Source organism: Mobula hypostoma, chromosome 7 (genome assembly GCF_963921235.1).
Source record: "Mobula hypostoma chromosome 7, sMobHyp1.1, whole genome shotgun sequence".
Taxonomy (NCBI): Eukaryota; Metazoa; Chordata; class Chondrichthyes; order Myliobatiformes; family Myliobatidae; genus Mobula; species Mobula hypostoma.
Window position 1 is genome coordinate 10,076,544 of NC_086103.1, and position 144,179 is coordinate 10,220,722.

Consider the following 144,179-nt stretch of genomic DNA (forward strand, 5'->3'; position numbering starts at 1 on the left):
TTCATTGATATGCAGCATTAAAAAAAAACTGGCGCCATCACCGACCTTGTGGAACACTACTGGTCGCTGGCAGCCAACCAGAAAAGGATCATTTATTCTCTATGGCTGTCTCCTACCGATCAACCAATCCCCTGTCTTCACGCGTATTTTGCTTTGTGTGTGCCTTCTCTTTGGCGTTAACATTAGTTTTGACTTCCCTTGTCAACAATGGTTGTATCATTTTGCCGTTTGAGTGTGCCTTTCCATTTTTTAATACATCTACTCTGCACCTACCTCATTTATTCCCAGAAACTCACACCATTGCTGCTTAGCTATCATCCCCGCCAGCACCTCCTTCCAATTTACGACGGTCAATTCTTCTCTCATACCACTGTAATTTACCTTACTCCACTGAAATCCTGCTACGTCATATTTTGCTCTCTACCAGTGGAATTTCAAGTTGGATCCAATCATATTGTTATCACTGCCTCCGAAGGGTTCTTTTACCTTAAGCTCCCCAGTCATCTGCTGTTCATTAAGAGGACGAATCCAGAGTAGCTGATCCCCAAGTAGGATTAACGACAAACTGCTCCAAAGCGCTATCTCGTAGGCTTACAACAAACTCACACTCATGAGATCCATTACGAATGTGATTTTCCCAATGGACCTGCATGTTAAAATCTCCCATGACTACAATAACGTTGCCTTTTTGGCGTGACTTTTCCTTTTCCCGTTGTAATCTGTGATCCACTTCCCAGCTGCTCTTGGAAGGCCCGTATATAACTGCCATCAGGGCCCATAAAACCATAAGACTATAAGACAGAGGAGCAGAATTAGACCATCTGGCCCATCGAGTCTGCTCCGCCGTTCAATCATGTCTATTCCTTTTTTTTTCTCCTCCTCAGCCCCAGTTCCCTGCTTTCTCCCCATTACCTTAGATGTCATGTCCAATCAAGAAACTTTCAATCTCTGCCTTAAATACACTCAATGGCCTGGCCTCCAGAGCTGCATCTGGCAACAAATTCCACAAATTCACCACCCTTTTGCTAGAGAAATTTCTCTGCAACTCTGTGTTGAAAGGGCTCCCCTCTATCCTGTGGCCTTGCCCTTTTTTCCTGGACTCTTCCACCACGGGAAACATCCTTTCCACATCTACTCTGTCAAGATCTTTCAAAATTCAAAAGACTTCAATGAGATCCCCCCCGCCCCATCCTTCTGAATTGCAGCGAGTACAGACCCAGAGCCATCAATCTTTCCCCGTATTATAACCCTTTAACTCCTGGAGTCGACCTTATGAACCTCTTCTGGACCCTCTCGAATGCCAGCACATCTTTTCTAAGATGAGGGGTCCAAAACTGGTCATAATACAGAAGGTGAGGCTTCACCAGTGCCTCAGCATCACATCCTTGCTCATGTATTCTAGACTTCCTGAAATGAATGCCAACATGGCATTTCCCTTCCTCAGCACCGACTCAACCTGCAAGATAACCTTCAGGGTGTTCTGCGCAAGGACTCCCAAGTCCCTCTGCATCTCAGATTTCTGGATTTTCTACCCGTTTAGAAAATAGTCCGCATATTTATTTCTACTACCAAAGTGGATGGCCATGCATTGTCCAATATTGTATTTCATTTGCCACTTTCTTGCTCATTCTTCAGATTTGTCCAACTGCAGCCTACATGTTTCCTCAAAACTACCTGACGTTCCGCTAATCTTGGTATCATCTAGAAACTTGGCGAGAATGCCGTCATCTAAATTATGTATATACATCACAAAAGAAGTGGTCCCAACACCGACCCCTGCGGAACACCACCAGTTGCTGGAAGCCATGTAGAAAAGGATCCTTTTATTTTAACTCGCTCCCTCCTACCAATCAGCCAATACTCTAACGAGTCCTGTAATACCATGGGCTCTTAACTTGGTAATTAGTCTCATGTGTGGCACCTTGTCAAAGGCCTTCTGAAAGTCCAAATATACAACATCCACTGCATCCCGTTTATTTATCCTACTTGTAATCTCCTCAAAGAATTCCAACAGGTTTGACAGGCAGGATTTTCACTGAAGGAAAGCATGCTGACGTTGTACGATCTTATGCTGTGTCACCAAGTACTCCATCACCTCAATCTTAACAATTGACTCTAACATCTTCACAACCGCTGAGATCAGGCTAACTGCCCTATAATTTCCTATCTGCTGCCTTCCTTCTTTCCTAAAGAGTGGAGTGAGATATGGAATTTCCCAGTCCTCTAGCATCATTCCAGAGTCTTATGATTTCTGCAAAATCATTTCAAATGCCACTCAATATCTAATGCTACCACTTTCAGAACCCTGCGGCGCAGTTCCTCTGGTCCGGATGACATACATACCTTTCGGTATTTCAGTCTTTTGAACACTCCACTTGTGTAATAGTAACTGCACCCACCTCTCTTCTTTCAACACTGCAACATCAGGCATACTGCTGTTGTCCTCCACAATGAAGACTGATGCAAAATTCTCATTTAGTTTTTCAAACATCCCCTTGTTCCCCTTCGTTATTTCTCCCTCTTCGTTTTCCAGGGGTTATATATCCACTCTCATTTCTCTTGTATTTTTAACATACTTGAAAAAACTTTTAATATCCTCTAATAATATTTGCTAGCTTGCTTTCATATTTCATCTTTTCCCTTATAATTATTATTTTTCAGTTCCTCTTTGTAGGTTTTCCCAGTCTCCTATCTTCCCACTAATTTTTGCTTTGTCGTCTGTCTTTTTTTTTGCTATTACAATGGCTTTCACCTCTGTTGTCAGCCATGGTTTCACTAGTTTACCATTTGAGTTTTTCTTCACTTTTGGAATACATGTGTCCTGCACCTTCCTCATATTTTTCAGAAACGCTCTTCATTGCTGCTTTGCTGACATCAATGTCAGCAGCTCCTTCCAGTTTACTTTGGGCAACTCCTCTCTCATACCACTGTAATTTCCCTGACTCCACTAAAGTACTGCTACATCAGACTACTGTTTCCCTATCAAATTTTAAGTTTCAAATATCAAGGGTCCACTTACCACTGTAATTTTTTTAAACTCAACCTGCAAGTATTGAACACCATCGGATCCTATGTCATATCTTTTTAATGATTTGATGCTATTCTGTACCAGCAGAGCCACCCAACTGTCTACCTTCATATCTGTCGGATGCAAATTTGGACATTCAACTCCCAATTACAAACGTCCTTCAGCCATGATTCAGTGCTGGGTTCAATATCATACCTGAAAATTAGTACTAGTGCGGCAAGATCAACCACTTCTTACACTCCGTGCATGAGGATATTACACTGAGTACTGCTTTTGCTACACTTTTTTTTCTGCTTCCCCAATGCACTGATACTCATCGTGCAGGCTAACCTTCCTGGCAGAATGACTGCACGCTATCTTTGCTTTTTGCCATCCATCCTTATTTGAGAACCTTCACTCCAGTTCCCACCCCTTCCAAATTAGTTTAAACCCTCCACAACAGCTCTAACAAACCTGACTGCGAGAATGTTGGTCTCTTTCGAATTCAGGTACAACTTGTCACTTTTGTACGGATCATACCTCCCCCAGAAGAGACCCCCATGATCCAAAAACCTCAAGTGCTTCTCCCTGTACCAGCTTCGCAGCGAAGCATTTCTATGCAAAATCATCTTGTTTCTACCCTCATTGGTGCGCGGCACATGTAGCAATCCAGAAACTATTAACCTGGAGGTTCTGCTTCTGAGCTTTCTACCTAGCTCTCTGAACTCGCTCTTCAGGACCTCTTTGCTTTTCCTTTCTTTGTATTTGATACCAATATGTACCAAAGCATCGTGGTGCTCTCTCCGCACTTCCAAAATGCTCTGTACACGATCCGACTCGACCCTGACCCTGGCACCTGTGAGGTAACATACCATGCGGGTGTCCCATACAGTTCCACAAAATCTCCTGTCTGATCCTTTGACTTAAGAGTCCCCTATTACTCTGACTCCCCTCTTCTCGTTCTTTCCCTTCTGTACTGCGGACCCATGCTCAGTACCAGTAACCTGGTCTCCATGGCATTCCCTCGTGAGGTCATCCCCCACAATAGTATCCAAAGTGGTAAACTTATTATTGAAGGAAATGGCCACATGGTATGCTCTACTCTGACAGCCTATTCACATTGCTACTTCTCCTGACAGTAACCCAGTTGCGCACAACTTAAGGGTGACTACGATTTTGCAACTCTGATCGATTATCTCCTCACTCTCCCGTTGAAGACGATGTTCATTGAGCTGCTACTCCAGATCCCGAACACGGTCTTCAAGGAGCTGCAGCCAGATGCACTAGGCGGGCATAGTTCCTTGGGAGACTCTGGGTATTTTAACATAGAAACATAGAAAACCCACAGCACAATACAAGCCCTTCGGCCCACAAAGTTGTGCCGAACATGTCCCTACCTTAGAAATTACTAGGCTTACCCATAGCCCTCTATTTTTCTAAGCTCCATGTACGTATCCAAAAGTCTCGTAAAATACCCTATCATATCCTTCTTCACCACTGTTACCACGGCCCATTCCACGCACTCACCACTCTCTGAGTAAAAAAACTTATCCCCGACATCTCCTGTACCGACTTCCCAGCAACTTAAACCTGTGTCCTCTCCTGGCAACCATTTCAGCCCTGGGAAAAAGCCTCTGACTATCCACACGATCAATGCCTTTCATCACCTTATACAGCTCTATCAGGTCACCTCTCATCCTCCGTCGCTCCAAGGAGAAAAGGCCGAGAAAAGGTCAAACATCCGGCATGAAGAACACACAGCTGCCATTTACCACACTAGGTACAGTAAGAGAAATAAAGACAAACTTAACAGAATCTTACCCTTAGCCAACTCCTCTTTCGAGCCGACGCTTCTTTTGAGCTAAAGCCTGATGCTCGTACTCTCATCACTGGCCTGCTCCGAATAATGGCCGTCCCGCTCGTCCCTTCTGGACTTGTATTTCCTTCTCTGTGCTCTGCCACTGCCGACAATTGGGCCGCCGGAATAATCCTGAACCCTCGTGAAGCTCTCCTTATAAACATACGTCGTCGACCTGCGACAAGCCTCGTCGCTCTGCTCTGTTCCCGTCGCTGATTGGACCGTAAAAGTATGTTGGTCAAAATTCATATACCAGTTTGAGACTTTTGGATCCCAAGATTTTGTTTTTGAGCATTGCAGCAGTTACCAAAATTAAAAGAGACAGACAATCACCAACAAGTGGAATGTATTTAAGTAGTTACCATGCGATCCTCAATGTTCACTTCATTTTTGACTGCTATTAGGTCTGCTTAAGCTAAAATAACCTGCTTATTGCAATTTAGCAGTTAGCTGAAGACGTGGGAGGAGGCACGGCTTAAAAATAGAAAATCGTTCTTTGTTGATTCTGGAGACAGGCAGGTCTAGTAACGGTAGGCTTCCGGCACGCGAATCACGCGGCCAGTCCCAGGGTAAACATAAACATTCCTCAAATGCTGGCGTACGATTGAAATTATCGTTTGAATTTCCACCCTTGAAACAACAATTCGGAGAATTATGCTTTTGGATAATATTACTATCTTGTTTCCATTTGATAACAATTGGCAGAATGCTGATCAGAAGAAACAGAACCAGAACTGGAAATAAGATTTAATAATGAATTAGACCAGAGACCTTTCCGGGAATCGAAACCAACTTATGCCATACAGTGATTTTATTTTTCAGTGCCACTCTCCATAATTTTAAATTTAATTGCACCCGTGCTGGAGAGGCTCGGCTCTCCATTTTTTTTCACAGATATGAGGACAGTTTGTGTGATGGTACCCGCTTCCAAAATGTTGCGACCTGCTCTGATTTTACCGAACGTCTGCACAACTTTGAACAAACTGAGGTCAGCAGATGTCACCTGCTCGTAAAAGAAACGGGCAGTTTGACCAGATCCTGCATCGGTAGCTATTATCTCGGACGGCTGTTTGGGGAAAGATCACCACGGCTGCGGAAGATGAAGCGATTGTCGGCGCGTAATCATTTTGATCAAGGATGATAATGTTCACTGTAGCGCTGCAGCTCAGCGGGGCACTCCGGCGTCACAGGCTAGTACATGGATGTGGATGTTTTTGAGATCCTCACAGTCAAAACAAAGCAACGCCTAAATGGTGCCGTTTTTTTGGAATTGATTCTGCAGTAACTAGATATTGGCAAGTCTTGGATAAATATCTCCTGAAAGGTGTAGGAAACATACGAATTCTGGGTCTAGATCAAGATCTGACGCAGTTACTGTGAAAAGTGAACTTCCCGGAGGGGTGTTCTCCATCTCATATATGTTCCAGGAAGGTTCAGTAAAACGTGGCGCATTATCACTTACACCAGATATTGTAACTTGAACACTTTTATTTATTGATACTAAAGGCGACCCTAAGTCCCGGGCTACAGAAGCTATTTTATATTGAGGAGCCGAATCACGGTCCAAGGGTTCAATTAATCAAGGTTCTTCGACGATAGTTGAAGCCTAAACGGTAATTGTTTCGCTATGTCCAGTGAAACTATCCGTTTCGTCCAGAATCACGATCAATTGCATTAATCAAAGTTATCAGTGTTCCTCGAGAAGAGTTGTCCGGATTTTTGTACACAGTAGATGTCACTTTCACCTCCGGTGCGTTGTTGTTTACATCAGTTACCTTGATTAACCCTCCCGATTTATCTAACATTGCAGGCACGCCATTCCCCACGGCCTGAATGTTCAGGGAATAATCTTGCGTTTCCTCAAAAGCTAGTCGTCCTTTAAGACGTATATCCTCGCTGTGGGGATCCAAACTGAACTGAAATCCTGCTGAATTAAGCTTATTGAAACAATACTTTAGCTCAGTATTCGGCCCATTGTCAAAGTCACTGGTTTTGATTTTCATGGCCAATGTACTTCGGAGCGCGTTTTCCCTTAAAATCGTACAAAATATTTCTTTGCCGACAGATATGCTTCCTGTCTGTTGATTCACTGAGAGACGAAACACCATTGTCCAAATTCACCTTTTATACTGTGCTCCAGCATCAGAGGCTGCTGCATCTTTCAAGCAGACAATTCCGGTACATTTAGCATCAAATATTGCGCGATATTCACAATGAAAGTCCCCATGTCGAGTTCCTGGGGAATAGAGTGACGAATTCGCTCGGAAATAAGACTCGAAGTACATAACAGAAAGGTGAAAGTCCAGATTTTAACAGTCTGGGCAGTGTTCATCGTCAAGTCCGCCACTGTCTCGCACTGATTTACTTTTTTCCCAAAACCAGATTTCTGCACAAGTGAACGGAACAGTTATTCTGACAAGGAAATTGCTGTAACAATGTGCCTATATTCCAAATGAACAATAGTATGGTCTTTGTTTTAATGGACAATCTAACCGTAATTCTGGCTTCTCTCTTTGGAAGCTGATCTTCTTTTCTGTGATGTGGGAGTTACACTGGATCCACATCTTCGTTTCTAATTCTTATTGGGTTACAGAGATACAACCAGTCACTTTCAGAAACAACATTGCGATTTCTTAAAGCAAGATTTTCTCGTTCATATTTAATAATGTGCAGTCTTGTCATTTTAGTCTTCGAAATTTATGATACTCACCTTAGAGAAAAAAATGGCTGAACTAATAAGATTCATAAGTCTTATACTTTCAAAAGCAGACAATTATAGGTAGCCAATCAAGGAAACCATAGTTTCTTAACAGCCTCTATATCCGTTGGGAGAAATGTCTATTATGAATAAAAGTGATAAACAGAGCGAACCAGATATCCCTTCAGAGTTTGAAAACTAAGTAAGTAAATACTCTGCATGATTCCTATTCCGCGCGTATCCTGTAATAAGGGTCATGAAGTCAAAGAGCCCGGAAGAATGCCCTCATTTCAATTGGTCCAGGTTAACTGGCAATACTGTATCGTAAATATCGACGATCTTTCGTCCCATACTGTATGTGAGGCAGATCTAGATTTCGAAAGTATTCTCTCAAGACTATTGGCCCAACGCATCCATGCCGAACAAAGGGATTTCCTGCGCTAGTCCCATTTGGCTTAATTCCTATCTAGTATTGATGGAAGATTGGCTGTCAGGAAACAAAGGGTAATAAACGGGGCCATATCCTGTTGGCTACCGGAGACTAGTGGTGTTCCGTAGGGGTTACTGATGGGGCTAAGAAGATACGTGGTGCACATGTATTGTTAAGGAAGCTAGGCGTCTGCAGAATAATTTGGAAGATTGAGAGAATAGGCAAAGGTGTTGCAGATGGAACTTAGTGCAGGGAAATGTATGGCCAGGCCCTTTAGTAGAAGGAATAAAGAAAGGCGTAGATTATTTTCCAAACGGGAAGAAAAATCTAATCTCAAAATATCATGGGAGTCTTTGACTGGGTCGGTGGTCAGGAAGGCAACTGCAATGTTGGCATTCATTTGGAGAAGCCTAGGATATCAAAGCAAGGATGTAATGCTGAGGCTTTTTAAAGCATTCGTCCGACCAGACTTGGAGGATTGTGATCAGCTTTGGGCTACTTTTCTAAAACTAAAAAATAAAAGAATGAAATACTGGCATGGGAGAGGGTCTAGACGAAGTTCACGAGAAAGATCCCGGGAATGATAAGCATTTGATGGCTCTGGGCCCGTGCTTGCTGGAGTTAGAAGAATGGGAGCAACTCAATGAAATTTATCAAATATTCTAAAGGGGATGCAGTGGATGTTGTATATTTGGACTTTCAGAAGACCTTTGACAAGGTGCCACACATGAGGCTGCTTACCACGTTCAGAGCTCATGGTATTACAGGAAAGTTACTAACATGGTTAGAGCATTGGCTGATTGGTAGGAGGCAGCGAGTGGGAATAAAAGGATCATTTTCTGGTTGGCTGTCAGTGACTAGTGGTTTTCCACATGGGTTGGTGTTGGGACCACTTTTGTATGCTGTATATGAATGATTTGGATGATGGAATGGAATAGATGGCTTTGTTGTCAAGTTTGCAGATGATATGAAGATTGGTGGAGGGGTAGTTAGTGTTGAGAAAACAGGTAGGCTTCAGAAGGACTTAGACAGATTAAGAGAGTGGCAAATGAGATAGAAAGTTAGAAAATGCATGGTCATGCACTTTGGTAATAGAAGTAAATGTGCAGACTATTTTCTAATGGGGAGAAAATCCAAAAATCTGAGAGGCAAAGGGACTTAGGAATCCTTGTGCAGAAAACCCTGAAGGTTAAATTGCAGGTTGAGTTGGTGGTGAAAAAGGCAAATGCAATGTTAGCATTCATTTCAAGTATTCTAGAATATAAGAGCAGGGATGAGATGCTGAGGCTTTATAAGGCACTGGTGAGGCCTCACCTTGAGTATTGTGAACAATTTTGGCCGCCTCATCTATGAAAAAATGTGCTGGCATTGGAGAAGGTTGAGAAGGATAATCCTGGGAATTTCGAAGGATGGGGGTGGAGGGGTGGAAAAATCTCATTAAAACCGTTTCGAATGTTGAAAGGCCTAGACAGAGTAGATCTTTCCCATGGTGGGAGAGTGTAAGAGAAGCGGGTTAGAATGGCGTCCATTTAGAACGGAGATGCGGGGAAATTCCTTTAGCCAGAGGGTGGTGAATTTGCGGAATGTATTACCACAGCCAGCAGTGGAGGCAAGGTCGTTGGGTGTATTTAAGGCAGAGCTTGAGAGATTCTTGATTGGCCACGCATGAAGGATTAAGGTGAGAAGTCCAGGGAGGGGGACTGAGGAAGGGGAAAAAAGCGATCAGCCATGATTGAATGGCAGAGCAAATTTGATGGGCCAAATGGCCTAATACTGCTCCTATGTATTACGGAATTCTAAGTCCAAGATATAGAGGATGCGTACAGGATGTTTCCTCTAGTAGTAGAGTCTAGTGTCGTATGGCACCGACTTAGAATAGCGGGTCGTCCATTAAGATAAGAGATAAGGAGTGGATTTCTTTAGCCAGATAATTGAGAATCGGTGGAGTTCATTCCCACATAAAGTAGTGAAGGCCAGGTTGTTGGGTATATTTAAACTCGATGTTGAAATCTTCTTGATTAGTTAGGGCATAAAACGTTGTGGGAAGAAGGCAAGAGAAGGTGGCGAGTGGGATAAGAAATCAGAAATTATGGAATGAAGGAGTGGACGATAGGACGAATGGCTTAGTTCTGCTTCTATGTCTTATCGTCTCATTTATTTATCCAAACGTTTTTTAAAAAATGTAATTGTATCTGCTTCTATCTCTGCCACTGACATCTCATTACCTATATTAACGACCTTTGAAAAACGTATCCCTCTGTTCCACTTCACATCTTTTCATTTCGCCTTAACCTATGCCCACTAGTTTAAGGCTCCACTTCCTTAGGGAAAACGTACAAATTCAATTTAGCTGATCCATTCCTCTCATAAATACTCCTCATAATTTTATGAACCTCTGTAATATTACCACTCAGCCTCCTTTACTAGATTAACAAAAAGTCCAATTCTTATAAGAGTACAAGACCAGAAGATACAGAAAAGGAATAGGTCATTTGGCTAATCGAGTCTGCTCCGACATTTCATCATGGCTGATCCAGTTTTCTTCTCAGCCCCAATCTCCTCCTTTCCAGTCGCTCCCCCATCCCCTGTATCCCTGCATGCCCCGAACAATCAAAAAACCTTTCAACCTCTGCCTTAAATATATATAGAGAACTGTCCTCCACAGCTGCCTGTAGCTATGAATCCCACAGATTCACTGATCTCCGGCTAAGACATTCCTCCACATCTCCATTCTAAAACAACGCCCCTCTATTCTGAAGCTGTGTCCTCTGGTCTTAGAAAAGTCCAGTTACTTATCTACTATGCATACCAACACAGCCAATCCCTTTAGTTTGAAAATACCCAAATATTTCAAGAAATCGCTGTTTCCTTCTTCATATCCCTTTACGTGCACAACTTTTATCATGGTAGTTACAGCCGATAAGTATTAATTAATTAAATACCTCGTCCAGTGTTACCCCAACAGCTCCTCATGCAGCTTCTAAGATAGCCGATAACTGACCGTTCATAGGAGTTAATGTATCCCTACTTATGCTATTGTTCTTAATATACTTATACTTTACTTCTGATGCAAATAGTTGCTTATGTCCCCATATAGCCTCCCTTCTTTCCCACTTAAGTGGCCTCCTACATCACGTATATGGGATTAGCTTGATCCCAGCTGCTTGTATTTGTCATACGTCTCCTTCGCTTTTCAGACCAGTACTTCGATATCTTTTGTCAGTTGGAGTTCTCCAGTTTTGCCAGCATTGTCCTTCTCACAGCTGGGAAATGTTTTGGCCCTGAATACCCCTATATAACTTTTAAAGGCCTCTAAATCTGCCAGACTCACTTTGTCTGCGAACAGTTTGTAGCAGTCAAATTTGCAAGTTTCTTAAGAATGCCACCAAATTATCTTTGGCCAAATTGAGAAGATTTATTTTGTATTTTGTGCCAGGCAATGTGATTTTCATGTAGCTTATTTAAAGGACACTATTAACAATTTATTTAGATTTAAAGCCAAATATACTGCATTTCCATGAGTTTTACCTGAAACGGGTAGCATATCATTAAAAATACCGATCCACTGTTTAATTCTGGTAATGTACGTGTACAATGCAAACTATAATTTCGACAACTATTCTTATTATCATTAACAAACGGACTTAATAGCTTAGCAGTTATATGTTTATTATACGTACGTACATATTGGTACCACTTTCGGGATTTTCACAAATACTCTGGGTGAATATCGAAGCTGCGGCTCCGTACTATTTGACAAATGTTCCTCCTAGTGGTTAAATGTTGAAGTGTGTTAACTGGGTCTAGACAATGAGTTCTTACAATGGTTGACTCCAAACCTGTACATTTTGGTAGGGTGTTCCGTGAAAAGTAGGAGACTTCAATCTACAAAATTACTGGTTTACTGGAACAATTACTGGATTCAGACGCTTGGATGTCAGATTCTGCAGAATTTGTTTTTGACCAATACGCATTTCAGTACCAGAGACATATACAAAAAGAAAATATTCAATTAAAACATCGCTTATAAACATCCACACATGTTCGCCAGTAAGCAAATTGTGATGTAACTGGTTCAATGTACTTTAGCATTAGGCCCGAGACGTGGGCACTTGGCATGGCTTCAAAAAGAGAAAATCGCTCTTTGCTGATTCTGGAGACAAGCAGACTGAGTAATGGTGCGCATCTGGTTCGTGAAATATACGACCAGTCCCAGGATAACGTAAAGTTTCCTCCATTGCAGCTCTCCGATTGCACGTATCTCCACAACCGGAAGAATAATATGTTTGGGAGATATGTCTGTCCTGCTTGCATTTCAGGCTAATTAGCAGAAGGATAACCACAAGAAAGAGACCGGAAGTGCAACCAAAAATGATTATTAAATACATGTTGAAATCGGTGAAATATTCGGTATTTCTCGGTAAATTACTAGACTCAGTCACTTTTTCAGTGATATTCTCCAAAACAGTAATGTGCATTGTAATCGTACTGGAGAGGCTTGGCTGTCCATTGTCCTTTACCAAGAAGAAGAGAGTTTGTGTGGTTACATCGGACTGCAAAATATTGCGCGCTGTTCTGATTTCGCCAGAATGTGGTCCAATATTAAACAACGTCGAATCGGTAGCTTTTATTAACTGATAGGAGAGACGTGCGTTCTGACCAGAATCCGCATCAGTCGCCACTATCTTAGTCACCAAGTACCCCTGGGCCGCTGAATGGGGCAGGATGTCGACAGCTGCTGATCCGCTCTGTGCTAAGGGTGAAACAATCACTGGTGCGTTGTCATTTTGATCCAGAATGATCACATTCACTGTAGCAGTGCTGCTCAGAGGGGGCACTCCAGCGTCATGAGCTTGAACACGCAGCTGGAAATGTTTAAGTTCCTCATAGTCAAAAGAGTGCAACGCGTAAATAGTGCCATTCATCGAGTTTATGCTGAGGTAACTGGAAAATGGAGAGGCCGGGTTAAGATCCTCCAGAAAGCAGTACGATACTTGGGAATTCTGATCTTTATCATAATCCTTTGCCGTTACCTCGAAAATAGAACTACCTGGAGTATTATTCTCCATCACATAGATATTGTAAGACGATGCATCAAACCGTGGGGCGTTATCATTCACGTCTGATATTAAAATCTGGATCGTTTTATTTTTTGACAGGGAAGGCGATCCTAAGTCCCGGGCTACAAAGGTTATTTTATACTCAGCGACAATTTCACAGTCTAACGGTCCACTGGTAATCAACTCATAATGGTTTTGCGATGATGCTCGAAGTCTAAAAGGGACATTCTTTGGGATGTCACAGTGAAATTTTCCATTTTCTCCAGAATCGCGATCAATAACATTGATCAAAATTATTAACGATCCCAGTGGAGCGTTTTCTGGAATTTTGCTCGTAAACGATGTCATTTTTATCTCGGGTGCGTTGTCATTCACATCAATTATCGTGATGAAAATTTTGGAGTGTCCTGTTATTGCAGGTACTCCGTCGTCCGTAGCTTGAACATTCAGGGAATAACTGGACGCTTCTTCGTAATCTAGTTCCCCTTCAACCTGAATCTCACCAGTACTGGGGTTTAAGCTGAACAATTGAAGAAGCCTTGGTGCTGTCATCTTGCTGAAAGAATATGTCAGTTTAGCATTCGGCCCTTCGTCCATATCAGTTGCCGTGATTTTCAGAGCCAATGTACCTTTGGGTGAGTTTTCCTTTAAACTGGCCTTATATAATTCGCGTTCAAATACTGGTGGATTATCGTTGACATCCACTACGCTGATGAGAATCAGAGTTGTGCCCGATCTCTGTGGGACTCCCCCATCAGTTGCCGTCAGAACAAGCTGAAAGGCTGACTGCGTCTCTCGATCCAATGGTTTCTCTAACAGCAACTCGGCATTTATAACACCGTACTCAGTTCTCTGCGTTTTTAGATTAAAGTAGTCGTTGGAGCTGAGCTTGTAACCAGCGACTGTATTTATTCCAGTGTCCGAATCTTCGGCACTCTCGAGGGGGAAGCGTACCTCGCGTGCAATATTTTCAGCTATCTGTAAGACAATGGGGTCCTCTCGGAAAGTGGGAGCATTATCATTTATGTCGAGAATCTCTACTTCCCCACGATACACGACCACGGGATTTTCGAGTATTATTTCAAAATGAATTGTACACATCGTTGCTTGTCCACAAAGAACCTCCCGATCGATTCTTTCACGAACAGACAAAATCCCGTTATCTAAATTTACCTTCATGTGTTGTCCGCCATCATCTGAGGTTAGTCGCAATTTACGATCGGACAGTTGCGGTACATTTAATCTCAAATCTTCTGCGATATTTCCAACAAAGGTCCCTCTCTCCGTTTCCTCGGGAATAGAATAGCGAATTTGTCCTAGAATCGGACTGGTTATACATCCCAGAATCGCGACAATAACGCCGCTGAACGTAATGTTGTTGAGCGCCGAATTCGCCATTATTCCTGCATTCAGTCATTCAGTTCTTTACAAACCCAAGATTCTGTTCGATTAAACAAGTTAACTTGTCTTACTGTCGAATGACTTCAGCAATCTGTCTATTTTTTAACTGCGTAAAGGGACGATGTTTCACCTTCTCCTCACGTACCCACACTGTGATCGCGCACTGCTGGTTATTCTCGTCAAATCGGATTTTTCAGTCTGGTATGTGGGAGGACTAATAGATCTGTCTCTGCGTTTGAGATTCTCATTGGTTCACAGGACACAGGCAGCCCTTTCAACAACAATAATCGACATTTCTTAAAGCTAGACTGTTCCCTTGATATTTAATTGTGTGCAACAATAAATCGACACATTAGAGAATTAATTTATTTTGCAAGATATTTCTTAGCAAGTCATGATCCAATCTTTAGATGACAGCTATTGTTAAAATGAGATACTTCACCTGTAGTGCACGCACATTTATTGCCAACAGCAAGACAGCCAATTTGTTTAACTAATTCATTATCAATACGTTATGATGAAAGAGAACCGATAAACTATCCCATCACTATCCTATAACTACAAACTATCCCATCAGCGATAAACATGGGCCTGCCAATACAATTAAAAGGAGAATGTGAAATATGTGCCATCTTCTATCACCTTCAGTCATATAAAAATTATATTGGTTATAAAGTAACAATCAAAACCATGCAGACCATTAGCAATTTTGATGCTTCCGAGTTTGAAGAACATGAACGAGCTATCTAAATGCCAAGAAATAACAATTAATGGGGTAAAAAGTTATGTCATAAGATAGAAACACTGAACGAAGGGCGAGGCTTAAATTTACACCAAGGACACATTCAAAAACTAAGATTGCATGATAATTAATGGAATGTTTTCTTCTATATCACGATCGTAATATTGGACACAGGGTAGCCGTGATTCACTCGTCTAGAAATAGTAAAGAAATATAAATTGGTTGCTCAATATTGCTCATTGTAGCTATATAATCTGCATTATTTATTAATCTTCGGAAAGCTTATTTTTCTCCGGGACTGTGGAGCAAGGCAGCATTTATTGTCAATGCGCAGCTTGGCCTTGAATTGATTAATATACAAGGCCATTCCAGGGAATTATATTCATAATATTATATTAATAACATATACAAGTTGTTGGCTCCAATGATGGTTGTGAGAAGGTAGGAGGCAATTTCATTTCTTCCGCCTCTTTCTATGTCTGCAAAGTTTGCAGTACTTCTGCAACTTATGCATGGCCATCAGCTCATACATGAAAAATTAAACTGCGTTGCGGTACAGAATTAACTCCCATATGCGCACTTCGGTGTTTGGAGGAAACTCGAAAGGAAAGAATGTGCAAACTCCTCATAGACGGCAGCAGAAATGATGACCGAACACGGTTCCCTGCCACCCGAGTCAGCAACAGTTACTGTCGCGCCACCTCGCGGATTGTAGGCGAAATTGATCAGAGGGAGTAAATCCATTGCTCTGATCGACGCGACTCCGTTATTTCATGTAATATCCTTATTCGCGCTGCAATGGAAACTATGCTGTCCCGAACTACTTAACCACAAGTGTTCTTCTTAATGTTGGTCTATGCAACTAAAAAAAGTAACAGTGCCAAACCCTTGCAAAGTCAGCTTCCTGAAATTAGATGTGGCGAACGCATACAGCCGAGCCATACACCAGAATATTCAATTCCAACCTGGTAGTAATATAGATTGAACAAAATCTTAATTTCTTCGGTCATATTTTAGAAGTCATACTCTAACAAATGTGAAGTAAGTCGGGTAATAAACTGAAAAGAAGTACCGGTCTGCTAGTTCTGTAGGGTGTAACATATCATATAGGAAAATAAGGGAACATTATGGAGACTAAGCTGCAAATGTTTCAACAAACCATAACAAATACCTCTGGTAAATTTCTTTGCCTGAATTATATTAATGAAAGAAGTGGATTTCCACAACAGGTTCTTACATTTTTGTGGTAGTCATCATTACCTCTGGACGTTGGTTCGGATTTCTGGTCATTAACTCAATTTAAATTTCACATTTAGATTTAGCCCAGAAATCTTGATCATTATTGATCAGCATACGGCTGTGATATTTCAGGCGTAAGGAATTGAGCAAAAGGAAGCATCGTTTAAGTTCTTACCTAAGCGTGGAACATTTTGCAAATACGCACGAGGAAATAAGATATTCATGTAACGCACACAAAATTCAGGAGAAACTCAGCAGGTTAGGGAAATCTATGGAGGAGAATACACTGCCGTCGTGTAGGGCCAATATCATTCATTAGGACTGGAAAGAAAGGAGCTGCAGCCAGAATAAGAATGTGGAACGTGGGGAGGAGTATAAGATGGCGGATGATAGATATGGCCAGGTAAGGTGTAGCTGGCTGTGTAGCTAAGGGGTATGAACCTGGGAAACGATAGGTGCAAGACGGAAATAGCTGCTTAAGGGATAATAGAGGAGAAGAGATTGCACAACAGAAGAAAGTGAAGGAAGAGGGGAACCAAAACGAGATGATAGGCAATCGAGGAGAAGAGAGGGTGAATGGATATAAAAATGGGGAATGAAAAACGAGGGAGGATGGGTAAGTAATTACCGGAGGTTGTACAAATCAATGTTCAGGCCATTAGGTCGGAAGCCATTCAAGCTCAATATGCACGGTTTCTCCACGATGAATGTTGCTTGATCCTGGCAGTAGAGGGCGCCATGGACAGATATATTATTATGGGAATGGGAAGTCGCATTGAAATGGCTCACCTGAAGGATATCCTACAGTTTAAGCCCGACAGAACGACAGTCCTCGACGACGTGGTCCGCGCAATCTGGGTCGGGTCTCACCGATATAGAGGAGTCAATTAAAAGATGGATACGTCGGCATTGTAACGGCAAGGTGTTGGTTCCAGATCTGCACACTCTTCCGAATTCTCGAGAGTTAACTCATTCATTACCAGACTGCGCCTGTTGCTCCTAGCATATTATGGATAAAAGTGAGTGCACTTCTACAACTATTGGTTTGATATGGATCTGAGCGTGTTTGAATTTGAACTCAATAAGTGAGAGTGAAGTCATTTTCTCTGAAAATCAAATCGGTAGTTTTGACGTCATTTCTGAAATCTCCAGTTTAACAACGAAGTTATTAAAACTGAACAATTTCAACCGGCAGTTCAGACGTGGATCTATAAAATATCAACTTAACCTCAAAATAATCTTCTATTGCACTTTAAGAATAAAGGACGCGAGCAAGCATTGGTTCACAGGACAGTTCATTTTCAAGTCTTCCCTTAGTTAGATCTCCTTCTTCAAATTATCCGACCGTCACAGCGCTTCAGACTGTACGTCCTCATTCTCAGTCTGTTCTCAGGGTAATGTCTTATTCTCTTGTCAAAACTTAAGCTATTTTGCGAGGCCACCAGTGCTAAATTGTTGCAATCATAAAGTAGTGTAGCGCACAAACATGCTCAGAAACACAGCAGGTCAGACAGCGTCTATGGAGAGGTGTAAGTAGTCGGCGTTTCGGCCCAAGGTCTTGCAGATGAATAAACGACGACTCGTCGATACTTTTCCATAGATTCTGCCTGATCTGATGAGTTCCTGCAAAATTTCGTGTGTTTCTATCGATTTTCAGAATCTGTGTGATTTCCCATTTCCCCATCTTCCTCCCGGCATCGTTTCGACCCAGCCACATAGCAGATCTTTCCACAGATCTCAATGTCCAACCGGTCCTACTTACCCTTAGTTCGTTGTCAAATGCAGGAGTTATTGACATGAATTGGCACATCGGAATCGCTGCTGACTCGGCCTCCATTTCAGTGAGAGACTGGAAAAGAATGCGATCGCTGACTTTATCGTGAAGATTACAAAGACGTGGGACAACAACTAAACACACGCACACACAAGACGCGCATACTTCGTATACGGTATATCGAAACGTGTGGTCTCGTATCAATGACAGCAGCACAAACACTTGCCTTATTCAGAAGCAGTTGATATACACAAAAGTCACACTGCCTGGCTACATTCGCGACATTCCTCTATTTTTGAACACTAAATTGGAAAGTTATTAAGACAAGGCGTTTAGGAAATGCAGACACGAGGAAATCTGCAGATGCTGGAAATTCAAACAACACACACAAAAAATGCTGGTGAACGCAACCTTCAGGAGGGTGCCGGCCCGAAATGGCGACTGTACCTCGTCGTATATCTGCTGCCTGGCCTGATGCGTTCACCAGCATTTTTTGAGTGTGTTACGTTTAGGAAATGACCTTTTAAGATTAACTCTCGACCGTAGGTTTGGATGGACTCACAGTTCCAAAATGCTTACTGTACCATACAAAAAAAAAGCCGAAAGCAGCCATGTGGTTAAGAGTTGGTATTAATCGCAGCATTCTGGTTTAGTCCCTATATTTACACTCATGAAGCACCTGTGCTAGGATGATTAAAGCCGTGCAAAACGGATAAACACCAGTCCATGTTCAATCCCTGCAACACGCACCTGTCCCTCAACAAAATGAAAATATACATTTAATCACGGTTTTCACACAACAAATGATCTATGATTTTAACATCTTGAATATGACCACCTTGAATAATGCGGCCTAAAGCCGAAGGAGGAATATTCAGATTTGGAAGTGCCGCCATCCAATGAAAGAATTGTATAGTTTGACACTTCGGAGAAGAAACATCGTGCATTACAGTTACATTCGAAGTTATAATGATTCTGCTTCCTTGGGTAATTCAATTCATACGTAGCCCAGTGAATGCACAAATAGATTTGCTCCCATTTAGTCTTCCACCAATTAATTAATTCCACTTCAAAATACTACGTTGGCATTTCGGTTTATTAGTATTGATGTGCATAACAAACATCACACTATTCCCAACACATTCCTTCAGACGATAGACAACAAAGAACCAACAAATCGTTGTTAATAATTCCAGTACAGGGATTAAATAAACGTGACGGGTGCATAATAAAAGTAGATGCAATCTGTTTATTATATCCTAGGATTAAGTTGCACTGACTGAGGGGAGGGTAAGTGTTCATTCTGTCACTCTTTGATGCAGACAACGCAATTTTATATAGTTCATATATAGTAAAATATAGAACGTAGGGATGGATGTAAAGGCATTCAAATATATTTGCATTATACTTCATGAACTCTAATGCGGAGGAAAACCTCGGTGATGTTGAGCCAGATTCAGGTAGAAGATGAGCAAAAAATGTGGATCCACAGGCTCAAATGGCCTTCTTTTTGGGTATGATCATTTATGCACACTGCACTGTGTAGTGCATTGCTGCATCACGTGTCATCAATAACACGTAACGGAAAGGCAGAATAACCTAATAATTAGGACTTACATTTACTCTTTTACTATGCTGTTACATTCATTCTGTTCTGAAATAAATTCGCCAAAAAAACAAAGCAGAATTCGTTTCGCGACTCCATAAAATTTTCGGAATTTCTTTCAATGTGCTGATAAATTACCAAGAATGCTGTCACATTCAGTTTTTTTTACATCGAACAAATCTCGACGAACAGCAAAGTAGAACCCAAATACGCGACTTGATATGGATTCTCAGAATGCTTCTCAATGTGATGCTAGATATTGAAGTACGAGATCTGGATCCATGCACTAAATTACCTTCGATTGTTGACGCAGCAGCGATAGTTTTATAGAGTGCATTCAATAACTGGCCCTGGACTTCGCTGCATGCCGAAACAACACCAATTCCGGTCGCTGGGATTACAATTAAGGGGAATTTTATTTTGACCAAATACGGTAATTCATCGCGTGTAAGTAAATATAAACAAATACGGAAGCGAGATATTTCCTTGAAGACAACGCTTACCACGATTCACACATGAATATATTTAATTTTTCACCAAATAGTCAATCATAACCTTACCCGACCATCCTAGTTTAGCCTTGAACCTGAGACGTTGGGGTGCTGCGTGGTTTCAAAAAGAGAAATTCACTCTTAGCTGATTCTGGAGACAGACACACAGAGTAATGGTGTGAATCTGTCACGCGGACCAAACGACCAGTTCCAGGATAGCGTAAAGTTTCCTCCATTGCAGGTGTTCTATTAAACGTATAGTTTGAATCAGCACAAGTGGAAGAATTATAGCCTTGGAAGGTGTTCGTATTTTGCCTGCATTTCAAGCCAATTAGTAGAAGGATAATCACAAGAAAGAGAACTGAAGTGCAACTGAAAATGATTATAAAATAAAGATTTAAATTAGTGAAGTGTTCAGAACTGCTCCAGAAGTTAGCGGCCTCGGTCACTGTTTCAGTGATATTCTCTAAAACTGTAATATTAATTGTAACCGTGCTGGAGAGGATTGGCTGTCCATTGTCCACAACCAAGATTAGGAGCGTATGCGAAGTAGCGTCCAACTCCAGAATTTTGCGCGTTGTTCTAATTTCACCTGAATCTTTCGCAATGTTAAACAAACTGGGATCGGTAGCTTTTCTCATCTGATAAGACAGCCGTGCGTTTTGCCCGGAATCCGCATCAGTTGCTATTATTTTGGTGACCAAGTAGCCAATACTCGCTGCTCGGGGCACAAATTCCACTGTTGATAATGCACGCTGTGTCGAAGGTGAAACTATTACCGGTGAGTTGTCATTTTGATCGAGGATGATAACATTCACTGTTGCAGTGCTGCTTAGCGGAGGCACACCAGCATCACAGGCTTGCACAAAGGTGCGGAAGGTTTTCAGTTGTTCATAGTCAAACGAGCGCAGTGTGTAAATTGTACCATTCATAGAGTTAATACTGAGGTAATTACTTACTAAAAAATCTTGATTAAGTTTCCCGAGGAAAGAGTAAGATACATAAGAATTCTGGCCCATATCGAGATCATTTGCAGTCACAGCGAAAACAGAGGTGCCCGGGGAATTATTCTCCGTTACATATATATTGTACGATGATAGAGCAAACCGTGGTGCGTTATCATTCACGTCTGAAATTACAACAGTGATGGTTTTATTTGTGGACAGTGAAGGTGTTGCTAAGTCTCGAAATGTTATAACTATTTTATATTCAGCCATAGTTTCACGGTCCAAAGGTCCATTAGTAATTAACTCATAATGATTATTTGATGACTTTCGAAGTGTGAAGGGGACATTCGTTAGAGTGTCACAGTGAACGCGTCCATTTTCTCCAGAATCGCGGTCAATGACGTTGATCAGCGTTACCAAAGTTCCAAGTGGAGCATTTTCCACAATTTTGCTGGTAATTGATTCAACTTTTATCTCTGGTGCGTTGTCGTTTACATCAATTACTCTGATTATCACCGTGGTGCGTCCTCCCATTGCAGGTGATCCATGGTCCAAAGCTTGGACATTCAGGGTATAACTGTTCACTCCTTCAAAATCTAGCTCTCCTTCCACCCGAATCTCCCCCGTATGAGGGTGTAAACTGAACAACTCCGGAATTCTCGGAGAAGCTAACTTGCTAAAAGAATATGTTAGCTCAGCATTCAAACCTTCGTCCAAATCAGTTGCTTTGACTGTCAGCACCAACGTACCTTGGGGGGAATTTTCCTTTATGCTTCCCTTATAAACTTCACGTTCAAATACTGGTGGGTTATCGTTGAAGTCCACCACTGTAATGAGGATTTGAGCTATACCGGATTTGTTTGGTATCCCACCATCAATCGCCGTTAGGACCTGCTGAAAAGCTGACTTCAGCTCTCTGTCTAATGGTTTTTGTAACTGCAACTCGGCATTTACAACTCCATACTCAGTTCGCTGCGATTTTATACTAAAGTATTCATTGGAACTGATTGTGTACGAAACAACTGTATTTAATCCAACATCCGGATCTTCTGCGCTCTCTAGCGGGAATTGTGCTCCAGGTGTAACCGCTTCTGATATCTCCAAGGCAATGATGCTGTCCCGGAATATGGGGGCATTATCATTTATATCAAGAATCTCCACATCCCCGCGATACACCGCCAAAGGATTTTCCAGTATTATTTCAAAAGGAATAGTGCACACACTTACTGTCCCACAAAGAACCTCCCTGTCCATTCTTTCACGAATGGACAAAATCCCATTATCTACATTTACCGTCATGTACTGTCCGCCAATATCAGAGGTTAGCCGAGCTTTTCGAGCCGTTAGTTCTGGTATATTTAAAATCAAATCTTCAGCGATATTTCCAACAAAATCTCCCATCTCCATTTCTTCGGGAATGGTATAACGAATCTGTCCGTAAATCTGACCAGTTATACATCCCAGAATCATGAAAGCAATCTTCCGGAAAGCAATGACGTTATCGAGCACCGAATTCGCCATTATTTTATTTTCAATTGTCTGCCAAATCTCGGTTTCTAGTCATTTAAAACGGAAAATTCGTCTTACCGCTAAATACTACAGTTCCAACAATATAACAATCTAATGCGTAAAGTCAACACGTTTATCTTTCTTGTCTTGCATCCACCGTGCTAACGCGCACTGCTCGCTTTCTCGTCGATTATGGTCTTTCTTTCTGGGAAGAGGGAGGGCCGATGGATCCATCTCTGCGTTTAAGCTTGTTATTGGTTCACAGCGACACAACCGGTCCTTTTCAACAACTACAACAACGTTCCTTAAAGCATGACTGGCTTCAAGTATATTTAATGGTGTACAACTATAAATTGTCTTTTGATAAATTAGCGATTCGATTTATTTAGGGAGTGATATCCTCGAAGGTAGCAATTCAGTTTTTAGCAAAAACAGTTATAGACAGAATACGTCGCTTCCGCTGCACAACCAACAAAATTTGAAACCGTATGTTTGACCCAATTCAAGCAACCACCAGCCGATCCCATTTGGACATCGCCACCTTTTAATAACAATAATTAATGAATACTTAATAAAACTTAATGAATAACCTATGAACAAGAGAGATGCCCAGACTGCACAAACAGTAATTTTTTTTTGCTGACAACAGAAGAAAAAATGACGTGCCTGTACCTAATAAAAATGTTTAGCAAAACGGTTAATAAAATATTTTTTTTTCCTTTTTGTCGTCTTGCTTTCTACAACGGCATATAATCATTTTAAGAGTCATACAGTTATGCAGCACAGTAAAAGGCTAAATCGATCAATGCCAACAAAGAAGCTACCCACATTTGTCCAGGACTTGGGACAAATCCCACAAAATCTTTCCAACCATTGCAAGATCAAGTTACCACTTCTGCTGGTAACTTACTCCAAACATAGACCACAAAACGAGTACATGCTGCTTTTGGATTATAAATTCCATCCCCAGATCACCACCTTAAATACATCCCCTCCAATGCTCGATTCCCGAATACTGGAATTCCCGAATAATGTCATAACGGGGGCGCTGGGAGCGGACCCAAATGCAAGACACAGACACGAAGCACTAGGAACAGGACTAGGAGTGTCAAGCAAGCAAGGGAGGTGGGGAAGAAACGACGCTGGACAAGACACAGGCCCTACACGAGACTAGGATACAGGGCTTGTGCAAAGGCTGGACGAGGAAACCGGGAACTGGACGAGGAACAAGGAAGCTGGAACCTGGACAACAACACCGAGCCAGAGACTGGACAGGGACCCGGAACCTGGGTCTTGACTCAGGCTCGAACTCCGGATCTGGCGAGGACAAGACGTGACAAGGAAACAGGACTGGAGGTGGTGGCAGGACGTAGAACTCCTGGGCAGAACGCGGGACCAGAACTGGATGAGGACACGAAGTTAGGACTTGGACTTGGGAGACTGGAACACAGAGCCTTGGTCTTGGGAGACAGGAACGCAGAACACAGAATCTTGGTAATCTTGGGAGACAGGAACGCAGAACACAGAGCCTTGGTAATCTTGGGAGACAGGAAGCCAGAGCCTTGGTCGAGGGGGACAGGAACACAGAGCCTTGGTCTTGAGGAACAGGAACGCAGAGCCTTGGCCGTGAGAGAACAGGAATATGCAACACAGAGCCGGGACCCCTGATTGCGAACATGACTTGGGGCCGGGGTTCTACACAGAGTCAGGACCGAGCCTAGGGAGCAGGATGCAGGGCTGGGACTTATGCAGAGGACTCTGATAGACAGATCTCCACTCAAGGTAGCGTAAACGGCCGGACCTACCTGGCAAAGGCGTGGACACAGAGACGGAACCGAACACAAGTTAGCGGCAAACGGCCGGACTACCTAGCGAAGGCGTGGACATAGAGGCAGTTCCAAACAACGAAAGACAGTTCCTCATCTAGATACAGCAAGGCCCCAATCTTGCCCTGGCGGTTGAACCTGACCGCGTTACAGGCGAGGACACAAGCGGAGGTAGCAGGCGAGAATTCAGGCGATGGTAACAGGCGAGGCTTCTGGTGAAGGTAGCAGGCGATGCTTTAGAAGGAAGGGGAAGGGGAGGGCAGTGTGCAGCCACTGAAGCTGAACCCAGGCGCTGTTTATGTAGCCAGCTCAAAATGAGAATCATGTGCCTCAATCAAGGCACACAACAGGACAAAGCAAAACCGGAAAACCAGAAATACGGATCGATGGACCGGACCGTGAAGCGGAATGTGGACTTCAAGGACCCGGCATGACAGTACACCCCCGCCCCCACCTCCCCCCAGCCACCTATGGGAGCCTCCTGGCGACCAAACAGGCTCTACAGGACTACAGACGACACTGGTGGGTGGGGGTGGGTGTATTCAACAGGTGGGAACCCAGGATGGCAAGAATAAAACGACGGTGTCAGTGTCGCTGAGTCTATGCTTAGCTGGACTGTTCTGTCATATCGGGGTCTTTGGGACCGGACCTAAATGCAAGACACAGACACTGAAATACTAGGAACAGGACTAGGTGTGTCAAGAAAGCAAGGGAAGTTGGGAGGAAACAACGCTGGACAAGACACAGGTCCTAGACGAGACTGGGATACAGGGAGCTTGGGCAAGGACTAGACTGGGAAAGCGGAACCTGGAGGAGAAAGAAGGAAGGTGGAACCTGGGCTAGAGACTGGACAGGGACCCGGAACCTTGAACTTGACTCGGGCTCAGACTCCGGATCTAGGCGAGGACAAGACGTGGCAAGGCAACAGGACCAGAAGTGACGGCAGACGCTGGAATCCTGGGCAGGATGCGGGACCAGAACTGGATGAGAACACGAAGCTGAGACTTGGACTTGCAATCTTGCGTGACAGGAACGCAGAACACTGAGCCTTGGCAATCTTGGAGTCAGGAACGCAGAACACAGAGACCTGGTAATCTTGGGAGATAGGAACCCAGAGCCTTGGACGAGGGACAAAGGAACGCAGAGCCTTGGTCGGGAGAGAACAGGAACATGGAACACAGAGCCGGGACCCGTGCTTGGGAACAGGACGTGGGGCCGGGGCTCTACAAAGAGCCAGGACCGCTCCGAGGGAGCAGGACGTAGGGCTGGGACTCAGGCACTGATAATGATCACCAGTTGAAATCAGCTGCTCTCAGAATATGAAGGGTGCACAAATGTTCTGCAGCAGCAATTACTTTGGTGGGGATCATGTTATTTTTTTTATATTACAATTTAACAAAACGTGCAAATGGAAGTAATTTCTCGGAGCACAAATTATTTTGTTACCGTTTGTGAAAAATCCAATTACTATTCAAAATAGAGCAGTTTTATTCTAGGCAGGGATAAAGGAAAGCTGGGATCTCTATTTACATGCAAGCGTTAGCCCAAAGAGCTGTCTATATTAAAGACTTTACTTAGTGATCCTGCATTTTGACAACCGCTCACAATGTTACCACATTTGCCAAATTTCCTTGCAGCTTCAAGAGCAGAATTTTTGTCCGCATTCTCAAAGTACACGCTTCAACGCACCATGGATGTTTTCTGCTTCATCGGGAAATATCACATCGATGTGATGTCCGATTACAGAGCTTTTGAACGGGATTTTGCAGACCGACCAGCCTTGCAGAGTACTATGTTATCATAATGTGTGAGCGCTCCTCCTGCCCTTGCATGAAGAATAGACTTGCTGCTGCTGACTTGAATCGGGCAACTATTCTGCTGTAAGGACGATGGCTTCCAGTTCTTCTGGGCCGTGGGGAGCAACATAATCTTTCTTATGTCAGCAATTCTACAAAGAAGGGAAACAACAATTGGGCCCGCCAACACATATTAATACTCGAATGCCTGGCGTTCATAGCGATAGCCCATAACACTTAGAATGTGGAAGAGTATAGCACAGAAGCAGGCCCTTCGGCCCATCTGGCGCGATACTAACCTAATTAATCCCATTTTACCCGCACAGGGTTCATTTCGTCATATAATCCACTCCACCCACCCCACCCCCAGCCCGTTCACGTGTCTGCCTAAATTCCTCTAATTTCTTATCGGAAAAATCTACGAATTCCGAGACAGCGTGTTCAACGCAATTATCACTGTCGGTACAAAATGTTTTCCTCTCTAATCTCCTTTAAGCAGTACTGTTGCACACGTACGTACTCCGAGATGCCCGTCTTAAGCCACTACCCTCTATTATTTGAACCCTCATCCCCTGAAGCTCGAGATAAATTAAGTTCGTCTAACTGCACCTGATGGGCAATATCAGAATCCAATCACCATCCTGGTGAAACACTCCTACTTTTCTTCAGAAACTCTCAGATCAGTCTGGCGTCAAAACGGTACACACTACTCCAAACTTAGTCTAAATAATGTTACATACAGCAGCATATTGTCCGTATAAACGCCCCAACATATAAAGAGAAGCATGCTGTATGCCATCCTCACAATACTATCTACGTACGTCAAATATTTTCAATGTTGTGATGTTGTTTTGTGTGCCCCATGGGCATTTATAAGAGCATTTAAGATCTATTTCCATTTAATGCCAAACCAACTGTTATGATATAAATTTAAACGTAACCTACGGAAAAAAAATGGGGGGGGGGGGTTATTCAGTGAAAGAACCAAGCTAATTTGGATGTTGAAGGACCGGAAGCGGTCTGTCATTTTGTATGAGAGAGCGATTGGCTGGGAGACGAAAGGAGCTTGTTTTATTGTTATTGTTATTGTTGTTGTTGTTGTTGTTGTTGGTGTTGTTGTTGTTGTTGTTGTTGTTGTTATTGTTATTGTTGTTGTTATTGTTATTGTTGTTGTTGTTGTTGTTAATGTTGGTGTCCAGGTTCTGCTAAACATTGTGGACGTACTATTTTAAAGCCGGAAAGTGCGGCGACGCATGTGTGCTCCGAGCAGATCCATTGGTTGCGTTGGCTGTTAACGCAAACGAGGCATTTCGCTATATGTTCGATACTCATACAACGAATAAACCAATCAAAATCGGTATCAAATACATCGCCAAATGAATCGAATCGCCTTATTTCTGGAATGCCACTTTAGATAAACTGCATACTACAAGGCTGCTTCAAATATTTTAATATGATTTGAAATAATTCCTCTTACGCACTTACCTTTACAATTTATTACACTTCACATTTAAAATCTATAGAAGTCATCAGGTTACATGAAAGTTTGAACATAAAAACCGGTATACATACTTGTAAAATTCTCGGAAAGACGAAATCGAATGTCTACATATCCTCAGTAGTTCATACAGAATGCTTTCCAATGTAATCGCAATTTTGACGACATATTTCTCAAGCAAAAATAATTTTCTCGACCTATAAATATATCTAGATGACAACAATGTTAGAATGATAAAGGTCATGCGGTGTTCAGTAATCGGACTCCTATTATAGCAAACAGCTTTCAGTTTCAGATGCCTGAAATCCAGACAGAAAGGCGTTATGAAGAGCAAGTTTGGTTCCTTAACCGAAAGTAAAAATAAACACAAACAAATGGGTTAACAAAACATGTGCTGGAGGAACCTAAGTGTGGAGAGAGAAGAGAGGCAGTTTAAAGGGGAGTAAGTGGAGATAAAGGGTACAGCAGGGTGACAGGATGAATGTGAATGCAGCTAGCTGGTTACTCAGAGTGGGATTAAATAATGAAAGTGTGGGCACGTGGCCAAGTAATTAAGGCATTCGACTAGCGTCTGAAGGTCGTGAGTTCGAGAACCAGCAGAGGCAGCGTGTTGTGTCCTTGAGCAAGGCACTTAATCACACAGTGGTCTGCGACGACACTGGTGCCAAGCTGTATGGGTCCCTGCCCTTCTCGAGGTACCCTAGTCCCTTCCCAAGGTTGTATGGAAGACTGCCGGTCTTCCATACAACCTTACCCCGACCTGCGCCCTGGAGAGTGAAGACTTTCCAGGCACAGATCCATGGCCTCGCAAGACTAACGGAAACCTAAAAATGAAAGGGAAACGTTAGCGGATAGTTTAAGGGCAAATGGAATGGCAATCGAGCGGCGATAGGGAAAGCACATAGGAGTAGGTGATGTGCGACGTGGAGGAAAGGGGACGACGGGGTATGGCAAAGAGATCTAAAAATGGAGGACCAGAGCAGGATCAGATGCCAGTGGCGCGGTGGGGCGCGGGAGGAGGAAGAGAGGGGAGACTGTGGTGGCAACAGTGGTAAATATTATCTGAAATGGGAAATTTAATGTTCATATGATTAGGTTTCATTCTATGGGTTTGGGTTGGGCCTCTCCCTGGCAATAGAGAAGAAGGAGTATGAACAGGTCTATGTCGGAATAGGAAGGGATTGGGAAATGACATACATTTGGGAGCTCGGGGTAGCCATTATGCACAGAAAACAAGAGCTCTGAAAGTTGCTCACTTAATGTTGGCTTTACCTCACAGATTCAGCTGGAAAAACATATAGCTGTGGGAATTACCACGTTATAGTAAATATCAGTGGATAGTTTGTCTCCTGAGAAGGAACAGGGGGATTTAGAAAACAAAGAATAGCAGCCTGTTTTGGTTCCATTTTTTACCTCTCCCCCATGTCTCTCATTATCACCTCCTTATAAGTATCCATACATTGCTAATGACTACCTGCTTAGCACCTCAAATTTAACATGCCCAACCCCTCCCAGTTCTATCAGACTTTTTTTTTGTCTTCCTCCATATAACAACTATCTGGCAGCTTCCCACATACGCACCTTCCGGTCCGGTGTCTAGCTCGTTCGGCAAGACGGCTTTCACCCCTCCTCTGCCAGTCAATCACGGCTGTTTCCTATCTCGGCACTCCTGCCTCCTCTTTATACCAGCACACCTTCCTCTCCACACTTAGAGATCCGATGATAGTTTCGACAACAAATTACTCTTCCACTTGACACCTCCTCCAGCTCCTCCAGATTCTTTCGGTTGTGGTTTATCCAAAAGCAAAAGGAATATTAACTTGAAAAATTAATTCGAAATTTCCTGCATTACTGGACGCTGAAATTCCCGTCAGTAACTGAGTTACTCTATTGTGCCTCCGAATCACTGCGATCTTAGTACTGGGCCTCTGATGTTGAGACGGCGTATGGGTTCAATAAGAGAAAATTGTTCTTCGCAGACTAGCGGAGACAGATATTCTGAATAATGGTGCGTTTGTGGTCCTGAGACCACACGGACAGTTCCGTGATAGCGTAAAATTTCCTCCATTGCAAGCCTGGAATCAAACGTATTGGGAGAGAGCAGACGGGAGGATTAAAATATTCATTCATATCTCTGTCCTGTTTACATTTGATACCAATCTGAAGAACAATGATTACGAGAAAGAAAGAGAAAGAAGTGCAACCGAAAATGACGATTAAATAAAGATTTATATCAGAGAAATGTTCGGGACTCGCCATCAGGTTACTGCTTTCAGCCGTTCTTTCAGTTATGTCGTGGTAGATAGTGGTACCACTGACATAACAGGAGGTCCTAAAAGAGGAAGACAGGAAGTTAGGAACCAAACTGAGAAGCAGAACCTACAAGGTAGTAATCTTGGGATTACTACCTTTGACACGCGACAGTGAGGATAGGAAGAGAAGGAGAGACAGATGAATGCTTGGCTGAAGAATTGCAGCACGGGGCAGGGATCAGATTTCTGGGTCATTGGGACCGCTTCTGGGGCACGTGTAACATGTACAAAAGGGACGACTTGCATGTGAATGAGAGGGGACCAATATTCAAGTTTACAAGAGCACTTGGGAATGATTTAAATTAATATGGCTTGGGATGGAATCCCGGATGATACCGAGGATGAGCTAACAGATTAACAAGTAGATGATGGATGTAACATGAATGTAAGGATGGACAAACCAATAATTAGGTACAAATGCAGACAGAGCAAAGGGTTAGATTGTACCACAGAGAGGCCGAAAGATTCAGGAGAGAATGTGTTGTATTTAAATACGCTTGCAATTGGAATAAGGTGGACGAACGCATGCTTCGATTAGAGATTGGTGGGTATAACGTTGTGAGAATCACTGAGTCCTGACTGAAAGAAGACCATAGTTGGGAGCTGAACATGAAAGTATATACTTTGTATCGAAAATACAGGCAGAAATGCATAGGTGATGGTATGGATCTGGTAAGAAATGAAATTACATCGTTACAAAGAGATGACATAGGGTCAGAAAATTATGAATCTTTGTTAGTAGAATTAAGAAACTGCAAGTGTAAAAACAAACCATTATGGGAATCTTATATAGGCCTCCAAATAGTCAAAACGTGGTGTCAAGATTACAAAGGGAGATGAAAAGGCATATAATAAGCCTAAAACACAATTGTAATGGGGCATTTCAGTATGCGAAAAGTTTGGGAAAATCAGGTTTGTGTCAGATCGCAACAGAAGCAATCTTCTGATTGCCTATGAGATGGCTTCTGGAGCAGCTTATGTTTGAGACTACTCGGGGAAAGGTTATTTTAGATTTTATTAGGAAGCTTAACTTAAAGCAAAGGAGTCAGTAGTCATAATAAAAATGAATTAATACTGCAATTTGAGAGGAAGAAGCATAATTCTCATGCATCCGCATTGCCATGCAATAAAGCGAATTACAGAGGCAAGCAACAGGAGCTTGTCCAGGTGGATTGGAGGAGGATACTGGCGGGATGACGGAAGAGCAGAGATGGGTAATGTTTCACATGATGCAGTATAGATATGTCCCACAGAAGAAGAAGTTCTCAAATGTCAATGCTAGTCACCCGTGGCTAACAAGGGAAGTTCAAGGATGCATACAAGCCAAGGAAAGGATGTATTAGGTAGCAAATGTGAATGAGAAGATGGATGACTGTGAAGCTTTTAAAATCTAACAGAAGGCAACTGAAAAACTATAAAAAGGGAAGAGATCAAATATGAGGGTCATCTAACCAACAGTAAAAAGCGGGATACTAAAGGTCTTTTTTCAGTTATATAAAGAGTAAAATGGAGGTGAGAGTTCATATTTGACCACTATAAAATGACGCTGGTGAGGTAATAATGGGAGACAAAGAAATGACAGATGATCTTAACGTTTACTTTGCACCAATATTCACTGTGGAGAACACGAGCAATGTACCGGGCGTCCATGAGTGTCAGAGAGCAGGTGTGAGTGCTTTTGCTAGTACAACGAAAAAGGTTCTAGGCAAACTTAACTTCTTAAGGTGGATAAGTCACCCGGACGAGATAGAATACATCCCAGAGTCCTGAAAGAGTTTGCTGAAGAGATAACAGATGCATTCGTCATGATCTTTCTACTTGTTTCCTGGCATGGTCCCGGAGGACGGGTAAATTGGAAACGCAACTCTACTCTTTATGAAGGAAGGAAGTCCAAAGGAAGGTAATTATATGCCAGTTACCCTAAGGTCAGTGTTTAGGAATGTGTTGGAGTATATTATTAAAGACAAGGTATAGGGGTATTTGGAGACTAATGATAAAATAAGTCAAAACCAGCATGGTTTCAGTCAAGGAAAATCTTGCTTGACAGATCTATTAGAGATTTTCGAGGAATTAGCAGGCTTGGGGGACAAAGGGGAGGCAGTGGATGTCATTTACTTGGACTTTCAGAAGGCATTTGATAAGGTTCCAGGCATGAGACTGCTGAACAGATGAAATACTATGAAGTTACAGGAAAGATACTGGCATGGATAGAGGAAAGATGCCAGAGACTGGTGATCTTCTTCAGTGGTCAGTATTGGGACTGCTACTTTTCAGATTGTTTGTCATTGATTTGTATAATGGAATTGATGGCCTTGTAGCAAACTGCGCAGAGCATAGTGTAAGCGGAAGAGTAGGTACTACTGAGAAAGCAATGCGACTGCAGCAGGACCTACAGAAATTGGAAGAATGGGCCAAACAAAAAAAGTGGCCAATGGAAAAGTGTTGGGATATGTACGATAATGCATTTTGGTAAAAGGAACAATAGTGCGGACTATTGTTAAAACAGAGAAAAGGTTCATACATCAAATGTGCAGAAGGACTTCGAAATCCTCATGCAAGACACCCAGATGGGTAATTTACAGGGTAAGTCAGGCAGCACTGAGAATATTGCCAACAGTTTTGGGGCCCATATCTCAGAAAGGATGTGTTGTCATTGGAGAGACTCTGGAAGAGTTGATACATGAGGAACATTTGGCAACTTTGGTCCTGTACTCACTGGAATTTACATGAATGTGGGAGTGGGGGGGGGGGCGGGGGAGGGATCTCATTCAAATCTACCGGAAGTTAATACTGCTAGATAGGGTGTATGCAAAGATGCTGCTATGCTGCTTCCTATGGTGGGAGTATCTAGAACTAGAGAGCAGAGACTCAAAATTGAGGGGCGACCTTTTAGAATAGTGGCAAGGAGGATTTTTTTTTTGTTTGTTTTAGCCAATGAGTAGTGAATCTGTGGAATGATCTGCCACAAACTGCGATAGAGGCCGTCTGTTGGTACATTTAAGGTAGAAATTGATATTTTCCTGATCGCACAGTGCATCATAGAATTTGGCGAGAAGGCAGGATCCGGGATTCCATGATGGAATATTGAAGGAGACTCGATGGCGTCAATGACCTAGTTCTGCCCCTATGTCTTTTGGTCTCAGGAACATGTTAGCTCAGCAACTATCTCTTCGTCAAAGTCAATAGATTTCACTCTAATCACTAAGGTACCGCGAGGTGTGTCCTCTCTTAAAATACTTCTGTAAATTTCACTATTAAATGGGTTGTCATTTATATCCATTCCGGTGAGGTTGTTCCATATCTCAGACGGATCCCACCGTCAGTCGCAGTTGGCAGCAGTCAAAAGGATGCCTTCAGCTCCCTGACTGGTGGCTTCTCCAGCAACAGCTCGGACATTTGAGTATAGCCCGCAGTTCTCTGCGTTTTAAGATTGAAGTGCTGGGTGGAAATTATCGCGTATCAACGATTGCATGTATTCCAATGTCGGGATTTTCCGCAGTTTGGAGACGAAACCGCATTCCTAGTATTATCACTTCTGATATCTGTAAGACAATACTGCTATCACGGAAAGCGGTGAATTGTCATTTACATCAAGAATTGTCATTTCACCGCGATGCAATGCCAGAGGATTTTCCAGTCTTATTTCAAAAGGAATTAAACACAGAAATGCAAGCAGCACACACAAAATGCTGGAGGAACACATTAAGCCATGCAGTATCCAGGGAAAAGGGCACTGTCGACGTTTTGGGCTGAAACCCTTCAGAATCTGAATCAGGTTTATTATCACCGGCATGTGACGAGAAATTTGTTAACTGAGCAGCAGCAGTTAAAAGCAATACATTATATAGAAGAAGAAGAAAAAAGACTGAAAACACAAAATAAGTTAATAATAAATAAACAAATAGATTACAGTATACGTATATTGAATAGATTAAAAATCGGACAAAACAGGATTACTATATACTAAATGAGTGCGGTAGCGTCCATACGTTTCATGTCTATTTATGAATCGGATGGCAGAGGGGAAGAAGCTGTACCTGAATCGCTGAGTGTGTGCCTTCAGGCTTCTGTTCCTCCTGCCTGTTGGTAACAATGAGAAAAGGGCATGCCCTGGGTGCTGGGGGTCCGTAATAATGGACGCTGCCTTTCAGCGACACCGCCTCTTGAAGGTTTCCTGGGTACTTTGTATGCTCGTACACAAGATGGAGCCGACTAAATTTACAACACTTTGTAGCTACTTTCGGTCCTCTGCAGTAGCCCCCCTCCCCCATACCCGACAGTGATGCAACCTGTCAGAAACCTCTCCACGTGCATCTATAAAAGTTTTGGAATATAATTGATAACATAGCAAATCTTTTCATACTCCTAATGAAGTATAGCAGCTGTCTTGCCTCCTTTATAACTGCATCGTTACGTTGGGACCAGGTGAGACCCTCGGAGATTTTGACACCCTGGAACTTGAAACTGATCACTGTCTCCACTTCTGATCGTCTACGAGGATTGATATGTGTTCCTCCTTCTTAACATTCCAGATGTCCACAATCAGCTCTTTCGTCTTAGTAACTTTGAGTGCCAGGTTGTGGCAGCGACACCACTCCACTTGTTGCCATATCTCACTCCTCTCAACACTGACTGGTATTCTAACAACAATGGTTTCATTGTCAGCACATTTATAGATCGTATTTGACCCATTCCTAGCCGCACAGTCATCGGTATACAAAGAGTACAGCAGAAGGCTAAGCACACACCCCTGAGGTGCACCCGTGTTGATTGTCACCGAAGAGAAGATGTTATCATCAATCCGCACAGATTGTGGTCTTCCAGTTAGGAAGTCCAGGATCCAATTGCAGAGGGAAGTACAGAGGTCAAGTTTCTGCAACTTCTCAATCAAGATTGTGGGAATGATGGTGTTAAATGCTGAGCTATAGTCGATGAACAGCGTCTGACATAAGGGTTTTTGTTCTGCAGGTGGTGTAAAGCCGTGTAGAGAGGCATTGAGATTGCATCTGCCGTTGACCTACTGTAGAGATAGGCAAATTGCAATGGGTCCAGGTCCTTAATGAGGCAGGAGTTCATTCGTGTCATGACTAACCCCTGAAAGCATTTCATCACTGCAGGTGTGTGTGTTACCAGGCGGTAGTCATTAAGGCAGCCCACAATATTCTTCTTAAGCAGTGGTATAAGTGTTGCCTTTTTGAAGTAAATGGGAACTTCCGCCCTTAGCAGTGAAAGGCTGAAAATGTCCTTGAAAACTCCCACCACTTATTTGGCACAGATTTTCAGAGCTTACCAGATATTCCATCGGGACCTTCTGCACTGCGAGAGTTCACTCTCTTTAAAGACAGGCTAACATCGGCCTGAAAGACAGAAATGACTGGGTCATCAAGTGAAGCAGGGATCTTCACAGCTGTAATTGTATTCTCCATTTCAAAGCAGGCATAGAAGATGTCGAGTTCATCTGGTAGTGAAGTATCGCTGACGTTCATGCTGTTGTGTTTCCCTTTGTATGAAGTAATATCTTGCAAACCCTGCCAGAGTTGTCGTGCATCCGATGTCACCTGTAACCTCGATTGAAATTTTCTCTTCTCTCTTGACACAGCCCACCGCAAATCATACCTGATTTTCCAGTATAGGCCTGGTAGGCCAGACTTGAATGCCACAGATCTAGCCTTCAGCAGAGGACGTACATCCTGGTTCGTCTATGGCTTTTGATTGGGTATGCACAATAAATCTTTGTAGGCACACACTCATCCAGGTTTTAATGAAGTCGGTAAAAACTTCAGTATACTCATCCAGCATCAAAATGGAATCCCTGAACGCAGTCTCTGCCTACACTCAGGGAGTAGAAGTATAGCCAGGTGATCAGACTTTCCGCAGTGTGGGCGTGGAATAGCACGATAGGCATTCTTGAGGGAGGTGTAGCAATGGTGTGGTAGTGTGGTGTCTCCTCTAGTATTGCAAGTTGAAGGTAATTGCTTCGTGATCTTTTTTTTTTCAAAATGACCTGGTTAAAATCTCCCAAAACGATGGTGAAGGCGTTAGGTTACGCTGTTTCGTGCCGGTTGATCCCATTGCTTAGATCATCTAAAGCCTGATTGACATTTGCCTGAAGTGGAATGTATTCTTCTATCAAAATTACCCCGGAGAACTCCCGTGGTAGGTTAAAAGGACGGCACTTAGCTGCTAGATATTCCAGGCCTGGTGAGCAGAATTAGGACAGCACATATATATTTGTGGACCAAGTAGAGTTGAGCATGAGGCATGCTCCTTCACCTCTGCTCTTGAGAACTATAGATCTATACTGACAATGTTTAGTAAACCCGTCGATCTGAATCGCCCCATGCAGTACGGAAGAGGTTAACCGGGATTCCATGAAATAAAGGACACACGCGGTTCTAATGTCTCTTTGATTCAGCACCTTAGCTCTGAAATCATCGTCCTTATTCGCCAGAGACTGCACGTTTGCCAGCAAAATGGTCGGTATTGGGAAATTAAAACCCCGTTTCCTTAAACATTTGTACTCCCGATCTATAGCCACGCTTCCTCCGTGGAATCCTACACTTCAGTCCACAATCAGTGTTGTTTCCCACAGTTTTAAGCAGTGATAGTTCGTTTAAACGCATCAAGACATCTTAGTTGACTGTACTGACCTTGGAAGCAGTTGTGCTTTTAGCTGTATCAGGCTGAAACGAGAATTTTTAATCATATCCATTGACAGTACTGCTGCTGCTCGAGTCCCCCATAGGGGCCCCGAAAGTAACGTGTTTGTGATTGTAGAAAACAGAGATGATTGTGCACATTCCTCCCCCCTGTGATATTAGCCATTTCACCAATGGTCAAAATTTCATTATTCAAATCCACCTTAATATACTGTCCATTGGCTTCAGAGTTATCTGCATCCGCAGACATCGCAGACATCTGCGATGTTTCAGTCCCAAATCATAAGCGTTATTCCCAACACAGCAGCTAATTCAAATTCCTCAGGAATGATATAGTGAATATGTTCGGAAAACAGATCCGGTGTGCATAGGAGAATTAGGAAAATATAAGTTTTGAAAGCAATGCCGAGGCTGGTCGCGGAATTCGCCGTTGCTCCACAAGGAATTATTTTCTGAAACCACCCCCGCGCTCGGTGATACCAGAACACTAATCTCAGAAAGAAATTATTACGTAATTAATTCTCCGCTACGAATGGAGCTTACGTGATTATTATTTTTTTTTCCAGTTTGGCTCCACATCCTAAACGCATGCTGTTCGTTTTTCTCGCAGATTCTCATTTTTTGCTGTAGGATGTTGAGGGGTGGAGGGGGCCGTGGTGAATAGATCCGTCTCTGTCTTTGTGGTTCTTATTGGTTCACAACGACAAAAACAGCCCCTCTCTTTAACTACATTGACATTTTTAAAGCGAAATCCCCCCAGTGAGAGTTTACCGATGTACAAAAGTAAAATATAGCAACACACAGAAAACACAGAGGAACTCAGCAAGTCAGGCAGCATCTATGGACAAGAGTTAACAGTCGACTGTTTAATCTTTTCCATCGGTGCTACCCGACCTGCTGAGTTCCACCAGCATTTTGTGTGTGTGTTGTTTTGGACTTCTGGCTTCAGCAGATTTTCTCATGTTAATTATATACAGCCTTCGGCAAACCAGCTAACACTATCACTGTCTGTGTCCAACAGTTACCGATGACTTTTTTTGGGCGACGCAACGATTTTACATTATTCCCTTTCTCACGAATTTAACTGTAATGCAACCAGAGGGACAGATTAGTTCAACCTCTGTAATCGGGAGGAAGAACCTTTTGGGACAACAATGATCGCCGTTACATTGTTAATAAACGAGGTAGACAGGCGGAAGAACGTGCCCGTGACTGGCTGGCACGAGTGGAAAATCATACAGTTAAGTATCCTGCATAAACAGATACACAGTGGCCACTTCATTATGAACATCTGTATACCTGCTCGTCAATGTAAATGTCCAGTCAACTAATCATTTGACAGCAACTCAATGTATAAAGTTACGCAGACGTGGTGAAAAGATTCAGTGGTTGTTTCCGTCAAACATCAGAATGGGGCGTAAATGTGATATTTGACCTTTCCCATACAATAGTTGCGTGTGCCTTACAGGGTGATTTGAGCATCTCAGGAACTGTTGAGCTCCTAGGATTTTTAATCACAACAATCTCCGGAGCTTACATAGAATGGCGAGAAAAAAAAAAAGAAACATCTAGTCAACGACTGCTCTGAGTCCGAATACGCCGTGAAAATGAAATATTAGGGAGATAAACCGGCAAACTAACTCTAGCTGATAGGAATGTATCAGTAACCCAAGTACCCACACGTTACAGCAATGGTGCGCAGAAGTGCGTCTGTGAAAAAACACGTGGAACGTTCAAGTGGATGGCTTACAGCAGTAGTACATGAATATGCATTCAGTGACCACTGTATTAGATATGGACGAATTGGTAAAATGGTAACTGAGTGTACGTATATCCATCACTAAATACAGTTGCAAGGTGTATTTGAAATATGGACGGTGCTTTTGTTACATTCTGTTCTACGACTAAAGAGGGTGATTGATAAGTCCGTGGCCTACGGTAGAAGGAGATGGGCTATACAGGTCTCGTTGCATGCACATGCAGTTGAACTCTTTGAGTGATCAGGCAGAAAATTTGAAGTTAGTAACACATCTCCTTCTACCTTAGGCCACGAACTTATCAATCACCACCGATGAGTTATTAACTGATGGTCATGGGAACAGTAAAGGACTTCACTGCTGGAACAACATTCACAGGGCTCTTATTTGTGCAACCAAATAGATGCTTATCTGGGACGTCACGATTACGATGTAATGTCGGAATCGCCATCGCCATCTAAAATACCAAAGGAAGGAAGGTATGAAAAGCAACGTTGTTAGTTGCCCGTAAATGCTATGCACTATTCATATCGGGAAATTGTTGCCTATTTTTCGTTATCTGGTTAAAGTGCAAACCGGTGCATTTTTCACTACCCTAATTGCACGAAATTACGTAGCTTAGCAGACTATAAGACCATAAGATGTAGGAGCAGAATTAGGCTATTTGGCCTATCGAGTTTGCTCCACCCTCGGTTAATGGTAAGGGTCTATGGCATATAAAAGGTTGGGAATCCCTGACCCCGAAAGATCTTACAGAGTCATAAACCGACACGAAGAAGCTATTTGGACGATATGGACACCAGGAAGAGGAGAAAGATGTATTAGTTACATCTCTCCTTCTCTTAATTATTGCACCACTACCATTCCACACGTCTAACGCTGCCCGATTTGCCTATTTCCTTTGTCTTATAGAAACCACGATCTAGAATACTAACATATCTTTGGCATAAGACAGGAAGGACCAAAATCTAGGTACAAGTGTGCTTTCGAGAAGCAGCAAACTCCACACCATCAGCACCAAGAGTTCAGTATCAATATTGGTCATTGGAGCCGTGGCCCAACTGGACTCATCACTGCGCCACCTTGCGGCATGTAGACGAAATTGACCAGAGTCCGCCAACGCGTTACCCCGGTTACCCCGAATCTTCCACGAATAAATTCCAACTCCATCCAGTAGCTGAAGTACTGCGGAGACTCCTGAAACCTGAGATGCTCCGGCGAAGGAAAATTAACGTAGTATTGAATATTTATAAATGTTTTAACTTTTGAGTGTGGGTGCAGTAATTCAGTAAGTGCAACGTTAATTCTAAAGCCGATACTTGTGTCTTTAATCCTGAATGCACGACGCAGAATAAGAGAAGAAAACCTAATTTTCTCGATAGGCCGAAGGGGACATTATATTGCCGCCGAGTTCTGCGGATAATGCGCGCTACAGAAGTGTAGCGGTTAGAGCGAAGCTATTACAGCACGAAGTGTCGAAAGCCGGAGTTTAATTCCTGCTTCCTATGTGGACAGTTTGTGCAGCCTCCCAGTGGGCTGTGTGGGTTTCTTCTGGGTTATGTGGTTTCCTCCCAGACGCACCCGTTAGGTTAATTGTTCCGTGATTAGGCTGGGGTTAGATCTGGGCCTATTCCGAGGTGTATCTGTAAATAAGTAAATAAATTTCAAACAAATCTAATTTTAAGCCTTTTCGGAGGAGCTATATTTATGGACTGTTCGTCCAAATCTCTGGTTGAGTAGTGTGGATATAGAAGAGAGCTATTATGTCAGTGTTGCAGAGCTACATATTTTGCCTGAATAAGACTTATAGAATATCGCTTTAATTATTTCCCGAATTACAACATCTCAGTCACATCAGCATTTCACAGAGTGAGCACAGGAATATCGGGTTTTGATCATTTGTTCTTATCTCTATATTGGATCTTGAAAACGTGGGCACCTACTATCTATTAAGCCTTAGCAAACAGACAAGTTTTCAGATGAGGCAACAAATTTTAAATGAAATCCTGTTTTTTACTGGAGATGACGGAAAACAACTGGATATTATTTTTTAAAGATTCATCAGGTAGCTGGGAATAACCTGCTCTCGGCGTCGGTCGGAAGGAACCAGAACAGACTTCAGATGTTATCTTGACATGGAACCGGGTGATTTCAGAATCAGAATCAGAATCTATTAACTGCCAGATCGTACAAAAGTTACTATGGAAAGTAAAATTGTCGGTTTGACACTGCCACCTCAAATCTACACTTTAAAACATAAGTAGTCAAGAACCAGCTCCATCTGGTGTTTTTGAAGCGGACGAGTGAAATAAACTCTCCAAATAAAGTGGTGCTGCACGAAATTTGGTAATTTATCAAATAAATGAAGAATCTCATTTTCAATCAGATTTATCTCTAAATTCTGCTTCCAAACAAAGAAATCCTAAGTTCTGGTCCACTTAATACTTTGTTGAGTGAGTACTACGTTTCCAAATGTGCCAAGTGTCAACACATTTTCCCTCAGAGAAAAGTCGGATATTTTGCAGCTGACTTCATCAACGTGTCGAAAAAAAAACTTCACTTCTATTCGGACTATATTACACGGCTGCAACGACGTGTTCTTTTTTATATAAATACAATATAACACTTAATGCCTGCTGACTTATCTTCCGAACGACCGCGTAAGGTGCCTGCATATCTGCCTGGATTTCAATGTCAAAACCTTCCTTCCCGCTGTTTCTACAGTCGTCGACGCGAATTATCACACCTCAACATCTGCTGACTTAGGAACTTTTCATCTTTCGGGTCCTGCAAAAGGATGGTGTAGATTAGTTTGCAATATTATGCAGAACAGAACCAACAATTAAGATACATGGCAACTTCTTCTGAATTCAAATGAAGATCTCATTTTGTCAGTATATTATCGTACATTAAATAGCTGCTCTAGATTAGGATGACCATACTCAGGGTTCTTCCGCAAAGTTCTCTGCTTGTATGCGTATTTGAGGACAGAGCAACTATATTCTTGAAAAAAAAAACACCAAGATACAGTGGACACATTGGAGAACTGTGGAATGTTGTGGAAATTTAACGAAGCCACAAATGCACGAAAGGTGAAAGGTCAGGGAAATTAAAAAGTTCAGATCTGCGAAACTATAACCGAGCTGATTAATTATTAAATGAGATTGACTATAAACTAAATTTATTTTTTCATTATCGTTACCATAAAACAAAATAATGCATTCTGATAGAACAAACGGAGACCGAAATGCATCTGTTCCTTTAATTCATTATATAATTTAAATATTACGAGTACATAACTGTTCCCATGCGCTAAGTACATCCTCCATATTTACTCAACACGCAGACTCTGTCTCTCTCCCTAGCGTACACTAATGTTCCTGGAAAGAAAGAGAAATGAGTTCAGTGGCGTGGTTCATTTCCGCTTTGTGCTCCAGTCGTCGGACGAACGACCAAACTCAGGTAGTATCCCATCATGATTGCGCGTAAAAAACGGACAGCGCAAACTGTTTGTATTAACACTTGAAAAATAGTTGAATCTGGCGTTTCTTGATGCCTAACTTAACAGAATTAATAAGTATTGACACTGGGTCCGAACAAAACTGTAGTGAAAAACATATTGAACAACGTCTCTGGCACTGAGGCATTCGCAGTACTGGAATTACTTCAATAACCTTTCGCTGCTTGCTATACGCTTGACTGCCTATGCACAATATAACCAATCTAATTTCTCTCTTCTTCGGGGCTATCTCGCCCTCTGCTGTTGTCAGTGCAACTGTAGCTTCCTGTGTTGTGTACGGACAATTACAGCTTATTTGCGCTCATAAAAGTCAACCCACTTTGTTGCAATGAATGAGCCCATCACGTACGCACGTGATTACAATTGTGAAGGAAGCACGGCAGCCTCTCAACTTCCTTAGAATTTTGCCAAGGTTAGGACGATATTTAAAACTTGCAGAAATTTCTATAGATCTGTGGTGGAGGGTAGATAGACTGGCTGTACCACAGCTTGGTTTGAAATCACCAAGGTGCTTGAACGGAAAATGATACATAAAGTAGTGGACACCGACCACTCCAACATGGATGAAGTCATGCACATCACTAACCACATCGACACGGAGCATTGCTGCAGGGCAGCGACATATACCATCAGGGACCCCCCCCCCCAACCCCTCTCCCCCCCCCCCCCACTGCTGCCATCAGGAAGAAGATACAGGAGCTTCAGGACTCACAGAGACAGGCGCAGGAACAGTTATTATCAGGTATTGAACCAGAGGGCAAACTTCTTTGGACTTCACTTGCACCATCACTCCATTGTTCCCACAACCTATGGACTCACTCTCAATGACAGTTCACCTCATGTTTTCTATATTCATTGCTTACTTATTTATAATAATTAGTAGTCGTAGTAGTAGTGTTAGTATTATTTCTTCTTTATTTCCTTTTCTATTTGCACAGTTTGCTGACCTTTGCACATTGGTTTTCGCCCTGTTGATGCGGTCTTTTATTGATTCTATTACGGCTATTCCAATTATTGTGTATATCAGCAAGAAAATAAATCTCACGATTGCATATGGTGCTTTGATAATGAATTTACTTTGAACGTTGAATTATGTCACACTCACCCTCGTCACGGTGGTCAAGTGGGCGAAACCTTTAGAATATATGGAACAACACGAAGGCTCCTTTTGTCCCAAGTCACGTCAGTTTTGCGAACTCTACTTGATGCCACAATTGATCACATCAGGTCTGAATATTAAGTATATTCATTCTTACCTCCACGGAGGAAGTCAGCTCTTATATTCGGAGTGTTGATGAATAAAGCAGTGTTAAACTGGTAGGATCCCAGTTCATTTACAATCACAATGACACCAACAAAAACAGAGAAACTGAAATAACACGGATAAAATGAAAGGTAGAATAAGTATTATTCCTTCATCATAAGAAATAACAGGCGGGTCGCAATAACATTTGGTTCCTCTCAGACGCGAAATGAATCATAACTGTTTTGCTTCCGTGCAGGCTGATCGGCAAAAATTTCCCTGATAGGAAGAATAAGTATGCTGAATGTAGATAATGCGAATAATTCTTTCCGTTTTAATTTCTGACCAACACAAATAGAATTGTGGACATTGGGTATATGTATTTGAGTTAGGCGTTGACAAGGTCGCTCACTGTAGTCTTAATGCAGAAAATTAGGAAGGATGGGATCCATGTCGATTTGTCTGCTTGAATACGTATGGCTAACCTGCAGAATACAGAAGGCAGAGGTCGGAAGGACTTATTTTGTTTGGAATTCCGTGATTTTGGTGGTTTCCAAAGATCCATACTGGAATCTCTGCTGTTTATTATAAATGGCGGTGACGCATGATTGTAAACAAGGATGTGTGGGTTGCAAGATTCGCAGACGGTTGTATTTGTGGATGGTCCAGATAAGTGCAATACGATATCCCATTGTGTATATGTGCGGAGAGATGGCATGTAGTGTTCAATCAGCTAATTGTGAATCATTCACTTTGGAATATCAAATATAAAGGAACAGTACACAGCTATCGACAGACTCTTTAACGGCATTGACTTGAAGAGGGATCTAGGGGTTCAAATCCATAGTGCCCTGGAAGAGGCTGCATGCACATTCATAGGGTGGTAAACGAGGCATACAATATGCTTGCATTTATTAGTCAATCGATTGAGTTCAACAGTTAAGCAGTTCCGCAGCACGGTTATAGAGTATTAGTAAGGCTACATCTGGAGTATTGCATTCAATGTTTGTCACGTAATTATAGCGAGGATGTGGATACATTGGGCAGCATGCAAAATGATGCTTGGATTAAACAGTATGTACTGTAAGAAGTGATTGGAAAAACTTAGGTTGTCTACTCTAGAGCGGTGGAGAACGGTGAGAGATTTTATACTTTTAGGCTTAGATCGTGTCCAGAGTCGTGATCTTCCAGGGTCAAAGTATATAATACAAGAAGATGGGAGGGGGTGGGTTATAAATTCAAAGGAGAGGTACAGGGTAGTTATTGCTATTGCACACAGACAGTGATACCTGTCTGGGATGCACTGCAACAGGTAGTAAATATAATAGAGGCTTTAAGAGGCCTCTTTGATTGAGACATGGCTGTGCAAGTAATGGAGGGCTGTGGACATTGTACGGGTAGAAGGCATTCGGGCACTAGCTTACTTGGGCATTTAATTAGCTCTGCACAACATATTGGGTGAATATACCTGTTCATGTTAGTATCCCTATGCTTTCAAAGTTCAAGCGTTGTTTACTTCAAGTTATCCTCGGTTTAGCATATGTAAAATTCTAGAAAGTATAAAACTTATTGAATGTTTTCTTTCCGCATTGTCATAGATCATCCTCCAGGCGATTAATTAATTTCCATTTATCACATAGCTTGCATATTTCAGAAATATAATTATCGCTCCCAAGCAAGCACACGAACCAACACTTCTTTTCGCTGCACGTATTGACGCTCAGACGATGAAAACATTCAGTAATATAATAAAACTACTGAAATAGATAAACAAAAAATGTTCAGGAAGTCTTATGAAACTGGGTAACAAAAACTTATACCAGAAAAAGTTCTTTCTGATCCAAGCCAGTTAAACATTTTCAGTATTTTATGTTCCAGTCATTACGATTTTTGAATAAAACATTTCAACAGAAGTAAGGTCACGTTGTAAAGCAGATTAGAGTTCCCAAACATTCGCTGGCAACAAATCCAAAATTGTAAATACATCTGAGAAAATGGTATATGTAGGACGCCTTTTAGATATGTGACTACCGTTTCTTCAGTGGACCTTTGATTTTGAACGTGTTAATTAACGGTTTAGATTTATTGCCAAGCTAGATATTTCGATCATCTTTACAGACTATGATGCATTGGAATGTATCAGGAGTTGCAAAGCAATATTTAATGTGTTTTATAATCTAACGCATGGATCTACATTACAGTAAGTCGCCATCTCTTTTCATCTGATGTGATTTTACACTTGGTAACCACTGCATCATCAATTATTTCAGAAACCGCAATAGAATAATATTATAGTTCCATCTTTATCTTTAAACCAGTAATCCAACATTTTGTTGTATTTTGCTGAACAAATTGGAAGCATAATCCAGATCTGTATTCAATAATGCCAAATATTAATTCTTACCACTACAGGGCGAATGCCTTTTAATGCGATAATGCATTTTTTGCTCAGATAAAATACTGCAAGGCCGATAATTAAATCGTTGTATCAAGATCGATTGTGCCATTGAACAATGGATTTGGAAAACACATTCAATGATCGGTCGGAGGAATCTCTTTCATCTGATAAGAAATCAGATTTACACACTTGCAATGCAATCATTTAAGACATTTATTTTTGAGCATTCCAAAATCGAACCACGTATAGTGAATATTTACTTAAATATTTAATTCTCATCAATCTACATGCTTGGATGCACAATGTGACCGCCAATAATGTTGACTGATTGTTGTAACAGGATCATTTCGACTTAGCGTTAAGCTTGAGTCGTGGGAGCAGTGCATGGCTTCAAAAAGAGGAAGTCGCTCTTCATTGATTCTGGAGACAGAGCAACCGAGTAGTGTTGCGCTGTTGAATCGCGAACGATATGGCAGGTTCCAGGATAGCGCAAAGTTTCTTCCAATGCAGACCTTCGATTAAACGTAGTTTGAGACTGCCTACGTTTGTAACAGTTGGGAGAATTATACTCTTGGTTAATATTTCTGCTCTGCCTGCATTTGATGCTAATAAGGAAAATGATGATCAAAAGAAACAGAACGGAAGTGCAACCGAAGATTACGATCAGAAGTGTAATCGGATCAGTAAAATTCCCAGGATTCTTCGCTGAAGTGCTACTTTCAGGAATCCTTTCAGTGATATTTTCCAGAATTGTAATCAGCATAGTAACCGTGGTGGAGAGGCTCGGTTGTCCATTGTCTTTCACCAAGATCACGAGAGTTTGCGTGGAGGAATCAGACTCTAAAATAATGCGAGCTGTTCGGACTTCACCGGAATTTTTATCAATATTGAATAAAGTAGGATCGGTAGATCTCTGCAGTTGATAAGAAAGCCGCGCGTTCTGTCCAGAATCTGCGTCAGTTGCCAATATTTTGGCGACCAAGTGCCCTTGACCAGCTGACAGGGGCAGGATCTCTACCAAATCGGATTCTTCCTGTCCTGGAGGTGAAACAATTGCCGGAGCATTGTCATTCTGATCTAGAATAATCACATTCACTGTAGCCGTGCTGCTCAGCGGGGGCACTCCACCGTCACGTGCTTGAACGTGGATCTGGAAGTACTTAAATTTCTCGTAGTCAAAGGAGCGCAGTGCGTAAATTGTGCCGTTCATGGAGTTAATACTGAGGGAACTGGATAGTGGAAAGTCTTGCATAAAGTTGAGAAAGGAGTAAGAAACGTAAGAATTCTGGTCCTGATCAGGATCGGAAGCAGATACTGCAAATACAGAAGCGCCCGGCTCGTTGTTTTCCATCACGTATACATTGTAGGAGGGTTCAGCAAATTGCGGCGTATTATCATTCACATCTGACAGTATAATATGAATGATTGCATTGCTTGACAGTGAGGGGGAACCCAAGTCCCAGGCTTCGATAGGTATCTTATACTCGGACACCACTTCGCGGTCCAATGGTTCGCAAGTAATCAACTCATAATTATTCTTCGACGACTTTTGAAGTCTAAAGGGGACGTTCTTTGGAATCTCGCACTTCACTTCACCGTTTTCTCCAGAATCTCGATCAATAACATTAAGCAAAGTTATTAAAGTTCCAGGCGGAGTATTTTCTGGAATTCTGCTCACAACTGATGACACTTCTATTTCGGGTGCATTGTCATTTATATCAACTAAGTTAATAAACACTTTGGCGCGTCCTATGAATGGAGGCGAACCATGGTCCACAGCTTGAACATTCAGAGAATAACTGCTTTCTTCCTCAAAATCTAGCTCTCCTTCAACTCGAATCTCCCCCGTCTGGGAATCTAAACTGAACAACTCGCGTAGTTTTGGTGAAGTTATCTTGCTGAAAGAATATGTTAGCTCAGCATTCAAACCTTCGTCCACATCAGTTGCTTGTAATTTTATGACGAAGGTACCCAGGGGTACGTTTTCAGTTAAGCTGCTCCTGTAAACGTTGTGGTCGAATGCAGGTGGATTGTCATTGATGTCCACAACCGTAATGAAAATCTCAGCTATGCCAGATCGTCGAGGAGTTCCGGCATCAGTCGCCGTCAGGACAATTCGAATGGATGACTGTAACTCTCTATCTAAATACTTCTCTAGTACCAATTCGGCAGTTATAAATTCGCCTTCCGTTTTCTGTGTCTTCAGACTAAAATATTCGTTGGAATTAATTGTGTAGTCGGCGACCGTATTTAATCCAACATCTGGATCTTTCGCACTCTCGAGAGGGAAACGTACCCCCGGTGCAATTGCTTCCGCTATCTGTAAAGCAACGGTGTTCTCAGGGAATGTCGGGGAATTATCATTTATATCCAGAATTTCCACTTCCCCACGATAAACCGCCAAAGGATTTTTCAGCACAATTTTGAAAGGAATGCTACACAGGTTTGCGTGTCCACATATTTGTTCCCTGTCGATTCTTTCACGAACAGATAATATCCCATTCTCCAAATTAAGCTCCATATATTGTCCACCGTTCTCGGAGGTTAGTTGAAATTTACTACCGGCCAATTGCGGTACAGTCAAACCTAAATCATGAGCGACATTCCCGACAATAGCCCCACTCTCCAATTCTTCGCTAATGGCATAGCGAATATGCCCACAAATCAAATTCGGTGTACGTACCAGAATCAGAATCGCATAGCTCTTGAAAACAATGTCGCTTTTGATCGCCGAACCCGCCATTGTTCTGCACAGAGATATTTCCCAGAAACAGACCTCTGCTCGATTATACCAGAGTAATGGCCATACTACGAAATTATTGCAGGAATATGTCTGTATTCTCTAAACACAAATCCGGCATTTATTCTGCCCAGTCTCTCTCCAGAAAAGCTCACTGCATGAGAATTACATCGCGTCTGATCTTTATTTTCTGGGATGTGGGCGGGTCAATGGATCCTTAGAGACGTTTCAGATTCTTATTGGTACACAGCGACACAACCAGTCCCATTCACTAATTGCATCGACAGTTCTTAAAGCTAGAAGGTTCTCGCAAAATAATTAATATTGAACAGCAATAAAGCATAGACATTCATATGAAATTCCTTTTCAAAATTTATTTTCGTAAGCCACTTTAAAACGGAATTATATCTAAACTAAAGACGATTGCCACAAATTTAACTGCAATGTAAAATAACGCAAACAACAGGAATTCTGCAGATGCTGGAAATTCAAGCAACATACATCAAAGTTGCTGGTGAACGCAGCAGGCCAGGCAGCATCTATAGGAAGAGGTGCAGTCGACGTTTCAGGCCGAGATTCTTCGTCAGGACTAACTGAAGGAAGAGTGAGTAAGGGATTTGAAAGCTGGAGGGGGAGGGGGAGATGCAAAATGATAGGAGAAGACAGGACGGGTAGGGATAGAGCCGAGAGCTGGACAGGTGATAGGCAAAAGGGGATACGAGAGGATCATGGGGCAGGAGGTCCGGGAAGAAAGACAAGGGGGGGGGAGTGACCCAGAGTATGGGCAAGAGGTATATTCAGAGGGACAGAGGGAGAAAAAGGAGAGTTAGAGAAAGAATGTGTGCATAAAAATGAGTAACAGATGGGGTACGAGGGGGAGGTGGGGCCTTAGCGGCAGTTAGAGAAGTCGATGTTCATGCCATCGGGTTGGAGGCTAGCCAGACGGAATATAAGATGTTGTTCCTCCAACCTGAGTGTGGCTTCATCTTTAAAGTAGAGGAGGCCGTGGATAGACATGTCAGAATGGGAATGGGATGTGGAATTAAAATGTGTGGCCACTGGGAGATCCTGCTTTCTCTGGCGGACAGAGCGTAGATGTTCAGCAAAGCGGTCTCCCAGTCTGCGCCGGGTCTCACCAATATATAAAAGGCCACATCGAGAGCACCGGACGCAGTATATCACCCCAGTCGACTCACAGGTGAAGTGATGCCTCACTTGGAAGGACTGTTTAGGGCCTTGAATGGTGGTAAGGGAGGAAGTGTAAGGGCATGTGTAGCACTTGTTCCGCTTACACGGATAAGTGCCAGGAGGGAGATCAGTGGGGAGGGATGGGGGGTACGAATGGACAAGGGAGTTGTGTAGGGAGCGATCCCTGCGGAATGCAGGGGGTGGGGGGGGGAGGGAAAGATGTGCTTAGTGGTGGGATCCCGTTGAAGCTTTATTTTCGCCATGGATGTCCAGTCCTTATATACTGCCATCCCCCATCAGGAAGGTCTCAAAGCTCTACGCTTCTTTTTGGATTCCAGACCTAATCAGTTCCCCTCTACCACCACTCTGCTCCGTCTAGCGGAATTAGTCCTTACTCTTAATAATTTCTCCTTTGGCTCCTCTCATTTCCTCCAAACTAAAGGTGTAGCTATGGGCACCCGTATGGGTCCTAGCTATGCCTGCCTTTTTGTTGGGCTTCTGGAACAATCTATGTTCCGTGCCTATTCTGGTATCTGTCCCCCACTTTTCCTTCGCTACATCGACGACTGCATTGGCGCTGCTTCCTGCACGCATGCAGAACTCGTTGACTTTATTAACTTTGCCTCCAGCTTTCACCCTGCCCTCAAGATTACCTGGTCCATTTCCGACACCTCCCTCCCCTTTCCAGATCTTTCTGTCTCCATCTCTGGAGACAGCTTATCCATTGATGTCTACTATAAGCCTACTGACTCTCACAGCTATCTGGACTATTCCTCTTCTCACCCTGTCTCTTGCAAAAACGCCATCCCCTTCTCGCAATTCCTCCGTCTCCGCCGCATCTGCTCTCAGGATGAGGCTTTTCATTCTAGGACGAGGGAGATGTCTTCCTTTTTTAAAGAAAGGGGCTTCCCTTCCTCCACTATCAACTCTGCTCTTAAACGCATCTCCCCCATTTCACGTACATCTGCTCTCACTCCATCCTCCCACCACCCCACTAGGAATAGGGTTCCCCTGGTCCTCACCTACCACCCCACCAGCCTCCGGGTCCAACATATTATTCTCCGTAACTTCCGCCACCTCCAACGGGATCCCACCACTAAGCACATCTTTCCTTCCCACCTCTCTCTGCATTCCGCAGGGATCGCTCACTACACAACTCCCTTGTCCATTCGTCCCCCCCCCCCCATCCCTCCCCACTGATCTCCCTCCTGGCACTTATCCGTGTAAGCGGAACAAGTGCTACACATGCCCTTACACTTCCTCCCTTACCACCATTCAGGGCACCAAACAGTCCTTCCAGGTGAAGCATCACTTCACCTGTGAGTCGACTGGGGTGATATACTGCGTCCGGTGCTCCCGATGTGGCCTTTTATATATTGGTGAGACCCGACGCAGACTGGGAGACCGCTTTGCTGAACATCTACGCTCTGTCCGCCAGAGAAAGCAGGATCTCCCAGTGGCCACACATTTTAATTCCACATCCCATTCCCATTCTGACATGTCCATCCACGGCCTCCTCTACTTTAAAGATGAAGCCACACTCAGGTTGGAGGAACAACACCTTATATTCCGTCTGGGTAGCCTCCAACCTGATGGCATGAACATCGCCTTCTCTAACTTCCGCTAAGTCCCCACCTCCCCCTCGTACCCCGTCTGTTACTCATTTTTATGCACACATTCTTTCTCTAACTCTCCTTTTTCTCCCTCTGTCCCTCTGAATATACCTCTTGCCCATCCTCTGGGTCACCCCCCCCCCCCTTGTCTTTCTTCCCGGACCTCCTGTCCCATGATCCTCTCGTATCCCCTTTTGCCTATCACCTGTCCAGCTTTCGGCTCTATCCCTCCCCCTCCTGTCTTCTCCTATCATTTTGCATCTCCCCCTCCCCCTCCAGCTTTCAAATCCCTTACTCACTCTTCCTTCAGTTAGTCCTGACGAAGGGTCTCGGCCTGAAACGTCGACTGCACCTCTTCCTATAGATGCTGCTTGGACTGCTGCGTTCACCAGCAACTTTGATGTATGTTGCAATGTAAAATACCTCATTCTCTGATAACATGTCGACAGATTATCTTCTTCAGACTATATCCAATTATTAAAATTAACCTTAGTGTACTGTTCACTGTCGTCGAAGGTTAGAATAAATTTACGCGCTGATAATTGCGGAATTTTCGAACATAAACCTTGTGGGATGCTCCTGGCAAAAGGCATTCGTTCCAACCTTTCACCTATTGAATACCGAATTGCAGAGAATCAGATTAGCACAGGCCTTGAAAGCAATGTTTTCGCCAAACTCTCCATTGTTCAGCACTGAAATATTTCTCAGTGTCGATTAACTACATTATTAATAAAACTTTGCTCCCTGGTTTTAAAGAGGGAAACATACCAGTGCAATCAAGGTGTACCTTCTCCCCGTGGTCCACCATTGAACAATATATATTAATGTAGAAATTATGGAGCGAAGATGTACAATGAAGAATTTTTGCAAACTGAAAATTCATTTCAGTCGAAATTTTTATTCGATATATAACTTTCAAAGCTATCCACACCCTTGCCAAATGACCATATCCAGAAAGTGGAGGGAATGCAGATTTTCATTTGCATCAGCGCTGGTATACAGGACGTGCGAAAACATATATGTTTTAATGATAATCAAGGAACACAGATGGAAATACGACCTTTTTTTCCCGTCAGTCGGTGAATTAAATGTGAATAGTGAGGAATTACTCAACTTGTAGTGATGGGCTACCCTAGCCATTTTTAGAAATTGTAATTAATGGTTAGTATTGGATTGCAACCAGCAAGACCACCAGATATTACCCGTATCAAATGCTTTGAGCTTAATGGTAAGGCACGCTGTTTCGGTCTTATTACGATACATAATAAGCCATGGGGCTCAGGAGTACGTGATGGTTGTAGGTTAAACTGGTCAATTCCTTTTCTCTTTTTTTTTAATTCAATGCATTCCTGAAGCTCATTTCTCTACCTCACATGTTTTCGGCAGTGCCCCTAATCTGACAGTTCTTTGCCATTGTCCTGCAATTCTGCTTAATGTACATCATGGCTCATATACATCTCTGGGCATCTTTCGTAAAAGAAACGAAACAACAGCTGGAGGAAACTCAAATGAAGGGAAGATGTAGCACTGACCAAGACACCTTCAGTATCCGGCTCGAACCGGAGACCCTGGAGCTGTTAGACTAATCGCTGTCTGCAGTCTATAGGAGAAATTCATCAGGATCAGCCAGTGTCTCACCGTGTGGACAGATGTGCACAGATCTTTCCCACGGGAACCTTGCTTCTGTCACATGCTAAAATTCGACTCGGTACTGCTCTGGATTACTTACAGTATCAATATCATGTTATATTAAGTACTGGCCAATACTTAACACCTTCTACGTGAGATGTTGGGGAAGTCCAGAACGAGGGGTCACCGTTTGAGGATAAGGGGGAAGCCTTTTAGGACCGAGATGAGGAAAAACTTCTTCACACAGAGAGTGGTGAATCTGTGGAATTCTCTGCCACAGGAAACAGTTGAGGCCAGTTCATTGGTTATATTTAAGAGGGAGTTAGATATGGCTCTTGTGGCTAAAGGGATCGGGGGTATGGAGAGAAGGCGGTACAGGGTTATGAGTTGGACGATCAGCCATGATCATACTGAATGGCGGTGCAAGCTCGAAGAGCCGAATGGCCTACTCCTGCACCTATTTCCTATGTTTCTATATTTCTATGCGCTGTGATTTAGCGACTGATATACTTCATGCTGAATCAGATTATGTGGTTTTCAAACCACAGGCAGGGTATAGAACAAATAAAGACGTTTCGACGCTTTTCTTCAACGTGCATGGCTGTCCAGTCGGCTGTTGGGCGAGGAGTTACAATAACGCCATAAGACATAGGAGAAGAAATAGGCTATTCGGTCCATTGAGTCTGCACTGCCATTTATCAAAGCTCATTTACTATCACTCTCAGCCCCATTTTCCTGCCCTCTCGCCGTAACGTTTGACGCCATTACTGATCAAGATACCCAATCAGTTGGCCTCCATGGTGGTCTGTGGCAATGAATTCGACAAATTCCCCACCATATGGCTGAAGAAATTTCTCTTAATTTCTGTTCAAAAGAGATAATCTTGTATTGGAAATCTGTACCCTCTGGTCCTAGATTTCCGCGCTATAAGCAACATCCGCACGTCCACTCTCTCTAGGCCTTCCAATATTCGATATATTTTAATCAGAACCCACCCGCTAGTTCTTCTAAAGTCCGAGGAGTTCAGGTTCAGAGTCAGCACATGCTATTCATATGTTTAATCCGTAATCATTCCTATGTATCTTTTTTTGAACCTTCTCCAAGGATCTACTTCACTTATTCGCGTGCACCTACTTATTGGTATTGTCATAATCGCAGATGAACCAGTCTTCAAGTTACTAAAATTGTTGGTCACAGTCGACGTAGGACCAATGTCCGAGTTGTTCCGTCTTTCAAAAGATTTATAACTTCTGTAATCTATAATCAAAATCTTAAAACTCACTGGGTGTAATTTGAATTTAGCATGACTGGCGTCTGCTCGCCGATCACGAAGAAAACATAGGAATGTCACTCCTGTTTATTCATCTTCAGTCCGATACTCTTCTTCAGCATGTATCAAGTGTTGCATTGTTGCGCTATCCCAGTAAGTGAGTTGAGTTCTTCATTGCCGTGAATTTCGCAGCGTTTCTTTCCACCCTTACGTCTCTGTCTGCGTGAATTAACACTTCTGGACTACTGCTCGGCCGGAGGCTGCCACTGGAAACGATGTGTTCTCAAGAATATTATGCAACAATGCACAGAAGAAAATCACCGTTGTACACACTAGAAAACGTATTTTTCTTTTAATTTAACCATGCATCTCAAATTATCTGGTGTCAATGGCAGATACATGTAGATAGTTGACCAATCGATTGACCTAAAGGTTACTTAGTCAAAAACCTTCACAAGTAAAATTTCTTTGCAGATTTGTCCTTGACTATTACCTAACTGTTTGATATGTCCTTTACTCGGGGAGAACTAACGAACGTTGTTGAAAACTACCGAGGCAACACACAAGGGAGATTAAATAAGAGAAATGCTCAGATATGAGAACTTATAAGGAAAGTGAAACAAATTATGAAGTGTAATGGACCAGAAAATACTACAGCTTTCCAATAATATCTACTATAACGTACTTTGAAAGTCGCTGATTGCCTTACTGGAAATACCAAATGAGTGCGTAATTTCTGCAAATTAAATATAACGCATGTATTTCTGATCTCACTTCTTTACTGCTTTACAATGACTCCTCCCCCTGGCCCCTCTCTATGTTTTCTCTCTTAGTTCACACACACACACACACACACACACACACACACACACACACACACATACACACACACACACACACACACACACACACACACACACACACAGGAAGAGATATATGGATAGAGGGAGAGGGACGCTCTATCGCGTCCGCATTGATAATCTCGGCGCTGCTCTGAAATCGTCTAACCAGAGGAAAAAAAAGTCATTCGATATCCTATTAAGAGGGTTGTATAAAGAAAAAGCCGCAGGTTGCATCCTTTAGACCATACAAAGCCGCTGTTCCGTTGTTTAATACCCAAGCTATTTAGAATCGATTTTTTTGGAAATTCTAGAGGCAGCTACGACGAGAAAAGTTGCAAAATTGTATTGCACATCTTGAAAATTCAGGTGTTGAAGGCCTCAGGATGACTCTGAATACTGCACTGTTACTCTTCCGCTATCTCTGTGCCTGGCTAGCTATATACTTTCTGACCCATCTTATGTCTTCATTCATCGGACGCAGTTTGCGTGTCATCTAGCGCTGGATCACTTTGATGTGCTCTCAGCTTCCCTCAGCCCACAAACCCTTTCACAAATTCGTGCAGAAAATGTTGATAGATTCTTGATTATGTCAGGGCACGAAGGGATACAGGGAGAAGGCAGGAGATTGGGGCTGAGAGGAAAAATGGATGAAATAGCTGAGCAGACTCGGTGCCTCATTTAGTTACCATAACTTACTATCCTATGCTCTCACGTTTTATATTCCCTCACTTCCGCTGCAGTAGCGAAGCGTTATAATATTTGTGATCATGCAGCATGGTTTAGGAAATACCAGCATTGCCTTTCTAACTAGTGTCACAATTAACCAAAGTCTGCCTGTTATTCTCTCTCACTTGCGGTGTTGAACTCAGCTTTTCTCCCACTTCTGCGCCAGAAGTATAATCGAAATAAAATGACGTTAAACTGTAAGGGCACGGTCTGCAGGGTTTTGGCCAGAATGTCAACAAATCACATCCTCCCCCTGGACTTTTTGAGTTCCTCCAGCAATTTGCTTCTTCAGATGGATGGATCAGAGCTTATTCGAAATAGCAATGGCAATAGGAATCAAGTTATGAATTCTAATATGAAAGTAGGATTTTTCCCTCATAGTCAAAAGAGCTTAACGTAAATGGTGCCGTTCGTTGAGTTACTGTTGATATAGCTGACACTGAGAGGTCCTCGGTAAGGTTCTCCAGAAAGCAGTCAGAAGCATGGGCATTCATGTCCATATCAACATCCATTGTATTTTCGGTGAAAATGGAAAAACCCGGAGCATTGTTCTCCATCACATATATGTTGAAGGATGATTGGGCAAACCAAGGAGCGTTATCCTTCACATCCAAGATTGCAATTAGAATTGATTTCTTACTTACAATTATTGGCGAACCCAGATCCCAAGCTACAAAAGATATTTTGTATTCAGAAACAGTTTTCTCGTCCAGCGAATCACTGGTGATCAATTTGTTATGGTTCATCGAGGAACTATTCTTGAAGTTTAAATGGGATGTTCTTCGGGATCTCACAGCGCACCTCCCCGTTTATTCCAGAAGCGCGGTAAATTCTTCGACAGTATTTTGGCGACAAGGATACGATCCCTGCGGCACGGGATTCCGAACAATACCATCCGTGAGACTTGCTTGAAAGGATAGAAGTCAAGACTGGATTAGGTTGTACCTATCAGTAAAAGTCCTCCGAGGAAAATGAGGCAACCAGGCGCACGCGCCGAAGATGTCCCCCAACGGAGAGGGACCACCCTGAGTTCCAGAAGAGGAGCAAGCGGGGGAGTGGAAGAAATGCCATAGAGTGATCCGGGAGAATAACTTTAACCTAAAAGATAGGATAAATAACCTGGATATATGCAAAATATTTGGTCAACCATAGGGGAAAAAGGAGTGTAAATATTACCTGTAAAGACTATTAGATATTATACAGTTGTTGAAAGATTGTTTCTACAGCGATTGCATAAAAAATGGTGAATAACAACTGTAAGTATTAACGCAACACCCAAAAAGAAAGATCAAAGGGAGAATCATCTCTCCAATCGAAGCTGCCTATCGCTGACAAAGCTTCCGATGAATCGGAATACACGAAGGAAGGTCGAAAGGTATAATAAGCCACCGAGTTCGCCCTCAGGCGAGCTTTAGCTGGAAACAGTGTACAGCAGGTTCTCTGTAACCTTTTCTAGCTATTTATATGAATGGAGTTTTGGTGATTGGCTATATTCTGGGGCTTGTAATCTTAGAAAAAGCAATGCGAGAAGCCAGGAATATGGAACGAGAGTACTGCCAAGACTAAAAAGGAGAGGCCAAGATGTGTACAAGAAATGTGGTAGGAAGGGGCATTGGGCGACGGAGTGCTCTTTTCCCTTCAGTCAAACAGAAGGAACCGGCAGGAGAACCTGGACGTATGTCCCGTGAACCGGTTCCTTTCTCCATGACAGAGCCTAGGAATGTCCAATTGGGAGGCTAAGAGAGTTGGGGATGCAGGCGGTAAGGATCAGAGTTTCTAACAGACCCCCAAAAGATCCTTTAATGCGTATAGAAGTAGATAATAAACCGATACATCTCTTGGTCGATTGCAACACTACTCTATCCTCCGTACACCCCTGTGAGGAGATATGCAAAGGAAAGGAACTATTAGGACTGTAGTAATTGCCAGACTTCTTATGATGGAACCTTCATCTAAAGCCATTCAGATAAGAAAAGGACGAATTTAATAGATAAGACTTTCGTGACAGCGAACGTTTCGCAAGTAAACCTGTTCAGCCGGCAAGCTCTGTGTAAATTAAATGCTATAATAAATTGCACAACTGAACGATTACACTTAGAACTTCCCGCAAATAGGCTGTCTGAGCTGTAGACTATTATGATCCAAAAATGGGGTAGTACAAAGCAAGCGGCCGTGTAGAACTGGGAAATAGTCACACACTTAAATTATTATGAATCATTACTGAAGTCCTATACAAAAGAGGGGGAATTTTAAAAGTATTAGATTGGAACATACAAAAGATTAACTGCGTGGAATTGCACTGCCGCTTTTAGTGATCGTGATTCCAATGATCCACACGGGAAAAAGATTAGCGTTCTTGAATGGCTAAAAGAGGTACTAAAAATAACAGGAGGGGTGTTTTCCGGACCCGAAGTTGTAGGAGCCGAAGTAAAATTAGACGAAGAATAAGATAAACTTTTCTCCTAAAAGTTACAGTCAGCATCTCATGAGTCTCAATTAAGATACATAGGAGGGATGATACGGCGAATATTAACAATCCTGCACCACCCATACCAAATAGGGGTGGTATACTACTGTCCCGAAACAGGATTGGTGGTGTCGGCCACATTTCAGGACAGTCCCTGACAGAACGTAGGTTTTATAGACGAAGACCCCCACCAGAACCACAGTTGACAGAACCTAATGATGCTTGTCGAGTAAGCTCAGAACTGTGGGCGCAGCAGAAGAATCATGTGAAATTTTTAACCATGGTCGAACCCCATCAAATATTTTTTAATGGCAATGCTAGACTTCAGTCTATCAGACAATATGGATTGACTCCAAAAGCCATGAACGGAGTTAGACCTGTAATAGAGGGACTACTGAATTAGGGAGTTTATCAGCCTATTCAAAGTTCGAGTAAGACTGCAATGTTTTCCGTCCCAAAACCTGGCAGGCCGGACGAATGGCATTACGTGTAGGATTTAAAAGCCATAAATGAAATCGTGCGACTCATCTCACCATCTGTGCCAGATGTCAATGCGATATTAGCCTCCCTTCCCACGGACTGTTGTTGCTGCACTGTAATTGGTTTGTGTTCCGCGTTCACTTCCAAACCTCTGCATGAGGATAGTCAATGCTTGTTCGTCTTTATACATAAAGGATGTCAATATATATGGACACGTTTACCTGGCGGGTACACGGAAAACGCTACCTTATGTGTGGCTGCTGTCCATAACGATCTGGCAAGCCTGATATTAAAAAAGAGGCAGCATAATACTGCAGTATATGGATGATCTATTGCTGGCTTCTCAGACTGAACTGACAGCAGGGAAGCCTCTAAGGCACTAAGGTACTGTTAATCAATTTGGCTACTAGATGGCACAGGCCGTCTTCAGCAGAGCTGCAGTATTGCCAATCCACTGTGGCATATCTAGGATATATATTATACTATGGAACACGCAGGTTGATGCCAGACAGTATTTCAACCATATTCAAACCAATAGGCCCGCCACTAAAAAGCAATGCCTTTCGTGCGAATTAACAAACTTTGTAGACATTGGGTTCTGGAATACCGACTCCATGATGGTGTTCTCAGAACAGCAACGATGTAAGAGGCTTCTTTAGCTTTGACCCAGGAGCATGGGCAATTAAGAAGACAGATAGCTGTCAATAAGCTCACATAAATACCTCAGATCCTATAGCCTTAGGCAATACAGCGGCCATACAACTGATAAATGGACTGCAACAGATGGAAAGGCTATCAGGCACCTATGTGGGTAGAGTGTACACCAAAGCCACGCCTCTACAATCCAAGATCTGATTGCACCCGAGCAGAATGCCACGGAAATGGAGAAAATAGGTGGCTAAGTATCCAAGTGTTCACTAGATTGATTGCGGAGGCATTCCGACTATAAACCAGTGAGCTCAAGAAATCTCACATGCGTTCATGAAAACAGCACATGGAATGTGGCATGTAGGAATGGGTGGGTACATAACTTTAACTCCGACAACAAAGGTTTCCACAAGGGTCAACTGCAACAGCACAATGGGTTGTGAGCGTTTTTTTTTTTTTGCAAAGCTGTAAAAGTTTACTTTCAACACATATACACAAGGTATACGCCTAGGCAGACGCCTGTGAGTTTGGCGACAGTGGTGGGTAAATTGATGGGAAGTATTCTTAGAGAAGGTATATATAATTATCTGGATGGGCAGGGTCTGATTAGGAAAACTCAACATGGATTTCTGTGTGGAAGGTCATGTTTGACAAATCTTATTGAGTTTTTTGAAGAGTTTACTAGGAATGTTGACGAGGGTAAAGCGGTGGATGTTGTCTATATGGACTTCAGTAAGGCCTTTGACAAGGTTGCACACGGAAGGTTGGTTAGGAAGGTTGAATGGTTAGGTATTAATATTAAAGTAGTAAAATGAATTCAGCAGTGGCTGGACGGGAGACGCCAGAGTGTAGTAGTGGATAACTGTTTTCAGATTGGAAGCCGGTGACTAGTGGTGTGCTTCAGCAATCTGTACTAGGTCCAATGTTTTTTGTCATATACATAAATGATCTGGATGATGGCGTGGTAAATTGGATGAGTAAGCATACAGATGATACTAAGATAGGTGGTGTTGTGGATAATGAAGTAGGTTTTCAAAGCTTGCAGACAGATTTAGCCCAGTTAGAAGAGTGGGCTGAAAGATGGCAGATGGAGTTTAATGCTGATAAATGTGAGGTGCTGCATTTTGGTAGGACTAATCAAAATAGGACGTATATGGTAAATGGTAGGGCATTAAGGAATGCAGCAGAACAGAGGGATCTAAGAATAATGGTGCATAGCTCCCTGAAGGTGGAATCTCATGTGGATAGGTTGGTGAAGAAAGCTTTTGGTATTCTGGCCTTTATAAATCAGAGCATTGTGTATAGGAGTTGGGATATAATGCTGAAATTGTACAAGGCATTGGTGGGGCCAAATTTGGAGTATTGTGTACAGTTTTGGTCACCGAATTATAGTAAAGATGTCAACAAAATAGAGAGAGTACAGACCTGGGTTTCATCAGCTAAGTTACAGAGAAAGGTTGAACAAGTTGGGTCTTTATTCTTGGAACGTAGAAGATTGAGGGGGGACTTGATATGGGTATTTGAAATTATGAGGAGGATAGACAGAGTTGACGTGGATAGGCTTTTTCTATTTGAGAGTGGGGAGATTGAAACAAGAGGTCATGAGTTGAGAGTTAAAAGGCAAAAGTTTAGGGGTAATATGAGGGGGAACTTCTTTACTCAGAAATTAGCTGCTGTGTAGATCGAGCTTCCAGCAGAAGTGGTTGAGGCAGGTTCGATGTTGTCGTTTAAAGCTAAATTGGACAGCGATATGGACAGGAAAGGAATGGAGGGTTATGGGATGAGTGCTGGTCGGTGGGACTAAATGCGAGTAAGAGTTCGGCACGGACTAGAAGGGCCGAGATGGCCTATCTCCATGCTGTAATTGTTATATGGTTTTATGGTATAGGCAGTTAACATTTACAAAAGAGTACCGATACTCAAGTTAAAATACGATTACTGTTGTCAAGTTGTGAATACTGTCGACAAAATAATAGGGGGAAATGCCCCGCAAAATACGATCGCCTACCATCGACAGAGGCCCCCTTTGCCAATCCACGGGGAGGTTTTGTACACATCCCCGCCAGCAGAGAATATAAATGCTTATTAGTTATAGCGGACATGTTCTGTAAATAGGTGGAAGCGTTCCCAACGTGAAAGGATAATGCCCAATAAGTTGTAAACACGTCAATGAAGGTAATTATCCACAGCCGGTTCCCGGTACTATATAAGCTCAATAGCGACAGGTGAACACATTTTACTGGGAAATTAATTAAGCTATTGAGCCAGGTTTTAGGATTCACCTGGGTATACCACCTTCCGTATCAGCCTCAGTCATCAGGGTTAGTGGAGAGAATGAATGAAGGATACCCTGGCTAAGGACTTTCGGGAGACAGGACTGAGATGGCCGGAGGTACTTCGCTTAGCGCTGTTATACTTTAAGGAATCAGGTAATAGAACAACCTGGCTGACTACGTTTGAAATTTTGATCGGGAGGCCTATGCCAACGCGATCTGGACCCCACTTAACAAATGCTCAAACGACATTGATCTGGATCAAGGAGAAAATAATTGAATTTGTCAAAACATTGGTTAAATGATTAAATTAGACGCCCGTAGCAGATGCATACCTCAACTGGAAGAGGAAAACATCTTACTAAGTAATTTTGCTAACTAGAACCGCCGGAAATCTGGAAAGACAGAGCAGTAGCACGCACGGGGCCAAGGGCAAGCGGGCAGTGTAGGAGGAAGCGGAACAGTGAAGATTATTTTTAATTGTTACTCGGACTGCTGAGATTTATAAACGTGACAAATGCATTTAATACTTATTTAGGACTTGCATACGAATACACTAGCCGAGGCAATGAGTTAAGCTGCTGGGTGTGCACAGGAGGGTGAGTGGAGATGTTAGGATCAATGCCGATTAATAATACCGAAACTAGAGATTATGGGAAAGCAGTGGGAAGATTTGGGATGATGTTCTCGGGCCACAATTTTACCGGTAAGAATGGCGTAGGCAAAGAAAAACAAGAGAGTTGGTTGAATGTGCAACTGGGGAATTATGCCTTTGGAAGATTTGGATCTAAGGCCAAGACCTTAAATAAGTTTTACATTCTTTGTTATACAATTCGTTCACATCGTCCCTGGAGCATTAGAGTCTATCCTATAAAAGGACACACCTGTTGGTGTAAGGAGGGAAGAAAATGGAATGTACGGAAAAATACACGCAATGTTACTTAATATCTGGAACGGCAATATAGGGAGTGGAAAACAGATTTCTACCTCAGAAACACCTCCTCCTCTATCAAAAAATACCTATGGAGTCTGTAAAAGCAAAGCCTACCCTTGGCCGCCCTCTCATTAGCATGGCTGTTGTTACCCAGGGTATGTTGTTCCCATTGCAAGATTGGTGAGTAAATTAGAAAATCATCCTCATATAAGAAAATCGAGAGCCATCACCCAGTGTGAGCGTTTTTGCATGATATTGTATCCTCGGAATGAAGTGGCCGGGACATCAAGAGAAACTAATAATATGGCCTCTGCACTAGTAAAATTGGTGAATGAAACTGCAGCTTCAGAGAACACCGAAACACAGGTTAAAGATTTGACAGGAGCAGTGGTAGTTGTGAGGACAGTGACTCTGCTGAATAGAATGGTATTGGACTTCATATTAACGGAGAAAATACTAATATATCCATGATAAAAATGAAAATATTACCTCTCGGTCAGAATATATTCAGGAAAGTATGGAGCAGATTAAAAACAAAGATAGAAAATTCCATTCCAATAATCCCACTGGCTGGTAGTCATTTGGGAAACTTAAAGCAGGTGAGTGGGGAGCCCTCATCTATTATAGGTTAATTTTAATGCTGGTTATACTTGTGGCCATGACCTTAGGATATGTCTGTTCCTGGATAGCACCAGTTCCTCCAATGAAATTACTCCCACGTGTTGAGCTGGTGTCACGGTCCGGTCCGTTGGCTCCCCATTTCTTTTAATTTCCCTTTCCCCGTGTTTTACCTGGCTCCTTGATTAAGGCACCTGTTTCTCATCCGAACTGGCAACATAAAAACTCTGGCTTACATCTACTTTGGGCTGGACCGTCACCTGTGCCAGTACGGCACTGCACGTTCCGGGCTCTCGAGAATGGTGGATTCTAAGTTGCTTGCTTCGGTGCCAGGGGTTTGCTTTGGGAATTCTGTGGTTTTCGAGTCCAGCTGAGTTTTGCCCATCGTTTGCCGCTACTGCGAGTCAAGATACGAACTCTGTCGTTCTCGTGGCTAGCTGAGGATTGCAGGCCGTTTGCCGTTACTGCGAGTCAAGATACGAATTGTCCGTCGTTGTTTGGTTTTATCGTCTGGTGTCCAGTTGAGGATTGCAGGCCGTTTGCCGCTACTCCGAGCCAAGATACGAACTGGATGCCTTTGTTTGGTTTGTTGCTCTGCGTTCAAGTCCGAGTCCCGGCTCCGTGTCCGGGTCCGATTCCCAGCTCCATGTCCAAGTCCGAGTCTCGGCTCCGTGTCCAGGTCCGAGTCGAAGCTCCGTGTCTGAGTCCGTGTCCAGGCTCCATGTCCGAGTCCAAGTCCAGGTTCCGTGTTCAAGTCCAAGTCCAGGTTCTGTGTCCAAGTCCAAATCCAGGTTCCAGGTCAAAGTCCAGGTCTAAGTCCAGTTTCCGTGTCCGAGTCCAGTTTCCGTGTCCGAGTCCAGTTTCCGTGTCCAAGTCCAGGCTTCATGTCGAAGTCCAGGCTTCGCGTTCAAATCCAAGCTCCATGACCAAGCTCTGGGTCCAGGCTCCTCCGGTTGTTGTCCCACGTTCACGTCGACGTAGGCATCTATTCCTCGCTCTCTGGCCTTCCCTGAACTATTAATAAACACACTTCTGTTAATTCTACCTTCCTGTCGGTGTCCTGCACTTGGGTTTGCTTGCAACGTCAACGCTCCTTGTAACAGCTGGAAGCTTACCAGCCAGAATATGAAGAACTCTATTTAGGCGTGAAGCCTTTAAACCTTGGGTATGATATTCTCTACCTTGAGGAAATAGAAGAGCAAATATCCCGAAGAGGACAGTGAGGGATAACGGTGATCAGATGATCAAAAGGGAAGGAACTGTGGAAGAAATTTAAGAACATTAAATTTTGAATGCAGCTTTGTTGTGAAGCTTAACGAGTTAAGTATCGCTCGAGTCATCGGTCATGAGGGTGACAGGATTAGATGCAGACGTTGCCTTCATGGTGCGTGTTAACAATATCTGGCAATAAACCATGCAACTGATAAGATATTGTTAGCATTTGCCCCAGACCGTCGAACTAGAAGAGGAAGTAGGTGTTGACGAGCAATTCTAATCTTGTTTATTGCGCGGCAACATTTGTAGACTTGTTGATACCTAATAAGTTCTGGAAATCGCTGAATAAATTTACTGTATAAATTTAAGTTGCAACCTGACATTGGCGGAGTCATATGACAAGGGCTCGCCGCGGTCACTTATTAAAGTGTTAACCTTATACCGAGGGCTTTGTCTTTATCTGTTTGCTAACGGAGTAAAGTCTCATGGTGATTTGGTAAATAGATTATTTTACAGTAATGTACGGTAAATCAGGGTAAAATCTTCGACAGATCCTAATCAGTATGGATTGGAAACATATCCAGCAGAATCATTATCAGCACAGGTGTATCATAAGGCTGTGCGCTTAGCCCCATGCTCTACAAGCTTTAAGCTTCTGATTGGGAGGTGGGGGAGATCAAGATTCTGGTTGAATGGTCCCAGAACAACAGGCTCTGACTCAACATCAACAAAATCAAAGAGCCGATGTTGACTAGAGAAGAGGAGACCGGATTTGAAACCATTGTCCCCTGCTAGGAGGAAATGGACGACAATCGGCTTCAGCTGTGATTATCTTAACCTATGCTCCTAAGCTACAAAATGCACAAATAGATAAAGCTTCTCCGAAGAGTGGAACTGGAATTTTGATTAAGTATCCAAAGTGCAATTTTAACAAAGTATACGGTGAAAATCGTTCTGCTCCAACTGATGTCTCGGAACAGGGTCAAATATAAATAAAGTTTTGAAATAAAAATAGCCCTGTAGAAAACATGACGAAACATTGGGCATCTTTATTTAAGCATGACTTATCTCCAAATATGTTTCCACTGTATCAAACAAGGGACTTGCTTGCGTTGGCCCAGAGATCTTCTCTGTTTCAATCCTTTGCAGAGGTAGAACCACTTTTGAAAAATCATCCAACGTCAGTCCAACAGAGCCGGAAAACTAGTTTGTAGATAACAACTCCCATGTGTCGAATCTCAACACTTCATCGACATTCGGAACAATGGTAAATGTATTGCACGTCCGGCGTAGGCTATCTTTTCAGAAGGAAAGCTAAAGGATGCCATGCCTGTTTATTCGTCTGCCAAACGACCACCTGCCGGAGCAGTGGCGGTAAACTAACCCTACATTGCAATATCTAAGAGTTTTTGGCTCATCTTGTCTATCCCGCTGGATACTGTTTTGGTCAATGTGTATTAGCACACCGCCACTATTCCGCCGTTTCACATGGCCTTCCAAATGGGCAGCGTTTCTGGGGCAGTCTGCAACATAACACAGAAGAGCAACCACAGTTAAACATAAAGGAGAAATTACCTTAATTTTAAACTCAGATATTCTGCTGTCAAGGGCAGTAACGAATACACAGCTTGGATAGTTAATCGATAAGCTAACCTAAGCCTAATATCTTCAAAAGGCCAATATCACTTAATTTGCAGTTTTGCCTTTGAATTAAGGCCAAAGCACGAGGGTAGTGGAGAACTGATGAACATTGTGGAAATCCACCAGGGATATTCTGACAGAACAGGGGATGAGTGTGCAGCAATAATAACAAATTGAAAACGCTCAGTTATAAACTGAAAAAGAAGGTGAAATAATCCTGGAAAAGAAGATACAGAGGGCGGAAGGAATATAAGCTGGCAGGTGAACACTGAAACCAGGTGAGAGATGAGGTGGGTGAATTGGGGAGGGTGGATGAAGCAAGACGCGAAGAGGGATTAGGTGAAAGAGATAGAAATCTGAAGAAGAAGGAACTTGGTAGGAGTGGATAATGGACTAGGGAGGAAAAGGAAAAAGGCGTGGATGGAACAGAGGAACGTCCTGGGTAGGTGAGGAGGAGAAGGGGTGAAAGGATAACTACAATGCGAAATGGGAAAAAAAAGAAAAGCAGGGAAGGGTAACAAATTGCCGGATGTTTTAAAAATTGCTATTCGTGCCACCAGAATAAAGACGAGTCATTGACGCTGTTCTCACCGGCTCTCCTTTATATCCGCACTCACTCTTTCTTCCCGCCTTCTTAACGGGGTTATGATTCATCTAGTCCTCATCTCCACTCCATGGAACTCCGCATCCAACATATCATTCTAAGCAATTTCTGACATATTCAACGAAATCCTAACACCAAACACATATGTATTCCCCACCTCACACCCCACCCCACCCCACCTATAAGCAAGGGCAATGCCACACTTGTGCATTCTCACCGCTCTCACCTCCATTCATGGGACCCACTAGTCATTCCAGGTAAGACAACCCTTCACCTGCCAATCTGTAATTGTATTCGGCGCTCCCAATGTAGCCTCCTTTACACTGGTGGGACCCGACGGAAATATAGGGACCGCACTGTGATGTACCTCCGCTCCATCCGCCAAAAGCGGTATTTTCCTGTTTCCAACTATCCAACTATTCTAATTTCTACCTTTATACTTGCTCTGACATGTCAGTCCATATCCCCAACTTCTGCCATGAAGAGGCTACTCTAAGGGTGGAGGAACAACACCCTATATTCCGTTTCGATAGCCTCCGACCTAATGACATGAACATTGATTTCTCTTTCTCATTTCCTTTCTTTTTCCCTTCCCCTTCCTTCTTCAGCTATTCCCTACGTTGGCCTATTGCCTCTTTTCCTCGCCTTTCTGTCACCTACCCTTGTTGCCCCGTCACCTTACCTTTATCCCATGATCCATTCCCCTCTCTTATAAGATTCCTACTTCTCCAGCCTCTTTCTTTTCGCAGTCACCTGGCTTCGCCTATAACATTCAGCTTACCCTTCTCTTCTTCCATATTTTTATTCTGGCGTCTTCCACCTTCGTTTCCAGTCCTAATGGTCCAAGCCATAGATGTTTCCTAACATGCTGAGTTCTCCGGTATTTTGTGCATACTGCTGTGGCGGTTACACACACTGAATGCGAGCTGTGCTTTTCTAACCTGAATTTCGCCATAACCTCGCAGTATAGGAGGCTATGGACACGCAGATTAGAATGGGACTGGGAGGTCTATTTCAAATGGTATCTGTGCTAGATTTTCTATTTGCGACGAACAGAGCAAAGGTGATCGACAAATCCCAATCTGTGTCAGGTCTTATCGATGAAGAAGCAGTCATTCCAGGACACCAGCTACAGCAGAGGACTGTGACAGACTCTCAGGTGAATTACAGCCTAACTTGGAAAGACTGTTTAACGGTGGTGGAGGAAGTGATGTAGGAGCAAATGTATTGTTTGTGACGCTTACTGGACGTTTGTGAACGTTGCTTATGTTTCTATTTTTGTTTTCAATTTCAGATATTCTGCGTTTGATGTTTGTTTTTAAAAATTCGCATTTTTTGAGCGTTTTTTAGTTTATACGCCATCGACACCCAGAAGAAATCTGTTAATCGATTACAAGGACAATGTACCGGAAATTGACAGTAAAGTGCGCAGCTATGTATCCTTCAGTCAACCAGAGGCAGTGAAAAGCAATGAATCGACAGTTCATATAGGCCACGTGCTGTCAGTTAGTGATATTTCAATATAAACACGACGAAATCTGCAGATACTGCAATTTCAAGCAACACACATCAAATTTGCTGGTGAACGCAGCAAGCCAGGCAGCATCTCTAGGAAGAGGTATAGTCGATGTTTCGGGCCAAGACCCTTCGTCAGGACTAACTGAAGGAAGAGTTAGTAAGAGATTTGAAAGTGGGAGGGGGAGGGGGAGATCCAAAATGATAGGAGAAGACAGGAAGGGGAGGGATGGAGCCAAGAGCTGGACAGTTGACACGGCCTCCTCTACTGTAAATATGTCTATCTATGGCCTCCTCTACTGTAAAGATGAAGCCACACTCAGGTTGGAGGAACAACACCTTATATTCCGTCTGGCTAGCCTCCAACCTGATGGTATGAACACTGACCTCAAACTTCCGCTAAGGCCCCACCTCCCCCTCTTACCCCATCCGTTATTTATTTATATACACGCATTCTTTTTTCTCTCTCTCCTTTTTCTCCCTCTGTCCCTCTCACTATACCCCTTGCTCATCCTCTGGGTTTTTCCCACTCCCCCTTTTCTTTCTCCCTGGGACTCCTATCCCATGATCCTCACATATCCCTTTTGCCAATCAACTGTCCAACTCTTGGCTCCATCCCTGCCCCTCGTGTCTACTCCTATCATTTTGGATCTCTCCCTCCCCCTCCCACTTTCAAATCTCTTACTAGCTCTTCTTTCAGTTAGTCCTGACGAAGGGTCTCGGCCCGAAACGTCGACTGTACCTCTTCCTTAAGATGGTGCCTGGCCTGCTGCGTTCACCAGCAACTTTGTTGTGTGTTATTTCAATATAACTCCTTTTAAAGGACTCAAAATCTCACCTTTCATTGCATATTTCAATTCATAAACCCATAGCCTCTATGGGGCTTCCGACTTAAAGAAAGGTTTACAAAACAACTTTTGTGTCAACCATCGTACAAATGTTTCATTGAGCATACAGTATAAGCGTAATAATGAATAATGCAAGGCGTCAGCAGTATATTCGGTGAAGTGTCATGGTCTTATGAAATGCAAAAAAAAAATACGTAAATGTTAGCGATGCTCAAATGATGAGGCTGCAGATGTAGCTGACTTACTGAACATCTGCAATGTGGACTTAAATCTCAGAGCTATTTGCTTGATGACAGTGTTTAACATTTGAGAATGATTTCAAAAGAGAAGTAGTAATGGGATTTATTATAATTGAACCAAAATGGTACGCCATACTGCCACCTTTGGATTGTTTACCCTAAATACGTTCGGCTGCATGTCGATACAGTGCTCAGGTCAAAGAAAATTCGGACCAAATACAAATTGCGGACACTTCATGCCTACTGCGGTTCGATGGGTGACCAGTTCCCGAAAACATTCTTCAAACGCTAATATTTCAAGTTTGACAATACACTCAGTGGTCACTTTATTAGGTACACATTTACACCAGCTCATTAATGCAAATATCTAAACAGTGTATCATGTGGAAGCAAGTCGATGCATAAAAAGCACGCGGGTATGATTGAGACTTTCATTTGCTGTTCAGGGCAAGTAACATAATGGGGAAGAAATTTGATCTAAGTGCCTTTGAACGTGGGATGAGTGTTGGTGCCAGACGGAGTGGTTTGAGTATCTCAGAAACTACTGAAGTCTTGGAATTTTTCATGCCCATCAGCCTCTAGAGTTTATCGAGAATTGTGCGAGAAAAAATCACAATCAAAATTCTAGAACCAGCGGCAGTTGTGTGAGTGAAAACGTATTATTAATCAGAGATTGGAGGGAGAAAGCATAAACTAGGTCAAGCTGACGGAAAGGTGACAATAAATCAAATATACAAATATACACGCATTTCTAAACGTACAATACGTCAAACCTTGAAGTGGATAGGCTATAACAGCAGAATACAACTCGGTGCCTATCTTATTAGGTGTAGGAGGTTCCTAATATAGTGACCACTGATTACAGATACTTGCACCGAGTCACTGTGAGTAATTAACCATATAACCATATAACAATCGAATCCTGATGGCCATCGGTGATTCCTTCCTGGGATTCCTTTCAGAATAAACATAGAAACATAGAAACATAGAAACATAGAAAATAGGTGTAGGAGTAGGCCATTCGGCCCTTCGAGCCTGCACCGCCATTTATTATGATCGTGGCTGATCATCCAACTCAGAACCCCGCCCAGCCTTCCCTCCATACCCCCTGACCCCCGTAGCCACAAGGGCCATATCTAACTCCCTCTTAAATATAGCCAATGAACTGGCCTCAACAGTTTCCTGTGGCAGAGAATTCCACAGATTCACCACTCTCTGTGTGAAGAAGTTTTTCCTAATCTCGGTCCTAAAAGGCTTCCCCTTTATCCTCAAACTGTGACCCCTCGTTCTGGACTTCCCCAACATCGGGAACAATCTTCCTGCATCTAGCCTGTCCAATCCCTTTAGGATCTTATACGTTTCAATCAGATCCCCCTCAATCTTCTAAATTCCAACGAGTACAAGCCCAGTTCATCCAGTCTTTCTTCATATGAAAGTCCTGCCATCCCAGGAATCAATCTGGTGAACCTTCTTTGTACTCCCTCTATGGTAAAGATGTCTTTCCTCAGATTAGGGGACCAAAACTGCACACAATACTCCAGGTGTGGTCTCACCAAGGCCTTGTACAACTGCAGTAGTACGTCCCTGCTCCTGTACTCGAATCCTCTCGCTATAAATGCCAGCATACCATTCGCCTTTTTCACCGCCTGCTGTACCTGCATGCCCACTTTCAATGACTGGTGTATAATGACACCCAGGCCTCGTTGCACCTCCCCTTTTCCTAATCGGCCACTATTCAGATAATAATCTGTTTTCCTGTTTTTGCCACCAAAGTGGATAACTTCACATTTATCCACATTAAATTGCATCTGCCATGAATTTGCCCACTCACCCAACCGATCCAAGTCACCCTGCATCCTCTTAGCATCCTCCTCACTGCTAACACTGCCACCCAGCTTCTTGTCATCCGCAAACTTGGAGATGCTGCATTCAATTCCCAATTCCAAGTCATTAATATATATTGTAAACAACTGTGGTCCCAGCACTGAGCCTTGCGGTACCCCACTAGTCACCGCCTGCCATTCTGAAAAGGTCCCGTTTATTCCCACTCTTTGCTTCCTGTCTGCTAACCAATTCTCCACCCACACCAATACCTTACCCCCAATACCGTGTGCTTTAAGTTTGCACACTAATCTCCTGTGTGGGACCTTGTCAAAAGCCTTTTGAAAATCCAAATATACCACATCCACTGGTTCTCCCCTATCTACTAGTTACATCCTCAAATATTCTATGAGATTCGACAGACATGATTTTCCTTTCACAAATCCATGCTGACTTTGTCCGATCATTTCACCGCTTTCCAAATGTGCTGTTATCACATCCTTGATAACCGACTCCAGCAGTTTCCCCACCACCGACGTTAGGCTAACCGGTCTATAATTACCCGGTTTCTCTCTCCCTCCTTTTTTACAAAAGTGGGGTTACATTAACCACCCTCCAATCCTCAGGAACTAGTCCAGAATCTAACGAGTTTTGAAAAATTATCACTAATGCATCCACTATTTCTTGGGCTACTTCTTTAAGCACTCTAGGATGCAGACCATCTGGCCCTGGGGATTTACCTGCCTTCAATCCCTTCAATTTACCTAACACCACTTCCCTACTAACTTGTATTTCGCTCAGTCCCTCCATCTCACTGGACCCTCTGTCCCTTACTATTTCTGGAAGATTATTTATGTCCTGCTTAGTGAAGACAGAACCAAAGTAATTATTCAATTGGTCTGCCATGTCCTTGCTCCCCATAATCAATTCACCTGTTTCTGTCTGCAGGGGACCTACATTTGTCTTTACCAGTCTTTTCCTTTTTACATATCTATAAAAGCTTTTACAGTCCGTTTTTATGTTCCCTGCCAGTTTTCTCTCGTAATCTTTTTTCCCCTTCCTAATTAAGCCCTTTGTCCTCCTCTGCTGAACTCTGAATTTCTCCCAGTCCTCAGGTGAGCCACTTTCTCTGGCTAATTTGTATGCTTCTTCTTTGGAATTGATAGTATCTCTAATTTCTCTTGTCAGCCACGGGTGCACTACCTTCCTTGATTTATTCTTTTGCCAAACTGGGATGAACAATTGTTGTAGTTCATCCATGCAACCTTTAAATGCTTGCCATTGCATATCCACCGTCAATCCTTTAAGTGTCATTTGCCAGTCTATCTTAGCTAATTCACGTCTCATACCTTCAAAGTTACCCCTCTTTAAGTTCAGATCCTTTGTTTCTGAATTAACTATGTCACTCTCCATCTTAATGAAGAATTCCACCATATTATGATCACTCTTACCCAAGGGGCCTCTCACGACAAGATCGCTAATTAACCCTTCCTCATTGCTCAAAACCAGTCCAGAAAAGCCTGCTCTCTGGTCGGTTCCTCGACATGTTGGTTCAAAAAACCATCGCGCATAAATTCCAAGAAATCCTCTTCCTCAGCACCTTTACCGATTTGGTTCACCCAGTCTACATGTAGATTGCAGTCACCCATTATAACTGCTGTTCCTTTATTGCACACATTTCTAATTTCCTGTTTAATACCATCTCCGACCTCACTACTACTGTTAGGTGGCCTGTACACAACTCCCACCAGCGTCTTCTGCCCCTTAGTGTTACGCAGCTCTACCCATATCGATTCCACATCTTCCCGGCTTATGTCTTTCCTTTCTATTGCGTTAATCTCTTCTTTAACCAGCAACGCCACCCCACCTCCCCTTCCTTCATGTCTATCCCTCCTGAATATTGAATATCCCTGAACGTTGAGCTTCCATCCCTGGTCACCCTGGAGCCATGTCTCTGTGATCCCAACTATATCATAATCATTAATAACAATCTGCACTTTCAATTCATCCACCTTATTACGAATGCTCCTTGCATTGACACATAAAGCCTTCAGGCGCTCTTTTACAACTCTCTTAGCCCTTATACAATTATGTTGAAAAGTGGCCCTTTTTAATGCTTGCCCTGGATTTGTCGGCCTGCCACTTTTACTTTTCTCCTTTGTACTTTTTGCTTCTACCCTCACTTTACACCCCTCTGTCTCTCTGCACTGGTTCCCATCCCTCTGTTGTGAACTAACCTCCTCACGCCTAGCCTCTTTAATTTGATTCCCAACCCCCAACCATTCTAATTTAAAGTCCCCTCAGTAGCCCCCGCTAATCTCCCTGCCAGGATATTGGTCCCCCTAGGATTCAAGTGTAACCCGTCCTTTTTGTACAGGTCACGCCTGCACCAAAAGAGGTCCCAATGATCCAAAAACTTGAATCCCTGCCCCCTGCTCCAATCCCTCAGCCACGCATTTATCCTCCACCTCATCGCATTCCTACTCTCACTGTCGCGTGGCACAGGCAGTAATCCCGAGATTACTACCTTTGCGGTCTTTTCCCTTCCTAGCTCCCTATATTCTCCTTTCAGGACCTCATCCCTTTTCCTACCTATGTCATTGGTACCTATATGTACCACGACCTCTGGCTCATCACCCTCCCACTTCAGGATATCTTGGACACGATCTGAAATATCCTGGACCCTGGCACCAGGGAGGCAAACTACCATCCGGGTCTCTGGACTGCGTCCAGAGAATCGCCTATCTGACCCCCTTACTATCGAGTCCCCTATCACAACTGCTCTCCTCTTCCTTGCCCTACCCTTCTGAGCTACAGGGCTAGACTCTGTAAACATATGCCAGTTTAAAATGTTTGGATCTCAGTCACTGTAACTTTAATTTCTACTATAGCTAAACAGAGTGCCCACATCCCTCCCACGAAAACAAAACGAAACATGAATAAATTAATATGTTAATTATATTTAATTAAATGCCTCTCGCACAATTATCTGGGTGCTGTGATATGTGAAAAGCACCACCATAATTTGATCATTCTTCGTTTTCAACCGCTTTACTGCACTTTAGCATTGCGCCTAAAACGTGGGAACCGCGCATGGCTTCAAATATATAAAATCACTCTTCGCTGATTCTGGAGATAGACAGATCGAGTACTGATGAGCATCTGGCGCGCGGATAACCCGGCCAGTACCAGGATAGCGTAGAGTTTCTTCTATTGCCGGATTTCGAGAAAACCTGCCGGCAGAGTCGCTAGGTGTGAAACAGTAACCAGGAGAGGCATACCGCTGGATAGTATTCTTATTCTGTTTGCACTTGATGCTAATTAAAAGCATGATGATCACGAAAAACAGAATGGACATGCAGCCAAAAATAACAATTAAATGAAAATTTTGATCAGCGATATATCCTCGATTAGCTACCAACTGAAGAGTTTCAGTGATGTTCTCCAAAATCGAAACATGGATTGTAACCGTGCTGGAGAGGCTGGGATGCCCATTATCTTTTACCAAGGTGGTCTCCAGCCTCGCCTCAAGTCTCGAGCCAAGCCTCGCCTCAAGTCTCTCGCCAAGACTCGCCTCAAGTCTCTAGCCAAGCCTCGCCTGAAGTCTTTAGCCGAGACTAGCCCCAAGCCCAGCTTCAAGACCCCAAGCCTCAAGCCTCTAGTATCAAGCCTCGCCTCAAGTCTTTAGTCTCATGTCTCTGGTCTCAAGCCTCGCATCAAGTCTATGGTCTCAAGCCTCGCCTCCAGTCTCTGGTCTCCAGCCTCGCCTCAAGTCTCTGGTCTCCAGCCTCGCGTCAAGTCTGAAGACTGCAGCCTCGTCCTGCCTGCCAGCTAAGTCACGTCCTTGCCTAGTTCTGGGGTCTGAGCCAGAAGCAAGACCCAGGTTATAGGTCCTTGTCCAGTCTCTGGCTCAGAGTCCAAACCCTGGCTCCTTGCTCTGTTGTCCAGTCCTGTTCCGGGTTCCCGGTTTTCGTGTCCATGTCCTTGCCCTCGCCCTCAATCCTAGTCCTGTCCCTAGTACTTCAGTGTCTGTGTCTTGCACTGGGGTCCGTTCCCAGCCACCACCTTATGAGAGACATAGTCTCTTCGCCCATGAAATCGCCCTCCGCAAATCATACTTGTCTTGCAAGCCGTACTCGATTTGTCGTACATCGTATATCGCTTCCAAACTCGTTGAAATTGTCTCTTCGCCATCGAAATAGCCCTCCGCAAGTCATACCTGGTTTTCAGGTACAGCCCTCAGTCGCCAGCCTTAAATGCCACAGTTCTAGCCTTCAGAAGACGTAGTGCCTCCTGGTTCATCCACGGCTTTTGGTTTCGGAATGTACAGCAAGTCTTTGTAGGCACAAACCCATCGACACATATTTTAATGAATTGGGTAACAACTGCAGTATACTCATCCAGATTCGAAGATGAATCACTGAGTATTGTCCAGTCCATCGATTCAAAGCAGTCCTGTAGTGCACAACTACTTTCAGAAAGATATTGATAAGGTCCCACAGATGTAGTGCATCTGGACTTCCAGAAAGCCTTTGATAAGGTCCCACATTGGAGATTAGTGTGCAAAATTAGAGCACAGGGTATTCAGGGTAGAGTACTGACATGGATAAAAATTGTCTGGCAGATGAGAAACCAAGAGTAGGGATTAACGGGTCCTAATGGGGTACCACAAGGCTCAGTGCTGGACCGCAGCTATCTACAATATACATTAATGATTTAGATGAAGTAACATGAGAAAGTTCACAGATGGCACAAAGCTGGGTGACAGTGTGAAATCTGCGGTGGATGTTGAGAAATGCAGGTTGACTTGGACAGGTTGAGTGAGTGAACAGATGCATGGCAGATGCAGTTTAATGTGGATAACTGTGAGGTTATCCACTTTGGTGGCAAGAACAGGAAGGCAGATTACTACTTGAATGGTGTCAAGTTCGGAAAAGGGGAAGTACAACGAGATCTAGGTGTCCTTGTTCATCAGTCACTGAAAGTAAGCATGCAGGTACAGCAGGCAGTGAAGAAAGCTAATGGCACGCTGGCCGTCATAACACGGGGAGTTGAGTATAGGAGCAAAGAGGACCTTCTGCAGTTGTACAGGGCCCAGGTGAGACCACACCTGGATTATTACGTACAGTTTTGGGCTCCAAATTTTGATGAAGGATATTCTTTCTATTGAGGGAGTGCCTGATAAAACTGTGTAGCTCTAATTGTTTAATGCTATTGTGTAGTGCCTGAGGGATGATACCAGTTGTACATATTACTGTCGAGACCATATATACTGTACCCCGTTCACGTTTCAAAGTCTTTCAATTTCCTCTTTTAATTCAACATTTTCTATTGATTTTCACTTACTGAATTCAGTGCGTTATGTGTGCTTGGAATAGCTATATCAATTAAAAAGTTTTTCTTGTATCTTTGTCCAGCACTATTATATCCAGACGGATCGTATAGATTATCCAATCTGTAATAACACGTTGGTCGTAATATATTTGTGGCTTTCTGACTCGAAAACTGGATCAGGCTTGCAGTTAAAGTAAGGTATAATTTATTTAATGTGTTTGTAGTTTAAAGCAAAATTTTAATGAATAATGTTTGCCAATTGTCTATGCCTGCAACGGTAAATCACAGGATCCTGTAATGTGTTGGACTGTAAAACAAATACGAAATGTTGGTAGAACTCAACATGCCTGGTACCATCTATGGAAAGGTGTAAACAGTCGAAGTTTCGGGCCGAGATTGTTCATCAGGACTACAGGCCAGCCTGAGTTCCTCCAGCATAATGTATGTATTGCTTCCATTTCCAGTATCTGCAGATTTTCTCTTGTATGTGTTGGGTTCTTTTTCTCAACCTTTTCTGCATTTATCATCTTGAATTTGTTGGTATTTATTATGCATTTTGATAATATTTTTAGTTAACCACCTGGTCATGTATCGTCACAAAGAACCCTCGCATTCCTGGGAAGTTTTATCTGACTGTTGTGTTATTGTTGTTCCTCCTTCTGTCTTAGGGTAGTTTTAATCTAAATGCGTTCGAACGTACATTATGTTTTCTGAAATTTGCCATTTCAGTTCTTATTTAATTTGTAGAGTTTCCAGATTGGGTTCGGACCAAGATATTATTTCAAAAGTCTACGGTATAGCAGAAGTCTTCTATTGCCTTTGGTATATTTTTACTTTTGAGATCTGATTGGCAGGTTTTCTAAGCCTTGAAGTAATTTCTGTCAAGTTTTTTTTTTCTTTGTCGCACTATGATCTATTTTCTTCTCTTGTTGCTATCCCAGATAGTTAAATGTTTCATATTCATTCATCTGTTGTATTGATTTCTGCTGATCTCCTTTGTATTCTATTAATCCTATTCCACCTTTCTTTATGTTTAATGATCTGCGCTTATTCCGTTTTAAGTTCATGTTTATATCTTTCGAAAATAGTTCTACCATTTGATATAATTGCTTTTGCTTAACTGCTGAAGAAACATGTAATTTCAAATCACCCAGGTATAGAGGGTGTGTTGAGGTCTAGCTCATTTTGTTGTTTCTGATTTAATACCCAATTTTCGTCGGATTCAGTAAATTAGAGAGCTTGATTAAAGCCAGACAGAACCACAGTGGACTTAGAAAGTCGCCTTGGGAAGTGCCTCGGTTTATTTTGATAACGATGTTTGTTCCGTATTGGTTATTAATACATAGGTTGATTATCGTTAGCCAATGCTTCATCAGATATCTTTGGAATTTCACAAAAATTGGGTGCAGTTTATATATATTAAGAACTTCTTTTAACCAGGAAAGTGGACCAGAGTCAAGTCTTTGTTTGGTAGTCTACATGAAAGAATTCTAATTTTCGGCCAGGCTTGATTAAGGCTTCTGGAATGTATGATCAGTTGTTCTGTACATCCTTTCAGACACTTTTGGCATCCTTACAGCTCGCTTGTAAGTATATTTTGGTTGTGTAAGTGAGTGATGATTAGACACAAGATACACGATATTACAATTATATATATAATTTGTAAAAAGGTAATCGGACGATATTTTGATGGATCTTTTGTGATTTCTCCTTTAAGTAAACAATATGTTTCGCCTTCTGTCAAAACTTTTTCAGGATTTTTAAGAACATTTTCAAAATGCAGTAATTGGTACGAATGAATGCAAGTAAATTTATATACCAATAATTATGTATATTATCACTTCCAGTACTTTTCCGCTTGTGGATATTTTTAGAATCGCTTTCAGCATACCTTGTCATGGTCCGGTCCGTGGACTCAGGACTCCGGGTCTTCCAGCTGTCCCTCGTTTGGTTGAGTTAATCATAGACACCTGATTCCCATCTTTGGGCTTGGAATATAAGCAGCCTTGGGGTTGAGTGTGGGCTGCTGGTTTGTCTTGTCAAGATCCCCTGGGAGAAACCTGCCGGTGGAAGGCTAGAGCGGCCACTTTTCTTCTTTAGGCTGTGTTGGAGAACCATCGCTTCATGGAGCCTTGCTGTAGGTAGTCAGAGCTGTCTTTGCGGTATGGATTCGGCTGTTTCCCTGGCCAGCTGAGTGGTTGCCAGTCACTCCGGGCTGGGTAGGGATCCGGCTGCTTCTATAGCCAGTGAGGTTGCTGGCCGTACTGAGACTCGGAGCTACCCCGATGCAAAGTTGGAACTGTCTGTTGTTCCTTGGTGTTGTTTCTTCTTGTCCTCCCCTCCGTGGGGTAAGCCAGGCCGTCTTGCCGTTGCCATGCGGGGGCATCTGTCTTGTCTTGTCCTCGTCTCCGTAGGGGTAAGTCAGGCCGTTCTGCCGTTGCCCTGCCGGGGGTCTTGTCTTGTCTTGTCTTGTCCTCGCCTCTGTTGGGTAAGCCTGGTCGTTCTGCCGTTACCCAACAGGTGGTCCTGTCCCACCTTGGTGTGGAGATAAAGTTGAGTCCCGGCTTGTCTGTGTATGAGTCCCGGCTCTATGTCTATGTACTGTCCAGAAACCAAAGCCCCGAGGATCCCAAGCTAACCTCCAAGAACCCAAGCATCGAGGATACCAAGCCAAGCTCCAAGAACCCAAGCCTGAAGACCCCAGCCTCCATGCCTCAAGACCAAGATCCCAGCCTCCATGCCTCAAGACCAAGACCCCAGCATCCATGCCTCCAAGACCAAGACCCCAGCATCCATGCCTCCAAGACCAAGACCCCAGCCTCCATGCGTCAGGCCTCTATACCCCAGCTACGTCCTGTCCTGAAGCCATGTCACGTCATTGCCTGGTTCTGGGCTCCGAGCCCGAGGCAAGACCCAGGTTCTGGGTCCTTGCCCAGTCTCGGGCTCGGAGTCGAAGCCTTGTCACCTAGTCCATGGTTTCTAGTCCTGGTCGCGCTTTCCCTAGCCAAGGTTTCGTTCTTGTCCATGCTCCTGGTCTGAATCCTGTCACGTCCTTACTCTAGTCAATTCCTGTTCCTTGTACATCGTTGTCTGTGTCTTGCATTGGGGTCCGCTTCCAACGCCCCCATTGTGACATATCTATTGTAAGTTTAAGTATTTGCATTTCTTTCACCTTATGTGTGCCTTCGTTTTCCTCCCTAGTCCAGCTTGGTTCTAGATTGTTTCACCAGATATTAGACCAAGCGTTCATTATCTCTTTGTTTATTGGTAATTCTGTGTTGCGGTTGGTGACATATCTGTGCGTAGAATTCAGTCTCAACGTCTTATCTCAACCTTTTTAATTGTTTCAGAACTGATGCTTCTGTTTTCTTCGTCTGGTCATTTCATGTCACTGTTTAGTCCTCTTTTCATGCACCAAGCTTTTGTCTTAGTATATCAATAAACTCTACTGTGTTTTTCTTAGGTTGATTGTAACATTATATTTGTTCAGTATTTCTTTAGCTTTTCTCTTATATTTCTATTATTATTATTGTTTCGTTTTTTTCTCAGATGAAGCTGGTAAAGCCTAAGTTACAGTCATAGCCAAACACGTTCATTTCTTAATTGCTAGGAACTTGCGGACTATTTTAGTGCTGTTTAGTGTTGTGACTTTCTGAATATTTACATAGATATTGATGTGCAGGTTTTATTGTTTAATGCTATGTTCAGTGGCTTTGGGAGGATACCAGTTGTATATATTAATATCGAGACATTGTATAACCTGTTCATGTTCCAAATTCTTCAATTTCCTCTTTTAATTCAACTGGTTATTAGTAGTATTTTTGTTCCCATATATTTCTACTTAGAGAGAGATTCCTAAAGGGCAGAAAGCAAGAAAGCAATTAAACAATATGACTATTATTCAGTAACCACAAAGGCAGAATTTAAGACGTGGTTATTATATAAGGCTCACAATAACCCAAGGAAGAAAAGGAAACAGACATACAGGCAGATTATGGAAAGCATAAAATGAAGGGGTTGTTGCAGTGGATCATTTTAACTCCCTGATATTGGCTGGAATGTTTTTAATGTCGGAAGGTTAGTTGAGGCCATTTTTGTGTGAGGATAAAACAATATTAATATTCCAAGCAAAGAAGGTGTCATATTAGACCAGTTTGGGGAAATGAGCCTAATAAACTGATCAGTGTTTTAATAGATGAGCATGTAAGGATGAAGGACGAGAATAAAGAGGTCAGAGCTAACTAGATGACGCAAGCTCCGTGTATCTAGACACCAAAAGAACCATAGGTACAATTTAGAAAACTGAATTGAGCAGTGCCCTCCAGGAACATATAAAAGAGCAGAATTAATTTACTCAGGGAATGGGATTGGCGTAATGAGTTAATGAAATGTACTTGGTGATTAGAACTGTATGTGTTTGATGCACATAGTAAAAGAAGAAAACAAGAGAACGAGAAAGGAACAAAGGCAAGACAGGAGAATGATGAGGCCTTGGCAGAGACCTTCACCACCTTTTAGCTGAGGCACGTTCCACTGGTCTGGAGCACAGCCAGTGCTGGCTTTTATATAAGAAGCATAATAGGTACAAATCACGACATTTTAGGGCACTGCAGTATATTTCGGCGTTTAGAAACTTATTGGAGAAGATAATTATGGATGGGCTTTGTATAACTATGTACCAATGTGGGCATTAGGGACAATCAAGATGAATCTGCGAGGGGGCAGCCATGCCTTATGATCGTAATAACTTTTCAAAGGAAGTGGCAAAGTAAATTAATGAGGTTAGGGTAGTGAATATTGTTCACACGCACCAGCAAACACATTTAGCAATGTCTCCTGGCGTACGCTGATCCAAAAGACATACCAAATTGGATTTCTGGAAATTATTAGATTGGATGTCAATTGGATGTAGATTCGCTGTAAAAACAGAAAGCAGTCGTGAAAGGAATTCATTCTGGCAACAGAAAACTTGCTGGAATTGAGGATAGTAAGGGATGCACTAGTGAGAATTGTCAATGAATATAGTACGATATAGATCAGTTGGAAATATTGTACAGAAATGACAGAGGGAACGTAACTCTGATAAGTGTGAGGAATTGCACTTTGGGAGTGCAAATGTAAGGAAAAATATACAAAATTGAAGGACCGGTAGTATTGATGTACAGACGATCTTGGGGTGCAAGTCCATATTTCTCTTAAAGTGGGCCGACCGAAAGGGGTGTGAAGAACACTTGCCCTCATCAGAGTAGTATGAGTATAAATACTGGTAAGTCATGATGCATTTATAAAACTTTGAAAGTCGCTTGTATAGTATTGTGCTCATGCACGACATTACAGAAAGGGTGTGGAGGCTTTGGATAAGCTGTAGGAACAAGCTCACCATAATATTGCCTACCTTGCAGGAGAGTAGGGACGAAATGGGATTGTTTTCTCTGCCGCTCCGACGTTGATGACTGGCCTGCTAGAATTATTATAAAATTATGATATTGTAGCGATGTGCTACACACAGCGCTAGAATAACCACACGGAGTCGGTGAGTTGGAGTTGCGATGAAAGAGGTTTATTCAAACTTCGCGACCCGCTTTAAAGCCTTCCCGTTCCCGCCCTTTTTGCTGCCCGCCCTCTGCCTGCGCGCGCTGTTTCGTGAGCCGGTTCGTGGGTGTCAGAAAGTGGGTCGCCACATAACCCCCCCCCCCCCCAGAACCGGCGATACCTCCCCCAATGTCCACAGTCTGGATCCGCCTCTGTTTGGGAGGTCTGCCCCTGCGCCGCGGTGCCTGAGCTGTGGACCGGTTGCGCCAAGTCCACATGGGCCGGTTTGAGTCGGTCCACCGTGAAAACCCCCTCTCTCCCCCTAATGTCCAGCACGAACGTGGACCCGTTGTTGCTGATCACCTTAAACGGCCCCTCCTAGGGCCGCCGTAGCGGTGCCCGGTGTCCGCCCCGTCGTACAAAAAGAAACTTACAGTTCTGCAGGTCTTTGGGTACGCAGCTCGGGCTCTGTCCGTGCTGTGAAGTGGGTATGGGGGCCAGGTTACCGAACCTCTCCCGTAGTCTGTCCAGGACTGCTGTGATCTGCGGTGTCAGTACTGATGGGAAATCCGCCAGGACCCTGGTGAATTCATCGTCGGACAGCGTGATGGAGTCCAGGTGTGGGGCTGGCAACTGTGCTTCACCCAGGGAGAACGTTTGAAAAGTCTTGGCGTGGACTAATCGGTTCCCTTGCAAGTCGACCAGCAGGCTGTGGGCTCGTAGAAAATCTTCCCCCAGCAGTGTTTGGGCCACGGCGGCCAGTGTGAAGTCCCACGTGAACCGGCTGGAGCTGAACTGTAGCCGCACCGTGCGGGTGCCGTAGGTTCGTATTGTGCTGCCATTAGCGGCCCTCAGGGTGGGTCCCGGTTCTCTGTTGCGGGTGTCGTAACTCGTTGGAAGTAAGACACTGATCTCCGCTCCGGTGTCGACCAAAAAGCGGCGTCTCGACTGCTTGTCCCAGACGTACAGGAGGCTGTCCTGATGGCCAGCCGCCGTAGCGATCGGCAGCGGCTGGGCCTTGGCGTTTCCCGGGAATTTGCAGGGCGGTCTGCAGCGGCGGGACTCCGTGCCCCACCGCTGGTGTTAGAAACACCATTGTTCGTTGGGCTCCTCATTCCCGTCGCCGGGTTTTGTAGGCTCTGCTGCCGGGCCCGGTCTGCTCTGTCGTTGGGTACGTGGCTTGGATATCTGTGCGACGGATGCCCCTCTCTCTTTCCTGGCATTCCACAGCACATCTGCTCGGGCCGCCACCTCCCGGGGTTTGCTGAAATCTGCGTCGGACAGCAGCAGTCATATGTCCTCGGGCAGTTGCTCTAGGAACGCCTGCTCAAACATGAGGCAGGGTTTGTGTCCTTCAGCCAGGGCCAGCATCTCGTTCATTAATGCTGACGGCGGCCTGTCTCCCAAACCATCCAGGTGCATTAAGCGGCGTGCTCGTTGGCGCCGTGAGAGTCCGAAAGTCCTTATGAGCAGGGTTTTGAATGCTGTGTATTTGCCGTCCTCCGGGGGCGACTATATAAACTCCTCAACTTGTGCAGCAGTCTCCTGGTCGAGGGAGCTCAGCACGTAGCAGTAGCGAGTGGACTCCGAGGTTATCTCCCGAATGTGGAATTGTGCTTCTGCCTGTTCGAACCATAAATGGGTTCGCAGCGTCCAGAAGCCTGGCAGTTCTAAGGAAACTGCGTGAACAGATGCAGCGTCGGTCATCTCTGGTCCAAATATCGTTTGGGCCGTCGGGGTCACCAATTGTAGCGATGTGCTACACACAGCGCTAGAATAACCACACGGAGTCGGTGAGTTGGAGTTGCGATGAAAGAGGTTTATTCAAACTTCGCGGCCCGCTTTAAAGCCTTCCCGTTCCCGCCCTTTTTGCTGCCCGCCCTCTGCCTGCGCGCGCTGTTTCGTGAGCCGGTTCGTGGGTGTCAGAAAGTGGGTCGCCACAATATGTTGTATGTTAAGATCCAGAACCTGCCTGTTCAGGTAGACTCATTTGTTTCTGCTTGTTCCTGTCCAACGTACTTGTACCTGCAGACCTCGACTCAGTTTTCTCCCCCCGGTTCAGCCCCTTCCTACCTAAATCCGTGACACTTCACACGCTCTTGATCTTTTCAACGAGTTCAACCTCCCTGGCCCATGTCATCTTATTTTTACTGCTCATGTTCAGTACATATCACCTCCATCTTCCATCAGAAAGAGCTTAAAGCTCTCCGATTCTTTCTGGACACCCAAAAAGTATAGCCATGGGCACTGCCATGGGGCCCAGCTATGTCTGCCTTTTTGTCAACGATTTGGAACAGTGTATATTCCAAATTTGCACTGGTATCACGTCTCAAGTTTTCCTACGCTACACTGACAGCTGAATTGGTGCTGCTTCCAGCATCCAGGCGGAGTTCGTCGACGTCAGCAACTTTGCCTCTAACTTCCACTCTGCCCTCAAATTTTCCTGGTCCATTCCCGACATCTCCCTCCCCCTTCTCGCCCTCTCTGTCTCTATATCCGTTGACAGCTTATCTTCTGATATCTTTTAAGAAACGCACTGATTCTCACAGCTACTTGGACTATACCTCTTCCAACACTGTTAAATGTAAAAATATCATCCTCTTCTCTCAGTTCTTCCGTCTCCGCCGCATCTGCTCGCACCATGAGTCTTTTAATTCCGGAACGCAGGAGATGTTCTCATTCTTCAAAGAAAGGGGTTTTCCTTCCTCCACCATGAATGCCGCACTCAGCCGCATCGTTTCCATTTCGCGCACGTCTGCCCACACCCAATCCTCCTGCCACCCCACCAGGGATGGAGCTCCTCTCGTCCTCACTTCGCGTCCAGCACATAATTCTCCGTAACTTCCACCATCTCCAAAGGGATCCCACCACAAAGCATTTGTTCCCTCCCCCTCCGCCCCCCACCCACCTCTTTCTGCTCTCTTCGCGATTCGCTTACCCATTCGTCCTTCTCCATTATCTCGCACCTGGCTCTTATCCTCGCAAATAGAACAAGTGCTAACCTACCCCCGTGTTTCCTTCCTCACTGGCATTCAGGGGCCCAAACAGTCCTTGGAGATGAGGCGATACTTCAAACGTGAGTCGGTTGGGATCATCTGCTGTATCTGTTGCTCCTGGTGTGGCATACTGTATGTCAACGAGATCCGACATAGATTGGGAGACCACTTTGCCAATTATTTACGCTCCGTCCATCAGCAAAAGCGGGATTTCATTTTAAAAGTGGCCACCCATTTTAAATTCATTTCCCATTCCCATTCGGACATTTCAGTCCAAGGCCGCCTCTACTGTCGCGATGAGACCACAGTCAGTTGGGAGGAGCAAAACCTTATATTCCGTCGTGGTAGCTTCCAACCTGATGCCATGAAGATCGATTTCTCGAACTTTCGGTTATGCCTCCCCACTCCTTCAACTTTCTCCCTACCTGCCCACCAACTCCCTCCGATGCTCCTCTCCCTTCCCTTTCTTCATGTTTTTCCCCTGTCCTATCAGATTGCATCCTTTCCAGCTCTTCACCTCTTTCATCAATCGATTTCCAAGTTCTTTACTTCACCAGTCCCCCTACCTCGGTTTCGCTTATCATCTACTAGCTTGTACTTCTTCCTACCACCCCCACCCCACCCTTCTTATTCTAACTTTTCATTATTTTTCCCGTCCAGATGAAATGCCGAGACCTGAAATGTTGACTGTTTGCTCTTTTCTATAGATGCTCAAGGGTCTCGACCTGAAATGTTGATAGTTTACTCCTTTCCATAGATGTCGCTTGGCCTGCTGAGTTCTTCCTATATTTTGTGTGTGATGCTTGGATTTCCAGTATCTGCAGATTCCCACTTGTTTGTGACATGGAGTATATTCCCTAAGTGAAAATGACAGCCACCAGAGTGCATATATTTAACGTGAGAGTAAAACGTATTCTAAGACTTTTCTGAACTAAACTTTTCTTTTTGCAAAGGTAGTGGAAGGTCCTTGGAACGCGCTTCCAACGAAGTTGTAGAAGCAAATATAATAGAAATGTTGTCGGGGCATTTACAAAGGCTTAGGAACGGGGAGAGGATGAAGAAATAGAGAAGCCATGTGCGGGAAAAGTGGACTAGTATAAACTGGCACGGTGTTCAGCAGAGACATCGTGAGCCCAAGTGTCTGTTCTTGTGCTGTAGTGTTTTATGTTCCGTATGCCACAGGTTTAATATATCCAGATAACCATATAACATTTACAGCACGGAAACAAGCCATCTCGGCCCTCTTGTCCATGCCGAACTCTTACTCTCACCTGGTGCCACCGATCTGCACACAGCCCATAACACTCCATTCCTTTCCTGTCCATATATCTATCCAAGTTAACTTTAAATGACAACATAGAACCGCCTCAACCACTTCTGCTGGTAGCTCGTTCGACACAGCTACCACTCTGAGTAAAGAAGTTTCCCCTCATGTAACCCCTAAACTTTTGCTCTTTAACTCTCAACTCATGTCCTCTTGTTTGAATCTCCCCCACCCTCAATGGAAAAAAAAAGACTACGACGGCAACTCTATCTATCCCCATCATAATTTTAAATACCTCTATCAAGTCCCCCCTCAAACTTGTACGCTCCAAAGAATAAAGACCCAACTTGATCAACCTTTCTCTGTAACTTAGGAGATGAAACCCAGGTAATATTCTAGTAAATCTCCTCTGTACTCTCTCAATTTTATTGACATCTTTCCTGTAAGTCGGTGACCAGAACTGTACGCAATACTCCAAATTGGACCTTACCAATGCCTTCTACAATTTCAACATTACACCCCAACTCCTATACTCAATGCTCTGATTTATAAAGGCCAGCATACCAAAGGCTTTCTTCACCAACCTATCCACATGAGATTCCACCTTCAGGGATCTATACACCATTATTCATAGATCCCTTTGTTCTACTGCATTCTTCAATGCCCTACCATTTACCATGTATGTCCTATCTAAATCCTTTCGCATCTCCTCGAAGGAAGCCTTTATCCAATCAAAAATCTCAACTCTGGGTCCAGTCCTATCCTTCTCCATAATTATATTGAAACTAATGGTATTGTGATCACTTGACCCGAAGCGCTCCCCAACACATACCTCTATCTGCCCTATCTCATTCCCTAACGGGAGATCCAACACTGCCGCTTCTCTAGTTGATACCGCTTCGTATTGCTGAAAAAACTGTCTTGCACACATATTACAAACTCCAAACCATCCAGCCATTTTACAGATTGGTGCTTCCCAGTCAATGTGTGGAAAATTAAAATCTCCCACAATCACAACCTTGTGCTTACTACAAATATCCGTTATCTCCTTACAAATTCGATTCTCCAATTCTCGCTTCCCATTAGGTGGTCGATAATACACCCCTATAAGCGTCACTACACCTTTCCTATTCCTCAATTCCACCCAAATAGCCTCCCTAGACGAGTCCTCTAATCTATCCTGCCAGAGCACCGCTGTCATATTTTCTCTGACAAGCAATGCAACACCTCCCCCTCTTGCCCCTCTGATTCTATCACACCTGAAGCAACGAAATCCAGGAATATTTAGTTGCCAATCACACCCCTCCTGCAACCATGTTTCCCTAACAGCTACAAAATTATATTTCCAAGTATCATTGCATGCTCTAAGCTCATCCACCTTTCTTACAATGCTCCTAGCATTAAAATAGATGCATTTAATAAACTCTCCACCTCTTACTCGCTGTTTATCCCTAATGGTGCAATCAACTTTGTTATCTTTTTCTACCTTCTCCCCTACATCTTCGGTCTGAGCGCGCCTGCTCTCTATCCCCTGCCTATCCTCCCTCACACACTGTCCACTAGTTTTCTCTATTTGTGAACTAACGTCCTCTCTCCTAGTCTCTTCAATTTGATTTCCACCCCCCCCCCCCCGCAGCCATTGTAATTTAAAGTCTCCCCAGTGGCCTACGCAAATCTCCCCGCCAGGATATTGGTCTCCCTAGGATTCAAGTGCGACCTATCCTTTTTCTACAGGTCACACCTGCACCAAAAGAGGTCCCAATGATACAGAAACTTGAATCCCTGCCCCCCTGCTCGAAACCCTCAGCCACGCATTTATCCTCCACCTCACTGCATTCCTACTCTCACTGTCGTGTGGCACAGGCAGTAATCCCGAGATTACTATCTTTGCGGTCCTTCTTCTCAACTCTCTTCCTAACCCCCTATATTCTCCTTTCAGGACCTCTTCCCTTTTCCTACCTAGGTCGTTGGTACCTATATGTACCACGACCTCTGGTTCCTCACTCTCCCACTTCAGGATATCTTGGACGCGAGCAGAAACATCCCGGACCCTGGCACCAGCGAGGTAAACTACCATCCGGATCTCCTGACTGCGTCCACAGCATCGCCAATCTCACCCCCTAACTATCGAGTCCCCTATTACTACTGCCCTCCTCTTCCTTTCCCTACCTTTCTGAGCTACAGGGCCGGACTCTGTGACGGAGGCACAGTCACTGTTGCTTCCCCCAGGTACTCAAACAAGAGGACTTATCGTCAAGGGGCACAGCTACCGGGGTACTCTCTAGTACCAGATCCTTCCCCTTCCCCTTCCTAACCGTGACTCACTTGTCTTCCTCCCCTGGCCCCGATGTGACCACCTGCCTGTAAACACTCTCTATCAACTCCTCTCTCTCCCTGACCAGGCGAAGGTCATCGAGCTGCAGCTCCAGTTTTCTAACGCGGTCCTTTAGGAGCTACAGCTCGGCGCAACTGGCGCAGATGTGGACGTTCGGAAGGCTGGGGGACTCCAGGGCCTCCCACATCCGACACCGAGAACAACAAGCTGTCCTTACACTCATACTTACCCCTTTCCTCAAATAACAGGAAAAATTGAAAACCAAACCTACTTCGCCTCGCCCGTTTCCGCCTAAGCCCGTTGAGCCAAAGCTCTTAGGCCTTCACTCTGCTCCCGGCTCACTCCGCCGCCCGCAAAACTACGCTGCCCGCTATATAAGGCTGTGTTCCTATTAAATCTTCTGAGCGTCACTGCTCGACGTCACACACCTGCGCAGTCCCGCCTCTCAACTCGGATGACAAACGAAACATTCAAAATGGCTTTCGCCGCACTCCCGCTCCGATTATCAGACTTCCTTCTCTGAATGATCTGTCCACACGAACCTGAGAAGAATCAGACACATGTGCAGAAGTATCATAACGTGCAACTAACATGCAAGTAACTGGAAAATGAGATTAGGAGATTTTTTTTCATTATAGCAAAATAGTAGAATTTAAATATTGTACATACTGCTGTGGTTATGTAATTCCAGCATGCCGAAAGCGAAATAGACCTGCGTTTATAAAGGAGAATGAGAACAACTTCAAGTCGTTGACATGGTGTTCAACTAACATACTTTCTAATTGGAAGCATGGGACTATTTCACGCATTCAAGCACCTAGTACCGCAGTTTCTTGCGTTCTTTTTTTTGAATTATTAAAATGTTACCTAACGGCAGGGCTTTAGGTTTCCAGCCTAGGCACTAGTGTACGTGATTTTGATACAAATCATTTATTCTGCATAACCTCATATGATTTCCTGAAATTCCGAGCTTTCCTTCCGACAGTCCTCTTCGGAATATCCCACAAACCGTTTTAGTTTTCTTTTCGTCTATTTACAGTTCGTACATTATGGCTGAACTCCGAATGCTTCTCCAGATTTAGAATAAGATATGCGAAATAGGAGTAGAAGTACGAACTCTATCCCTAAATCTGGCTCCATCACAAAAAGTGACTCGCACTTAAATAGTTGTAAAATCTATTCCGCACTAATGAACCACTCATATCTAGACTTCAAATTGCGATTGTAAGCTATTTCGGTGACTTAAAACACTTGATAGAATTATAATTATGTACGTCCTGCAGCTGAAAAATAATCATATGCCGTGTTAAATACGCAGCGCCATATTTACACATAACAAATATATTTTCAAAAATAGCATTGAAATTTCTCAAAATATATATTTCTCTCTATATAAGCCTCTTTGCTTCTGCAGATGGTAGCAAGCAACACATAGGGACAGCTGGGCTTTTAAGTTAATTCAAATCATTTGATTTCAATTTATAACACGCCATTGCACATTTAATCGTCAAAGAATTACAGAAAACGAATCATGTTAAGTATTATCAAAGGGATACAGCTAATGACCTTAATCATATTTTTCAGTGTCTAGTATATTTAGCAATCAATGCAATGAATACATTCACTGAAAGGCTTAATATAACGTATTTAAATATCTCTCGAATTCTAATTCTAGTACTACAAAATAACGTATCTAAAACTGGCACTAGATGTACAATCACATTTACCCGCTTTTTTTTTCATTTGTTCTAGCTACAAATCATGCGCTGCGAATTATCAATGGCAATAAAAACAGAAAACGACAGAAACACTTAGTAAGTCACACCTTATCTGCAGAAGATGGAACAACTAAAGCTTCGTGTTTTGGACTCTTCATCAGACCAGGTTTAAATAGTGTCGTTCATGGAGTTGTTGAGGTATGTGAAAGTGGGCATGGACATGCTCTTCAGAAAGATATAAGCAGCAGAGGAATCTTGCTCCAGATCAGGATCAGACGCACTTACTAGAAAACAGAAACTCAACAAGCATTACTTTTAGTTACGTATTTGTTTTAGGATAGTTCAAGCGTTGATTAAACCATAGTCGGAACATTGCGTACTGTTTGAGATATTTAGCATCTATTGGACATGATGTAGTATGAATGTACAGCGACTGAAATGATATAATTTTACGTAACGATAAAGCTATTGATCGCAATTTTGACGATTAATACTTAAAGCACATAAATGAATTCAGAGCTCATAATCTTTTGGGAAATTAACACAACAGCAAACATTTGCATCTTCAAATCAGTCAGTAGTATAAGAAAGCGTTCCAGATTTAACAAATGCCACATTTAGAAGTTTGGATTCCAATTTCACAAAGCACTCTTTTGACAATGATAATTAGCGTCATTTACACGAAATGTTGCACAAAGGTGATTTTTGCTCCAGAGGAACGCATTGCTGCACGCACGATATATGCCAGTGGCAGTAAATAAGGTATGTATGCCTTGATGTTACGCATTGGACCAGTGATGTGGGATGGGCTGCATGGCTTCCAGAAGAGCAAATTACTTTTCGCTGATTCTGGAGACACGTATACCTAGTGCTGAGACAGTCCTGACACGCGGAATGCCTGGTCAGAGCCAGTTTACTGTAATGCTCACTCCATTTCAGACCTTCGATTAAATGTGCCGTGCATATCCGCACGTTTGTAACTATAACTAAAGGGGATGTGTACTCTTGGGTAATATTTCTGTTCGGTTTAGACTTGATGCCGACTAATAGAATGATAATCAGAAGAAACACAATAGAAGTGGAACTGCTGTAAATATAACCAATCAATTAATATCTTTATCAGATAAATATTCGGGATTCTTCACTAATTTACTATCTACGGCGACTGTTCCCGTGCTATTCTGCAACACCGTAATGCAAATTGTAACCGTACTGGATACGTTTGGTTGCCCGTTGTCTTTCAGCAAGATGACCAAAGTTTGTGTGTGGGATCCGCCTCCAAGATTTTAGGCGCTACTCTGATTTCACCAGATATTTGCCCAATAATAAAAAAACTGGGATCATTAGCTTTGTATATTTGTTAAAAGAGCCGCGCATTTTGACCACAATCTGCATCAGTGGACAGTACCTTGATGAGCAAGTACCCCTGATTCGCTGTATGGGCGCTATATCCATGGCTGCTAATCCACTCTGTTCTGAATGTGAAACAGCCACTGATTTTGTCACTTTGATCCAGGGTGATCACATGCACTGCAGCACAGCTGCTCAGTGCGGGCGCTCCAGCGTCATGGGCTAGACCATAGATCTGAAAACTTCTGAATTCCTCAGTGTCAAAAGAGCGCAATGCAAAAATGCGCCGTGCTAATGCTGAGGTATGTGGACATGGGCATGTGTATGCTCTTCAGGAAATTGTAAAAGATAGGAATGCTGCTGCAGATCAGGACCGAACGCACCTACTCAGAAAATAGAAGCGCCATTAGCATTATTTCCAGTCACATATACAGTAGGATAGTGCAGCAAAGCGTGGGCCGTTATAGTTTACTTAACTAACTGCAATGCAAATGGTTTTATTTGTTGACAGTGAAGATGAACTCAAATCCCAGGCTGAAACAGATACATTATACTCAGACACCGTTTCACGGTCCAGCATTTCATTTGTAATTATCTTATAATGATTGGACGATGTTTTTAGGATAAAAAGGAGGCTGTTTGGTATCTCTTAGCGTACTTGACCGTTCAAAATCACATCGATAATATCAATTGAGATAAATAAAGTTCCCGGCGGAGCATTTTTCGGGATTTACTTCGTGGCTGACGTCGTTTTTCTAATAATCTTCTACGTTTTTCCGTGTTTTCAGACTAATGTACTTAGTTGAATTGACTACGTTATCTGCGACAGTGTTGATTCCAGTGTCATGATGCTGAGACGAACACAAGACCCTGGTGGAAATTCCTACGGATATCTGCACCGCAATGCACTGTTTCTACGAGGCCGAATTGCTAACACTGCGCTCAACCAGCACATATGCAATTCATAAAAGGAGCCGTCCGGATTTGTACCCGAGACCACTTGCCTGGAAGTTTGGAGAGAAGTCCACGACAGCACCGGCTGGCATTGGGACACATATCTGCTGGCCCACAAATAATATCTCTGTCGATTATTTCATGAAGAAACAAATTTCCCACTTTAAAAATTAACTTCGATGAACTGTCACCATCATTTACACCGACGTGAAATTCACGAGCTGACAATTGCGATACGTTCAATTTCATATCCTGAGCGATCTTAAAACAAATGCCCCATGCTCAATTTTCCAGGAAATAGAATAACGATTTCAGATCCACTGCGCGCAGAAGAAACATGCATTCAGGCACAATGAAAGCAATCCTCGGTCGGTTCGCATTGCTCTGCAATAAAATAAGTTCCGCAACTAGGTTTCTTCTCGATCAATCTGCAAATCCGTTCTCTCCACAAAGTATAAGTAACTAGATATATCATTTTTAAAAAATCATGGATTCCAGCGAAAATCATTAGCCGAGCCAATTACATTTGCCTGCGTTTGGTCAATATTGTTCTAAGCCTTTTCCATCCATGTTCTCTTCCTAATGTCTTGCAAGCATTGGAAATTTATACGCTTCTACAACATCCTTGGACAGCTGTTTCCGTGCACTTGCTACGCTTTGTGTTAAAAATTGCTTACTACCTTCTATTAAATCTCACTCCCGCACCTTAAATCTATGGACTGTTTTACCCTCCCATTCACTTGAAAAACGAACTCTGATCTATCAGCTTATCTGTGTCCTTAATTCTATAACGCCGACCAGGTGAACTTTCAGGATTCTACATTCCAGAGAAAATAGTGCCAGCCTATAAACTTTCACCTTTTACTAAGACCCACCAGTCTTGATAGTGTGAGGGGATCTAGGAGTGCCCCTATTAACTGTTTGAAAAGAGACAGAGAGAGTCATTTATCATTGATGGTTTGTTTTGAAAAGAGAAAGAGAGGAAGTTTGACGGTTGGACTGTCAGGGGAGGTAAATTTGGAGTTTTACTTTGGAGATAAAACTGAGCAGCTCCAAGGTTGCTATGGTGACTAACAGGACATTATTGATGTTACTTCCAAGGACTTGTTGCCTGCTCGCATTCCTTTACAGACAAAGGAAGGAGGGACTCTTTGAATGACAGGTGATGCTCAGCACAGGGAAACAAATAGGAGGTCAGATGATACAGAACTCCGACACATGATCTGGACACTAAGTGAGCATTGTTGTGCCCGCAGGGAAAGTGGGTTTTGGAGGATCGATCAGGCGGATTTATCCAAGTGCTCTGCCAGTGAAAATTCAAAGGCAAGACCGGTGGGGAGTTGTTCATGTGTCCGACCCTGGCATGGGTAGACAGCTCAACCACACCGAAGTACGGTCCCCTTTGTTGCTAAAGTCACAGTCGGTGACTTGTGAAAAATTTCGGAGGACGACGAGGAAAGCGACGGCAACAGCTCACCTGAAGTCTCAACTCTCTCTCTCTCTCTCTCCATCGCTATTCAACTAAATACCACGAACTGAACTGAACTGAACTTTGCTCAACATCGTAAGACTGTATCTTTTTACCCGTAGACTTAAAACGCTTGGTTTTCATACATATCTTTCCACGCTTACTGATTTACTTACTGATATATCTAATTCTTGTTAAAATATTTGATTTATTTTCACTTAGTTCACTGTATTGCATAGTTATTAATAAATATTAATAGTTTATAGCAATACTAGATTCCAAAGTGGTTTCTATTTCTGCTAGTTCTTTATTCCTGTCACGGGGTTCGTGGCAATAGCACCCCGTGTTGTTTTTTTTTGTTGTTGTTTCTGTACTCTTTCCAGCTTAATGATATGCTTTATATAACTGGGCAACAGGTGCGGGACACAATACTCCAATTGCGGTCTCACTGTCGAAGACTACAGATTGCAAATGATGGCCTAACTTCTATAATCAATCCCCTCATTAATGCAGCAGCTCTACGGCCGCATTTTCAGCACACCGCCAGCCACATCGTGTGCCTCTGCAAAGACTTTCATGGAAATACGTGTTGTACATGTACCCGCCAGAGCGCTAATCTGTACTCTGAAAATTCAGCCCCAGTTTAACTCATAAACATGCCAGACCTCACACTTATACAAACGGTTACTATAAGAATAAACAACAATGAACTCAACACTGACCCCTATGGCACACAATTCTACCAATTCTCCAATCTGAATAGCTAGCCGACATTACCACTTTCTGACACCTTAACTTCGTGAATTAGGTAAAGAGATATAGAGAGATATGAAAATACTACACAAAACCGTATTAACTTTATGTATTGCACAATACTGTTACAGCCAAAACAAAAACACATTTCATGATATGTGCCAGTGATGATAAACCTGATTCTGATTTGATTCTGATTTGAAATCTGACTGTCGATTGAGTGGGAAGGGGTCAGGGAGATGGAAGCACAAGAGGGGACATTCTGTAATTATTAATAAAACTATTGTTTGGAATCAAAGAAGTTTGCTTGATGTCGCAAGACCGGCCATCCACCAGCCACTCTCCCACCTCTCCCGCATTTGGCATTATTTTTCTGACTCCGATCCCACAGCTGTCCACCCTCGAAATTTCTCCCATCCTTTGCTCCTGTCAGATTTACATGCATGCTTTGCACTCCACGTTGACAATACAGTACTCTGAAAAAGTCTTAGGTATATATATCTCGAAGAACATGATATACAAATATGAATCACACAAATATAGAGAGAAAATAAATAAGGCAATATAATAGCAGCAAGAAATAATGAACAAAATTAAATTAAATGCCGACGCATTTCCAACTGGAAGATGATTTTTTTTTGCTGAATATTGGTGTCCCGCCTATGCCTGACTGTAACAGTGCGTGAGGCCTGATTCAGAAAGGTCAAGGTACTTGTGGGATAACAAATAGAAGTGCTAAGCTGCCGGAAAGCGTTTTCATTCATGTCGACTAACTGCATATGCGCGGCGACTTAATTATACCAATGCCTTTGTTTCACCGAGGCAGAGCCACCACAGTTTGAGGTCCAAATTCTATGTATAGAAACAGTGAAAATAGTTGCAAGAGTAGGCCATTCGTCCCTTTCAGCCTGCACCGCCATTCAGTATGATCATAGCTGATCATGCAACTCAGAACCCTGTACCAGCCTTCCTTCCATACCCCCTGATCCCTTTAGCCACAAGGGCTATATCTAACTCCCTCTTAAAAATAGCCAATGAACCGGCCTCAACTGTTTCCTGAGGCAGAGAATTCCACAGATTCACCACTCTCAGTGTGAAGAAGTGTTTCCTAATCTCGGTCCTAAAAGGCTACCCCTTTATCATCAAACTGTGACCCCTCGTTCTGGACTTCCCCAACATCGGGAACAATCTTCCTGCATCTAGCCTGTCCAATCCCTTTAGGATTTTATACGTTTCAATCAGATTCCCCCTCAATCTTCTAAATTCCAACGAGTATAAGCCTAGCCGATCCAGTCTTTCATCATATGAAAGTCCCGCCATCCCAGGAATCAATCTGGTGAACCTTCTTTGTACTCCCTCTATGGCAAGAATGTCTTTCCTCAGATTAGGGGACCAAAACTGCACACAATACTCCAGGTGTGGTCTCACCAAGGCCTTGTACAACTGCAGTAGTGCCTCCCTGCTCCTGTACTCGACTCCTCTTGCTATGAATGCCAGCATACCATTCGCCTTCTTCACCGCCTGCTGTATCTGCATGGCCACTTTCAATGACTGGTGTATAATGACACCCAGGTCTCGTTGCACCTCCCCTTTTGCTAATCGGCCACCATTCAGATAATAATCTGTTTTCATCTGCCATGAATTTGCCCACTGACCTAACCTATCCAAGTCATCCTGCATCCTCTTAGCATCCTCCTCAGAGCTAACACTGCCTCCTAGCTTCGTGTCATCCGCAAACTTGGAGATGCTGCATTTAATTCTCTCATCTAAGTCATTAATATATATTGTAAACAACTGGGGTCCCAGCACGGAGCCTTGCGGTACCACACTAGTCACTGCCTGCCATTCTGAAAAGGTCCCGTTTATTGCCACTCTTTGCTTCCTGTCTGCCAACCAATTCTCTATCCACATTTTACCCCCAATACCGTGCGCTTTAAGTTTGCACACTCATCTCCTGTGTGGAACCTTGTCAAAAGCCTTTTGAAAATCCAAATATACCACATCCACTGGTTCTCCCCTATCCACTCTACTAGTTACATCCTCAAAAAATTCTATGAGATTCGTCAGACATGATTTTCCTTTCACAAATCCATGCTGACTTTGTCTGATGATTTCACCGCTTTCCAAATGTGCTGTTATCACATAGAAATCATAGAAACAAGAGAAACTACAGCACAGAAAGAGGCCCTTTGGCCCTTCTTGGCTGTGCCGAACCATTTTCTGCCTAGTCCCACTGACCTGCACACGGACCATATCCCTCCATACACCTCCCAAGCATGTATCTGTCCAATTTATTCTTAAGTGTTAAAAAAGAACCCGCATTTACCAACTCGTCTGGCAGCTCATTCCATACTCCCACTACTCTCTGTGTGAAGAAGCCCCCCCTAATTTTCCCTTTAAACTTTTGCCCCATCACCCTTAACCCACGTCTTCTGTTTTTTTTCTCCCCTTGCCTCAGTGGAAAAAGCCTGCTTGCATTCACTCTCTCTATACCCATCATAATTTTATATACCTCTATCAAATCTCCCCTCATTCCTCTACGCTCCAGGGAATAAAGTCCCAACTATTCAACCTTTCTTGTAACTGAGTTTCTCAAGTCCCGGCAACATCCTTGTAAACCTTCTCTGCACTCTTTCAACCTTATTTATATCCTTCCTGTAATTTGGTGACCAAAACTGAACACAATACTCCAGATTCGGCCTCACCAATGCCTTATACAACCTCATCATAACATTCAGCTCTTATACTGAATACTTCGATTAATAAAGGCCAATGTACCAAAAGCTCTCTTTACGACCCTATCGACCTGTGACGACACTTAAGGAATTTCTCTGATTCCTCTGTTCCACTGCACTCCTCAGTGCCTTACCATTAACCCTGTATGTTCTACCTTGGTTTGTCCTTCCAACGTGCAATACCTCACACTTGTAAGTATTAAACTCCATCTGCCATTTTTCAGCCCATTTTTCCAGCTGCTCCAAGTCCCTCTGCAAGCTCTGAAAACCTTCCTCACTGTCTACTACACCTTCAATCTTTGTATCATCAGCAAACTTGCTGATCCAATTTACCACATTATCATCCAGATCATTGATATAGATGACAAATAACAATGGACCCAACACTGATCCCTGTGGCACACCACTAGTCACAAGCCTCCACTCAGAGAAGCAATTCTCTACCACCACTCTCTGGCTTCTTCCATCGAACCAATGTCTAATCCAATTTACCACCTCTCCATGTATACCTGGCGACTGAATTTTCCTAACTAACCTCCCATGCGGGACCTCGTTAAAGGCCTTACTGAAGCCCATGTAGACAATATCCACTGCCTTCCCTTCATCCACTTTCTTGGTAACCTCCTCGAAAAACTCCAACAGATTGGTCAACAGGACCTACCCCGCACAAAGCCATGTTGACTCTCCCTAATAAGTCCCTGTCTATCCAAATGCTTGTAGATTCTGTCTCTTAGTACTCCCTCCAATAACTTACCTACTACTGACGTTAATTCACCGCCCTATAATTTCCCGGATTACTTTTCGATGCTTTTTTAAACAACGGAACAACATGAGCCACTCTCCAATCCTCCAGCACTTCACCCGTAGACAGCGACATTTTAAATACTTCTGCCAGGGCCCCCGCAATTTCAACACTAGTCTCCTTCAAGGTCCGAGGGAACACTCTGTCTGGTCCCGGGGATTTATCCACTTTAATTTTCCTCAAGACAGCAAGCACCTCCTCCTTTTCAATCTGTACAGTTTCCATGGTCTCACTACTTGATTCCCTCAATTTCATAGATTTCATGCCAGCTTCCTTAGTAAATACAGACGAAAAAAAACCTAATTAAGATCTCCGCCATTTCCTTTGGTTCCGCACAAAGCCGACCACTCTGATCTTCAAGAGGACCAATTTTATCCCTTACAATCCTTTTGCTCTTAATATACTTGTAAAAGCTCTTTGGATTATCCTTCACTTTGACTGCCAAGGCAACCTCATGTCTTCTTTTTGCCCTCCTGATTTCTTTCTTAAGTATTTTCTTGCACTTCTTATACTCCTCAAACTCCTGATTTACCCCCTGTTTCCTATACATTTCATACAACTCCCTCTTCTTCTTTATCAGAGTTGCAATATCCCTTGAGAACCAAGATTCCTTATTCCTATTCAAATTGCCTTTAATCCTGACTGGAACATACCACCTCTGCACTCTCAAAATTTCCCCTTTGAAGGCTTCCCACCTACCAATCACATCTTTGCCAGAGAACAACCTGTCCCAATCCACGCTTTTTAGATGCTTTCTCATTTCTTCAAATTTGGCCTTCTTCCAGTTCAGAACCTCAACCCTAGGACCAGATCTATCCTTGTCCATGATCAAATTGAAACTAATGGTGTTATGATCACTGGAACCAATGTGGTCCCTTACACAGACTTCCGTCACTTGCCCTAATTCGTTTCCTAACGGGAGATCCAATATTGCATCCCCTCCAGTTGGTCCCTCTATATATTGATTTTGAAAACTTTCCTGAACACATTTTACAAACTCTAAACCATCTAGATCCCTAACAGTATGGGAGTCCCAATCAATGTATGGACAATTATAATCCCCTACCACCACAACTTTATGTTTCCTGCAGTTGCCTGCTATCTCTCTGCAGATTTGCTCTTCCAAGTCTCGTTGACTATTGGGTGGTCTGTAATACAATCCCACTAATGTGGCCACACTTTTCCTGTTTCTCAGCTCCACCCATAAGGACTCAGTAGACAAGCCCTCTAATCTGTCCTGCCTGAGCACTGCTGTAATATTTTCCCTAATAAGCAATGCTACTCCCCCACCTTTCATTCCTTTGCCTCGATCACATCTGAAACATCGGAACCCTGGAATATTAAGCTGCAAGTCCTGCCCGTCCTGTAACCAAGTTTCACTAATTGCTACAACATCATAATTCCACGTGTCAATCCACGCCCTCAACTCATCCGCCTTCCCCGCAATACTCTTAGCATTGAAATATATGCACCTCAGAAGACTTTTGCCACCACTCACAACCTTTCTATCAGCGGATTTGCTTAAACTTTCAACATCATTTATTTTCACCCCAGCCACACTGTCAGCCCTGGCACTCTGGTTCCCATCCCCCTGCAAATCTAGTTTAAAGCCTCCCCAATAGCACTAACAAACCTCCCTGAAAGGATGTTGGTCCCCCTGTGGTTCAAGTGTAACCCGTCTCTCTTGTACAGCTCCCACCTGCCCCAGAAGAGGTCCCAATGATCCTTAAATCTGAAACCCTGCCCCTACACCAGTTCCTCAGCCACTTGTTCCTCCTCCAGAGCATCCTATTACTACCCTCACTGGCACGTAGCAGAGGTAGCAATCCTGAGATTACTACCCTCGAGGTCCTGCTTTTCAACTTCCTACCAAGCTCTCTATACTCACTGTCCAGGACGTCCTCACTCTTCCTCGCTATGTCATTGGTACCGATATGCACCACGACATCTGGCTGATCACCCTCCCACTTCAGAATGTCATGCAATCGATCAGAGACATCCTTGCCCCTGGCACCTTCGAGGCAACAAATCATCCTGGATTCTCTGTCACGACCACAGAACCTCCTATCTGCACTAACTATCGAGTCCCCTATCACTACCGCTCTCCTCTTTCTCCTCCCCTCCCTTCTGCACTGTAGAGCCAGTCTCAGTGCCAGAGATCCGGCTACTGCAGCTAGTCCCAGGTAAGTCATCCCCCCCCGCAACAGTATCCAATGCGGTATATTTGTTGCTGAGTGGAATGGCCACAGGGGAACCCTACTCTGCCTGCCCTTTCCCCTTCCCTCGCCTGACAGTGACCCAATTTCCTGTTCTCTGCTCCTTTGGCGTAACTACCTCCCTGTAGCTACGATCTACTAATCTCCTCATTCTCCCGAATGATCGACAGGTCATCCAGCTCCTGCTCCAGTTCCCTAACGCGGTTTGTTAGGAGCTGCAGCTGGATGACCTTTGATAACTGACTCTAGCATTTTCCCCACCACCGATGTTAGGCTAACCCGTCTATAATTCCCCAGTTTCTCTCTCCCTCCTTTTTTAAAAAAGCGGGGTTACATTAGCCACCCTCCAATCTGCAGGAACTAGTCCAGAATCTGAAGAGTTTTGAAAAATTATCACTAATGCATCCACTATTTCTTGGGCTCCTTCCTTAAGCACTCTGGGATGCAGACCATCTGGCCCTGGGGATTTATCTGCCTTTAATCCCTTCAATTTACTTAACACCACTTCCCTACTAACATGTATTTCCCTCATTTCCTCCATCTCACTAGACCTTCTATCCCCTACCATTCCCGGAAGATTATTTATGTCCTCCTTAGTGAAGACAGAACCAAAGTAGTTATTCAATTGGTCTGCCATGTCCTTGTTCCCCATAATCAATTCACCTGTTTCTGTCTGTCGGGGACCTACATTTGTCTTAACCAATCTTTTTCTTTTCACTTATCTATAAATGCTTTTACAGTCAGTTTTTATGTTCCATGCCAGTTTTCTCTCATAATCATTTTTCCCTTTCCTAATTAAGCCCTTTGTCCTCCTCTGCTGGACTCCGAATTTCTCCCAGTCTTCAGGTGAGCCGCTTTTTCTGGCTAATTTGTATACTTCTTCTTTGGAATTGATACTATCCCTAATTTCCCTTGTCAGCCACGGCTGTACTACCTTCCCTGATTTATTCTTTTGCCAAACTGGGATGAAAAATTGTTGCAGTTCATCCATGCGATTAATAAGAGTCTTTGAATAATCTGTACCCAAAATCAACCACTTGGCTCAACATGCCCATGTTAATCAATATGTCTGTCCATGTTACCAATTTTGTCTGTGTTTGGCCTATGTTCCTTCAACTTTTTTCCATCTATTTACACGTCCAAATGTCTGCAAGTATTGCAGCGTACCTGGGTGTGCAGCTTCGGCCGATAGTTTTTGCTTCATATACCCATGACACGCTTCCTTTTTTAACAAAAACTGTATTTTCTCCAGTAGTATACTCACCTATGCGGAGAAAAGATTCTAACTATTCGCATTATGTGTTGAAAACAAATCGCAGCCTAGCCTTATAACTTAACCTTCCAGTCTTGGTGCCACTCCTGAGAAACATTTCTGCACCTTTTCTAACTAATTGATATCCTTCCTATCGCTGTCAGCAATAACCGCACACCGTACTTTAAGTGCAGTCTCACCAATAAATTGTACTTTTGCAATATGGTGTATCAATTGAGTAATAAAAAGACTATCCTCTGAATGTGCACGCTGGCACATTCTTCAGTACCCCCTTTAATCTCTGCTACAACATTCAGGCAACGATGCAGCTGCGCCTTTACTTCTCTGTTCTACGATACTCTTTGGACCCACAGGACTGTTTGTATACTTCCTCCCCTGATTTACCGGATCTCGCAATTGTCCAACTTAAATCCGATTTACGTTCCTTTGGCCCACTTACACAGTTTGTTCATGAACCTATTCAATCTTCTCTTAAACGTTAAAATCGACCTTGCATGCATCACTTCCGCTAGCAGTTCGTTCCACACTCTCGCGACCCTTTGCATGAAGAAGTTTCCCTTCATATTCCACAAACTTTGCAGCTTTCACCCTCAATTCATTACCTCCGGCGTAGTCCCACCCAAACTTAGTGGAAAAACCCTGTTTGCATTTACCCTGTCTATACCTGTTATAATGTTGCATGCCCATATCAAATCTCCACTGAAGCTTTACCCTCCAAGAAATAAAGTCCAAACCTATTCAATCCTTCCTTATAACTCAAGTACTCCGGACCCGGCAACATTCTTATCAATTTACTCTGTACCTTTTTAACTTTATTTATATATTTCCAGTATGAAGGTGACCAAAACTGCACAACACACTCCAAATTAGGCCTCAACAATGTCGTATACAACTTCAACATAACATCACATCTCCTGCACTTAATACAGTGATTTATCAAGGCCAATGTGCCACTCGTTTTCTCTCCGTCCCTATATACCTGTGATTCCACTTGCAACGAATTATGGAGTATCTCGAGACCCCTTTGTTCTATCACACTACTCAGTGCCCGACCGTTCACTGGGTATGACCTACTCCAGTTGACTCGACAGAAGTGCAACAACCCGCACTTGTGTGCATTAAATTACATCTGCAATTCTTGAGTCCCTTTTTCCAGCTGGTCCAGATTTCACCTCAAGCCATGATTGCATTCCTCATTGAACACTGCACCCCCAATCTTGGTGGAACGTTGATATAGATGCCAAACAATAACAGACCCAGCACCGACCCTTGCGGTATTCCATAAGACACAGGTCTCATTTCAGACAGCCAACCATCTACTACCGTTCTTTAACTTCTCCCACAAAGTCAATATCCAATGCAATTTACTAATTCATCTTCAATGCCGAGTGAATCAGCCACTTTGACCAACCTTCCATGCGAGTCCTTGCTAAAATACCTTACCAAAATCCGCTGCTTTGCCTTCATTAACTTTCCAGGTGACTTCCTCAAAAACCTCTTTTATATTGGTTGGCCATAATCTACCACGCACAAAACCATGTTGACTATGTTTAACCTGTCCATTTCTATTCAATGTTACATGCTCAAGGAGATCTGTTTCTGTTTTGTGAGAATAATGTACTGGTCTTCTGGAAGTCACCTGATGTGATTTTCCCGCCGATGTGAGGTCACGTTATGACGTGCCCCGTGACTATATAAGGATCGACCTAGGTGACGCAGTTGGTTTTTGAGTTTCTAGATCTCCAGGTAGAACGTGCTGTATCTCCGTTTGTTTTTGGTGACGCAGTTCCATTTTAAATACGGTTGTGCGTTCTGTTGCAAGATACCATTATTATTTGGACTGGAAATTTTTGCTAGATGTGTTGATTTACTCAATTCCAACGTTCGAAGGGAGAGTGAAGAATTCATCGAAGTGAAGGATCGAGAGGAGTCGGCATCGTTTGGCAGTTTAATAAAGGATCGACCTTATTGAGTCTTCGTTGGAGTAGCAACCTGCACCGAGGTAACTTTTGCCAAAAGAGGTGAGTTCATGCAAAGGTGTGCTCTCTCTCTCGCTAAAGGAATTTAAGGTCAGTCAATTTACACTGTTTATTTTCGGTATCGTGAATCCTGTGGAGAGAACCAGCAGTAAAGTTGCGTCTGTGAAGAAATCCTTCTCCAGAGAAGTCTCTCCCAACTGAATGCGTAAAACTGTTGGACTTTCGAAGTTATCGCTTTAGGAAGTATATCTGACTGTATCGCTTTCAGAACTGTTTTCGCATTCAACGCTTTAAGAACCAGAGCCGAGTGGCGAGTTGGTGAACGGCTGCATATCTGTTAACTTCCGGTTACTGTTCTCGTTTGTTTTTTTTTCCCTTATCGTTTACCGGTGTTTAATAAATGTTTGGTTATTTTTATATAACCTGTCTCGATTGATAATCATTGTTGCCGTTTACGTTACATTAAATATATATTTATCCTAACCCTAACCTTATAATATCTTCCAATATATTTCCGGCGACTAGTTGACTTTAAGAACATTGTTTAAACAGTGGAACAACATTGGCTACCCTCCAATCCTCTGGTACCTCACCACTCATTAAGGAGATTTAAATTCCTCTGCTGGGGCTGCAACAATTTCTGTTTTTGTCACCCGCAGGTTCTGAGGGAGCATATTACCAGGCCCGGGGGTGTATCCGCCCTAATTTACCTCAGGACAGCATTTACCTTCTCCACTGTAATCTGTATGAGAGTCCATGAAATGACATATCTTTATGTCACTTCTGTAGGCTCTGCGTTCGTCTCCTGTGCTACATCTGCCCAATCATTTTTCCCTCCTCACATGGATTAACATTCGGAATTTCCAGAAGAACAATTGTGTCCCTTGTAATCTGTTTGCTCTTAGCATACCTCTAGAATCCTTTACGCTTCTCCTTCACCTTTTTTGCTCGGGCAACTTCATTCTTTTTTGTTAGCTCACCTGGTTTCTTTAAGTGTTCTCTTGCATTTCCTATACTCCAGAAGCATTCCATTTGTTCTTACCTGCCCATAGCTGTTAAACATCTCATTTTTTAATTTTTTTAATAATCGATTGAAAAATAGGGATTTCCAGAACTGACATTTTATTTTTGGTTCTGAGAAATACAAGCTTTGTACTCTCAAAATTTCACCTTTGAAGGTTTTCCACTTATCAAGTACACATTTGCCAGAAAACAGCCTGACCCAATCCACACTTGCAAGATCCTTTCAGATGCCATCAAAATTTCCTTTCTCCAATTTAGAATCTCAGCCCAAGGATCATACCTACCTTTTGTTGGCATATTTAGTTTGAAACTAACGGCATTGTGAACAGTACATGCGAAGTATTGGCCTGCACAAACTCCTGTTAGCTGTCCTGTCTCATTCCTTAATAGCAGCTGACGAATCACACATTCTCTCGTTAAGATTTCTACTTACTGATTAAGGAAACTTCCATTAGCACAGTATATCATGACTGAAAACGGCTGTGAGAATTCCCTGACTAGGAACGCCGCCCTCCTCTTTTAATCCCTTCCACTCTGTCACATCTAAAACAACTGAGCACAGGAATATTGAGAACGCAGACACGAGGAAATTTGCAGATGCTAGAAATTCAAGCAACACATACAAAAAATGCTGATGAACGCAGCAGGCCAGGCAGCATCTATAGGAAGAGGTACAGTCGACGTTTCCGGCCGTGTCCCTTGACCGGGCCGAAACGCCAACTGTAACTCTTCCTATAGATGCTGCCTGGCCTGCTGCGTTCACCAGCATTTTTTGTGTGCATTACAGGAATATTGAGCTGCCATTTCTGCCTCTCCTGCTAGCATGTCTTAATAATGGCTACACAATAATTCCATGTGGTTATCCATACACTGTAATCATCTGCCTTCCCTATGATACTTCTTGCATTGAAATATACGTAGTTAAGGAACTTAGTCGCAACATAGTCAAATTGTTTTGGTACTGACTGTCTGAGGACTTAACAATATCTCTCTCAACAACCTCATTAACTGTTCTGGCACACTATTTCCCATCCTGCTGCAAGTCTACTTTAAACTTCGCCGTGCAGCATGAGCAAACATTCCCGCTACGATATTAGTCTCCTTTCAGTGCAAGTGAAAACCGTCTCCTCTCTTCAGTTCCCACCTTCCGCTGAAGAGAGCCCAATGATAATATGCGTTTACGCCCGTATGCATTATCTTATATCTTTCCTCCTGCACCAACCCCTGACACACGTATTAAACTGTATAACATAAACAACAGGAATTCTGCAGATGCTGGAAATTCAAGCAACATACATCAAAGTTGCTGGTGAACGCAGCAGGCCAAGCAGCATCTATAGGAAGAGGTACAGTCGACGTTTCAGGCCGAGACCCTTCGTCAGGACTAACTGAAGGAAGAGTGAGTGAGGGATTTGAAAGCTGGAGGGGGAGGGGGAGATGTGGCCTCACTAAAACGTGATACGGGTAGCTACCCTGTGGTCACAACCATGGAGGTCATACTCTTTAACTTAGCAACTTGCAGGACTCACTTTGCAGAACCCCATCAATGTTCTTATTTAACCACAAAAAAAGAGAAAATCAGCAGACTATTTTTCTGTCACCCCTCGGTCACCCGTAAGATCCGAAGTTCATCCATTTGAAGTACCAACTCCTTCACCAGGTGTGTTAGAAGCTATAGTCGTTAGAGTCACTGGATGTCTCCCTGTATTCCCATATCCCACACAGGAGCATCTCTACTGTTAATAGCAACAAATCTGAAGAACGAAGAATAATAAGTTATAAATTGTGGCGGAGTTGGGGGAGCTCTACCAACAACTGTTAATACTGATTATATTAACAATGTTTTCATGCAGTCAATAAATACTTATAAAAATGCAATTAACTCAGCACTGAGTTCTGAGGCACACAACCAGTCTCAGCCCCCTAATCTGTATAACAACCTTGCACTACCACACTCTGACTCTTTCTAATTGGGTATTACGTATCAAGCTGACTACCTCACCATGATTTAACCATGCGCATCCTTGTCATGACCTTTTTAAAATTCTTGCAGATAATATCTTTGTCAGGATTCACCTGTTCAAAATGCTCACCCCAACCTGCGCGATGCAAATTCCAACGCACACAGTCATGCTAACCATTTCCTTAAATCATTTCCATTCCAAATGCTGGTAGACCCTGCCTCTCAGAAACTACTATAGCAAATATTTTCACCAGCGATGTCAGGATCACTGGGGACCAGATCGCTGGTTTGCTCTTAGGACAATGTTAGCTAGCTTCCGGTGCACCATACCGGGGAAAAAGGACAGAAATATCTTCGCGAGATCACGATAACTTCTTCTCTAGCTTTCACTGTCCCCCGCAATTTTCCGCTTAACGCTGTATCTGGCTATGGGAATTGATCCATTTCAATATGCCTCAAACGTAGACTCGAAAATTTGCGTGCAAATCAATGCTTCTTAGAAAAAAAAGATCGTTTGACGAGAGCAAAGGTAGACTTGCATCTCATGCCACTCATTGGACCATGTCAAAGGTGCAGAAGTCATTGTTGGAGAAGGAATAACAAAGTAGAAGTCCAAGGTATCCTGCGGTGGGAGGGAGAACTGCCAGCGGTCGTGGTACATATTGTTACCAATGACATAGGTAGGAAAGGGAAGAGGTCCTGATAAAAGACTACAGGCAGGACCACAAAGGTAGAAAACTCAGGATTACTGCCTGTTCCACGCGACAGTGAGTATAGGAATAGAATGAGGTGGAGGATAAATGCGTGGTTGACGGGGCAGGAATTCAGATTTCTGGATCATTGGGACCTCCTGTGGGGCAGGTGTGACCTGCACCCGAATCCCGGGGTGTCCGATACTCTGGAGGGCAGGTTTGCTAAGGCTACTGGGGAGAGTTCAAACTAGAATTGTTGGGGGAGGGTGGGATGCGAACAAGAGTCTGCAGAAGAGGAGGTTGGACCACAAATAGAGAAAGCTTGTCGACAGTGCGAGAGAAAGTATAGGCAGGTGATAGAGGACGGACGCACTCTGACCGAAGGTTTGAGATGCGTCTATTTTAACCCAAGGAGTGTTGTAAACAAAGCGAATGAGCTTAGAGCGTGGATCAGCATTGGAGATATGATGTGGTGGCCATTACAGAGACTTGGATGACTTAGAGACGGGAATGGTTACTTCAAGTGCTGAGTTTTAGATGTTTTAGAAAGGACAGGGAGGGAGGCAATAGAGGTGGGAGCATGGCACTGTTCATCAGAGACAGTGTCACGGCTGCAGAAAATGTGGGCGCTATGGAGGGATTGTCTACGGAGTATCCGTGGGTGGAGGTTAGGAACAGGAAGGGGTCAATTAATTTACTGGGTGTTTTTTATAGGCCACCCCATAGTTTGAATATCGAGGAGCAGATACAGATACAGATCCTGGAAAGGTGTAATAATAACAGAGTTGTCGTGATGGGAGATTTTAATTTCCTAAATATCGATTGGCATCTCCCTGCAGCAAGGTATTCAAATGGGGTGGAGTTTGTTATGTGTGTTCATGAAGGTTGCTTAACACAATATGTAGATAAGCCTACAAGAGGACAGGCTGTACTTGATTTGGTATTGAGAAATGAAGCTGGTCAGGTGACAGATCTCTCAGTGGGAGAGCATTTTGGAGATAGTGATCATGATTCTATCTCCTTTACAATAGCATTGGAGAGAGATAGGAACAGGCAAGTTAGAATAGCATTTAATTGGAGTAAGGGGAATTATGAGGCTATCAAGCAGGAAATTGGAGGCTTAAATAGGAAACAGATGTTCTCAGGGAAAAGTACGGAAGAAATGTGGCAAATGTTCAGGGCATCTTTGTGTGGAATTCTGTACGGGTACGTTCCAATGAGACAGGGAAGTTATGGTAGGGTACAGGAGCCGTGGTGTACAAAGGCTGTACTAAATCTAGTCAAAAAGAAAAGAAAAGCTTGCAAAAGGTTCAGAGAGCTAGGTAATGTTAGAGATCCAGAAGATTAGAATGATAATAGGAAGGCGCTTAAGAAGGAAATTAGGAGAGCCAGAAGGGGTCTTGGCGGGCAGGATTAAGGAAAACCCCAAGGCATACTGCAAATATGCGAAGAGCAAGAGGATAAGACGTGAAACAATAGGACCTATCAAGTGTGACAGTGGGAAAGTGTGTATGGAACCGTAAGGAACAGCAGAGTACTTAACGAATGCTTTACTACAGCATTCACTATGGTAAAATATCTTGGTGATTGTACTGATGACTTTCAGCAGATTGAAAATATTGAGCGTGAGGATATTAAGAAAGATGATTTGTTGGAGTTCCCGGAATGCATCAAGTTGGATAAGTCGCCGGGACCGGATGAGGTGTACCCTAGGCTACTGTTGGAGACGAGGGAAGAGATTGCTGAGACTTTGGCGATGAACTTTCCATCATCAATGGGGCCGGGAGAAGTTCCATAGGATTGGAGGATTGTCAATGATGTTCCTTTATTCTGGAAAGGGAATAGAGATAGCCAAGGAAATTATAGACCAGTGAGCCTTAACTCAGTGGTTGGTAAGTGGATGGAGAAGATCCTAAGAGGCAGAATTAATGAACATTTGGAGATGTAGAATATGATTAGGAATAGTCAGCATGGCTTTGTCAAGGGTAGGTCGTGCCTTACGATCCTGATTAAATTTTTTAAGGATGTGACTAAACACATTGATGAAGGAAGAACAGTAGATGTAGTGTTTTTGGATTTCAGCAAGGTATTTGATAAGGTACCCCATGCGAGGCTTATTGAGAAAGTAAAGAGACATGGGATACAAGGGGACATTGCTTTATAGATCCAGAACTGGCTTGCCCATAGAAGGCAAAGAATAGTTGTGCACGGATCATATTCTACCTGGATGTCGGTCACCAGTGGGGTGCCTCAGGGATCTGTTGTGGTACCCTTACTCTTCGTGATTTTTATAAATGACCTGGATGAGGAAGTGGATATACCGGTTAGTAAGTCTGCTGATGACACAAAGTTTGGAGGTTATTTGGATAGTGTGGAGGGCTGTCAGAAGTTACAGCGGGACATTGATGGGATGCAAAACTGGGATGAGAATTGGCAGATGGTGATCAACCCAGATAAGTGTGAAGTTGTTCATTTTGGTAGGTCAAATATGATGGCAGAATATAGTATTAGTGGTAAGACGCTTGGCAGTGTGAAGAATGAGAGGGATGTTCTCGTCCGAGTTCATAGGACACTTAAAGCAGCTGGGTAGGTTGACTCTGTGGTTAAGAAGGCCTACGGTGTGTTGGCCTTCATCAATCGTGGAATTGAATTTAGGAGCTGTGAGGTAATATTGCAGCTCTATAGGACCCTGGTCAGACCCCACCTGGAGTACTGTTCTCAGTTCTGGGCGCCTCACTACAGGAAGGATGTGAAAGCTATAGAGAAAGTGAAGAGGAGATTTAGAAGGATGTTGCCTGGATTGGGGAGCAGGTCTTATGAGTATAGGTTGAGTGAACTCGGCCTTTTCTCCTTGGAGCGACGGAGGATTAGAGGTGACCTGATAGAGGTGTATAAGATGATGAGAGGATGAGAGGCATTGATCATGTGGATAGTCAGAGGCTTTTCCCCAAGGCTGAAATGGTTGCCACAAGAGGACACAGGTGGATTTAGATTTAGATCAGGCAGGAAATTGGAAGCTTAAACTGGCACAGATGTTCTCAGGTAAAAGTACGGAAGAAATGTGGCAAATGTTCAGGGGATCTTTGTGTGGAGTTCTGTATAGGTACGTTCCATTGAGACAGAAGTGGTCCCAACACCAACCCCTGTGGAACACTACTAGTCACTGTCAGCCAGCCAGAGAAGGATCTCTTTATTCCCACTCACTGCCTCCTACCAATCAGTGGTAAGTTGTCTTGCTCAGAGAGTGGTGAATGCGTGGAATAGGCTGCCGGCAACGGTGTTACAGGAGGATACGATAGTTTGTTTTAAGAGACATTGAGACAAGTACATGCAGCTTAGCAGAATAGAGGGCTAAAGGGAACCCTAGTAATTTCTAAGGTCGGGACATGTTCGGCACAACTTTATGTGCGGAAGGGCCTGTATTGGGCTGTTGGTTTTCTATGTTTCTATGTTTCTAACTCATATCCCACGATTCCTTCCATGTTCACTCAAATGCAGTACCCACATCAAACATAGTACATGGTTCCATTTATCCTGCCGTCGCCTTCATTGACACTTCACTAAATTGTTTGTTATTTTAAGTACTCTGACGAGCGGTTCCGGATCTAAAAGAACAAAAAGCTTCTGTTTTTCACTCTCGGGTACAATCTGACATGCTGAGTGTCTACAGTATATTGTTTATATCTCAGATCACATTTGTGCATTTTTGGTTCTGCAGTTGGATTGTGAAATTAAATCACTTCTCGGGAATGCATTTCAATGTGTCCACATATCTTTATATCTCAGTTTTTAAATATCACAATTCAAGCGCATATATGAAACCTGGCCCCAAGATGCGTATGCATAACAGACCCAATCGCGAACAATTTGTAAACAAAATTCAGTGGCAATTGGTAAGATTCTCTTCAGAAAGAACAGATGCCAATTTCTCACCATTAGATTCCAGGAAAGCTTATTTTCATCATTGTGGCAACTGTATTCCTCTTCAGCAGAAAGACAATAAATTGCAAAGAGGGTATATTTTCTGAAATAGTTTACTGCAATAAGCTTCATTACACAATTTAAGAAAAATAAGCGGACATACACTGGGCATCAGTTGATGTTACACGTCCCTGTAATTTAGCATTGAGCCTGAGAGGTGGGAGGACCGCAAGGCTTCAAGAAAAGGAAATCGCTTTTTGCTGATTCTGGTGACAGACAGACCGAATACTGTGGCAGTCCTGGCATGCGGACTAACTGATCAGTACCAGGATAGCGTAAAGTTTCCTCCAAGGCAGATCTTCGATTAATCGTGCCGTGCAATTCTCCAGGTTTGAAACAATAACTGGGGGAAGTAAACTCTTGGGTGATATTTCTATCCTGTTTACATTTGATGCCAATCAGCAGAATGATAATGAGAAGAAAGACAATGGAAGTGCAACTGAAAATAACCAATAAATAAACATTTATATCCGAGGAATATTCGGGTCTCCCTATTGAATTACCACTTTCGGTGACAGTTTCGGTGCTGTTCTGCAAAATTGTAATGTGAATCTTAACCGTGCTGGATAGATTTGGCTGCCCGTTGTCTTTTACCAGAATATCCAAACTTTGAGTGATCGGATCCGACTCCAAGATATTCCGCGCAGTTCTGATTTCGCCAGAAGTCTTCCCAACGATAAACAAACTGGGATCGGTAGTTTTCAGCATTTGGTAAACGAGCCGTGCATTCTGACCTGAATCTGCATCAGTAGCCAATATCTTAGAGACTAAGTACCCTTGGCTCGCTGTCTGGGGCAAGAGCATCATGGCCGATGATCCACTCTGTCCAGAAGGTGAAACAATTACTGGAGCGTTGTCATTTTGATCCAGGATGATCACATTAACTGTTGCGGTACTGCTCAGCGGGGGCACTCCAGCGTCACGGGCTTGAACGTGGATCTGAAAGTTTTGGAGTTCCTCATAATCAAAGGAGCGCATTGTGTAAATCGTACCGTTCATAGAGTTAATGCTGAGGTATGAGGACACTGGCAGGTTTTTGATGTGATTATCCAGAATAGAGTAAGAAACATAGGAATTCTGTTCCAGATCAGGATCAGATGCAGTTAATGTGAAGATGGATGCGTGAGGGGCATTATTTTCAGACAGATATACGTTGTAGGACAGATGAGCGAAGCGTGGGGCGTTATCGTTTATATCGGTAACTGCAATATGGATGGTTTTATTCGTTGACATTGAAGGTAACCCCAAATCCCAGGCTGAAACAAGTATTTTATACTCAGACATCGTTTCACGGTCCAGCATTGCACTTGTAATTAATTTATAATGATTAGACGATGTTTGCAGCATAAACGGGACGTTCTGTGGTATTTCGCAGCGCTCTTGACCGTTCTCTCCAGAATCACGATCAACAACATCAATCAATGTGATTAAAGTTCCTGGTGGAGCATTTTCTGGGATATGGTTCGTCAATGACTTCACTTTTATCTCGGGTGCGTTGTCGTTTACGTCAATAACTTTAATCAGTACTTTGGAATGTCCTGTAATCGCAGGAGACCCGTGATCAACAGCTTGAATATCAAGTGAATAGCTGTTTATTTCTTCAAAATCTAGAGGCCCTTCAACTAGAATCTCCCCAGTCTCCGGAACCAAACTGAACACACCATGCACTCTTTGTGAGGATACTCCACTAAAAGAATACGACAACTTAGCATTCAGCCCTTCGTCGAAATCCGTTGCGCTAACTGTCATCACTACAGTACCTTGTGGTGCATTTTCCTTTATGCTGCGCCTGTAAACATCATGCTCGAATACAGGTGGATTATCATTAATGTCCAATACAGTAATTAGAATCTGAGCTGTTCCGGTTCTCTGAGGGATTCCTCCGTCCGTAGCAGTAAGCACTAGCTGAAAGAATGACTGCAACTCTCGGTCCAAGGATTTCTCTAACACCAGCTCAGCAATTATAATACCCTCCTCGGTTCTCCGTGTCTCAAGATTAAAGTACTCACTCGAACTGATTGCGTAGTCGGCCACTGTATTTATTCCAATGTCGGGGTCTTCCGCGCTCTCGAGACGGAACCGTACTCCTGGAGGAATGGCTTCAGATATCTGCAACGGAATACTGCTCTCCCGGAACGTAGGCGAGTTGTCATTGACATCATAAATCACTAGCTCTCCGCGATGCACCTCCAAGGGATTTTCGAGTATTATTTCAAAGGGTATACTACACATATCTGATTTCCCACAAAGACGTTCCCGGTCAATTCTTTCATGAATAGACAAAACCGGATTTTCCAAACTAACCTTCATGTACCGGCCTCCGTCATCAGAGCTGAGACGAAATTTGCGAGCGGATAACTGCCGTACATTCAATCCCAAATCTTGAGCGATATTCCCAACAAATGTCCCTTTTTCCATTTCCTCGGCAATCGAATAACTAATTCGCCCGGAAATTCGACCGGGGGCACAGAAGATAACAATGGATGCAATTACAGTGAGGCTAAACCTGAATGCGTCCGCCATTGTTCCGCATTCGATTCATTTACAAAACCAGGCCTCGATTAATCTGTTACACCGTCTTTACGGTAAAATGCAAAAATCATGCAGATAAAGACTGAATCGAAAAAACAGGAGATTTGTTCTGCCTGAGCTTGACTCCTTAATGTAAACGCTCTCAATGACCGTCTGTTTTCTTCGACTCTGTCCTTTTATTTGAGGTCTGGGAGGGGCAATAGATCTATCCGTGGACTTGTGCTTCTCATTGGTATACAGCGACACAACCAGTCCTTGTCTACAATTACAACTGCAGTTCTTAAAGCTGAGCTGCAGTTCTAAAAATTTAAAGGTGTACAACCATAAAATGTTGTTGTTGAAAAAATGATCCATTCAATATTCTTCTCAACATTATTCTCCGTAACTCAAACACCAGTGTTTAGATGAATTGTTGGCCTAACGTTTGGCACGACCTGTGTATTCACACGGATCCAATATATTACGTAGGAAAATGACCACATGCTTACAATTACACTTCTGTTGGAGTCTGATAATCCCGGTTAAGGGCAGGAATATAATAAGATTTATATAAATGTTTTTTTTTCATTTCATCTGGACTGTATTTTCTTTCTCAACTCAAGCTATTAAAACCTGAGGTATGGGCAGAGCCAAGACCACTCATTGCTCAACTGTGGGCCTTTAGCTGGGGGAAGCAATAGCAGTCGTGGCTCTGGTACAGAGTATGGCCTTGTAGCTTAGAACGGTAGGGATCAGAAGGGAATGGCATCAGCAATAGGGCTCAATGTAGTCCGTGGAACGGATAGGTGATTCTGTTGACGTGAAAGGGAAACGCAGATGATAGTTTGCCATGCAGGTGCCAGGGTCCGCGATATTTCTGAACACACATACAGTATTTTGAAAAGGGAGGCTGTGCAAGCAGATATGTATTGATACGGACAACATACGTAGAAAAAAATGGAGGAGGTTCTGAAAAAAAGAATTCAAGGAGTTGGGAAAGAAGCTGAGAAACAGAACCTCAAGGGTAATAATCCCAGGATTGCTGCCTGTGCCATGCGACAGTGAGGACAAGAATGGAATGACGTGGCAGATAAATGCGTATTTGAAGAATTGGGGCAGGTTCGGGGATTCAGATTTCTGGATAACTGGGACCTTTTCTGGGGCAGCTATGATCTGCTCAAAAGGGACGGGTTGCATCTGAATGCGAGGGGGGCCAATATTACTGCAGGCAAGTTTACTAGCGATGTTGGATGTGGTTTAAACTAATATGGCAAGGGAAAGGGAACAAATATGTTAGAGCTGAAGATGAGCCAGCAGTTTTACAAGTAGATGGTCGATGTAACATGAATGGAAGGAATGACAAGCCAATGACTGGGTATGAATGCAAGCAGAGCAAAGCGTTAAATTATACCACAGAGGCAAAATTCAAAAGTAAGAAGAATGCAGGAATGAAGATGTGGTATTTATATGCGCGCAGCATTCACATTATGCTGGAGGAACCCATGGCGCAATTTGAGTTATGACGTTGTGGGCATCACTGAGTCGGGGCTAAAAAGGGCTATAGTTAGGAGCTTAACATCAAAGGATATACTTTTTTTTAATCGAAAGGACAGGCAAGAAGACAGCAATAGCTCTATTATGGGATGGAATTACGTCCTTAGAAAGAGGTTGCAGAGGGTCAAAAACCGTTAAACCTTTGTGAGTGGAGCTAAGAAAATCCATTATGGGAATCATACATAGGCCTCCAAAATGCTCCCTCCATGTGGGGCTGAAATTGCAAAGGGAGCTGGAAAAGGCATGTAATAAGAGTAATGACATAATTGTAATGGAGGACCTTAATATCCAAAAGGATTGGGAAAACCAGGGTGTTTTCTGATCGCAAGAGAACGAATTTTTGAATACCTACGGGATGGCTTTTTAGAACAGCTTGTGCTTGAGCCTATACGGTGAAAGCTTATCTTAGTTCGGGTATTGCGTAATTACCCAGAACTTATTCGGGAGCTTTTTGTAAAAGGAACATTAGCAGGCAGTGATCATAATATGATTGAATTCATACTGCTTAATGAAAGGGCACGTGGCCAAGTGGTTAAGGCATTCGACTAGCGACCTGAACGTAGCGTGTTGTGTCCTTGAGCAAGGCACTTAACCAGACAGTGCTCTGCGACGACACTGGTGCTAAGCTGTATCAGCCCTTGCCCTTCCCTTGGGCAACATCGGGGTCGTGGAGAGGGGAGACTTGCAGCATGGGCAATTTCCGGCCTTGCCTTGCCCAGGAGAGTCCCTGCGCCCTGGAAAGTGAAGACTTTCCAAGCGCATGCCATGGTCCCGACTAACGCAAGACTAAAAGATGCCTTTTTAACTGAGACGGAGAAGAATGTCACATGTATCAATATCGCAATGGAAGAAAGGGGTTAGGACTGGGTGTCTTTGCAAGTACAATATAAAGGAAAAATTTTAGGCAAACTCAAATATCTTAAGTTGAATCAGACACCTGGAACAGAGAGAGTACATTCCACAGTCCTGAAGAGATAGCGGATGATTTGTTCATAATCTTTCAAGAATCATTTGATCCTGGCATATCCCGGAGGCCCTCAAGGATGCAAAAATCACTCCACTCTTTGGGAAGGGAGGAAGGCGAAATAAACGAAATTATAGTACATTTCAGTGGTTGGGTACATGTTGGAATCCATTATTAAGGTTGAATTTTCGGGGTATCTGAAGTAATGATAAAATAAGTGAAAGTGAGCATTGTTTCATAGAATATAAAACATAAAACATAGAAGTCTACAGTACATGCCCTTCTCCCACAATGCTGTTACAACAATGCAAACTACTCTAGAAACATCTTAGAATTAAATTCCTGTCGTTTGGTATGGGAGATTTTAACTTTCCTAATATTGATTGACTACTCTTTAGCGCAAGGATCATAGATGGGGTGGGGGTGGAGGTTGTTACTTGTGTTCGGGAAAGTTTCCTGACGCACTATGTCTCTCACTGAGGGAGCATTTTGGAGGTAGTTACCACAACTTAATCTCATTTACCATAGCACTAGAGAGGAATAGGAGCAGACAATTTGGGAAAACACTTATTAGGGTAGGGAGAAATAGGTTTGTCATGGTCTGGTCCGTGAAGCCTACATTCCGGGTCTTCCGGCTGTCCCTTGTTTCAGTTACGCTTAGTCGCAGGCACCTGATGCTCGTCTTGAGGCCGGGAATATAAGCGGCCCTGGGATCGAGTGTGGGGCCTGCTTTGTCTTATCAGTATTCCCCTGGAGAAACCCGCCGGTGGAAAGTTAGGGGAGACATTCGTGATCTTTAGGGTTGGTTGGAGAACAACCGCTTCATGGAGCCTTGTTGTCTCTAGTCGGAGCAGTCTTCGTGGTATAGATTCGGCCGTTTCCGGGGCCAGCTGAGTGGCCTCTGCCACACCGAGCTAGATATGGATTCGGCTGTTCCCATAGCCAGCCAAGGTTGCTAGCCGCTCCAAGATTCGGTGCCACCCTGGACTGAGCTTCCTTCCTGTCCTTGCCTATGTGGGGTAGGTCAGGCCGTCCTTGCCGTTACCCTGTGGTTGGATCTGTCCTTTCCTGTCCTTGTCTCCGCTGGGTATGCCAGGCCGTCTTTGTCGTTACCCTGAGGCTGGACTGTTCTCTTCCCCTCCTCAACGGAATCCCCGACAGTTTCCTAGGCGGTTTACCTTGGCAGTTTACATCGGCCGTCATCTCGGTCCGGCATCCTAGTAGCAACTCGGCCCGGCTTCCAAGGAAGAGGCCCGGACCTGCGTCTTAGCAAGCGTCCCGGCCCTGCGTTCCAAGAAGATGTTCCTGCCCAGGAGTTCCTCATCCTGCCCAGGAGTTCCTCGTCCTGCCCAGGAGTACCTCGTCCTGCCCAGGATTGCCTCGAAGAATCCAAGCCCCGTCTAGTCCTGCAGCCACCTCATTACTTCGCCGAGTTCCGGAGTCCGAGCCCGAGTCAAGACCCCGGTTCGGGGTCCTTGTCCAGTCTCTGGCTCGGAGTCCATACCCAAGCCTCGAAGAACCCAAGTCTCGCCTAGTTCTGTAGCCAAGCCTCGAAGAACCCAAGCCCTAGCCAGTCCTGTAGCCACGTCATGTCCTCGCCTAGTTTCGGGGTCCGAGCCCGAGTCAAGACCTAGTTATTGGTCCTTGTCCAGTCTCCGGCTTGGAGTCCAAGCCTAGGTTCCTACCCTCAAAATTCAGTCCAGTCCAGTTCCCAGTCCTTCAGTGTCTGTGTCTTGTATTTGAGTCCGCCTTCGACGCCCACCGTATGACAGAACGAACCAGCCATACATGGACCCAGCAACGCAGACACTGTTGTGTAACTCTCGTCATCCTGGGTTCCCTCCTGCTTGAATACCCCGGCACGCGGCGGAGTGTCCTTAGGCCAAGAGTGCCTGTTCTGTCGCCCGGAGGCTCCCATGGGGGGGGGGGGGGGATACTCTCACGTTCCGGTCCGTGAATTCCGCATTCCGGTTCACGGTCCGGTCCGTGGACTACGGACTCCGGGTCCTCCGGTTGTGCCTTGTTTCTGTTGGGCTTAATCATATAGGCACCTGATGGTCGTTTTGCGGCTGCGAATATAAGTGGCCCAGTGTGGGGGCTGGTTCGTCTCGTCAGTATTTCCTTGGAGCAACCCGCCGGTGGAAGGCTAGAACAGCAATTCGTGATCTCTAGGCCTGGTTGGAGGACCACCGCTTCAGGAAGCCCCGTTGCCTCTAGTCGGAACAGTCTTCCTGGAATGGATTCGACCGTTTCCGGGGCCAACTGAGTGGCCGTCTGCCACTCCGAGATAGATATGCATTCGGCTGTTTCCGTAGCCAACCAAAGTTGCTGGCCGACCCCCCCCCCCCCCCCCCCCACGGACTGAGCTTCCTTCTTGTCCTTACCTCCGTCGGGTAAGCCAGGCCGTCTTTGCCGTTAAACTGAGGCTGCACTGTTCTCTTCCCCTCCCCATCTGAAACCATGACAGTTCCGTCGGCGGTTTACCTCGGCAGTTTATCTCGGTCCCGCATCCTAGTAAGCATCCCGGCCCGGCATCCAAGGAAGGGGAACTGCCCTGCGAAAGCATCTCTGCCCTGCGTCCTAGGATAGGTCGCGGGCCTGCGTTCCAAGAAGGAATTCCTGCTCAGGAGTACCGCGTCCTGCTCAGGAGTACCTCGTCCTGCCCAGGAGTTCCTCGTCCTGCCCAGGAGTTCATTGGCCTGCCTAAGAGTACCTCGTCCTGCCCAGGAATGCCTCGAAGAATCCAAGCCTCGTCTAGTCCTGTAGCCACCTCATTACTTCGCCTGGTTCCGGAGTCCGAGGCCGAGTCAAGACCCAGGTTCTGGGTCTTTGCCCAGTCTCTGGCTCGGAGTACATACCCAAGCCTCGAAGAACTCAGGACTCGTCTAGTCCTGTAGCCAAGCCTCGAAGAACCCAAGCCTCGTCCATTCCTGTCGCCAAGCCTCGAAAACGCAAGCCTCGCCTAGTCCTGTAGCCAAGCATCGAAGAACCCAAGCCATGTCCAGTCCTGCAGCGACGTCATGTCCTCTCTTAGTTCCGGGGTCCGCGCCCGTGTCAAGACCCAGGTTCTGGGTCCTTGTCCAATCCCCTGCTGGGAGTCCAAGCCCAGGCTCCTATTTCCCAGTTCCTCTTCCTGGTCCCTCTTTTCTAGCCAAAGTGCTAGCCCATGTCTGTGTTCCTGTCGCAGCTGCTAGTCTGTGTTGTAAACCCTGGTCAGGCCTTTTGCCCGAGTCCAATCTCGTCCCTAACTCTAGTCCAGCACAATTCCCAGTACTTCAGTGTCTGTGTCTTCCATTTGGACCCGCCTTCAACGCCCGCCGTATAACAATGCTGGTAGGAAGGAACATGGAAGCATAAGTTGGGAGAAGATGTTCTCAGGGAAATGCACGGGAGAAATGTGGTAAATATTCAGGGAATATTTGCATGGAGTTCTGTATAGGTATGTTCTATTGCTGCAAGGAAAGGACGGTGTAGTTAAAGAACCATGGTGTAGAAAGAAAATCTAGTTAAGAAGAAAATTAAAGCTTATGTAAAGTTTAAGAAACTAGGTACTGTCAGAGCTCTAGAAAATCACAAGGTTGCTATGAAGGAGTTTAAGAATGGAATTAGGAGAGCCAGAGGGAAGGCCTTGGTGAGCAGGATTAAGAAAAACCCCAGGGCATTCTACAAGTTTGTGAAGAGCAAGAGGATGAGCCAAGTGAGAATAGGACCAATCAGGTGCGATAGTGGAAACTTGTGCATGGAGTCGGAGGAGTTAGCGGAGGTACTTAACTGAATACTCTGATTCATTATTCACCCGAGTAATTCAGGGGTTGACTTACAGCAGACTAAAACACTTGGGTATATAGACATCAAGAAAGAGAATATACTGAAGGAGTTGAAAAGCATTAAGTTACACAAGTCACCAGGACCAGATGAGATATATCCCAGGCTGCTGTGCGAAGCTAGGAAGGTGATTGCTGAGCCTCTTGCGATGATCTTTGCTTCATGAATAGGAACGGGAGAAGTACGGGAGGATTGGCGTTTGGCAAATGTTGTTCACTTCTCACAAAAGGGAGTAGAAATAGCCCAGGAAATTATAGACCCGTGAGTCTGAATTCAGTGGTGGGCAAGTTGTTGGAGAAGGTCCTGGAAGGCAGGATTTATGAGCACTTGGAAATACATAATCTTATTCGGGATAGTAAGCATGGTTTTGTCAAGGGCAGGTCGAGCATTACGAGCCTCACTGAATTCTTTGAGGGTGTTAGAAAACGTATTAATGAAGATAGAACAGTAGATGTAGTGTATCTGGATTCCAGTAAGGCATTTGATAAAATACCCATGCAAGACTCCTTCAGAAAGTAAGGAGGCATGGGATAAAAGAGACCTTGCTCTGTGGATCCAAATTGGCTTACCAATAGAAAAGCAAACTGTGTAGATGGTTCGTATTCAACTTGGTGGTCGTTGACCAGTGGTTTTCCGCAGGGATCTTTTCTGAGGCCCCTCCTCTTTGTAATTTTTATAAATGACCTGGATGAAGAAGTAGAAGGGTGGGTGAATACGCTTGCTGATGACACAAACGTTGGGGGTGTTGTAGCTAGTCTGTAGGGTTGTCAGAGGTTACAGTGGAATCTCGGCAGGATGCGAACTGGGCTGAGAGTTTGTAGATGGACTTCAATCCAGATAAATGTGCAGCGGTTCATTTTGGTAGGTCAAATTTGAAGACAGAATTTAATATTAATGATAAGACACTTGGCAGTGTGGAGTTTCTGAGAGTTCTTGGGGGATTTGTGTCCATAGGACGCCAATAATGTTACAAGAATCTCCCCTTGTAATAGTGATTAGTGACGTACAGAGAATCTGCATTTACCGACAAATAACTCTTACTGTTTTAACTGAAAGCAGGTGGGCCCACAAGCAGTTTCCGTGTGCGCCCTCCTAGAATCCCTGATCCTCCATGAACAGTCAATGAAGAGTAAAGGTATTCCCCGGGAAAAGAGTCTACGCTGGCGAGGCCTTCCTTGTGGTCCGGATCTCTATGTGCCCGTGGGGTCCTCCTTATCCGCGATGGTTTACTTTTTTATTATTTGCATGGTTTGTTCTCCTTCATCTTCCAATGAAACTTCTTTTGAATGCTGTGTCTCCCAAAAACATATCTGATAAGGGAAAATAGAGCTAATTGTTTCAGAAAAAAGAGGGACCGCAAGCAAGTTTGCTATCACGTTTTACCTTAAGGGACGATACCTCTTGCTATTGGGACACGGACTTCATGAACTTATTTCTCCAGAAGTAGTTCAAATTAAAGTGTAAATCTCCTGCTTACATAAAGAACAAATTCCACGCATTACTTTTGCGCAATCAGTGTTTGTGGTTGCCATTATGCAGAGTCTAAGATTCTATCCAGAATGATTCGTTCAACCACGTCCTCAGCGAACGTGCGTGGGCTCAAACATAGAAGTCAAGAGATGTTCATGCTAACTGATTAACTTTACGCGTCTTAGTGGTCAAATAAGGGCCGGCGGTAAGACCTCCATGCTCAATTCAGCGATAGAATTAAACTCCTTTATTGCACATTCTGTAACATGATCATAATGTTTAGTGAAACCATGCTGCACTGTCCCAACAAAAATCCACTTGCAAGATTATTTATACTGTTTATAGTAACTGAAAACATTTTTAAGAGTGGATGTTGATTTATTCAGATATGTGAAAAAACGCAACCGTGATTTGAAAATGTTGAGTTCGACAAACTGGATCACTAAAGCTTAAGAACAAAAGCGGCAAGTGCACTAAACAGAAAATTCAGACTGCCCACCCCCATTGAATGAATCTCACTTGATTACCATTTCTGCAACGATATTTGCTAACAGTCTTCTCTAATAAGAACACGAAGATATACTGTAACCTTGCTACCAAGGCAAAAAAGAGAATAAAATAGATGTTAGATGGAAGTCTATATATTTTTTCCTCAAAGTAAGTGGAAGCTACACTACCTTCGACTGTTGTGGACTTGCTTGGTGGCAATAATGGAATGTGAATCTACTTTACTATCAATAATATATTGCACACGGTTTTGTTTTGCTGCAGCAGTACAAAGCAGTACATAAACCTGTTACAGGAAATTTCAAGAAGAAATGTAAAAGAATAAATTATTGGTAAAAGAGAGCAAAATAGTGACGTCATATTCATGGATTCGTGGACCATTCAGAAAGCCGATGACGGAGGGAAAATCTGTTCCTAAAATATTGAGCGTGTGCCTTTAGGTTCCTCTACCTTCTTACTGATGGTAGTAATGAGAAGAAGGAATATCTTGGATTGTGAGAACCCTTATTGACTAGAGCAGAAAAGGACATTCCGTGGATGGTGAGGACCCTTAACGATTGTCGAATTAATGTCCTGTTGTTAAAGTCCACAACTGCAGAGTGGTAAGGAAGATGGGTTTTCCTTTGTTAGTTGAAGTATTGAGCTTAAAAGTCAGGAAGATATGTTGCTGCTTTAAAAATCCCTGTTTAGTTTACTGTATTGCATTAAGTTCGGGTTGCCCCATTTTTGGAAGGCTGGGTTGCCTTGGACAAGGGTGCAGCAGAGGATGCTGCATGGAATAGAAGGCAAATATTATGCGAAGAGTTTGTACAAACTTGAATTAGTTTCAGCAAACAGTATAAGTAAAGGAAGGATGTGACTAGTTCATAAGAAATTGAAAGTCATGGATAGAGTATCCTCATCGGCTTTAGAGTTCAGAGAATAGAGAGAAAAACAAAATAAAAATAAATAAAACATCCACTGACGGGCAGTTCCGTGGGCAAAAGAAAAACGCCTTCCAAAGGAGAAGGAAAATTCCAAACTGTTATAAGCTGACAGGAAGGCAACAGTAACGGAAATACCCACACATTCCAAAAATCCTTGAATGCACAACACGTCGAACCATGAAGTGGATCAGCGGAAGGCCATGAATATTCACTCATTGGCCAGTTTATTGTGTACAGGAGGTATATTAGTATTATTAGGCAGAATCTATGAAGCCTTGTGATGGTTTGTATTCTAAATGCCTGTCAAAAACACTTCATGTGAGTCACTACTCTGCAAACTTGCATTTGACACACCGTAAAATGTTCCACTTGGCAGATTTTGAATACAGTCAAACACATTGACCTGGAGAGGAAATCTTGTTGGATTGATTGACGTTGTTTTTATGGCACCACTAAGCCAGATTTCCACGCTCCCTTGTATATGCTGATTCATCTCCACCTCTGATTGGGTCTATGTCAGCGGTGTTCTCATCAAACTTGACTTTGGAGCTATGCTGAGCAACACAGTCATAAGTATAAAGCGAGTAGAGCAGAGGGATAAGCACATATCCCTGGGGTACATATGCCTTGATGCTGATTATGGAGGAGATACTCTTGCCATCCAAATTAACTAGGGTCTGTATATGAGGAAATCGAGGACCGGTTGTACAAGAAGGTATTAAGAGCAATGTCTTGAAGCTTATTGATTAGGTTTAAGAGAGTGATTGTATTGAATGCCAAGCTATATTAGACAAAGAGCAAGCTGACGTATGCATCTTTGCTATCCAGATATTCCAGAGATATTGAAGAGCCAATGAAGTGACATCTCCAATGGAGCTTCTGTGTCAATATGCAGAGTGGAACGGATCTACCTCGCTTCTCAGACAGGAGTTCATAGGTGTCGTCTTCAAAATCTTAAACCATTTTATGACTCTGGAAGAAAGTGCTGCTGGACGGTAATAATTGAGACAAGTAACCACGTTCTTCTTCGGCACTGGTATCAACGAATCCTGCTTGAAGTAGGTGGGTAGCTCAGACTGCCGAAGAGGGGAGTTAAAGATATCAGTGAAGTACGCACCCAGATGATCAGCACAGGCCTCTGATGCTATGGATCCTTGTAATTTAGTATTCAGCTAAGGAGGACCGCGTGCTTTCAAGAAACCCAAATCATATTTCGCTGATTTTGGAGACAAGCAGACCGAGTACTGGAGTGTACCAGGCACGCCGAATACCTGGTCAACACCAGAATAGCGGAAATTTTCCTCCATTAAACGTGGCCTAATGATAAGCAAAATGAAATCGGTAGCTTTCACCATTTGGTAAAGGAACCAATAGTTCTGACAAGAATCTGCCTCCGTGGAGGTTATCTTGGATGCCAGGTACCCCCGATCCGCAGATTGGACACGGCAGTTGATCCATTCTCTCCTGAAGGTGCAACAATCACCGGAGCTTTGCCGTTTGTCCCGAAATCCAGTGATAAACAGCGTTAATATTGAGTGAGTAGGTGTTTGCTTCTTCAAGGTCTACAGGCCTTTCGATAGCAACCACTTCAGTTTCATGATGTTAGTACATTAAAAGAATATGTCAGCTCGGCATTCTGTTCTTCATCCAAGTCATCTGCTTTAACTTTTTCATTACGGTGCCTTTCGGTGCGTTTTCGCTTATACTGTTTATCTAAACACCATGCTTGATTACAGACAGACTATCCAGGAAGTCCATTTATAACGAGGAACTCCGACGTGTTTTCCGAGGATTGCGAATATCCGTAGCCGTAGCATTAGTTGAAAGGATGACTGCTAGTCTCGGTCTAAAACTTTCTCTGGCAGCAGCTCGGCCGTTATAATAGCCTACTCGGCTCTCCGTAGTTTTAGAATAAAGTACTCACTCGAACAATGTGTTTCAAACGCGCTCTGGAGACGGAAACATCCCCCAGCTGGAATGGCTTCAGGTATCTGCATATGAATTTTGCTCTCCCGGAAAATTGGTGCATTGTTATGCACATTGACAATCCTCACTTCCCACGAAACGTCTCTGACCGATATTACAGTATTATTTTGAAAGGTATAATGCATATACGTTCGGCCAAACGTAAGCTCCCGGTCGATCTTTCGGCGAATAGCCAAAAGAACATTATCTAAACTAGTGTAAGCGGTTTCTTCTTTTATGTTACTGGGAAGGCTAAGAAAACCGCTCTTCTGTAATAATAACTGCGATGTAAGGAACAACAGGAATTCTGCAGATGCTGGAAATTCAAGCAACACACATCAAAGTTGCTGGTGAACGCAGCAGGCCCAGCAGCATCTATAGGAAGAGGCGCAGTCGACGTTTCAGGCCGAGACCCTTCGTCAGGACTAACTGAAGGAAGAGTGAGTAAGGGATTTGAAAGCTGGAGGGGGAGGGGGAGATGCAAAATGATAGGAGAAGACAGGAGGGGGAGGGATAGAGCCGAGAGCTGGACAGGTGATAGGCAAAAGGGGATACGAGAGGATCATGGGACAGGAGGTCCGGGAAGAAAGACGGGGGGGGGGGTGACCCAGAGGATGGGCAAGAGGTATATTCAGAGGGACAGAGGGAGAAAAAGGAGAGTGAGAGAAAGAATGTGTGCATAAAAATGAGTAACAGATGGGGTACGAGGGGGAGGTGGGGCCTAGCGGAAGTTAGAGAAGTCAATGTTCATGCCATCAGGTTGGAGGCTACCCAGACGGAATATAAGGTGTTGTTCCTCCAACCTGAGTGTGGCTTCATCTTTACAGTAGAGGAGGCCGTGGATAGACATGTCAGAATGGGAATGGGATGTGGAATTAAAATGTGTGGCCACTGGGAGATCCTGCTTTCTCTGGCGGACAGAGCGTAGATGTTCAGCAAAGCGGTCTCCCAGTCTGCGTCGGGTCTCACCAATATCTCTCTCTCTCTCTCTCTCTCTCTCTCTCTCTCTCTCTCTCTCTCTCTCTCTCTCCCTCCCTGCATCCCTCTCTATCTCTCTGCTTGTTTGAGTTATATCATTGATAAGAGATAGAACGAACCAGTTGAGATAGATGTTATTTTTGTGTGTGTGTGTCTGTAAGCATTGTGTTGCGCGAGCTTTGGCGCAGAGAGCGCGATGGGGACAGAGAGAGGAGACGCGATGCTGTGACCCTGGGCGGCGGGACCGACCCTGAGCGGGAGTCCGAGGCCCAGGGTCTTCGGCGAGGAGAGGAGACGAAGATAGACTGGTGTGGAGCGTCTGTTCGACCATCGTGGTTGGTCGCAGGCGGCGGGTCGAGGAGGTCAGAGGGGATCGAATGGTGGAAAGAAGACCCCGTTAATTGAGCTCCAACTGTTGTGCACGAAGTGGGTGAACTTTGATAAGTTTAACGCCATTTACTTTCCTTTTATATTTTGTCTCTATTAATTACATAGTTCCAGTAAGATCTATAAAGTGTAAGCATTTATTCGCACTGGTGTATTGGGTGTTATTTGGCGAGGTGGGGTACATCACACAACATCCTCACAAAGTTGATTACCCAGTTTGGCGGGGCCGATGGCTGCTCCCCCTAGACGAAAGCGAGTTGAGCAAGCCTGTGGCCTACCAGGGGCCTACACTAGCCTCAGTTTTTTTTTTCGTTCTTCGGCATCAGAGCTCAGTCAAAATTTACGATCTGATACATGCCATGCATTCAGTTGTAACGCTTGACGGATACTCCCTGTGTATGTCCCTTTTTCCATTTCCTCAGAAATAGAATAATTAAGTTGCCCCGAAATTCTTCAGGGGCACATACGATGAATATGGAAGCAATTACCGTGGAGCTTATCCTCTGTGCGCACGCCTCTTTTCCGGAGTCAGTATATCTACAAAACCAGGCTTCTGCTCGATGAAACCGTGATACCGTCCTTGCGATAAAATATAAACATATGCAGATTAACAATGACTCTAAACAGAAAGAAGATGTTTCTGCCTCAGTTTGACTCCTTAATCTATACGTACGCATGACCGGCTCTTATGTCAATTCTGATTTTTTATTCTGGGCGTGGGAGGGGCAAAAAATCCACCTGTGGAATTGGTTTTGTCATTGGGAGACATCGGCACAAGTTCCTTTCGAGAATTACAACTGCAGTTCTTAAAGATGTACTGCCCTGCTAAATATTTAACTGTATGCAAACAGAGAATGCAGTTGTTGCTAAAACGATGCACTCAGTATAATCTTCAGTATGTATCTTCGAAAGTCATAGTACCAGCGTTTAGATAGTTTGTTGGCCTTAAATTTTGCGCAACCTGCACATTCACTCAGTTTGCAACAGGGAATATATAAGCAGCGTTACAATTTGAAAGACCCAGCACGTTATATAAGAAAAACACTAGTTGCTTACAATGCCACACATATGGAGTCTGACATTCACAGTTAAGGGGAATGATACAATAATTTGTAAGCCTCCTAAATGTTTTATTTTTCTTCTTTGCAGCTGCAGTTTTTTTTATTTGTCAGAGTCTATTTTTTTTCCGGGAGTAGAGGAGATTAAAAGAGAAAGGCATAGATTTAACGTGAAAGAAGTAAGACCTCAAAGCGGCATTTCACATGGTTAGTGCACTAAAAGAGCTAGCAGGGGAAGTTGCAGAAGCGGGTACAATTCCCGTATTTGCATGACATTTGGACGAATATATTGATAAATGGTGAAATAGTTTAAAGGGGCCATGAACCAAACGTAAGCAACATGGGCTGCACACAATGGTATACAAGTGTTCTCACCAATAAGCTTTACAGGCACAACATGATTTCTTAATTCCTATAATGAATCCCCTCAGTAATGAAGGCAAAAACGCAAAACGCCAAATTTATCCCCCTTCCTACGTCTGCCACGCACTTCAGGGAAATACTTAAGTACGTTGGACCCTTGATCTCTTCTACAGCTCCATCCAGAGCACTAACATTTACTGTGGAAGTCCTGTCCTAGTGTAACTGACAAAAATTCAACACCTCGCACCTCGCACTTGAAGACAATCTTCATTTCTTTGGCCTATTGCTCAGTTTGTGACTTACGTACTAACCCTATTCGAAAATCTTCTTTATTGTCGACAACACTACCAATCCTTATAATGCCATAAAACCGTAAGATATACGAGAAGTAGGCCATTCGGCCTATTGAGCCTGCTCCGCCATTCAATCATGGACTGATCCAATTCTTCCAGTCATCCCCACTCTCCTGCTTTCACCCCATACCCATTGATGCTCCGGCTAATCAAGAACCTATCTATCTCTGCCTTAAATTCATCCAATGACTTGCTCTCCACAGTCGCTCGTGGCAAAAAAATCCACAGATTTACCACCCTCTGACTACAGTAATTGTCCACATCTCGGTTCTCAAATGACGTCCTTCAATCCTGAAATCGTACCTTTTGTACGGGAATCTCTTACCATGGGAAATAACTTCGTAGTATTTAATCTATTCAGGCCTTTAAACATTCGGAATATTTCTATAAGATTCCCCCTAATTCTCCTGAACTCTGGAGAATACAGCCCAAGACCTGCCAGACGTTCCTCATACAGTAACCTTTTAATTCCTGGAATCATTCTCGTGAATCTTCTCTGAACCCTCTCCAATATCAGTATATCCTTTCTATAATAAGGACCTCAAAAATGCACAAAATACTCCAATTGTAGTCTCATGAGTGCCCTATAAAGCCTCAACATCTCACCACTGCTCTTATATTATATACCTCCCGAAATGAAAGCCTACATTGCATTCGACTTTTTCACAACCGACATCCCGTATATGACCATACACTTTCCAACATTGTTTTTCATTTGCCACTTCCTTGCCCATTCTCCTAAACTGTCTAAGTCTCTCTGTTACCTCAACACTGCCCGCTCCTTCATTTATCTTTGTATTATTGGCAAATTTAGTCACAAATCTATACTCCAAATTATTAGAATACATCGTAAAAAGCAGCGGTCCCAAGACCGACCCCTTTGCAACTCCACTGGTAACCATCAGCCAGATAGAACAGGATCCCTTTACTCCCACTCTCTGTTTTCTGCCGACCAGTCAACATTCCAAGCACTCTAGTACATTCCCTGTAATTCCATGGAAGCTTATCTTGCTAAGCAGCCTCATATGTGGCACCTTGTCAAAGGCCTTCTGAAAATCCAAGTACATCACATCTACTGCATCTTCTTTGTCTACCCTGCTTGTAATTTCCTCAAAAATTGCAATAGGTTTGTCAAGCAGGATTTTACTTTCAGGAAAACATGCTGGCTTTGGCCTACCTTGTCATGTGACGCCAGGTACTCCGTAATCTTATCCATAACAATTGATTCTAACAACTTCCCAGCCACTGATGTCAGGCTAACAGGTCTATAGTTTCCTTTCTGCTTCCTCCCACACTTCCTAAATAGCGGAGTAACATTTGCAATTTTCCAATCATCCGGTACAATGCCAGGACGCATCGATGCTTGAGTGATCATCTTTAATGCCTCTGCAATCTGTCCGGCTACTTCCTTCAGAACCCGAGGGTGCATTGCATCAGGTCCAGGAGATTAATCCATCCTCAGACAATTAAGTTTCCCGAGCATCCTCTCAGTCATAATTTCCACTGAACAAACCTCACTTCCCTGACACTCTTGAATGTTCAGTATACTGCAAACGACTTCCACTGTGAAGACTGATGCAAGATACGCATTCAATTCCTCTGCAATATGTGCATCTCTCAATACAATACCTCCATCGTAATTTAATTTTGGCCCTATATCTACCCTCGACTCTCTTTTACCCTTTGTATACTTAAAATAAAGGCTTTTAGTATCTTCTTTGATATTAGTCTCTAGCTTCCTCTCATAATTCATCTTTTCTTCTCAATGAACTTCTTAGTTTCCTTCTGCAAATTTTTAAAAACACTCTAGTTCTCGATCTACCCACTAGCCCTGGCTTCCTTGCAGTCTGTCTCTTTTGCTTTTACTTTGTCAACCATGGTAGTGTCTTTCTTCACTTTGAGAATTTCTTCTTGTTTGGAATATATCTGTCTTGTACTTCTCCCATTTTTTTTCCGCAGAAACTCCAGCTGTTGCAGCTCTGCTGTCTTTCCTGCAAATGTCCCTTTCCAGTCGACTTCGGCGAGTTCCCCTCTCATGCCATTGCAATTTCTTTTATTCCACTTAAATACCGACACGTTCGATTTTATTTTTTCCTCTCAAATTTCAATGTGAACTCGATCATATTGTGATCACAGTTCCGTAAGGATTCCTTAACCTATCTCTTCCGGATCATTGCAGAACACCCAGTGGTACAGCTGATTCCCTCGTGTGCTCAACAACAAGATGTTTAAAAAACCATGCATTAGATATTCTACAAATCCTCTCTCTTGAGATCCAGTACCGACCTGGCTTTCCCAATCCACTTCCTTGTTAAAATCCCCAAGGATTATCATGACATTGCCTTTCTGACAGGCCTTTTCTATCTCCTGCTGCAATTTGTACTCTACATCCCGGCTGCTGTTTGGAGACATGTACACAACTGCCATTAGGGTCCTTTTACCCTTGCCATTTCTTAACTCAACCCATAGATACTCTACACTGTACAACCCTCTCAGTACAGTATTTGCTGCTTTATGTTTTAATTGCACCACGCCTCTATTGCCCTGTAACTCATTCCATTGGCTTTGATTAAGCCTCATCTCCTGCCTGTTAGTTATATAATCTCTGTTGCACGCTATACTTGATTTATTTCTGTTTTCCCCTTCCTCAGCCCTAACCCTCCGGTTCCAATCCCCCTGTCAGATTAGTTTAAACCCATCCTAACAGCTCTATTCAATGTGTCCACGAGGCTATTTGACCCCTTTGGTCTCAGGTGTAACCCATCCTTTTTGTACAGGTCGTACCTCCCCCAAAGGAGGCCCCAGTGATGGAGGAATCTGAATCCCTGCCCCCAACACCAGTCTCTCATATTAATACGCCTAATCATACTATTCTTGCACTCGCTTGCACGTGGCATAGGCAGCAATCCTGAGATTAATACCCTAGAGGTCCCGCCATTCAAATTCCTACCTAACTCCCTGAATTCTCTCTTCAGGGAGCTCCTCCGTTTTTCTACCTATATCATTCGTACCAACGTATACCAAGACTCCTAGCTGTTCACCCTCTCCCTTCAGAATATTTTGCACCCGATCGGAGACATCCCGTACCCTGGCACCTGTGAGGCAACACAGCATGTGTTATCTCTATCAGGCTGACAGAAAGAACCTCCTGTCTGTTCCCCTCACTGTGGAATCCCCTATGACTACCGCATTCCTCATCTTCCTCTTTCCCTTCTGCACCACGGAAGCAGGCTCAGTGCCAGAGAACCGATCGCCGTGGTCGACCTCTGTCAGGTCATCACTCTCAATCGTATCCAAAACGAGATAGCGATTACTGAGGAGGATGGCAACAGGTGTGCTATCCACTACCTGAGTTTCTCTCGCTTCCCTGACCGTCACCCACTTATCTAACTTCTGGAGCCTCGGGATGACTAAGTCCCTGTAGCTCCTCTTTATCTCCTGTTCACTCTCCCTTATGTTGTCCATTAACTTGCTAACTGCGTTAACATTTCCCTTCGTACCATTTCCTAAATTATAAAGCACTGACCACTACGCACGACACTGGAAACACTTCACCAATCAAAATAAGCGGCATCCATTGCAACATTCTGACTTCTTCGTCACATCAGTTTTGTGTATAATTGACTAGCTCACACTGTACACGACGTTGTTTAACTTTCCAGACAAGATAAACCATACTTGACTTTGTCACAGGCGTTTCTTTTAATGCCTATACAGACTTGTCTATCGCCCTGCCATCATAAATCCTTTTCCAAATGAAAGCTATTACCTAGTTGGTGACACAAAATTTTCAAACTCAAAGAACCATGTGATTAATCTGTTATAAACAATTCCTTTCAAATGCTGGTAGACTGGTACTTCAGTCTCCGGGGCTACATTCCCGCCAATGATTTAAGGTTCATAGGCCTGCAAATACATCACTTACCTCTGCAGTTTTTCGTAAATAAAGGCACAATATTAGCTATCCTCCGTTCTTCTGGCATGGCCAAAGAAACTGGAAATACCTATGTCAATGCCTCAGCAAATGTATCTGCAACGCCCGACAATCTTCCAGGAAACGCTGGTCAGGTCCCCGCGATTTATTTACAATGACCCTGAATTTAGTTCGAAGTGTTGAAAATAAATTATTGCTTCGCCTAAAAATACAGGTCGATGACCAATGATAAGGTAAGCCGTAAAATGGCTTTATGCGAGTCTCCTACCATTTACTGGAAAGTGCAGTAGTTGGCTGGGGATCGAATAAGCGCTGATAGCTTTGAAACAGTAAAAAGTTGGAACGGGGAAAGAATTTTTACCTGGTGGCGAAATTTTGTAGGATTCTTTGTAAATTACCTTGAATGTCAAAGCTCGTTGAGTGGGGGGTAATAATCAAGGAACGCACACAAAAATGCAGCATGAACTGAGCAGATCCTAATTAAGGGTGTCGCCGAAACGTCCACTGTTTACTTTTCCATAGATGCTGCCTGGCCTGCTGAGTTCCTGCAGCATTTTTGTGTGTCTCTTCCAAATCCAGCACCTACAGATTTTTCTTGTTTGTAATAATCATGGAAGTCGTTTCTGACCTGTGCTGCAGGATAGGGGATGACATCAGGTCCCTTCACCACAACTGGGAATATCATAAAAGCTGATCAGATGCAGTGCACTATACTGAACCAAAATTAAAAATAAATCTCTGTATCAATCTAACGGTTACGATTTATCCTACATTCACCAAACGGACTGATCATATTGTAGATATTCATATTATTGTACCTATTGCTCCCTGAACCACTTTTCAATATCAAAACTAAAATGTTTTCTCTTCTTACATGTTGTGACGAACAGTTCGGGGAATGAAACGGAGAAAACTGTTGCAATTTCCAGACGTGCGGACTGACATGATATCATGATGCGTGTTTGCATTATATATAGTTTACAGTGGATCCGGCATTCATGTTGTTCTTTACTAATTTTTGTTCCATGAATTCCCAATACTTCATGTGACATGCTTTTCGATGCGTCAACAAAGAATTTGATACGAGTACTCAAATAACAATGCTTCATGCATATCACCACACCAAACCATCAGGTTTCTTTGTCAATCGACCCAATGACAACCCATTTGTGTCAAGTAGAAGAATTCACCTCTGATACCACAGACGCCACTATCAGCTGGTTAGATTCCAATTGTTGGAGTTGTTTTATTAAACATTACAAGAGGTATACTTCTCCTTAATTAAAAGAAAGACTATTGCACAAAGGGGATATTAAAAATAAAACATGTATATAAATATGGTTGAAAAATAAGCATAAAATATGACTGAGCAGTTGGTGTAGAATGGAGGGCATAAGGTTATTGGATTATTGGGCTCCCCTCCGGGGAAATTGGGACCTGTACTGAAGAGACAGTTTGCAATGAGGGGAGGAGAAGATGGCGGCGCGATACGGCGCGCGTGGCTGCTCCGAATTGATATCGTATTTGTGAAGTAGGATGCCGTGCACAATCCTGATTTGATGGAGACAACTGTGAGAAGCACGGAGGAACATCTGGAGAAACTTCTGAAATGCTTTCTTTGCTGCCGCTGCTACTGTGTGATCGAGAATCTCCGGAGGGGAAGGCCCCAAATCATCAGCTTTGCCTATTGCCTGTTGCCGGGGCCGGAGTCGAAGACCTCGGCAGAGATGGTGCTCGGTGCTCGGTGTCGGAGAGCTGCTCGGAGGATCGAAGTTTTCGGACGGACTATGAGTCGGACTGTGGTCGGGTGCTTCCAGGATGCTGTATCGGCAAGTCTACGGCGCTGGAAGCACATGTCACGAAGAGTTTTCTTCCTTCAACCGGCTGCGTGAGATGAGGGGACTTTCGAGAGATTTTGGGACTTCTTTTTTTACTGTGCCCATAGTTTGTTCTTCTATCAAATTACGGCATTGCTCGCACTGTTGTAACAATATGTTATAATTATGTGATTTTCGTGAGTTTTTTTAGTCTTGGCTTGTCTTCTGTTTCTGAGATATCATTCTGGAGGAACAAATTGTATCATTTCTTAATGCATGCATTACTAAATGAAAATAAAACAGGACTGCGTGTCCTCATAATCTAATCTAATCTCAATGGGTAGCGTCAGTGCTCAGTCAGGACAGACCGTAGAACATAGAAACCTACAGCACATTGCAGGCCCTTCGGCACAAAATGTAGTGGTGGACACATATACTAGTCTAGAAACTTCCTAGAATTTCCCTACCGCATAGTCCTCTATTTTCGTGAGTTCCATGTACCTATCTAAGAGAATCTTAAAAGCATCTTATTGTATCCGCCTCTACCATCGCCGCTGGCAGTGAATTCCATGCACTAACCACCATCTGTATGAAAAACTTTCACTTTAGAAGTCCTCTCACTTACCAAGTACAACGGTCCCAGAAAATAGCCTGTCCCAATCCACACTGACCAGATCCTTTCTGATACCATCAAAATCGGCCTTTCTCAAATTTAGAATCTGAACCTGTGGACCAGACCTACCCTTTTGCATTTTTACTTTCAAATTGATGACACTGTGATCACTGGATGCAAAGATTCACGTAAACAAAATTATGTCACCCCTCTGTCTCATTTCCTCAGGGCAGATCCAGTACCGCCTACTCCACTATAGGACGTCTAGGAACGGGCATTTCTTGATGTTAAACATCCTCGCCATTTAAAATTGGTCCGGAGGTGTGGAAAGGGCACATGACTTCAAGAAGAGGAAACTGCCTCTTGCTGCTTCTATAGATAAACAGATTAGGTATTGAGGAGTTTTCAGTACGTCGCCTACCTGGTCAGTAGTAGAATAGTGTAATGATTCCTCCTTAGCAGATCTTCGGTTAAGTATGTCGTCCATTTCTCCAGGTATGTAACAATAACTGTGGAAGTATAATCATTGGTAATATTTCTATCCTGTTTATACTTGATGCCGATCAACGGAATGATAATCAGCAGAATGACAATGGAATTAGAAATACAATTAAACCGAAAATAAAGATTATGATCAGAGAATGTTTGGCATTCGTTACCAGGTTACCACTTTCAATGATTGTTTCTGCGCTATTCTCCAAAACTGTAATGGGAATTGAAAGCGTGCTGGATAGGTTAGGCAGCTCGGTGTCTTTTACCAAGATGACCAACGTTTGCATGGCACGGTCTGTTTCAGAGGTTTTGCTCGCTGTTCTGATTCCTCCAGATGATAACACAATGATAAACAAACCGAGATCAGTTGCTTTCAACATTTGGTAAAAGAGCGGTGCGTTTTGACCAGATTCTGCCTGTGTAGCCATGATTTTCGTGACGAAGTACACCTGGCCGCTGACTGGGAAGTATTTCAACTGCGGATAATACGCTCTGTGCTGCAATTGAAACAATTATGATCACCTATACCATAGCACTGCAGCAGAGTGGGGACATTTCATCTTCAGAGTATTGAAAATGTATCTGGAAGTTTTTGAATTTCTCATCGGCTAGCAAGAAAGGAGTTTAAGAAGGGGCTGAGGAGAGTAAGAAGGGGGCATGAGAAGGCCTTGGCGAGTAGGGTAAAGGAGAACCCCAAGGTATTCTTCAATTATGTGAAGCACAAAAGGACCACAGGAGTGAAGGTAGGACCGATTAGAGATAAGGTTGGAAAATGTGCTTGGAGGCTGTGTAAGTGAGCTTGGTGCTCAATGAATACTTCTCTTCGGTATTCACCAATGAAGGAGAAGTTGATGACGGTGAGGACAATATGAGTGAGGTTGATGTTCTGGAGCATGTTGATATTAAGGGAAAGGACGTGTTGGAGTTGTTAAAATACATTAGGACGGATAACTCCCCGGGGCCTGACGGAATATTCCCCAGGCTGCTCCACGAGGCGCGGGAAGAGATTTCTGAGCCTCTGGATCGGATCTTTATGTCCTCGTTATCCACGGGAATGGTACCGGAGGATTTGAGGGAGGCGAATGTTGTCCCCTTGTTCAAAAAAGGTAGTAGGGTTAGTCCGGGTAATTATAGACCAGTGAGCCTTACGTCTGTGGTGGGACAGCTGTTGTAAAATATTCTTAGAGATAGGATCTATGGGCATTTAGAGAATCATGGTTTGATCAGGGGCAGTCAGCATGGCTTTGCGAAGGGCAGATCGTGTCTAACAAGCCTGATAGAGTTCTTTGAGGAGGTGACCAGGCATATAGATGAGGGTAGTGTAGTGGATGTGATCTATATGGATTTTAGTAAGGCATTTGACAAGGTTTCACACAGTAGGCTTATTCAGAAAGTCAGAAGGCATGGGATCCAGGGAAGTTTGGCCAGGTGGATTCAAAATTGGCTCGCCTGCAGAAGGCAGAGGGCGGTGGTGGAGGGAGTACATTCAGATTGGAGGATTGTGACTAGTGGTGTCCCACAAGGATCTGTTCTGGGACCTCTACTTTTCGTGATTTTTATTAATGACCTGAATGTTGGGGTAGAAGAGTGGGCGGGCAAGTTTGCAGACGACACGAAGATTGGTGGTGTTGTAGATAGTGTAAAGGATAGTCGAAGATTACAGAGAGACATTGATAGGATGCATAAGTGTGCTAGAAGTGGCAGATGGTGTACAACCCGGAGAAGTGTGAGATGGTAAATTTTGGAAGGACAGACTCCAAAGCAGAGTACAAAGTAAATAGCAGGATATTTGGTAGTGTGGAGGAGCAGAGGGATGTAGTCATACATGTCCACAGATCCCTGCAAGTTGCCTCACAGGTAGATAGGGTAGTTAAGAAAGCTTATGGGTGTTAGCTTTCATAAGTTGAGGGATAATGTTTAAGAGTTGCGAGGTAATAATGCTGCTGTATAAAAATCTGGTTAGGCCACATTTGGAGTACTGTGTCCAGTTCTGGTCGCCTCACTATAGGAAGGATGTGGAAGCATTGGAGAGGGTACAGAGGAGATTGACCAGGATGCTGCCTGGTTTAGAGAGTATAGATTATGATCAGAGATTAAGAGAGCTAGGGCTTTGGTCTTTGGAGAGAAGGAGGATGAGAGGAGACATATAACCATATAACCATATAACCATATAACAATTATAGCACTGAAACAGGCCATCTCGACCCTTCTAGTCCATGCCGAATGCTTACTCTCACCTAGTCCCACCGACCTGCACTCAACCCATAACCCTCTATTCCTTTCCTGTCCATACAGCTATCCAATTTTACTTTAATTGACAATATCGAACCTGCCTCTACTACTTCTGCTGGAAGTTCGTTCCACACAGCTACCACTCTCTGAGTGAAGACGTTCCCCCTCATGTTACTCCTAAACTTCTGCCCCCTAACTCTCAACTCATGTCCTCTTGTTTGAATCTCCCCTACTCACAATGGAAAAAGCCTATCCACGTCAACTCTATCTATCCACTTCATAATTTTAAATACGTCTATTAAGTCCCCTCTCAACCTTATACGCTCCAAAGAATAAAGACCCATGATAGAGGTATACAAGATATTACGAGGTATAGATAGAATGGATAGCCAGCGCCTCTTTCCCAGGGCACCACTGCCCAATACAAGAAGACATGGCTTTGAGGTAAGGGGTGGGAAGTTCAAGGGGGATATTAGAGGAAGATTTCTTACTCAGAGATTTGTTGGTTCGTGGAATGCAGTGCCTAAGTCAGTGGTGGAGGCAGATACACTAGTGAAATTTAAGAGACGACTAGACAGGTATACGGAGGAATTTAAGGTGACGGGTTATATGGGAGGAAGGGTTTGACGGGCGGCAGAACATTGCAAGCCGAAGGGCCTGTACTGTGCTGTACTATTCTATGTTCTAAAAGTGGCCATCGCGTAAATATTGAAATTCTTTGAGTTCATGTTGACGTAAGTGGAGAGTGGCAAGTTTTCGATAAGAAAGTCCAGGATGAAGGACGGAGCAGTTAAATTCTGTTCCAGGTCACCACCGGACAAAGTTACTGGAAGATAGAAGCGCCAGGATGTTACTTTCAGTCACCTATATATTGCAGGACTGGTAAGCTTTTCTATCTTCAGAATAGTAACTGTTAGATCAATATCTTTATTTGTGGACAGTGAAGATAATCCCCAAATCGCTGGCTGGAACCTGTATTTTGTACTCAGACACCCTTTCCTGGGATCAGTGTTGCACTTCCAATTAAGTTACAAGGATTCGATGATGCTTTCAGCATAAAGTGGGAGTTGTTTTGTATCTCGCAGCGCTCTTGACCGTTTAGAACATGAGCGTAATTATAAATTTGCAGAACTCCAGAAAAGACCACAATAGCATTGTTTAAATTAATCAAAGTTTTTCTTTCAAGTTTCGTGCAGAAATTGCGAATTATTGAGAATTAAGCATCATGAGCAAAGTAGATGAGCTTAGAGGGTGAATCAGTACTTGGCGCTCTGAAGTTCTGTCCATTGCAGAGACTTGGATGGCGCGAGGCAGGAATGGTTACTTAGAGTGACAGTCTTCAGATGTTTCAGAATGGACAGGGAGGGAGGCAAAAGAGGTGGGGGTGTGGCACTGCTGATCAGAGATAGTGTCACGGCTGCAGAAAAGGAGGAAGTCATGGAAGATTGTCAACTGAGTCTCTGTGGGTGGAAGTTAGAAACAGGAAGGGTCAATAACTCTACTAGATGTTTTTATAGACATCCAATATTAAAAGGGTCATCGAGGAGCAGACAGGGAGATAGATAATGGAACGGTGCAGTAATAACAGTGTTGTCGTGATGGGGGATTTTAATTTCGCCAATATTGAATGGCCTATCCCTTAGATGGGGTGGAGCTTGTTAAGTGTGTTCAGGAAATTTTCTTGAGGCACTACGTAGATGAGCCGACAAGAGCAGAGGCCGTACTTGATGGTATTGGAAAATTAACCTGGTTACGTGTCAGGTCTCACGGTGGCAGAGCATTTTGGAGATAGTAATCATAAATCTACCTCATTCACCACAGCATTAGAGATGGATAGGATCAGACAATTTAGGAAAGCGTTTAAATGGATTAAGGGGAAATATGAAGCTATCAAGCAAGAAACGGAAGGATGAATTGGGAACAGATGTTCTCAGTGAAATGTACGGCAGAAATGTGGCAAATGATCAGGAGATGTTTGCATGGCGTTCTGCACAGGTACGTTCCAAGGAACCACGGAAAGGATGGTACAGTCCAGGAACTGTGGTGTACAAATTGTCATAGTCCGGACCGTGAAGTCCGGGGTTTCTGATTTTCCCCAGTTTCTGTTGTGGGCATATGCTTCTCGTTATGAGGCTGAGGCATAAGTACCTCTGCAAACCAGGGATTCCCTGCTAGACTGTTCTGTTCCCCTCCTTGTTTTTCTCCCCCTCGTCTGACTGTCTACCTGGATACCTCGCCTGACTCTCTGCCTGGATACCTCACCTTACTCTCTGCCTGGATACCTCCCCTGACTCTCTGCCTGCTCACCTAGCCTGGATACCCTGCCTGCATTGCTGAAGTCTTACAGCCGGAGCAAGACCGGAGCCTTGTTAGGTCAAGATAAGGAACTGTCTTTCGAAGTGTGGAATTGTCTGTCTGTGCGCACACCTTCGCTAGGTGAGTCCGGCCGTTTCCTACCACCTAGTGTTGGGAGCTGTCTCTGTGTACTCGCCTGCGCTTGGAGGGTCCGGTCGTTTGCCGCCACTTTCTGTTGGGATCTGTCTCTTCATGTTTAGTGTTCTGTGTATGAATCCCGGCCCTACATCCTGTTCCCAAGGAGGGTTCCCGGCTCTGTTCCGTGTTCCTGTCTCTTCTAGTCCAAGGCTCTGTGCTCCTGAAGGCCCTCGTCCAGTCCGTGCCTAGACCAGTCCTATCTGAGTCCTGTCCCTGTGCGTTTACCTGTCCTTGTGTCTCCCCCAACCCAGGAACTCCTCACCCAAGCCATGTACAGTGCTGTAGCCTCGTCTTGTCCTCGCCAAGTTCTGGAGTCCGGGCCCAAGTCAAGCCCCAGGTTCTGGGTCCTTGCCCAGACTCTGGCTCGGAGTCCAAACCCAAGCCTCTGCATTTCAAAACCCCAGCCTGCAGGCCTCTAGACTGACCCAAGCCTGCAGGCCTCAAGACCAAGACCCCAGCCTGTCTCCAAGCTCAAGCTTGAAGACCAAGACCACAGCCTGTCTCCAAGCTCAAGCTTGAAGACCAAGACCCCAGCCTCTCTCCAAGCTCTAGCTTCAAGACCTAGACCCCAGCCTGCAGGCCTCAAGACCAAGACATGAGCCTGCAAGCCTCAAAACCAAGACCCCAGCCTGCAGGCCTCAAGACCAAGAGCCCAGCCTGTCTCCAAGTTCAAGCCTCAAAACCAAGACCGCAGCCTGTTACCAAGCTCAAACCACAAGACCAAGTCGCCAGCCTCAAGCCTCAAGCCTCAAGCCTCAGGACCCCAAGCCTGTCTCCAAGCCTCAAGCCTCAGAACCCCAGCCTCCAGTCCTGCCGTCATGTCATGTCCATGCCTGGTACTGGGGCCCGATCCTGAACCAAGACCCAGGTCCAGTCTCTGGCTCGGGGTCCAAGCCCTAGTCTGCGTTCTTGTCCCTGCTCCTTGCCTGTATCCTGTCACGCCCCACTCTAGTCAAGTCTTGTTCCTTGTACTTCAGTGTCTGTGTCTTTGGGTCCGTTCCCAACGCCCCCATTGTGAAACAAATGCCGGCGAAAATCTAGTCCAAAAGAAAACAAAAGCTTACAAAAGCTTCAAAAAACTTGGTAATGATACAGAGCTAGAAAATTATAAGGCTGGCAGGAGGAAACTTATGAATGAAATTAGGAGAGACAGAACGGGAAAAGAAAGGCTTTGGCGAGCAGAATTAAGGAAAATCCCAGGTCTTTCTACAAGTATGTGAAGAGCAAGAGGATAAGATGTGAGAGAGTTTTGCCGATCAGGTGTGACAGAGCAAAATGTGCATTAAACCCGGGTAGATAGCTGAGGTACTTAATGAACACTGTGCTTCAGTATTCACTACGAAAACGATCTTGGCGACTGTAGGGTTCACTTGCAGCTAACTCTAAGATATTAATAAAGAGGATGTGCTGGAGGATGTGGAAAGCATAAAGTCGGATGAGTCGCCGGAAGCATACAAGATCTACCCCAGGTTACAGTGGGAGGCGAAGGAAGAGGATGTTGAGTCTCTGACAATAATCTTTGCATCGCCAATAGGGATAAGAGAGTTTCTGGAGCATTGGAGGGTTGTAGATGTTGTTCCCTAATTCAAGAAAGGGAGTACAGATAGCTCAGGAAGTTATAGACCAGTGACTCTTACTTCGGTGGTTGGTAAGATGATGGAGAAGAACCTGAAAGATAGCACTGATGAGGATTTGGAAAGGCATGATATGATTAGGAATCGGCAGCATGACTTCGTCGAAGGCAAGTTGTGCCTTACGAGCCTGATTGAATTTTTTGAGGATGTGGCTAAACACAGTGTTGAAGGTAGAACAGTAGATGTAGTGTATATCGATTTCAGCAAGGCATTTGATAAGGTACCCCATGAATATCTTATTGAGAAAGTAAGGGGGCATTGGATCCAAGGGGAGATTGCTTTGTAGATTCAGAACTGGCTTGCACACAGAAGGCAAAGTGTGGTTGTAGATTGGTCCTATTCTACATGGAGGTTTGTGACTACAGTTGTGCCTCAGGGATATGTTCTGTGACTACTTTCCTTCGTGATTTTTATAAATGACATGAACGAGGAAGTGGAGGGATAGGTTAGTATATTTGCTGATGATACAAAGGATGGGGGTGCTGTGGATAGTGTGGAGGTCTGTCAGATGTTACATCGGGACATCGATACGATGTAAATCTGGGCTGAGAAGTGGGAAATGGAGTTCAACCCAGATAAGTGTGAAGGTGGCTCATTTTTCCGGTAAAATATTATAGCAGAATATAATATTAATGGTTAGACTCTTGGCAGTGTGGAGGATCAGAGGGATCCTGGAGTCTGAGTCCATAGGACGCTCAAAGCTACTGTTCGGTTTGACTGTGTGGTTCAGAAGGCATACGGTGTATCAGCCTTCATCATCTGTGGGATTTAGTTCAAGAGCCGAGAGGTAATGTTACAGGTATATAGGACCCTGGTCAAACCCAACTTCGCGTACTTTAGTCAGTTCTGGTCGCTACAGAAAGGATGTGGAAATTATAAAAGGGTGCAGAGGAGATTTACAAGGATGTTTTCCGCATAGGCGAGCATGCTTTATGAGAATAGATTGAGTGAACTTGGCCTTTTCTCCTTGGAATGACGTAGGGTGAGAGGACACTTCATAGAGATGTATAAGGTGATGAGAGGCATTGATCGTGTCGATAGTCAGCGGCTTTTCCCCAAGATTGAAATGGCTAACACGAGAGGATACTGTTTAAGTGTCTTGGAAGTAGATTCACAGGAGATGTTACATAGAAACATAGAAACATAGAAAATAGGTGCAGGAGGAGGCCATTCGGCCCTTCGAGCCTGCACCGCCATTTATTATGATCATGGCTGATCATCCAACTCAGAACCCCGCCCCAGCCTTCCCTCCATACCCCCTGACCCCCGTAGCCACAAGGGCCATATCTAACTCCCTCATAAATATAGCCAATGAACTGGCCTCAACTGTTTCCTGTGGCGGAGAATTCCATAGATTCACCACTCTCTGTGTGAAGAAGTTTTTCCTAATCTCGGTCCTAAAAGGCTTCCCCTCTATCCTCAAACTGTGGCCCCTCGTTCTGGACATCCCCAACATCGGGAACAATCTTCCTGTTAAGTTCTTTACGCAGTGGTGAGTGCCTGGAATGTGCTGCCGCCGACAGTGGTGGCGGATACAATAGCATCTTTTAGAAGGCTACTGGATAGGTACATGGAACTTAGAGGGCTATTTGCAACCCTAGTAATTTCTAAAGTAAGTACATATTTGGCACAGCATTGTGAGCCAAAGGGCCCATGTAGTTTTCCTATGTTCTATGTTCTATTTACTTATCAAATAGAATGCAACACTGTTTCGAAAAAGTAGAATGCAGGTAATTCTATTTTCACCGCCCACTGAAAGAATCATATTTGATCAATATTTATTTCCTGATATTCGGCAAAATTGTCTCACAGCCGTCCCTTTATTCGGATTCCTTTTGCCCTAGCTCAAATTCAATTTTATGAAACGTCAACATCCTGTATTATTTCTGCATTCTCGATAATATATTTCAATGCCCTAAATTATTTTGGTTTTCTTTTTCAAGTTTACAACTTTCAGCAATAAGGTTTTATAATTGCATTGAAAATTGAAGAAGAACCGAGGGTTCAGTCTTAACATAAATGTAGTTGGTATTTGAAATTAGTTGCCAGAGAATAATATAGTGTTGGCCATGGAAGATTTCAAATACGAAGGAAAATATCGAAACCTAATGGGTCAAGGACAGAGGAATGAGACAAAACAATTGTTCTTGCCATGAGGTCGAAAAAATGGAGAATTCCATTTCGTCAAGTTCATCTGCTCCATTTTATGAGCTGAAATTAGACTTGGTGATGTTCCAGGTAATTTGCTGGACTACAGATAATATCGAAGCAAGACGTTAGAGTTTGAGGATTAAGGGGAAGCGTTTTAGGACCGAGATTAGGAAAAACTTCTTCACACAGATAGTGGTGAATCTGTGGAATTTTCTGCCACAGGAAACAGTTGAGGCCACTTCATTGGTTATATTTAAGAGGGAGGTAGATATAGCCCTAGTGGCTAAAGGGATCAGGGGGTATGGGGGGGAGGCTGGTACAGAGTTCTGAGTTGGATGATCAGCCATGATCATACTGAATGGCGGTGCAGGCTCAAAGGCCCGAATGGCCTCCTCCTGCACCTATTTTCTGTGTTTCTATGTTTCTATGTTATGTGCGATATGTTCTTTGGTTAAATACACCATGCATGTTTGAGAATGGTGAGGTTTGTGCTGTCCTGAAA

The 144,179-nt window shown here is 43.6% G+C and overlaps 1 protein-coding gene across 1 annotated transcript; it reads right to left on the reverse strand.

Annotated features, from left to right (window-relative positions):
* Positions 1–11,561: 11,561 nt before the first annotated feature.
* Positions 11,562–114,114, reverse strand: LOC134349875 (uncharacterized). Its single transcript, XM_063054840.1, has 6 exons — positions 111,591–114,114; positions 88,972–89,085; positions 46,136–48,579; positions 25,537–25,735; positions 20,395–22,809; positions 11,562–14,456 (listed from the first exon to the last, which is right to left on the reverse strand). The coding sequence occupies exons 1-6, from the start codon at positions 113,971–113,973 to the stop codon at positions 12,085–12,087; spliced, it is 9,927 nt and encodes a 3,308-aa protein (XP_062910910.1). The 5' UTR covers positions 113,974–114,114; the 3' UTR covers positions 11,562–12,084.
* Positions 114,115–144,179: the final 30,065 nt, after the last annotated feature.

Bases quoted from the DNA above. Each gene is read 5' to 3' on its own strand.
- LOC134349875 (XM_063054840.1), bottom strand. From the start codon at position 113,973: ATGGCGGACGCATTCAGGTTTAGCCTCACTGTAATTGCATCCATTGTT. The intron at 89,086-111,590 runs AAATTACAGGGA...GATTCTTCTCAG, and splicing joins CACCTCTCAGGCTCAATGCT to GTTCGTGTGGACAGATCATT. The intron at 48,580-88,971 runs GTGTGTGACGTC...ATAATTTCGTAG, and splicing joins TGAGAGGCGGGACTGCGCAG to TATGGCCATTACTCTGGTAT.